The sequence below is a fragment of the Coloeus monedula genome (genome assembly GCF_965178545.1).
Source record: "Coloeus monedula genome assembly, chromosome: 3".
Classification (NCBI taxonomy): domain Eukaryota; kingdom Metazoa; phylum Chordata; class Aves; order Passeriformes; family Corvidae; genus Coloeus; species Coloeus monedula.
In genome coordinates, this window is record NC_138783.1 from 943,594 (window position 1) to 1,065,489 (window position 121,896).

Here is a 121,896-nt window from a genome sequence, read left to right on the forward strand (position 1 = left end):
GACTAGTTAAAACACACTGGACCCTTGACATGTGGCATCCTGAAGACTCTGCTCATATTCAGATCAATTCCTACACGCTCACCTCGCTCAGTTCCTGGCTGGGAATATCTGCTTGGGACTTTGGGAGCCTGGAAAACTGTAGCTCTGAAAATGCAGTCTCATGAAGCATCTCTGAGTTCCCCAGGGTGGAGAAGCCAGGCAGATAGGGTCCTGCTTCCCCCCACTCCTTCCCAAGGGAATGCTTCATTACTTATAGCAGGGTGTGCAGCCCTCACCTCTCCCTTACCATGGACATGGTAGCACTTGATTTCCATCATGGTCCTTCCTGTCTTGGAGCACCCAGTCCCTTCATCCCTGCTGGATCCAAACTTGTAGGACAGAGAGATCCCAGGAACCCCCTTTTCTCCAGCAACCATGTTAAAAAGAAATGAAACAGCAACTTCCAAGCTCCTGGGGAAAACCACTGCCCCATGCTCTGCAGAGATGCTGGTGTTTAAATGCCTCCAGCCAAAACATCATTGTGTTCAACCATTGTCCCTGAATTACTCAGAATGCAGCACATTCGTCCCAGTAACCTGTGCCTCTGATACTTTTTTTCAGCTGGGAGTGCAAATCCCCTAAAATAGACTGTTTCTGTGGGCAAATTCTTCTTTTCTGACTTGCCTTCAAGCCTGAGCATTTCTGCTTCTCACCTATTTTTAGCCACGACACTGTAGGTCCCTTGGCTGATGAGCCTGCTCATAACTAATTTATTCCTGTCTTCACTCTCCCTGAACACTCAGCCCTGAGAAAAGTGTGAGGCTGCAGAGGTGGATGGTGGAGAGAAGTCTACAATTTGATGATGACTCTGTCACCCAAACCACCTTGCCCTCGACCACGGGGCAAGTTCTGGCCAAGCCCTCCACATTGTGGGATATGCCCTGTAGCAAAGCTGAAGTGTTTCAGAGTTGGGGGGTGGCTCTGGACCTCACTGCTCCAATCCTGCTTCAATCCCATATTCAGCGTTCTAAGTCCTGCAAACAGGCCCCAGCACATCATCCCAAATCATACAAACCCTTACTGCCCCCATCCGTCATAGTTTATGCCCAACTTACGGGCTCTGTTACCACCTCCAAAGAGCTCCAAACACCTCCCCTAAAACCTCTTTCACCTTCTGGAGATGTCTCCATCCTCTTCCTAACTCTACCACAGCAGCCCGGGTAGAAGCAGGGAGTCAGACCCACATCCCTTGTTCAAGAAACAGATGCTGCGGGCTGGGTTTGGCGGCTTTGGATGAGCCCAGGGAAGGGAAAGCAGCTGAATTCACCCGGATTTTGCTCCCCGGGGCTTTGCACAGCCCTATCCATCCACCTGCCTTCTCCCCCCAGCACACCCCACAGACAGGATGAGCAATCCAGTGCTCGTATTTTGGGTCCACGCTCCAGGAGGATGATTGTTTGAGTGCCTAATGCACTGCTGGCAGCAGGCAAGTTGTAAATCACCCTGACGCAGCCACCGGCAGACTCCGCTGGGATTCCGGGAGATTAAAGGGAAGAATAAATGTAGGGACACAACAGGTCCTGCTCCAAATTGCTTAGAGCTCCAGTGGTTCTGCGATGTTGCAGGGGTGCTCAGCACCCACTGGTGCTTTGCCCAAGCCAAGCCCACCTCCTGGCTGCAGTTAACACATCCAACACCCTCCAAGCTCCTGAACAGCCCTGGCCAAGTCCTTCAAGCCTTTTTGTGGGAAGTGCCAAACCTCCCTTCCCTATCCCAAACCTTCTCTGCCTCAGTCAGCCCGCTGGGAGCAAAAGTGGGAGAGACTGAAGGATGAACATGGAGATGGACAAGGGATGATATGGAGGAAAGCCCCCAGCTCTGTTTGGAGTGGGGGAGGCATTGCCCGGTCCCCATCCACCCTCGGAGGGGAGATGCACTCGTGCAGGGTGGGATCTGTGCAGAGGAAGGTCTGGAAGACAACCTCCTTCTCTGTGGCATTTCTAGCCCATGGAAGGGGGTCCCAGACCTTCCTCACACCCCTGGCGGCTCGCGGAGCCTCCCAGCCCCCTCACCAGCTGGCAGTGCTGTGCTCGGTGCTGTGCAACCCCACAAAGCAGGCGGGGACAGCAGCAGGCAGAGGGGGACACAGCCATGTGGTGCGGGACAGGAAACCTGGCTGGCTGCACGGCCTGGGACATCCCAGCCACGGAGGTCCAACACCTGCCGTGGTCAAAAGCCTCCCCGTGCCCCCAGCCATGACCGCAAAGCACCCCCGCAAATTCCTGGGGACCCCGGTGACGGGGAAACTGAGGCACGGAGGGAAGCAGCGCAGCCGGGACAGGAGCGGGGAAGACTTACGAGCCCGGGCTCGGCTCTCGGAGGCGAAGAGGAGCAGGAGGCACCGGAGGAGGAAGGCGAGGGGACCCGCCCCGGGAAGCATCGCAGCCCGGTGCTCGGTGCCCTGGGGCTTCGGTCCCGGTGCCCGGGGGTGCGCTGCCCGATGTGCCGGTGATGTCTCGGAGTCTGCGCTGGGGGCTTCGCTCCCGCTGCTGGTGCCCGGCGGTGCCGCGGTGTCGATTGCGGCGTCGGGCGCCTCGGAGGACGGCGCGATGCCCGGAGGTGCCGGTGCCGAGGCTGCCGGTGCCCGGGGATGTCGGTGCCGGTGTCAGCGGCGTCGGTGCCCGGCAGCGCCTGTGGCCGAGGCTGCGGGTGCCCGGAGGTGTCGCGGTGCCGATGCCGGTGGTGCCGGTGCCCGGGGGTGCCGGTGCCGGTGCCCGGCGGGGCTCGTCTCGCTCCGATCAAAGGCGCCTCCTTTAGGGAGAGCCGAGGAGTTGTTTGTTGGTATTAAAGGCGGAGATGGAAGCGGGAGGGGGGATCCGCAGGGTGGGTATTTTTTTTTTTTTTTTTAATATATTATTGTTATAGTCCCACTTTTTTGGGGGGGTGTTTTAGGAAATTCCTCGGCGGCGGGAGGGAGGAGGGAGGGCGGGCGGGGAGGTGGTGCGGGAGCCGCAGGGTTAACCCCTGCAGCCCTGCAGCCCGGCCGGGGCTCTGCCGGGCTGGACCTCGCCCTGGGGGCTACGAGCCAAGAGGTGACACTGACGGGGTACATCACCGCCACAAACAAGGCCCGGCTGCACCCCTTCTCCCTGTCAAACGCCACCTGGACGCCCAGCTCTGCCCACCAGATGCTTGACATTCCCTCAGCTTCATAAAGCCATTTAAATGTAGCCTCTGCCTTCAGGAACCCCCCGGCCCCAGTCCACAGTCCCAAACCCTCCTCCCACCACCCCAGCAGCGAGGAGAGCAGCGCTCCCACCCCGCTGCCATCCGTCTCCGCATGATGGGCATGAAACGCCATTGCTTGGAAAACCACTGGTCATGCAGTCATCCCTGGAGAAGCCACCTGGCCTCCACACAACGTTGCTCCTGTTCCTGCTGCTCCCCAGATCCTGCACGAAGTGGTCCGGCTCTGGCTGCCAACCCTTCTCTGCCTGTCTGTGGGGCTCAGCTTTCTACTCTCCAAGATCCTCATGGAGAATTTGGGCAGCACTGGATCCTCCCTGAGCAGCTGTGTCCCCTCAGGAGGGCCACTTCCCAAGGCCAGACAAAGCCAGGGCCACCAGTTCATTATGGAGGTGAATTTCTGCAGCTCCCTTAGACCAGATTTTGTGTGCTCTTTTACCCATTCCTCCTGTTCACCTTCACAGCTCACAGGGGTGCTCAGAGCAAGACACTTCATTAGCACATGAAACACAGGCTTTAATGCAGCAAAGAACACCATCATGCTCCACCATTGGGAAGGCTTGGATGGAGGTCCTGGACCTTGCAGGAGTCCTGGGCTTCTTCTTTGCAAATGCCTTCATGTCTACAATGCAAGGTCTCTCTCTTCTCCCCGTCTCCTTCAGCTTTCTCACACCACTGGCCAGTGAGAAACTGTCATAACCTGTGATCCCTTTGGTGACCAGAGATCTCCTCCATCAGCCAAGTTATTCACTTTTTTCTTTTAATTCAAGCTCAGGATTGGGCTTTCCAGGGTGAGATCTTTGCGCCTGATGCCATCCCACACGGAGAGTGGCACCGAGCCACCGATCTGCCATGGTGTCCCCAAACCCCTTGTTCTGGTTGCTCCAACCACGAGCCCCATTTCTTGCAGAGGTGAAAGCAATCAAGGGCAATTGCTGCAGAAAAAACCTCTTATTTTCATCCATCTCTTAATTTTGTCTGTCTCTAACTCTACCCCAGGTGCCAACACATCCCCCTGTACCATACCATGTTTGCAGGTGCCTGTTCATGGAGCCGGATATGAGGGAAATCTTTGTAATAAGAATTTAAATCACCATCTTTTATTTTCTCTTTAAGCTGTGAGCCAAAGAAATCAAGACGCATTTCTGTGCCCACATGGGCTGGGAAGAAAGTGGGAAACACTGAATCCCAGTGATGAAAGGCAGGTAAATCTTCACCCCACCTTGACTCTTCCCCACAGGAATACCTGTGATCCTCCAAGAGCATAGGCTGGTGTGCAGAGCAGAAGGCAGAGCTGAGACATCTGCAGGGATGGTCACAATCTGTTGTTTACCAGCTCTAACAGCAATTTTACTGCTCCATGCCCTCCCCTGGAAATTGTGAGTACGATTCTGCTGGAAGACCCAGGAACTCCAGGGGATATAGGAGCCCAGAATCCAGGGATGCTCTGCACATATCTGGCACTGACCCTCTACAGAAAGCACGAGCGGTGCTGTCCCATTCCAGGGCCAACCACAAATGGGAATTCTTCTCACAGGGAAGAATTTCTTCCCTATGTCCAACCTAACCCTGCTCTGTGGCAGCGGAAGCCATTCCCTGTGTCCTGTCCCTCCATCCCTTGCCCCCAGTCCCTCTCCAGCTCTCCTGGAGCCCCTTTAGGCCCTGCAAGGGGCTCTGAGCTCTCCCTGGAGCCTTCTCCTCTCCAGGTGAGCACCCCCAGCTCTCCCAGCCTGGCTCCAGAGCAGAGGGGCTCCAGCCCTGGAGCAGCTCTGTGGCCTCCTCTGGAATCACTCCAGCAGCTCCATGTCCTTCTGCTGTTGGACTCAGAGCTGAAAGTTCTCACCTAATGCCACTTCCCTTTTTTCACTGCTCCACTCATTTCCAGCTCCTGCAAGCTTTTCTAGAAATGCCCCTCTATTTTCCCCTCATGCCTCGATAAAGATGTTTAAAGCGGTTTGGGTAAACAGCAGGCTCCTTCCAGCTCCCACCAGGAAAAGCTGGTACCTCCTCTAGGAGCTCTTCCCTTGCAAAGGGCAGACTTGAAAAGCCCATTTGTAGCAAAAGTCTGTGGGCAAGTTATGAAAGTGCTTAGATAAATGGGGACACAAAGTCCAAGTCAATGAAGTTATTTTGTGCCTCTGCTGCAACAGCAGCAGCTGAATTCAGGACTGTGGATCCTGGCCCCACATCAGGGCAAAAACTTATGGGAAAGTTCAGGCATGTCCTAAGTGCAGACCCAGGAAATAAAGGCCAGCCTTGTCAGGAGCAAGGTGCTGTGTTACATCTCTGTTGGGTCTCATAAAGAATACATTCACCCTTTGGCAAAACCGAGGCTCTTTATCTTCATCTGTGAAGGAATCCGTCTGACAGTTCAATACTGCCAACACCAATCCATCTGTGATCATGAATCAGGCTCCAAAAACCATGGCATTGGCCTGCAAATAATAAAACATGGGTCTGTTCTGTTTGCCTTCTGGTTCCTGAGTCTTTAGGTCAAACTCACTTTATGTTTTCTGGGCAGTCGAGAAGACAAGACAATTTCCTTTTTTTTTTTTTTTTAATGAGAATGCAAACAGAATCTCCTACAAACTACTGAGTAAACAGTGTGGGCTCCAATAACGCCCCCCACCTTGCAAGCCTTGTGGCAGGAGCGTAAGCTGGCCAGGCTGCAGGCTGGAGGAGCTGGCTGCACACTGCACCTTTCCTTGGAAGTTTGTAGCCCTGCGTTCCTGACATTTGATCCAGTGTGGGCGAGGAGAAATGCACAGCAGAGGGCTGTCAGCTTTAGGCAATGGAGCTGGAAACCTGCAGGACTCTGAATTGTTGGAAGCTGGTCTAAAGAATTCCGGCTGCCGGAGTAAGCCCTGTCGTGGGAATGGAGGAGCTGCTGTCCTACTTGGAGTGAGGGGCCCAGAACTGTCCCCAGGATTCGAGGTGCCCCAGCAGTGCCAGCACAGGGGACAGGCACTGCCCTGGTGCTGCTGCCACCCCAGTGCTGGGACAGGCCAGGACATTGATCAGGAAGCTACTAATCACGTTGTTATCCAGGATGCATTGTCCATCCTCCTGCAGTGAACACCACAGTCCCTACTCATACCCCAGGGCCAACCCGCCCCGCTGACCCTCAGCCAGCCACACAATCCAAGCTGGCACCAACCTCCTTCCATCATGAGGGGAAAACACCTCCCATGATTTCACTCTGCTTTTATTTTTGACCATGGGCTGTGGCATGAGAGACACCCTGAGCAAAACCATGACAGCCATGTGAGAACTGTGGTCAGCAGGAGGGCAGATGGGGTTGCCTAAGGCAGAGGTGAGATTCTTGCTGTAATTCCATAGTCTTCCTCCGCTATTCTTTATGACTAGTGACCATGTCCTTTATCTTTGGCCTGCATTTGAGGAGGAGTCACTGCATTCCACATCAGGTTGCCAAGAGTCCAAGCTACATCAGTGGAATTGGAGATGGGCATTAAATAGAATGATGCCTCTCTGCCATATTCCACAGGGGAGAGCTAAATCGAGCAAAATCCATATTTTCTTCATGCCACACCTTCACACAATTCCCATCCTAAGCCTGAAGCCTCATGGGTTTCCTCTCTTCACCTGGACATTCAAAAGCTAAAGGACAGGGATGGATGGGATATTGGGAAAGAATTGTTCCCTGTGAGGGTGGGCAGGCCCTGGCACAGGGTGCCCAGAGAAGCTGTGGCTGCCCCTGGATCCCTGGCAGTGTCCAAGGCCAGGTTGGATGGGGCTTGGAGCAGCCTGGCATAGTGGAAGGTGTCCCTGCCCACATCAAGGGGGTTAGAATGAGATGAGCTTTCATGTCCCTTCCAACCCAAAACAGTCCATGATTCCCTGGTCCTGTCCTGGTGGGTGATTAATGCTGGCAACAGCTCCTCATGGAGGTCTCCTGAAGGTGACTGCATTTGGGGGATGTTCATCAGAGTGTTTCCCATGGAGCTCTTCTCAATGTGTGAAACTCCACCTCTCTTGAGAGCTGGTGGGCTTTGAAGAGATCTAAAGCCGCACCTTTTTGAGGGTTTAAGGCAGTCAGTGGCTGGTGAGGTTTAAAAAGATAATTTACTGATGGAAGCACATAGTCCAACCTGGAATGGGAAATCTGGTCATTTATTTTAGAGTCTGAGCGTGTTGCCAAGCACAAACCCAAATAAATAATCTATAATCAGTGCAAACCAGTGATACAGAGAGGACAGTGGGTAAGAGATTCTTCTCCAGGGATGGAGATCAGCAGCCAAGCAAGAGGGAGTGGTGAAGAAAGGCTGGATAAAGCAAGGGGAAGGATAGAGAGGAAAAATGGGAGAGCATAGCACCATGGGCCTGTCGGTGTCTCCTGTATCCACCATGACACACCCCACCTGCACCCCATGGAAAGTGTCTGCCTGGCTGGGGCCAGCATCATCGCTGGGAGGAACGTGAAGAGAAACGGTGGGGGCAAAACCCTGCCAGCTCCTCGGGAGAGGTGAGAAGCAGGAAAACGTTCCCTGACAGGCTGGGCAAGGCTGAGGTTTCGGCTGGGGACGGCAGGATTTGAGGCTGGAGCCTTGCACGGGCTTAGGATTCCCTCTGCAGGCCAGCGCTGAGCTCCGCACGTCCCGAACTGTAGAACCACAGACGGCTTTGGAGTGGAAAGGACCTTAAAGCTCACCCTGTTCCACCCCCTGCCACGGGCAGGGACACCTTCCACTAGAAAAGGTTGCTCCAAGTCCCATTCAACCTGATCTTGAATGCTTTGAGGGATGGGGCAGCCACAGCATCTCTGGGCACCCTGGGCAAATTTTTTATGACCTTTACTGTAAAATATTTCTTCCCAATATTCCGTTTAACCCTGCCCTCTGGCAGAGTAGAACCATTGCCCTTTGCGGGGCTTTGGGTTGAAAGACAAGCTGGAGACACAAAACCCAAGTTCTGTCCAGGGCAGGCTGGATGTGCAGAAGTAATTTGGGGGAACAGCAGGCAGGGATCCTTTCCCAAATCCGACGTGCCTAGGACTCTGCAGAAAGCTAAAGCTCTGCACAGCTCTTTGTCCTACAAGTAGCTTTGGTGGGGAAGTGTCTCCTATTCCCACGTTCTCTGTGCCTCCCCAAGGGCTCCCCAGGGCCCAGCTCCCAGGTCAGGCTGATCCCGGGGAGCAGCAGCTTTGTGGGGAGCTAGGGAATGACACACTCTGTCTGACTCTGGCCAGCAGCAGCATCTATGGGATAGACACACAAATTGCTGGACTAAGTCCAGTCCCAGCACCAAACCATAATTCATCTTAAAAAAGTCAGTACAAGTTTTTTTTGTTTCACGAGACGGAACTTTTTTGTCAGCTGGCATTTTGTGGAGCCTACAACAGCAGGGATCCACATGCTGGTATCCTTTTAGTCATTCAACAGCCAGAGACAACTAAAGATAGAAGAGTGGGTGAGACGGAAAGTTAATGATACCCCCAGCAAGTTCCTGGCACACGTGCAGAGGCTGTTTCTTGGGCACGGATCATCCCCTCTTCTCTCCAACCATGGAGAGAGGAGCCTCCTCAAGGAGGCTCAAAGGTGTGGGGCTTCACCTCTGTCTCTGCAGCCACATTTTCTCTTCTGCCAACCCAATGCAGCTGAGAGGCTTCATCAGAGGGGATGCTAAGATATGATGGAAAGACTGACTGGTTTAGTGCCCCAGTGAGGAGATGAAAAGCAGAAGAGAAGTACAAGAGATTTCCATAGCAACTGGTGCAGAGGCTCTGCCTCCTCTGGTTTGCTCTGAGTCACCATCCATGGTGGTTTAACTCTGGCTGGACGCCGAGTGCTCACCAAAGCTGCTCCATCACTCCCCTCCTCAGCCGGACAGCAGAGGGAAGACTGAACAAAAGGCTCGTGGGTCAGGAAAAGAACGGAGAGAGAGCGGCCACCCACTACAGTCACGGGCTGGGAGAGCTGGGGGTGCTCACCTGGAGAGGAGAAGGCTCCAGGGAGAGCTCAGAGCCCCTTGCAGGGCCTAAAGGGGCCCTAGGAGAGCTGGAGAGGGACTGGGGACAAGGCATGGAGGGACAGGACACAGGGAATGGCTTCCACTGCCAGAGGGCAGGATTAGGGGGGATATTGGGAAGGTATTGTTCCTTGGGAGGGTGGGCAGGCCCTGGCACAGGGTGCCCAGAGCAGCTGTGGCTGCCCCTGGATCCCTGGAAGTGCCCAAGGCCATGCTGGACATTGGGGCTTGGAGCAGCCTGGGACAGTGGAAGGTGTCCCTGCCCATGGCAGGGGTGGCACTGGGTGAGCTTTGAGGTCCTTCCAACCCAAACCATCTGTGATTCCATGATTCCATCCCACCCTAGTAGCCGGGTGGCCAGCGCCGTCCCATCCCCACAAAGAGCGGGAAGCGCTCGGCCGGCCCCGCCTTCTACGGGGGAATGAATATTCATGAGAGGGCGTGGCTAGCGCGCGGCGGGAGCGGCGCGCGCGGCGCTCATTAATATGGATAGCGGGGGCGCGTCCCCACATGAATTATGCGGGGTGGGCGTGGCCGCCGCGGCCCTTCAAAGTGTGGGAAGATGGCGGCGGCGGCGGCGGGCGCCGGCGGCCGGGCCGCGGTGCGGGGGCGGCGGCGGCGGGGCCGGTCCGCGGCCGAGGAGGAGCAGGACGCGGTGGTGCTGTCGGTGGCTGAGTGCCCGGTGTGCCGGCAGGCGCTGGTGGAGGCGGTGACGCCGCCCTGCCGCCACTCGCTCTGCCTCGCCTGCTTCCAGCGCTGCCTGCAGGGCCCGGGCCTCTGCTGCCCGCTGTGCCGCAGCCGCCTCTCCACACGGGCCCGGCGGCAGCAGGCCGAGCCCGCAGCCACCACGGCCGCCGGAGCAGCAGGCGGGGAGCAGCGGCCGCCGGACCAAGGTGCGGCTGCGGCGGCGGCGGCGGCGGCGGCGGCACCTGCGCCCCCCCCATCCTGGACCGGGCGGGGCGGGGGGGGCGCGGGGGCGGGGGCGTGGCCTCTGGAGAGGGCGTGGCCGCCGCGGGAGGCGCGATGAGTTCGCGGGGGCTCAGCCCGAGGGGGCGTGGCCATGGCGGGGCGCGCGGTGAAGCTGCGGGGGGGCTCTGCCCCGCGGGGGCGCGGTCAGGCGCTGAGGTGCGATGAGTTCGCGGGGGCTCAGCCCGGCCCCGGGCGCGGCGGGGGTGTCCAGGCGCAGGAGGTGTGACAAGTTTGCGGGGGCTCAGCTCCCCCGAGTCCTGCGGGGCCGAACGCGGGAGGTGCGATGAGCTTGCAGGGACTCAGGCCAAGTCCTGCGGGGCCGAGCAGGGAAGGGGGCAGTGGGCTTGAGCCCACCCTGCTCTGTGGCATCGGGAGATGGAGGGGATGGATAGCATCATCCCCTGGAGCAGATGCCCGAGTGGGAGGGATGTTTCCCCACTTCCTCAGGTGTTTTTGTGATAACCTTGCCCCAAAAGTGAACGAATCCAACAGTGCTGCCAGGAGTCGGGCAGGTTTGTACTGCATCAAGACAGGAAGGCTTTTGCACCATGGGAAGTCTTAGTCCCTTGTTGACATTAAGAAAGTCCATCATCCCTGAGTTCATGGCTTTTTGTCACACGTTTCCTCCCTGCCTCCAACGCTAGATGCCTTCCTCAACTCCTAGAAAACTGCTCCCTGTGTTTCCTTCAAAATAAATCCTGGTCTGAGGCGGTGGCATTGCTCTTTCGGAGATGCCCACCTTGCTGCTGTCAGAACTCGGGATGCACCCGGATTTGTTGGTTGGAGAGGTGTTGCAGCAGTGCCCACTTCGGCGACATAGCAGTGCTGAGGGGAACCCTGCAGAGCAAACAATGATTTAAGCTACAGATAAACATCCTTTTTGCCCAACCCGTTCCTTTCTGAGCGTGTTTCTGGTCTCCCAGTTCATGCTTGTGTCAGCATCCTCTAATTGGCTGTGGGAAGAATTGGCAGGATGATCTTAAACAGCTTAAATTGGTGGTTTGAACTAACCCCACTAACCTGGAAGAGATTTAGGAAGCCTTCACGCGGAAGGATTTGCTGAATCAATGAACAGATGGGCTCTCCAGAGGGAGCTGAGCCCAAGGGCTGGGAGTGGTTCCTCCGGAGAAAGGACAGTGGGAACTGCCGAGTCAATCTCTGCTCCAAGGCAGTGGTGTCAGTCGTGCCTAAATGGACTCGGCATGGTCCAGGCAAGCTGGGGTGAGAGTATCCAGCCATGCTGCAGGAATGCTGGTGCGGTGTCTTAGCTGGGCTTTTTTAAGAAGAATTCATTTTAATTCTCTGCTTGTCCTGAATTGTGTGGGACGAAGGGGAATGGCTTCCCACTGCCAGAGGGCAGGTTTAGATGGGATATTGGGACGAAATTCTTCCCTGTAAGGGTGCTGAGGCCCTGGTATAGGCTGCCCAGAGAAGCTGTGGTTGCCCCATCCCTGGAAGTGTCCAAGGCCAGGCTGGACAGGACTTGCAGCAACCTGGTCTAGTGGAAGGCCCATGGCAAGGGGTGGGATGAGATGATCTACACGGTCCCTTCCAACCCAAACCATTCTATGATTCCATGATTCTGTCTGGCAGTAAGGCACATAGTCATTTGTGTGGGCTGTCATTTTCTGCCTGCCCAAATTCCCGCTTGTGATGCAAGCTGGGCTCATAGTGTGAGGAATCAAAGGCAGATGATCCATTACAAACAGGGACCTACTACATGCACAGAGAGAGCAGTGGATGTGGTTTCTCCTGACATTAGTGAGGCCTACTGGAGGGTCCCAACATAGCTGAAGCTGGCAGGGAGACCCAAGCCCTGCTCAAAGCAGGGTCACCAGCAGCAGGTTTCCCAGGACTGTGACCTGGTGGGTTATGACCATTTACAACGTTAGAGATTCTGCGGCCCTGACAGTAAAAAAATATTTTCTATGTTCAGCAGAACTTCTATTTCAATTTGTGCCCATTTCCTCCTGTCCTGTTACCAGGCAGAGGAGCCCGGTTCTGTCTTCTCCTCTGCTTTCTGTTTGGTATTTAAACACATTGGTGAAATACCTCTGAGCCTTCTCTTCTCCAGGGTGAACAGCCCCAGATCTCTCAGTCTCCTCTGGAATGTCAGATACTCCAGTCACTTTGCCCTCATGGATCAGGATAAACAACATCTGCTGCTCTGTGCTCCTCCACTGAGCCCGCCATCTCATCATGGAAGGCATTGGTTAAGCCTACTTTCCTCTCCTTCAATCCAGTGGCCTACCTCCCAAACACCTTGTCCTTGTGTAGAAGTGGTTTCCAGGCACAGCTGCTTCCTGGGAATCAAGGTGGGGCTGACCCTCCTCCTTGCCCTGTTTGAAGGGCTGGGTGACGTTTGCTTTCTCCCAAGCTTCACGAACCTCTCCACATCACCGTGACCTTATCGGTGGATACGTGATGTATCTATACACGTACCAATCAATGTCTGTAGGCCCCTGAGCAGGGGCAGTGAAGGCAGCAGAGCCCAGCTCATCCCAGTGGTGCGCAGTGACAGGACAGAAGGCAAAGGACACAAAGCGAAACACATCAAGTTTCACAGGCTGTAAGAAAAATACCTTCCACTGTGAGGGTGACCAAGCACTGGCACAGGTTGCCCTGGGTGGTTGTGGAGTTTCCATCCTTAGAGACAGTTAAAATCCAACTGGACATGGACCTGGGCAGCCTGTTCCTGATGACCCTGCTTGAGCAGAAGGGTTGGGTCTCCAGAGGTCTTTGCCAACCTCAGTTATTATGTGATTCTGTTACCAAACACTGATTAAGCTCTGGTATTTCATTAAATCACTTAAAATGTGCAGAATCTTTAAAACTACTCAGTATGACCACTTGACATACCTTGATACCATTCCAGCTTAAACCAGCTAATTAATCATGGTTTCATGTCCCAGTTTTTGTGATTCCCTTTGGGATTCTTCCATGATAGTGGGCTTAAGGAGCTCTCATACCTTGGCTGAGGCTGGGGATTCTGCACTAGGTGCTGTCCAAATAGGTATAAAGTCAAAATCCTTGTCTCGACACTTGTCAAACAAAACTGGATAGAAATCAGCGGAGACACACACTTGGTGCCTGTTGTGTCTTGGCATGGGCTGGTTTTCCTGACAGCTCCTGGGCATCTGATTCCCTTGGAGCTGCCCTGCTGCCTTCAGCCTGGTGCCAGCTGCTGCTCCAGAAGGATGCAGGTGGCCCATGGGTCCCACGTCCTCTCTGGACATCTCCAAGTTCACAGAGCGCCTGGGAGGGCACCCTAGATGCTGGTGTAAGGCCACCCTTTGAGCTAGAGATGCAGTGCTGGCTGTAATGCTTTGCTAAGTGAGGTTTCTTATATTAAAACAGTTGCTTGGTGAAATTCTTGGAAGGCAGAGAGGAGCAGCAGATGGGAGGCTTGGAGACTGCGGGTGTGTGTTTGAGGATTCAGATGGCCAAGGAGAAGGAACAGAACATGTTTGCAGCAAGGTGCCCAGCCTGATTGTGAGAAAATAAGTACACTCGCATTTCAGAGAGTCAGATTTCTTTTGTTTCTCCTCTGCCCAGTAGCAATGCACAGCAATCAATAACTGATGCTCATGTAAGAGGGGGTGGAGTGTTTTTGCCAGACTTGTAACATGACTTCCCCCTCCTTCCTGCCAGTCTTTTTCTGGCAGTGGCTTTCCCCTTTCCCCACTGGACTAAACCAGTCTAGTTCTTGAGCATTTCCTGGTGATCCCTGAATTTCCTGTCATTTCTGTTGTTCTGTAGCCTGTCAGGAGCTGGGTTTTTTTTGTCTCAAGACCACAGTGCTGCAACTTTGGAAGCGGCAATCCTGAAGAAGCCTTTCCCTGCCTCGGGAAGATCAGTGATTTGCTCCCCACATCAAACTGCTTTAAACTGACACCATCTCTTTTTTTCCTCCTTGTCACAGTGTTGTATTGCTAATGGGATGGGTTAAATTTAAGATTTCCTGGGAAGATAGGATAGGGTGCCTCTTTGGGGGCCGTGAGGCTGTCACAGGGCTTGCACCTCCATCTCTTTCCTCGTTGTCCCATCTCCAGCCCTCTGCAATACTTAAATTATTTTTAGTCTGCCATTAATGAAGAGAATGATTAGGACCAGACCCAGAGTTAGCCCCAATGGTCAGTGTGAGAGGAATGGCCGTGGATCGTCAACTCTTGCAAAATAATTTTCCAGTTGAATAGTGGTTACACCTCTGCTAGGGTCAGAAAAATCCTAACTTCTTGGTTTGTGTTTTGAAAAAAATGTTTAAGATTTTGTCTTCAGCTGCAAGTGTTAACTGCCAGGAGTTAAAAGGAAAAGCAGTGAAAGGCTCAAGGGAGACGGAAGCTGCAAAGCCTGCTGAAAGTTTCCGTGGAAGCTGGGGGTGACTGGGTTTCGCTGCTGCCGGTGGCAGAGCTGGGACTTGCCGGATGGCATCAGTTTGGCAAAACCCAGGAGCCTCTGAACAGCAGACAGGGAACCAAAGGGTTCTGAATCGAGTTCAACTTCACTTTTATTCAGCCCATGTTGCTGAATCCACCAGATGGAGGTTTCTGAATCTTTTGCCAGTAAATATAAAATGTGCTGGTCAGGAGTGTGGCTCCACGGAGATGGTGTGTAAGACACACTTCCGAGCTGGCATGGAAAGGATGGAGGCATTCAGGGGGATTGAGGCTGCAAATCAGATGCCTCTTATAAAGAAAACCAGTGTTAAATAATTAGAAAATCTTTTGTCCTCTCAAATAGTGCAGAAATCACTGCTGGTTTTTTCCAAGACTGAGCACAATAGGATGCAACTCTTGTATGTCAGCATAAAAAAGCAGGATGCCGGGTTTGATCCTGCCACTGCGACTGTTTCGGTGCTCTCGGTGGGCTTGGAAGGAGCATCCCAGTGGCAGCGCTCCCAGCAGACCTTCAGAGTCAGCTTCATTTAGAAACCAGTTCTGTTGACCCACAGATCAGTCGAGAGGAAGGGCAAGCAGGAAATCTGTTGCAAAATCAAGTAAAAAGCCTTTTCTTCCATGATTTTGCCTGCTCTGTTTTTGTCCTGGGCTGTGGCAAACATCGAACCAGCTGAGCAGCCTTGTCCTGGACATGAACATCCAGAATTGGCATGGGGAGCTGTGCCAGAGAAAGACATGTGATGCTCTGGTCACCTTGTCTTCTTCCCAGTGCGAGGACCGGTCTGGTTTCACTTGGAATGGTTTTGTGCCGACAGAAGCATCCTTGGGTGCAGCACCCTTCTGCCCTGTCAGCAGAGGGGATGCTGCCCCTCTGGGCAGCCCTGGAGGCACCTCTGGAGTGCTGTGTCCAGCTCTGGCTCCTCAGCCCAGCAGGGCCAGGGAGCTCCTGGAGCCGGGCCGGCGGAGGCTGCGCAGCTGAGGAAGGGCCTGGAGCAGCTCCGTGCCCAGCACAGGCTGAGGGAGCCGGGGCTGCTCAGCCTCGAGAGGAGCCCCAGCTGAGAGGGGCCCTCAGCCCTGGGTGTCCCTGGCTGCAGGGAGGGCTCAGGGCAGGGCCCGGGCTCTGCTCCGGGGCCCAGCAGCGGCACCAGAGCCACGGGCAGGGCCTGAGCCCAGTGAGTTCCACCTGAACATGAGGGAGAACTTCTGTCCTGTGCGGTGACCAGGCACTGAACAGGCTGTCCAGAGAGGCTGTGGAGTCTCCCTCACTGGAGATATTCCAGAACCCTCTGGACACAATCCTGTGCCCTGGGATGGTGCTGCTGGAGCAGGGAGCTGGGACCAGGTGAGCCACAGTAGTCCCTTGCAGCCTGACCCATCCTGGAGTGCTGTGAAATGCACATATACAGCTTTGCATACATTTTTGTTTTCATCTCTTTTATACCGAGTTGGAAATTTGGAGTCTTATCTCTTTTTGACCCATCTGTAAAATATCCAAGTTGGTACATAAAGATACTATTGATAAAGTTGTCTCTACCTGGTGTTGGACCCCTTTAGCTAAACCACCACAACTTACACATAAATGTTATTCCATCATTTAAAATTTCTTCCAGCTTGCTGAACCCTAGTGAGAAATGAGAGCGATGACAGTGGCTCATCTTTCCTGGTGCGTGTTTCCTTCAGGTTAGCTCGTGCCCTGGAGGGAAAAACTCCACCTTTATAGCTCTGGAGACAAGCCTTAAACATTGAGAAGTAATTGAAGTTTGCTGCAGGCGAGTTACAGATTGCTGCTGCTCTTGGGACTGTCTCTGTGGAAATTCAGCTTGATAAAGTTCACAAAGAACTGGAACCGCTCAAGGACACAATTGAAAAAACATTTTGGGAAGCCGTGGAAGGTTTCCAGTGCGGCCGATTGCGGGCGCAGAAGCAGGAGCAAGGAATGCAGCCTGGCCCCCCCAGCATCAACATCGCTTGGGATTTTTATCACATGTGTAGGGACATTTGGGATGTTTTCCTTTAAAACCAAGCCTGGCTCGTGCAGGCCTGTGAGTATGAGGGAATAGCAGCTTTTTAATGAGAAAAAAAGGCCTTATAGTCTATACGCTTAATGTTTGCTTACATGAGATTATTTTTCTCCCTCTGAAACGAATATTAGATAAATGCTTTGTGATTTGTGCAGCTCTGGCATTGGCAGCATTGCCTCTTCAGAGGCTGCAGAGTTTGCACTCACCCTCACCAGCAGGAGGGACTGAAGTTACAGGGCTCCCTAGGAACTTTGAAAGGGGAAACCAGGGGAAAGCAGGACAGGTGGTAACAGGATTTCATCAGTCTGTAAATGGCATGTTTGGGCAGTGGGGCTGTGGCCCGTCCCCAGGGAGGAGGGAAATGTGGCCGTGAACCAGAGGATGCCTGGCAGAATAGTCAGCAGCTGGTCATTGGGTGTTTGATTCACCCACCCTGCCATGAACCTTTTGTTTTGAGCCAAATAAAAACACTTCCTAAATAAGGGAGGTTCTGTGAGGGGGGCTCAGCCTGGAGAAAAGGAGGCTCAGGAGGGACCTTCTGTCTCTCCTCAACTCCCTGACAGGAGGGGGCAGCCAGGGGGAGTTTTGGGCTCTACTCCCAGGGAACAGGGACAGGAGGAGAGGAAACAGTCTCAGGCTGTGCCAGGGGAGGCTCAGGCTGGGCATCAGGAGGAATTTCTTCACTGAAAAGGTGGTCATGCGTTGGCAGGGGCTGCTTGGGTTGGTGTTGGAGTCCCGATCCCTGGAGGTGTCCAAGGAAGGCCTGAACGTGGCACTCAGTGCTCTGGGCTGGGGACAAGGTGGGATCGGTCACAGATTGGACTTAATGGTCTCAGACATCTTTCCTAACCTAAATGATTTTGGGATTCTGTGAAAACATGTGGTGGAGCTGCTGGTTTATATCCTTTAATTTTAGCAGGGTGGGAAAAGGAAGTACCCCTGATGTTTCTTCCTTGCTCAAACCTGTTCCATCCTGACCACAGCACACTGGTATGATGAACTGTGCTGTGCCCTGCCTGGAATACTGATAGGGATTGAGCCAGGATGGTTGTCCAGGGGTTGTTGTTTTGTTCTGGTTGTTCCCTTTTCCGTCCGAGCTCCTCCAAGTGAAGTGCAACTTGCCCAGACTTGCACTGCACAGAAGTGGGAGGGAGCTTTGAGGCTGATGCGAGCAAGGGAGTCCTTTGGGAGTAACAGACTCCAGGGATGGAGGTTGAGCTATAACCCCATGCCAGTATGCTTTTGGTTTCTGAATTCCCAAGGGGAAAGGGAGGAAGTGGGAGCAGGACAGGGAATTTCTGCCAGACACAGCATCCTGCCCGCTCAGCTTCCAAACGCTGATCTGGGGAGTGCACGGCAAGCGGGAAAGAGGCCGTGCTGCTGCGGCTGGGTGGGGATGTGGAGGAGACCTCATCGAGAAAACGGGGGCGGTCTCCGTGCATCGGCGGCAGCGGCAGGAGGGCAGCGGCGTGAATTCGAGGTGCGGGGCTGCTGCTGGCAGCCTGTGTGCCTGGGGTGTCTGGCTGCAGCAGGCACCTCAGTCCTGGCTTTATTCCTGGGACTCAGATTCCCTGTGCTTAAAGCCTGGGTTTATTCCTGGGACTCAGATTCCCTGTGAAATCTCCGGGCTGTTACTTCACCCCTGTGTTTACATCGTCCCAGTGCTCCCCGATTGCTTAATTGCTTGTCAAGGACTCTTGAGAATCTCAAAGGAAACTCAGGAAGTGCAAAGTGGGATTACTTGGCCATCCTCCTCCCCATGTTTCTGTATGTTAAACAGAGCTGTGATAGCAGTGGCAGAATATAAACATCTGGGGTTGAGAAAAGTGCTGCAGAACCTCTTGTGCAGCCTGTGGAGATCTCACCCTTTTTGGGAAATAATGGCCAACACCAGCTACCCTGCACTAAAAAGTGTTTCCTTTTTTTCCCTTTTCTTTCCAGACTTTATATTCAGAGCACCCATTAAATTAAGTAAAACAGGGGAACTCCGAGAAGAATATGAAAGCCACCTAAGGAAGGTCAGTATTCTGGGTAATTGTGTTTTTTCTACCAGAATAACTTGGATTTCCTGCAGGAATGCCATCCTACCTGTAGGGAAACCTGAAGGGCTCTTTTTTCCTCTTCTGTAACAAAGGTCATTTATTCTCTCTATACTGTTCATCCAGTTCAGGAAATGGCTGTAATTGAGCATGTAGAAGCCAAATTTTGCTGTCTTAGTCTGCCTTCCAGATCATGGAAATGTACCTTCTTTGGAGTGACTGTTTGGTTGTGAATGTAATTCCATAAAGGCTTTTGCAGCATAAGGCATCTCCTGCAGTAACATCCTTCTCCTCAAAAACAAACTATTCCAAACTGGAGCTTTCTATTTATTTTTAGCCAAGAAAATAATGTCATTTAAAGGCCCCCCCCCAAAAAAAAAAAAAAAGAGAATAAAGTCTTTTCAGCTGGTTTGGAATTAAAGTCCATGAAAATATTTTCTGGAGTTTTGATCTTTGTGATCTTGTTTTCCCTTGAGATGGGTCCGTCTCCTTGCTGATTACTTTACCTGCTGGGAAAAACGAACCTGAGGGGTTTTTCATTGTTGAAGAATTTTCTTTGGGTTTTCACTTGCAGATCTCAACAAGTGTAAAAAGGGCTGGGAGGCTGATTGAGTTAGAAAAACAGCCTTGTCTGAGTAGGAAAATACCGCCTAGGTGATTTCTCAGGTCAATAATTAATCTGAGAAATGCATGTGTGTGAGGAGACAGTTAAAAAGCATGGAAGGGCCTTCCCTCCTGCTTCTCCTTGTGTGGAATTATCCACTGATGGACAGTGTCACTGCAGGTTGCTGAGATAACTTTGGCTGACTATTTCATTAACTGATCATAGGAATTGCAAGCTCTTCTCCAATTCAGGTGCCTTGCCTGGAAGGCAGGGACACTTTGTGTGCAAAGCCGTGGGACTTGAGGCATTTTCAGCAACAATTCTCTATCAATTTAAGAAAGCACATTTGCAGCACGGTCATATATATATATGTCAATATATCTGTATTTTTTGACTTCAGCAAAAAGATACCGCATGCAGTCCAGTGCCAACACGTCTCCCTGCCCTTCCAGTCAGAAGGAAATACTTTACCTAGTTTCTGGCTTTTTGGCATGTTTTTGTCTTGTTCTTGTTCAGCCTGCTGCCTTCCCCTTCTTGCTCCCTGCCAGATGGGAGATGGGTTTCTTCCCCCTGCCAGCTTAAACTGCTTTTTGTGAAGCTCAGCTGAAAGAGCTGTGTGGGAGATTCTGTGAATCGTCATCTAAGAGGAAATGGCAGTGAAATTTTGCTGGTAAAATGACAACTGATGATGCAGTCACACTGTGTCCTTATTAATGGAATCAGAATAGAATCACAGAACCATTTAGATGGGAAAAGCCCTCTGAGATGGAGTCCAACCGTTCCCCCAGCACTGCCAAGGCCGTCACTATCCCATGTCCTCCAGTGCCACATCCACATGGCTTTTAAACCGCTCCAGCAATGGGGACTCCACCACTGCCCTGGGCAGCTGTGCCAATGACTGGCTACCCTTTCAGGGAAGAAATTTTCCCTGATTTCCAACCTAAACTTCCTCTGGTGCCACTCGATGCCATTTCTTCTTGTCGTGTCACTTGTTGCGTGGGATGAGAGACTGACTCCCATCTGGCTCTACCCTCCTGTCAGGAAGTTGTAGGGAAGCAAAATTCTGCCTGTTGCTACTTATCAAGAGTCTCTTGGTGTCCGAATTAGGCAGGAAGAGACAGAATCTGAGGTTTGGGAGTCTAAGCTTGTGTATTGATTGGATTTCCTTCCACGTCTCAAGACATGGGGTTTCATCCCAGCTTCCCTGCCCATGGAATGGGGATAACCCGGGCTTTCCTCCTGAGGAAGGGCAAGGAGCATTTCCAAACCTTTTTACATCTCCCAGATGGGAGTTGTTTCATAAATCTGAACTGTTGACCTGCTTCCCAGCCTTTTGCAGTTGAAAACAAAATGGTAGCATAATTTGACGGGGATAATCTCATAGTTGAATTTTCTCAACTGGCTTTCAGAATGAGATAGATTTTTGCTGTCTGTGCAGGATAGCGAGATTGGTTTTCTCTCTTCTGTGCCCTTGGTGCTCTTGCATTTTATGTTCTTCCAGAGGAGGCTGTCATTTCTGTGTACTAAAACCCTAGCTCATCCTGTCCAGCTGTCTTTTTATCACAAGCAAGTCTGTTGCTTGTAAGCACACGCAGTGGGAGGGAAACTCCTACCTGAGGCATGTGCTGACATGCAGCTTCCCAGAGCCAGGGCAGACGGAGCAGGCTCCGGGAGGGAGCAAACCTGGACGGTTTGTGGAGGCAAGAGAAGATACCAAATGTGAGTTTGCCAAACTTTTGGAAATAAATGTTAGTGTCAGGAATGATGGTCCTGAAATGGGCGTTTCTTGAGTGAAAAATTATCGATTGCTTGTACAGCACTTTTTCTCCCCTGCAGTTGTGGTATCCAAAAGGGCTAAAATGCATTGTCTGATAACTGTGCTGTTAACAGCAGCTGTTGGTCCTGCATCCCGTATTTCAGAGATGCTACTCAGGTAACATGAGGTCCTTCTCCCAGGGTACATGTTTCACACTACATTGTTTCAGTTTCTTGTCCTCCTGTCCCAGCACAGTATTGCCACGTCTGGAAGCAAATTCTCTGGGAGATAATTTACATTAAGGTTACTTCAGATTATTATTTTTGTAATTAGTACAGATTTTATCATTAGAGTATGATTTTGTTTGCAGCCTTAATTCTGGACCTAAATTCTTTTTTGTATTCTATTAATTAGGATTAGGATCCTGTTGTTGCCTTTTTGACTTCACTGTCAGCAAAGCTTGGGTTGTCACCTCACACTAATTATGCCATGGATTTGCCCAAAATCCTTAAATGTTCTTGTGTGTTGTTACATATTCTTGTGTCTTTCAATTTGGGAATTGAGTATAATTTTATAATTTAGCTAGAAAAGGGAATATTTCCATATAACTTTCTTTCACCTGAGAAATACAGGAGGAACACGAGTGTTGGGTAGTATTTCAGCCAGCCAGCCAAAAAAAAAATCTTTATGATAAATCTTGATGTGAATTTGTTTTTCAGATGCTTCAAAAAAGGCAGAAATATTGTTGACTTAGAGCAGACTATTCATCACATCCACATCAGGTGGTGACAGTCTATGTTAGTCAGACACTGTTGTAGTTACTGCCTGAGATTATTAATAGATGAGGAATTTAAAGATAGATCTTAGAACAACTCTAAGCAAGGAGTCAAACTGGTCTTTGAAAATATTTGCTGAACACCCACAATCAGCCAAACAGTGGAGTTTTTCCTGTTTTCTGCCTTGTTTCCTCCTTGTTTCTCTCTTCCTCATCTCTGGGGGTTTGGATTCAGTAGGATTCGGGTCCTTCCCAATTTGAAAATCACAATGTGCTTTTCATGTAATGGCGTGTGAACTCTGTTTTGTTTGTCATCCATATGTCCAGACTTTCGGGGTTTTCCCCTCCTCCAGCAGGGAAGAAAAACACTAAATATTTTTGGAAGAATGAGGAGTTTTTGCAACATCCCCCGCTGCCTTTATGAGTTAGGGAGCTTGTTAAGCACCTGAGATGCCTAGGCCCAAATATGAGGAAGAACACGGGGATTTGAATTCCTGGTGCTGTGGTTCATGAGCGGGATGAAGATGTGTCAATCAAAGGTCTGGATGACTTCTGCACGGAGGGTGGATGGAGGAAGGAGGGAGGATCTGTTCTATATACAGACACATGTAGGCTTTTCCTGGGCTGTGTCTAAGTTGAGCAAGAGGCAGGACACAAGCTGGGAAAATGGCTGGGTGATGGAGGGAGAAGGGAGCTGGATGGTGTTACCCTGGGCAGGGACGATCAGGTGGCGTTATCTGAAGTGTGTTCTGCTGAGCCTGTTCGTCAGGAAAAGGTGGTGGAAAGGAGGAGAAAAGGGGTATTGTTGGTTTTGATAGCAAGTCTGCAAAAAAAAAAAGAGGTCCTGGCAGAAGAGGGGAGTTTGAGTCCTTAGGTAAGGTGCAAAAGAGAGCAGCAGGACAGGCAGCCTGTCAGGGTCCGTGTACCTTGTGTCCCAGATCCTGGCATTCCCTTGCACTTCTCCGCTGCGTTTGAAACTGAATTCAAGCGTTGTGCCTGGAGTCAGCTGTCAGGGGTAAGGTGGCCTCTCTGGATCTTCTCCATCCCAGCACATAGTGAAACAATGGGAGTTCATCTCTCGTGTAGCTTTCAACGTGGGAATTGCTGCATCTCACCTTTTATTTTAGGTGATGCTGCTTACGTGTCTGCCAAATTGTGTGTGCTGCATGTCAGGCCGTCGGATGGCTAAAACTGAAATATCACAGCTTGCACAAAACTAGTTGTGCACATTTTTATATGCAGTATGATCATCTACAAGTAGAGAAAAGCTTTTTGTATTTCAGAAAATACAGTGGCAGAGAAGGCATTGTCCAGCCCTGGGCCTCACGGTGCCTTTGTTGTTTTGCAAAGAAGATAAAATCCGCGATACTTGTGTATAAAACACAAATGTGGTGTAGAAGCAAACCAATCTTCACATTATTGTGAGACAGAGGCAGTGGCTCTACCCTAGAGTAGAGAAATGAAGGCACAAAATTAAATGATGTGACCTAACTCTTGGTCTTGCCAGTCTGTAAGTGTAGGACTTCAAATTATAACTACTCTACCTCTTTTGTCATTATTTCCAGCTGAGAGAAGAGAAACTACAAGAAGAAAAGACATCTGAGGATCTGATTAACAAGTTCATTCTAGATGACATGGATGTAGGGAAAAGAAAAATGGAGGAACAGCAGAAAAAAGATGAATCTGTAGTGCTAAAAGGGAACCAAGAGTGTGTAAGTAAGCTCATGCTTCTCCTTCCTGCCCATATATCAGAATTTTCATTCTTTGGCTTTCCAGGATTCCTTGATTGAGTTTTTACAGTTTTTGAAGGCTTTGAGCTGGCAGATTTTAAAGATCCTTGTTAATGAGAACTGTCTTCTAAGGTTTGTTATGGCTACAGATGTTCTTCTAGAGGTTTCTGATCCCCCTTTTACCCTCTACTACGTGACTCTTCCAAACACACCAGCTCCCCTCAGCTTTGGGGATATCCTTGGTCTTCAGGCTTGCATGCATTTCCATGAACGTTTCTCCATGAATCTTCTGCAGTGAAGTTGTACAACTGAAGTTCAACACATTCTTCATGCTGACTTTTGGCTATTTCCCATTTCATTTGGGAGGCTCTGCAGGAAATGCTCTTAAAATTTCCATTTGATGGGCTGACCCATGGGGGCTGAGTAACCAACACCCTGTAGTAACCTTTATTGTAGAATTTTCCCACATTTTCTTGATCAGTAAATTAATGTTATTTGATGACTAACAGCTATATACAGGAGCTATGTGCTTATTTTTGTTTCATTTATGCCTTATGTCCTCTCAGTATGATCAGAAATGGGGAAACTGGGGATCTTTAACACTTCTGCAAGAAAGATCTTTATTTTCCAAGTTATTCTTTTTGTTGTACATGTCAGCTAACTCTTCCTTGATTGACTTCAGTTTCCTGAACGTCTCTCGGATTCCGAGAATGAAGAACCATTCCAGGGCAAGCAAACACATCGGTCAGCTTTTGTTTCCAAGACCAGTGCCTACTCCTTTGCTTTCCTTTCAGGGTAAGATGCTGAGACTTTATTCAGAATAATGTCCTTTAAAGATGTTCTTTCGACTTGTTTTAAACACACCTGAGATGCTCTAATTCAAATGGTGGTTCCAATCTACGTGATTTTTTTTCTGGAATTTTAGAACAGACTCACTGGTAGAATGTGGTGTCTGTCTGATTACTTCCTACCTGGAAGTTAACGTTTATCCCATGAAGGAGAAAAATCATTGCCTGTAGATTCAAACCATTAGTCAGAAATCAAAATTCTGTAGGATGAACTCAAGAGTGCCGGTTCCTTCTCCAGCACAGGTATGAAGGGATAGCATCAGCCCCAAACAGCTTTTTCCCTGGAAAGCTGTTGCTCGGCGCAGCAGGAGCAGCTGAGTAACCAGGTGTGTTTCCACGTGAGAAGCAAAGGGGTTTCCCCAGCTTCCTCGTTAGCACTGACCTCGGTTAATTGTGAGCCGTGGGCGGAGGTGTCCGTGTGTTCAGCGCGGAGCCCGGGAACGCAGACCGGGACTCTGCCGGAAACCCGAGATTCCTGGATCCCTTTTTGCTGAGGGCATAGGAAATATCTCTGCCAACCAGGCGCTGCCAAGGCTGATGCCTCTCCCAGAGGTAGCTACTGCCAGGGCTGTTGAGCTGGTTGTTCCTAAGGTCATGAACAGTCTCCTGTTCTCACCCATCTGCTTTTCAGGAATTTAACCACCAAGGTGGAAAGGAGTCGGAGCTGCAATGACACCATTCAGGAGAGATCCAAGAGCAGGCAGAGATCAGCCCCAGCCACCAAAACAAAGGTACAGGCAGCATCTGGAAACAGGTTCCTGTGTGTAAGTGTTCTTATCTGAGGTTACACAGCAGCGGTAATCTGGAGATATAAAATATGGGCTTTGTGGCACTGTGTTATCGCCATGGGGCCAATCGCTTCCTTGTGCCTCCCAATAAAACCTGCTGGGTTAGGAATTGCTATGCAGAAAAGCAGACAGGTGTCAGGGTTCATGTGTAGCATTGGAGGCTAATTGGAAGTTGAAAGGGTTCTTATCAGGCTGATTTATTCAGGTAAAGAGAAAACACATTTCAAGGCCAGGTTGGACTGGGCTTGTAGGAATCTGGTCTAGTGGAAGGTGTCCCTGCCCATGGCAGAGGGTGGAATGAGATACTCTTTCAAGTTCCTCCTCACCCAAAGCATCCTGCGGTTGTGTGATTTTGCCATCGGAGTGGTTGTTACTTGTGGCAAGAGCAGCTCTTAGACTGTAATAAATTTGACACCCAGATCATGCTGGACTCCGGAGTCTCCTGCTCATGTCCCACATCATGTCCCACGGGGGGTGCTGTGACCGGCAGAGGCGGGCAGGGGCAGCCGTGTGCGGCAGCCATCCTTTGTGCCGGCCTCCTCTCGCACGCTCGCTTGCCCGTGTGCACCTCCGTGAGCGGCTTTCCCAGCTGTGCTGCCTTGCCTTGCAGGTGCTGCCCATCACCGGCGCGTCCACGCCGCTGCTCGGGGTGCTGTCGTCCACGCAGAACAACCGCTGCCTGTCCGCCCCGGACCTGACGGCCGAGAAGCGCCTGGTCCTCAACGCCGTGTCCTCCCTGTCGGCCCTGCACAGGCCCGAGCGATCCATCAGCCCCGAGAGCAATGACAGCATCTCGGAGGAGCTCAACCACTTCAAGCCCATCGTCTGCTCCCCGTGCACTCCCCCAAAGAGGCTTCCCGATGGCAGAGTCCTGAGCCCCCTCATCATCAAATCCACCCCCAGAAACCTGAACCGCAGCCTGCAGAAGCCAACCACCTATGAGGCCAGTCCTAGAATACTGAAAAAATGGGAGCAGATATTTCAGGAGCGTCAGATCAAAAAGACTCTCTCTAAAGCGACCCTTACGTCCTTGGCTTCGGAGCCCGGGGAAGACACCGTGGTTCCTGACATCACCAACTCCAGCAGTTGCACTAAAGAGCAGCCACAAGTGCAGGATGATCACCTTCCACCTGACACTACAGGAGAGCCTCGCGCTGAGCTGGATTTCTTCCCTTCTGTCAGTGAAATGAAGCTGGGAAGAGGGAGTGAGAAGAGCAGAGGTTCACAGGCCTTAACCACAGATGACGGTGCTGATGAACCAGATGTGAGATCAAACGTAACCGCCCTAAACACACGAGTGTCTGAAGTCCCTGACCTAAAAGTGAATACATTCATGGACAAATCCTGTCTTAGTCTAGGCCCAAAAATGCTGAGCAGAAGACTCATGGGTGTCAGCGCCTCACTGCCTGACACCAGCGCGCTCGGAGTCCCCGTCAAGCCGTCGGGGAAAAAGCAGCTGAAATACCTGAACAACAGTGAGTTGATCAACGTACAGAACAGCACTTGCAATTCTGTGGAGAACATCATCGGGGAGCAGCCCCCGCTGCTGCGGCGGGGCCGGAAGAGACGCTGCAAAACAAAGCACTTGGAGCACAACGGCTCCGTCAAAAGACTGAGGCACGTGGCAGGGGAGGTGGGCCTGCCTCCAGAGGTTAGGGACATGGAGCAGAAGCTCCAGCAAGAGGAGGAGGACAGGAGGTTGGCCCTGCACCTGCAGCGGATTTTCGACAGCGAGAACAGGACAGTGGATAGGCGGAAAGTCCGCGTGGATCGGTATCTGCTGCGGTCCAAGAGCACTCTGGGTGCCAAGTAGCACTGCTGGACGATGTTGCCTTTCTAGAGGACGATGAGGTTTATCGGATTATCTTATAGGAAAACTATTTTTTGCCCTACTTCCACCCATGCAATTGTTTTTTCATTTCGGTGGTAAGACATTTCTAGGTCCAGTTCAGAGAGAAGCCAGAGTCCTTTCAGGTTTTTTTTTTAAAAAAAAAAAAAAAAAGAGTGAGAATGAGAAAAAAAAATCCTCCGGTCCTCTCTGGTCCGTTGGTCTGAAGGAATTGTCTGTCATCCCTGTGAATACTCTGCAAGACCTCCACACGCAGTCGGGCACACGTGCGATCAGGCCACGTCTGGTTGTGGGGTCCGGCTCTTATCCATGCTCCGTATTTCTTCTGGGAAGTCCTAAACAGAGCCCCCCCCCCCCCCAGTACTTCCAAATGAATGTATCTCACTGTCTGCACCAGCACTACAGATCATTTGTCACTTTTCTGAAGCAGAAAGCCAGATACAGTGAAAAGAAAGACCTGAAATAAGGATTTTACTGAAAAACCTGATAGGGACTTGTAATTTCATGTTTGTGACAGGGGAGAGAGCTCAGGTGGAGCAGCTGGGGCCGCACGCTGAGCACTGGGACCCAGGGAGCTTTTCTCCCAGACCATGTCTTTTCCAAACCAAGAGGGTTTCCTGTTCTTCCCTATGATATTGAAGAAAGGGAAAGGCCAGCCAGGGAGTTTCAGGATGGATGTCCAGGAAGGATGTCCTCCCAGCTGACACATCCCCTGCTCGGTTCAGAGCTCTCTCAGCACACCTAAGGGCTGTCCTTGCATGTCCCGGAGGAGCATCCCAAGTGATCCGGCGCATTGCTGTGCTCTCCAGGCACCCGATGGGACGGGAGCCCCGCTGCCCCAGTGCACTGCCCTGCCCTGCTCCAGCTCCCTGCCTTCAGGTTCAAACCACTAAGAAAGCTCAGGTGAGCAATGCACTAAAAACTTCCACTTCCAGGCATGAAGTGGGGCCTGGAGCAGAGCTGGCTCAGAGCCTGGGCTTGGTGGAGCATGTGTTCTCTGCACAGATGTGGCAGGCCACCCTCTGAGTGTTTGTAACACTCTCCCATGGATTCATTTCATGGATTATTTCCAGTAACGTAGCTCGAAAAGTAGCGTTCCAGCTCAATCCTTGACAGCTGCCTTGCAGAGTATTCACTGGGACCCTCGGAGCCCGCGGGGACCTTTGCCCAGGGCGGGGGCTGCAGCATTACCCATCCTGCCCCCACCATGTGCCAGGTGGCAGGGATGTTTTTGGGATGAGCACAGTGCTGGGGCAAAATTCCCTAGGGATGGTGTGAAGGGAGGGCAGCCAGTGCACATAAATAGGCGGATCTGATCTAAGACAACAGCATTGCCCAATTTCCTCTATCTAAAAATGGTTTCATTTTCTCCCTCCATCTTAAACGGTCAAAAACAAAAGAGGAACTGGTTTTCTTTTTCACTGCAAGGACCCTGGCAGGTTTTTTTTTCCTAATTGAACTGGATTTAAAAAAAAAGAAAAAAAAGAAATCTTATATTTTATTGGGTAAAATTTATATATTTTAAATACTATATTTCAACAGATCGACACTTTTGTTTTGAGAAATCTTATAGCAATGATTCCATAATATATATCTCTATCTCTGTATCTCCTTGCCACACAAACTACTGGATGGTTAAAGTTGTACCTGGGGCTGGTGACACCTGGCCTGCTCTGCCTTCCCAGCGTTCCGGGCCCTCTCCTGCGCCGCAGCCTTGGCAGGTGCCGCTTGAAGCAGGCGCTTTTGACCCAAACTGAATCCTGCTCCTCTTTCCAGCTGTGAATTAGAAGGAAATTAAGGAATTAGAGCCTTGACTGGACCTAGAAGAACAGCACAGAGAGAAGTAGTGACTGCCTGAATCTGCCCTTGGCGCTCAGGAGGGAAAGCCACAGCTTTAACTTGGAATCCGTGCTGTTTTTCCCAACACTTGGAGCTAAAATATGCACTTCCCAGGTGCATTTAGATTGAGAATTATTTTTACAGGCCCCCTTCTCTGCAGCTCATCCCTGGAGCCCCAAACAGACTTCCCTAAGCAGTTTCCTTTTTTCTCATTGTGTTTGTGGGGGTTCAGCCAGGCCTGGGCTGCTTACACTACAAAAAAATAGATTTACACGCTGAATGTATCTTTTCTTTCCCCTCTTAAAACAGATTTCACAGCCCAATGCACTAGGCCAGTGTCTTAAATACCTTCTTTTGAAAAGATTTTATAAATATTTTGGGGTTTGTGTGTTAATTTCCTGGTTCCAGGTCCAAGCTGGGCAGAAGTGCAGGAAGCAGTGCCTGGGCTGGAGCTTGTCCCCAGCCAAAAAAAGCTTCATGGGACCCCTCGTGCTCCCAGCTGCCCCCAAAGCAGAGATCCCAACTCTCCACACATCGTGCATGGGCCATGGCATCTGCATTCAAGGAGACCTTTGGATGTGGAATCACAATCATGTGGAAGGGTTGTGGCGATGCAAAGCCAGGATGAATGTTTTATTAATTTAACACTCTCGAAGTTTAGGTAAGCTTGCACAAAACAACAAAAACTGTAAATAATTACACTCAAAAGAGCAGGAATTCCCAGCCTCTCCCCTGTAAAGGTCAGGAGTGACGCCACCTTTGCCAGAAATCATGCCAGCTGAGAAGGAAAACACCTCGTGCTGAATGGTGGATGCAGCACAAGATTAAACCAAGTATTTATTCACACTCCTCTGAAAGTCCTTTGTAACCCTCAGCTGCCTTCCCTCCGGGATGAAGGCATTCCTTGCTGGCTGTGAGACAGCATGGGCATGGGAGTGTCCTCCCAAAATGTGAAGCTGTCTAATCCGGAGGGGCTGGGGTTGGTTCCGTGACAGAAGGACTGTGTCTGCCAAAGATGCCACCGACTCCCAGAAAGTTGCTTTCTGACCCTCTGGGGCTCTCTGCCTGGGAAAAACCGTATGGAAAGATCCGTGTTTGGAGTCAGCGAGATCAGATAAATGAAGGAAAAGTGCCAAAAGGGATCATGCCAGGTGATTGTATGACGTTGTTCTATATTGTCAGTATTTCTCTTCCAATGCTATTGTACATGCAGTGCACAGTAGTCATGAAGTGTAGCTTGAACAAGCGCTTCTTTGTATTTTCTCAGTGAAAGCAAAGGGGGAGATCGAAGCCTTAAAGACTCTCACTGATTTTAGAAAACAAGCCTTTAGCAATGCTCCGAGGGCAGGGCTCCGCCTGGGCCCTCCGACAGCCCTGTCCTGCCTCCCGGTTGTCCAGCAGAAGGTTGGCAAAGAGTTCGTCCCACACACGAGGGGAAGCGTTTCGGGAGAACCTGGACCCTCTTGCCCGGTGGGGGATGCAAGACAGAAACGACCCCCTGTCCGTGGTGGAGCCCCGCGGGGTGTCCCGGGGATGGGAGCTGGGATGATCCCCGCGTGCCGCACGCGCCTGGCACCACCCTGTCCCCTCCCCGTGTCCCTGCAACACCGCGACGCATCCGCTCCACAGTTAGCTCTTCACTATGCAAATGGGAAAACCTTCAGCTGGTCACGGATGGGGGTGTGCGCCTGGTTTCCTTGGGATTTGCTGTCAAACTGTTCAAAACCGACCTAGATGTCGCTACACTTTTTCTCCAGTGACGCTTTCAATCGTCGTGCTTTCGTGTTCTCCGCGCGCCAGCAGAGCACCGGCTGGTTACAGACTCTCACGGTCGTTCTGGTCTCAGCTGCACCCTCGTGGCTTCACCTGAATGTGTTACCCAGCGATGGAAGGCACCAAAGGACCGCTGACTTGCATGTGTGAAATGTGTGAGTGGAATGACATGCAGGCGTCTGTCATGTTGTGGCTTCTGTTGTTTGAAACAGAGTAAATCCTGCTTGTGAAACAATTGTCACAAACCAGAAATATGCCAACAAATGTGTACAAATAACAGTGTTCGTTTTAACAGCAACCAGGACTTGAACTGCAGGGCAAAGGCCGAGGTTCAAACGGAATAAAACCAGGTTCTGACAGTGAAACTCCCCGTTTCTTGCTGTGCTTGGAAAAAAGCAGGATCCTACTGCTGCTTGTCCCAGACAGGTGACACTTGCCTCCAGCTGAAGGAGGTTGTGGAGTAATTGTGGAATCACAGAATCATTTGGTTGGAAAAGCCCTCTAAGATCATGGAGTCCAACCACTCCCCCAGCACTGCCAAGGCCACCACTGACCCCTCTCCCCAAGTCCACACGGCTTTTAAATCCCTACAAGGACAGGGACTCAGCACTGCCCTGGGCAGCTGTGCCAGGGCTGGACAGAACCTTTTGGGGTTTTGCCAGGCCCTGCTTGCACTGGCAGCTCAGGAGGGAGCCCTGTCAGGGCTGGCATGGAGATAAAACATGGCCAGTGCTCAGAGACCCTAGTGCTGCTTCCTCTCAGGGCAAACCCATTTTACTCCAAGGCTGATCTCCCAACAGCTGGGTTTGGGCTGAAGTTAATCCAGCTGTAGATCCCAGCGGTGTCTCTGTGGCACCCTGGCAGAGCTGAACACGCGTGGTTTCTCCCGCTGGAACACGCCCGTGGTTTCCACGCGGGCCGGGAGAGGCAGGTGCCGCTCGCCCATCCTGTCTGGATCCCTGGCACCTGCAGCAGGATGTACTCAAGCTGTCCTTTCTCCACTTCCAGCTCCACTGGCACCTCCGTGTGACCGGGAATGCTTCCAGAGGCTGCTCAAGGACCTGTGCCTGCACCACTCCCACCCCCTCTGCTCTCACAAATACTGAGGACAGTGAGCGGTTTCCTCCGGGAATGTCTTGGCAGACCCAGGGCGACAAGCCAGACCCAATTCCCACCAAAGGGAACAGAGGTACAAAGAGGCTCATTAATAATAGGCTTGAGCAAAGACCGGTAAAAACCCATTATTTGCTCTCACTGTAGGAAGATGCATCTGCCAGGAGACCAGACTGGGGCTGTTGTTTATTCTTTTAACATAAAACTGATATCCTACATCAAAGCAGCTAAATTGGATCAGTCCAAATGGCCATCCAGCTTAGCATCACATCTCCTGCAATGGACAACACTGGGTTCCTTGGAATGGTGGCTGGGGCCAAGCTCTACTTGCAGGGTCTAATTACGGAGGAATAAGCAGCATCCTCCTGACATGGCTCGACCACACAACAGGGCTGCTGTATCCTGTTGGACATCATAGAACCATAGAATAGTCAGGGCTGGAAAAGGCCTCCAAGGTCATCGCGTCCCCCAGCACTGCAAGGCCACCGCTAACCCGTGTCCCCAAGTGCCACCCTCTACCCGGCTTGAAATCCCTCCAGGTATGAGGACTCCACCACTGCCCTGGGCAGCTGTGCCAGGGCTGGATAACCCTTTCGGGATCGGACGGGGCTTGGGGCACCCTGGTCTCGTGGAAGCTATCCCTGCCCATGGCAGGGGGTGGGACTGGATGGGTTTTAAGGTCGCTCCCAGCCCAAATCCTGTGATTGCACGATACGAGCACGCGCTCCACGTCATAGGGATGGCGGGCAGGACTGCATTTCCCGGCGTGCCGCGCGGCGCGAGGGGGGTGGGACTTCCTCCCGCACGACCAATCAGGGGCGCCCAGGTGTCGCGGGCGGGGCGGGGGCGGAGGCGGCGAGAAGATGGCGGCCAAAAGCGGCCGGAACGGGCTCCTGGACAAGGTACCGCGCGCGGGGCTCCTCCGCCGCCCCGGGCAGCGCCCCCGGGCACCGCCCCGCCGGCCCCGGCATCCACCCTTCGCTCCTGGGCATCCCTCCCTCAGCCCTGGGCATCCATCCTTCACCCCTGGGCATCTCCCCGCCAGCCCTGGGCATCCTCAGCCCTAAGCCTCCCCCCTTAGCCCTGAGCGTCCCCATTCCTGCGTATCCTCATCCCTGAGAATCCCTCTTCTTCCCTGAGCATCCTCCCTTCAGTCCCAGTCGTCCCCCTCCAACTGCTGTAGATGCTTGTATAAGGAAAAATAAATAGTGGAAAGAATTCTACCCTATTCCCTTACGGCAAAGGGTTTGGCTTCCAATTACTACGTGTGCTGATTAACCCTGGAAGAAAACGCTTGAAAAAGCAGCCACCTAAAATATTTGGTACCGTGCGCTGATGTGGGAGCTGTGTCCTAGTTCTCCATGATTTTAGATCCTTGTGGCCGCTGCTTTTGTGCCTCATAAACCTCGTGGACACGCAGTGACATTCACTGTGTGCCTTATAATTCCCTCGTGCCGGGCCTGGGGGATAACTGCGGCTTTAGGGGAAGCAGATCGAGTTTTACATCATATTTTAAAGTGGTTTTTTTCTCCTTCCTGTGGAGGGCAAGGAGCTCTTTGGGCTGGTAGTTAATCAATCCAGCTTGGGAGCTTCCAGAGCAGGAAAATAACGCCAGTGAAATTGAGGATTGCTTTACTGGCAGCTACAATTCCAGCTCCAGTCACTCAACTGTTTGAAATAAGGGATGACTTAGGATACTCAGGACTCGAACTGATGTGTCACCAAAAAATAATGTAGTTCAGGAGAAGGTGGATGCCTTGGAAAAGCTGAGCTGTTGTATATGGGAATTGTTACTGGGGAGAGACCCATTCCCGCAGAAGATTTGAATATGGAAGAGTGACAGAGTGCTTTGCTGTTGTTCCAGAGGATGGTTTTAACTGAAATTCTTTGTTTGTGCCTTTTATTTCTCCCCTTGTACAACGCTAGTTGGGGGTTCTTGGAATTTTCCTCCATCCCCCAAGCGTCTGTGCGTAGCGGTGTGGCTGGAATGTAGGAGTACATCCAAAGGCAGGAATTCAGCCCAACTGTCACTGCCTGGGGGTGGCAGCAGGAGCAGCAGATGTAGAAGCAAAATTAGTAAACCTGGTGGTGTCAGAGCCACCTCAAGCCTGCGACAAGAGGTGTGAGCTGAAACCTGCCCAGGGGCCGGGTACGGCGCTGCTCCGGCGGCTTCTGGGTGCGGATTTGTGTCCTGCCAGGTCTTCCCAACCAGGCAGCCGCCTTCTGGTTTGCCTCCTGTCTTGTGCTCACGACAGGAACAAGCACGGGGGGACCACATTCCCCTCACCGCCTTTGGTTTCCATTGCAGTGGAAGATTGATGACAAGCCAGTAAAAATTGACAAATGGGATGGTTCAGCTGTGAAAAATTCCTTGGACGACTCTGCCAAAAAGGTGCGTTCTCTCTCTGCTGAGTCGTTCCTCTTGGGAAACTCTGTGATTTTCTGCTCTGCTTTTTGGGGCTTGGTTGTCCCCATATCCGTGCTGGGTCTGTGGCATCTCTTGTGATTCCCTCGTGTTTGTGCTTAATCAGGATCAATTATCAGGTGCCTGACACAGACATTATTTCCCCATAAACTTTCTGCTCAGTTTACCTGTGCCACTGGGATTGTTTCCTTCAAACCCTTCCCTGAAACAGTGTGTCAAAGTCCTGAAAAACGCCCAACAGACTCAGCTGCCTGTTTCTCCCACAGGTCCTCCTGGAGAAGTACAAATATGTGGAAAATTTCCGTTTGATCGACGGCCGCCTCATGATCTGCACAATCTCTTGTCTCTTCGCCATCGTTGCTTTGATTTGGGATTACCTGCACCCTTTTCCTGAATCCAAACCTGTTCTTGCCTTTTGTGTTGTCTCATATCCTTTACAGATCTTATCTTGGTTACCCCAAAAGGGTTTTATTTTCCACAAGAACAAAAGCCTTTGGGATATTCCCATTTTCAGGCCTGTGGGAATTATGCTTCCTGTCGTGTGGAGATCAGCTGACAATCAGACAGTTTTCATGTGATAGGGAAATTCCTGCCTGTCTGGGTGTAATGCCCCTAAATTTGGGTGATCTGAGGGCAGATACGTTTTTTCATTCTATCCATAGTCTGGTTACAGACATGTTTGCTTTTCCCTAATACCATAGGTCAGATACTGAGAGGGGAAAGAGGGAATTCCTGCCAGCAGCTCTCTGCAGAGGGATCTAGACAGGCTGAATCCATGGGCTGAGGTCACTCTGTGAGGTTCAGCAAAGCAAAGGATTAGTGGTGGCCTTGGCAGGAGGAATGGTGGACTCGGGGAGTGCTTGGACTCCGTGGTCTCAGAGGCCTTTTCCAACCTAATCAATTCTGTGATCCTAAGGGGTTTAATTGTTCCAGGCTGTTCTGGGTGTCTTTCAGAACAAATGGGTGATTTGTCTTGCAGCACTTGAAATTACTTAATTCCGAAAATGGGGAAGAGGAATTGCTTGGTCTGTGCTTAGGAGGAATGCCCAGCAACTCCTTCTGTGGCTTGTTCAGTCTCAGTTTTTCCCACTATCTCCCAACAAATGTTAGGGAATCCCAGACTGGTTTGTATGGAAGGGGGCCTTAAAGCTCGTCCAGTTCCACCTCCTGCCATGGGTAGGGACCCCTTCCACTATCCCAGGTTGCTCCAAGCCCCGTCCAGCCCTGGACACTTCCAGGGAGTGAATAATAAATTATTCAAGTTAAAATTAATTACTTCATTTCTCATGCTAATGAAGCATCAGCCAAACGTCCTGTTCGGAATTAACGTGTCACGAGAGGTGGTTAAACAATGTGTCTGAGGGGATCCAAGCGACTTCTCTGCCTAATTTCTGCTTCTCCTTGCACCTTCTTAATTTCCTTGACTTTCTCCGCACGTATTTTGTGATGATGGGAATCCTGACCATTTATACCTCGTACAAAGAGAAGAGCATTTTCCTGGTGGCTCACAGGAAGGACCCAGCGGGGATGGATCCCGACGACGTCTGGCAGCTCTCCTCCAGCCTCAAACGGTACCAGCTGCTCCAGCAGCCCTGGCTTAGCCAGCGGGCACCACTGCCCTCCCTCCCTCGCCAGAGATCACCCTAAACGCTGCCTTTTCCTTTGAAACCTGCAAATCCATTCTGCTCCATCAAAGTCCATGTCCCAGTCTAGGAACGGGAGTGGCTCCAAGTGGTTTTCTGCCACAAACGTTCACATTTCGCTTCTCTTTAAGGCAGGGGATAAAAGCCTTTAGTTGTGTTAATTGTGAGTGCCCAGGTGGGACCTCCAGTCCGGGAGGGTTTTCCCCTTAAACAAGAGGGGGATTTCTGTCCCGACTGGGATCCTGCTCTGAGGTCTGTCTTCCCCTGGTGCAGGTTCGATGACAAATACACCCTGAAGCTGACGTTCATCAGCGGGAAAACCAAACAGCAGAGGGAAGCCGAGTTCACCAAATCCATCGCCAAGTTCTTTGATAACAACGGGACGTTAGTCATGGAGGCCTACGAGCCAGAGGTGTCCAAGCTGCACGACAGTCTGGCCCTGGAGAGGAAAACAAAATGATTCGGACCCCGCCCGCCTCCCGGGAGCCTGCTAAATTAACACCAATAAAGTCAAATGGCAAAGAAAGTGAATCATGGCCTCTCTTTTTGTCCTGAAGTCCTATTGAATTTTGCCTAAGCAGGAATTTTAATCTTGGACCCAAGATTTGTTGAAGCTCATGGCTAAGCTTGGTCTGTGTGCCTGCCTTCCTGGCTCTGAGGCGGACCCCAAAGTTGGATTTTGGGGAGCCCCGGGAGGAGAAACACATCACCAATGCTGCCCCAGCATCCTCTGCTTTTCCTGGCACTGCTTTATCACATGGCTCTGTGTCCAGGGGGTTTTACCAATCCCACCTTTCCGTTTTGTGTTAGGAGTTCAGGACAAAACCCTTCTGTGAAACAACCGTCCCCTCGCAAACAAGTTTGCTTTATTTTTGTATTTATCTAATTGGGGGTAGAGGATTGTTTTATATAAAAACCTTTTATGTGTTGGGGGGAGAATCAAATATGCTACTTCTGTGTGCTCAGCCACGAAGCTTCCCAGAAAGTGTAAAAGATTTTCCAAGCTGTGTCTGTCTGTCCTGCGGTTCCCTTGTGGCATCTCCTGTTCCACACGTCCCTTCTATAAACTGGCATTTTTTAAAAGAGATTTTTTTGGGTTGTTTTTTCAATAAAAGGGAAGAACAGACATCAAATGTGTCCTGGAGCATCTCTGGGGTGTTTCATGGCTGGGGAGGGAATCCCAGTTCACAGAATTTTCAGGGTTAGAAGAGTCCTGGCATTCCCCCAGCACCACCACAATCTTCTCACCTAAACCTCGTGCCCAGGTGCCACATCCAGGCTCCAGTGTTTCACTCAGCCAACAGTGCACCCACCTGGGCCCAGGGACTTGGGGATGACCATTCCTTCAGGATTTGTGAGGCTTCATTCATCTCCCCATGACTGACTTCCAGCCATGGGAGCTGGGTGTCCTGAGGTTTTGGTATTGTTATAAACATATACTATAATATTGGCTTCTCGCAAGTATAAAGGTAGATATTATATAATGTTAGAAATGCTTTTTGCTGTGTGGATGTAGTTTTCTCTCGTTTTAGCAAGAATGTTAGCAAGTGTGAGCAAGTAAGAGAACCTCCAAGCGAGCAGAGGATGAGGCCCAAGGAGCTGCTGATCAACACTTTGTCCAGAGAACAAAAGGGCCCAAAGGCTGCTCCGCCCGGAGAACGGGCGGCCGGGAGGGTCCGAGAGCCGCTATCACCGCTCTGCCCGGGGGACAAAGAGGCCAAAGCTGCAATCAGCCCTGACTGTCTGGAGAATTAAGAGATCCACCCCACCATCGACTCTTACCTAGCGGGCCCAACCCCAAGAATCAAAAGAAGTAAAACCGCAAGGCCGAAGACTACGCATGCTCCAAAAAGGCGGACCCAAGGAGTGGCCATGCAGAACAGCTCCAGGAAAAGTTTGAATATGAATAGAGAACAGACAGTAAAAATGATACAAAAAGGACTCACCTCTAGCATCAGGTGTGCTCTTGGCAGAGCGCCAAGGCACCCGGCTGTTACCTCTTTGCTTTATTTTGTGTCTCTTATTGTCTTTATATTAAACCCTTTAAATTCTCACAGGAGAGTGAACCTCGTTTTTCACAGTATTAAAGACTGAGGAAAGGAGACATTAAATACCTCTGCCTTTGCTCCCCTCCCAGACACAGTGCTGCCTTCCACATCCGGTAAAGGATGGAGACACTTAGCCCTCCTTTCGCTCCCAATGGATTTAGAGACACCTTTTTTGTTGTCTTTAACTTCAGTGGCCAAATTAAGCTCCAGTTTGGCTTTGGCCCTTCTCATTTTCTCCCTACATAACCTCACACCATCCTCGTGGTCCCTCCAGGTTTCCTGCCCTTCCTTCTAGAACTGATACACTCTCTTTTTTCCCCTGAGCTCCACCCCAAGTTCCCTGTTTAACCAGGACAGGCTTTCTCCTATGTCCCATGGGCACAGGCTGCTCCTCGTGCTTTAGGATTTCCTTCTTCAAACACGTCTGGCCTTCCTGGACTCCCTTGCCCTTCAGGACTGACTCCTGTGTAAACCACACCATAGTCAAAAATCCCAAAATTCCACCGATGGCACCAGCCTCTAGGCCATGTATTAATCAGGGTGGTTTTCCTCTTTTCCTGTTCCTTTCAGTATTCCCCCCCGTACTGAAGGAATTGAGGACACGACCTGTGCACCTGCTCCTTTGTCCAATTGTCCCCGTGCCCTGAAGTCCCTTTGCATTCTCCCAGGTCTTTTTCCTTCATCTCATCTCTGCCCACAGCAACAGTGGCTAACAGTCAGAGGCGGCACAGATCACAGAGTTTCCTATTATTGTCTCTTCTCTGGGCCCCAGGGACGGAGCAGACTTCCCTGTGGGACGGCTCTGGTTGGCTTATCACGGCCTCCGTTCCCTCGGAAGGCAGTGGATAAAGATGACTCATTTTGATCTTGTAGAGCTGGTTGGGCTTGGCTGGCTCACCCCAGGGAACCCCCAGATGGACCTTCATGATTTTCCTCCCTCTCCACATCCATTCCATAGGAGCACCTGGGAAGGCAAGGGCAGCCGGGAGGGGACTCTCCTGGCACCTCAAGCAGGGTCCCGCCTCCATCCCTTCTCTTGGCTCCCCTCCTGCCTGTTGGGGAGAGGGGTCGGCAGTGGCTCCACCAGTCAATCTCCTCCTGATATTCCACCATTCCAGTTGCCCCGAAGGAGCGCCGGAGCCTCAGCACATCGCCTGCTCACACCTGCACAGGTATTGTCCCTGCTGCTCTCGGGCACCGGCGCCAGGCTCCGGTATCCCGACAGCTGGATCCCCGCCCGCTTCCTTGGCCCCGCCGAGCGCCTGATCCGGCCCCCCCGCTCCGCGAGCTGCAGGAAGAGGCGGAGCGGGGCGGCCGCGGCGCGGCGGCGGCGGCGGGAGGAGCGGGGTCTGCGGGGATGGGGGGGATGGGGGGATGCAGGAATGCGGAGAGGGGGGAGTGCGGGGATGGAGAGAATGCGGGAGAGGGGAATGCGGCGGGGGTCGCGGCACGGAGGGGATGGGGGGTCGGTGCTTGCAAGATGTAGGAGGGTCAGGGGACTGGGACTGGGACTGGGGGGTCACGGGGGGCTTGGTGCATGCGGGGTGTAGAGGAGTAGGGCTGTGGGGGTGTCGGGGGGTACACGGGGAGAAGCTGGGTATTGCAGGTGGATCGGGGGGATCAGTGCCTGCGGGGGTGAAGGGGGGTCAGGACACGTGACAGGGGATGCACGGAGGGAATGTCTGTCCCTGGGGAGGTCAGTGCATGCTGGGGTGTAGGGGGTTTGTGGGTGAGCGTAGGTGCGTAGGGAGATTGGGGGTGCATGGAGAGTGGAGGGGTGCATGGGCACAGGGACTCTGGGCTAGGGACACCGGGGGAGCTGAAGGGAGTGGGAGCTTGGGGGTCCTGGTGTAGTGCAGGAGGTGCACAGCCCTTGGGAACAGCCTGGACGTGGGCACCGTGGGTGAAGCAGGGGAGCCTGTGCAGTGCAGGGGAACAGCACGGACGGGCAGGAAAGCGGGTGTGACCCCACCGAGGGGCTCTGCTCTCATCCCCCTCTCCCACCCTGCTCAGGCCCCAGCGGGAGCCTCAGGGAGGCCACCATGTCCCAGGCCACCACCTGCCTCAAGGTGAGCCTCCATCCCTATCCCCCCGTAGCGGCCACCCCTTACTTTTGCCAAGATTTAACCCTTTACATCTGACTTTCCCACTCTTCCAGCAGCAGGGGGACGGTGGGGAGAGCCCCCCACCACTGCCACCACCACCGGGATCCCCGCATGTTTTCCTTCGGGAGACGCTCTTCCGACAGGCAGGTGGGGTCACCTACCGTATCCCGGCTCTGCTCTACGTCCCCCCGGATGATTCCTTCCTGGCCTTTGCCGAGAAGCGCTCCTCGGCCCGGGACGAGGATGCCAAGTACCTGGTGCTGCGGCGGGGCCGCTGGAACGGCTCCTCGGTCAAGGTAAAAATCTCCCCGGGCTGTGGGAACAAGAGATGGGGGCGATGCCGGGTGACTCCAGGGTGCAGCGACAGCGGTGCATCCCGTGGCTGAGCCCCGTTTTCCTCCTTGCCGGCAGTGGGGTCTCATGGAGGAGCTGTCGGCATTGGCTCTGCCCGGCCGCCGCACCATGAACCCCTGTCCTCTCTACGACGCCAGGAGCGGCACCGTCTTCCTCTTCTGCATCTGCGTGGAGCAGGGAGAGACGGAGCGATGCCAGATCCTGAGCAGCTGCAGCGCCGCGCGTCTCTGCTTCGCCACCAGCGCCGACGGCGGCCGCGGCTGGACCGCGCTGCGGGACGTGACGGGCGAAGCCATCGGTGCCGACCTGTCCCGGTGGGCCACCTTCGCCGTGGGGCCGGGCCACGGGATACAGCTGGACTCGGGGCGGCTGGTGGTGCCGGCCTACACCTACTACGTGCACGGGTGCCTGTGCGGGGCCGTGCGGCTGCCGTGCTTCACCCGGCAGCATTCCCTCGTCTTCTACAGCGACGACGGCGGGCGCCACTGGCACAAGGGCGCCCTGCTGGGCGGAGAGCGGACGGGCGAGTGCCAGGTGGCCGAAATCCGCGGCGCCCAGCAGCCCCTGCTGTACTGCAGCGCCCGTGCGCTGCGGGGCTGCCGGGCCGTGGCGCTCAGCACCGACCGCGGGCTGCGCTTCGAGCGGCCGGCGCGGTGCGAGGCGCTGGGCGAGCCGCCGCGGGGCTGCCAGGGCAGCGTGGTCAGCTTCGCCGCGCCCGCCCGCGCCGCCCAGGCGCCCACCTGGTTACTGTACTCCCACCCCACCGACCGGCACCGCCGGCGCGATTTGGGCCTCTACGTCAACCCCTCGCCGCTGGACGGGGCGGGCTGGCGGCGCCCGTGGCTGCTGCACACGGGGCCGGCCGGCTATTCCGACCTGGCCGTCTGCCCCGGCGGCGTTTTTGGGTGCTTGTTCGAGTGCGGCGCCAGCAGCGCCTGCGAGGAAATCACCTTCTGCCTCTTCATCCTGGACCCCTCTGGCGATCAGAACCTCACGGCTTCCTAAAATAGACCCATTTTAGGCAGTGCAGTCACTCCTGAGCATCGGCAGCCGGATCCGGTGAGCACGGCAGTGCCGAGACCTCACCAGGATGTTTCAGCTACATCAGGAGACTCAGCACCGTGTACCTTTTATTTATTTACGGCTTTTTAATCACCCGTCAGATGTTGTCGGTGACTTGCGGCAGTGGAGGATCTGCTCTGGTACGAAATGCCGCTGTTTCTCAAAAATCAGCGTTTTTTGCCTGGTAGCAGCAGAAAAGCAGAAGATGCCAGCAAGAGCAGCTGGTTCCCTGAGGAAAAAGTACCCAAAAATCTTGCTTTAGTTAAAAACATTCCAGTTCCTTTGTTCCTGCAGGTGGCAGATGATTCCCAGTTTTTACCTTTTTTTATCCTGTTTTCTTCACTTGCCACCTTCAGACTGAGTTACTCCCTGCCTCCTAGGGAAAAGTGCTCAAATCTTGGGATGGGGGGTGTTTCATTCTGCTCCATAGGGAACAGGCTGTAGCGTCCCGACAGTGACAGTGACCTCACATCCCTGTGCTGCTGTCAAATAAAATCCTCCCAAAATATAAGAAATCCAGTCAATACTGGGAAAATCCCAATGGAGCTGACCCTACCCCGCAAGGATGTAGGATGGCCCCGAGCGCGGCACCTCCCACTCCATCCTGGTGCTATGTTTGGGGTATGAGAGGCAGGATGGGGACAGAATGGGAGCAGACAGGATGACTGCAAGGCAGGGCAGGAACAGGCAGGATGGGCAGAAGATCAAATCGGGACGGGCGCAGGCAGGATGTGGACAGGGACGGGCAGGATGGGAGCAAGATGGAATGGGTACAGGCAGGATGGGGCCAGACAAGAGAGGGACAGAAGACAAAATGGGGACAGACAGGAGGGAGACAGGCAGGATGCAGCTGAGGACAGAGCAGGATGGGGCCAGGGCAGAATGGGGAAAGGGGAAGGGACAGGCAAGATGAGGCTGGGGCAGGACAGGGACAGATAAGAGGGGGACAAGCAGGATAGGGACAGAGGGGCAGGGATGGGGACAGGGAGAAGCAGGACGGGGACCAGCACCACACCGCCCTCCCCAGCCAGCGTGGCGGATCCGGGGCACCCCCCCCACCCCTTTTCCCCCCAAAGGCGGGGCCTCTCCGCCCCTTTTCCCCCGGCTTCTCCCGGCGGCGGCGGCGGCGGCCGGATGCGGGCGCTGAGGCTGGGGAGTGCTGGGGGTAACTGGGGATATTTGGAGCACTGAGGCCACTGAGGATACTGGGCACCGGGGATACTGCGGGTACTAGGGGCACTGCTGGGGACTAGGGGCTCTGAGGGCACTGGGGACACTGGGAGCGCTGAGGGTGCTGGTGGCGTTGCTGGGACAGGAGACACTCTGGGTACTTGGAGCACGGCGAGCGCTTGGGATACAGGGTGTTCTGGGGGCGCTGCTGGGACTGGGGGCGCTGGGGGCAGTGGAGGTACTGGGGATTCTTGGAGCACTGGGGGCGCTGGGAACACTGGGGGCGCTGGGGGTGCTGGGGGCGCTGCTGGCGCTGCTGCCGCCCCCCGCCCCGGCCGAGACGTTCTCTGCGATGCTGAGCGTGCGGGGAGCGCTGGGCGCCGAGCGCCGCCTGCTCCGCCGGCTCCGCTCCTACCTGCGGGACGAGAGCTCCCGCCTGCGCCGCCTCCGCAGGTACCGGCACCCCCCAACCGCGCCGCGGCCACGGGTGGGGCACCCGCAGCATCCGCTCCCCTCCAGCCACCCATCCCGCCCCCCAGCCCCAGGGGTGGGCGATTCCCTGGCTACGAGGAGGGGTTAACCCATCCCCACCTTCCCCGCAGCACCCAGTTTTTGGGGGTGGCCCTAAATAAGAGGATGGTGGGAGGATGGGAAGCTCAGACCGGACACAGCTCACGCCCCACTTCCCCCAGCCGTCCCCCGGGAGGGGGACATGGTTCCCCCACCCACGGGGATCTGGGTCCCCCAGGGCAGCATCCCCAGGGCACGGGCCATCCCCACACACCCACCAGGGATGGGGTCAGACAATCCCTCTGCTCTGGCTTGGCCAAAGAGTGGACGCTGAGGCAAAGCTGCCCAACAATGGGGAGGACTCAGCCCCCACCCAGGTGGTGACAACACTGAGGAGCATCAAAGTGTCCCCCAGTGGGTGCCTTGTAGGTTCTACGAGAAGGTCCAGGCGCTGCACCAGGACCCCAAGGCCTCGGTGGAGAATCCCTTGCTGGCCTTCAGCCTCATCAAGCGCCTCCACTCTGACTGGCCCAACGTCATCTACAGCGACGAGGTCACCAGGAACACCCAGGGTACGGGGAAGATGCTCGGCCGTGTGTCCCTTCTGTCACATGAGCAGAGCCAGGAGGTGGTGGGAGAGGATGGAGGACCAGGAGAATCGATAGAAGAGTGGAATATGTGGAAGAACAGGAGAATGGATGGAGAGCAAGGGTCAATGGGTAGAGGAACAGGAGAAGGGATGGAGGAGACAGGGAATAGATGGAGGGCCTGGGGAATGGGTGGAGAAGCAAGAAAATTGTTGGAGGAGCAGAATGGATGGAGGAGCAAGGGAACAGATGGGGATGGAGAACAGGTGTAGGAGCAGGGGAACGGATGGAGGAGCAGGACATGGGGTGCCCAGGGAGAAGAGACGATAAGGGCGGTTGCACCTCAGAATTTTGTTTATCCCTGCCCATACCTCCATCCCACCCTGCAGCGCTCCATGCTGGCCTCGAGGAGGTAGAGCAGGAGCTGCCTGGAACTGAGGACCTGGATGGGGCAGCCAGGGCGCTGATGCGGCTGCAGGACGTCTACGCACTCAGCGTCAGGGGCTTGGCCAAAGGCATCTTCCAGAGAGCCGGGCACCCGCCCCTCTACAGCCCCGGCCGGCGCGTCTCCCTCTCTGCCGACGACTGCTTCCATGTGGGAAAGGTGAGGGGAAACCCCATAAAGCTCCACAAAGCTTCTCCAGCCCGGGATGTTTCTTCCACAGGAATAGACACTGAGGGTTCTTTACATGGGATGAGATGGAAGTGCAGGTGCAAATGGGGATGGAGATTGAGATGCGGATGGAACAGGAAAGGAAGGGATGGGACAGGATGGGGATGATGTGGGAGGGAATGGGGATGGAGATGGCAATAGGAAAGTGATGCATGTCATGGTACAGGATGGGGGGTAATTGCAATGGGATGGCATGACATGGCATGAGGGGATAGGATGGGATGGGATGGGATGGGATGGGATGGGATGGGATGGGATGGGACGGGATGCAGGCCAGGCTGGCCCAGCTGGCAGGTGCAGGGGATGTGTTGCCTCGCAGGTGGCCTATGACACAGGTGACTATTACCACTCCATTGCGTGGCTGGAGGAGGCTGTCAGCCTCTTCCGCCTCTCCTATGGCAGCTGGAACCTGGAGGACCGGAGCAGCCTGGAGGATGCTCTGGACCATCTGGCCTTCTCCTACTTCATGGTACAGCCATGAGTCCCCTCCCCATTGCCAGTGTCCAGCAGAGCCAGACCATGGGTGGGAGAATGGATGTTCATGGAGTCTCCACTCCCTTATCCAGGCTGGAAACATCTCTCACGCCTTGAGCCTCTCCAGGGAGTTTCTCCGCTACGGTATGTGGGACAATCCTGGATGCAGCAGGAAGAGGGGAAAGATTTTGGGATGTCCCCATCACCTCTTCATGGCAACAGCCTCCCTCACCCCATTTCTTGCCCCGTGTGGGGTAATTCTCCCGGGACTGATGCCAGGGAAGGGGGTTGATGGGGATGCGGCATTCAGGGTGACACCACCTCCCCGGCAGATCCCAGTAACCAAAGGGTGTCGAGGAACGTGGCCAAGTACAAGAAGCTGCTGGAGATGGGGACGGGGGCAAGTGCCAGCCCCCTACAACGCCCCAACAGCACCCACCTGCAGAGCCGTGATGCCTATGAGGAGCTGTGCCAGCGCCCCAGGGGGCAGGTGGGACTGGCAGGGGTGCCATGGTCCCCCCTGCCGCTGTCCCCCCCTCACAGCCTCCTTGGTCCCCTTTCTCCCCAGGCAGCCCCAGAGCGGCTCCTGCACCTCGGCTGCTCCTATGAGACCAACAGCAGCCCCTACCTCCTCCTCCAGCCTGCCAAGAAGGAGATGGTCCGGATCCAGCCCTATGTGGCTCTGTACCATGATTTCATCACCGATGCTGAGGCTGAGACCATCAAGGGGTTGGCAGGGCCCTGGGTGAGCTGTCCCCATCTCCAGGGATGTCCCTTTCCTGCAGCAGGGTGCCCCAGGAGATCCTGATCGAGGGTGAATGCAGAGATAGGAGAGGTTTTAAGGCCAAAGCCTCCTCCAGGGAGTTCAGATGGGACAGGGCTTGGAGCAACCTGGTCTAGTGGAAGGTGTCCCTGCCTATGGCAGGGGGGTGGTACTGGATGATCTTGGAAGGTCCCTTACAACCCAAACCAGTCTAGGATTCTGTGAGACCCCGGGGATGATGACCCCAGCTCCATCTGAGCCCCCCAAAAGATTTTTTGGAAGAAACCAGGTCCACGGATACACCTAAACCGCTTCCCAACCAGGCTTGACTTGGTGACACGTACTGCATTGCCTCCACCTGCTGCCACTGCTTCCCTCACCCCAGTGGGACCCCTTGGGGTGGGATGTTTGGCAACCAGCTGGTACAAACCCACCAACTTCAACCCTGACCACGGCCCCTGCTTGGTGTGAGAGTCCCCATGTGTAGCAACATGCATCCCCCATGTGTCCTTCAGCTGCAGAGATCCGTGGTTGCCTCTGGGGAGAAGCAGCAGAAAGCCGAGTACCGGATAAGCAAAAGGTAGTAGCCACCCCTCCCTTGTCCTCCAGCCAGCGGGACCACCGTGGCTGCATGGCCACCTCTGAGGTGGCGGTGAAGCCATGCTGGGAGGCCTGAGGCCTGAGGGTAAAGCCCAGCCACACATGAATTCGGGGGGCTGAACATGGGGTGGTCCCACAGTGCCTGGCTGAAGGACACGGCTGACCCAGTGGTGCGGGCGTTGGATCAGCGCATCGCCGCTGTCACTGGCCTGGACCTGCGGCCACCCTACGCCGAGTATCTGCAGGTGGTCAACTACGGCTTGGGAGGCCACTATGAGCCACACTTCGACCACGCCACGGTCAGGGAGCTGCTAGGGTGGGCCGTGGGGGAACCATGGGGTGACGCCCAGGGTGGTGCTCCTGGGGAGGACTCTAGGATGCTCCTGGAGGTGGTTCATGGGGTGGACTCAGGGGTGGTCCCTGGGATGTTCCTGGGGATGGACCCTGGGCTGGCCTTTGAGGTGATTCCTCAGATGTTCCTGAAGAAGAACTCTTGGGTAGTCCCTCAGATATTCCTGGAGATGGGCCCTGGGATGTTTCTCATGATGCCCCTGGGATGGTACCCAAGGGAAGACCCTGAATGGTTCCTGGGGGTGTCCCCATGGTGATCCCTGGGTTATTCCCCAAGATGTTCCTAGTGATGGACCCTGGGATGGCCCCTGGCAGGGGTAGGATAGGTGGTCCCAGGATGGTGATCCCTGGGTGGCTGCCTGGGGCATTCCTGGGAGGGGAAGGAAGGAGGGAGGGAGGGGGGAAGGAGGTAAGGGAAGGCAGGCAGGCAGGCAGGAAGGAAGGAAGGAAAGGAAGGAAGGGAAAAGAAGGGAAAGGGAGGGATTTTCCAGGGGGGAGCAGGGTGGGGCAGCTTAGAGCTGCTGGGGTGTGAGGTGCGCCTGGGGTGGGCTGTGTCAGTGTAGGACTGACCGTCCCCATGGGACTGACCATCCCACCTCCCCTTTTGGAGCAGTCGAAGAAGAGCCCCCTGTACAGAATGAAGTCAGGCAACAGGATCGCCACAATCATGATCTATGTGAGTCCTCCCTCATTTCCAGGCCTGGAGAGACAGCACTGGCTTGGTCCTCAGGGTATGGGATGGGTAAGGGCAGCCCTAAAACACTGCAGTGGGTGGGAAATGCCAGTGCCTGTGGAGTATTCAGGAGTTTGTGCTGTGGCAAAGTGAGGGGAACAGAGCTGGGGCCCAAGGGAGGTTTTGTGCCTCAGTTTCCCTGTGCAAAGGAGCATCACAGGGAAAGGGGGATCCATGGCTCCTATTTGTGGTCCTTTTCCAGCTGAGTGCAGTGGAGGCTGGAGGCTCCACTGCTTTCATCTATGCCAACTTCAGCGTGCCCGTGGTCAAGGTGAGGGGGACATGTGGAATCGCTGGAAGCAGGGAAGTGAGGATGCTGCTCTCTGTATCTCAGCTCTTGCAGGGAGTTGTGGTCAAGCCTCTCCTGACACCAATCCCCAGCCCTGGGGCTCCCTAATCTCTTTTGGGGTGCCAAAATCCAGTCTTGGGGACCCCAGCTCTGTTTTAGGGTGCCAAACCCATCTCTGCTCCACAGAATGCAGCTCTTTTCTGGTGGAACCTGCGGAGGAACGGGAATGGAGATGGGGACACCCTCCACGCCGGCTGCCCCGTCCTGGCCGGGGACAAGTGGGGTGAGAGACGCTACCAGGTGTCACCCCAGGGTCACTCGGGGTTGGAGGGACAGCTCCACCGGCAGGGAGGCAAGGGGGGCTGGGAATGCCCAGATATCCTGGATAACAAGGAAAAAGTTCACCGATACCAATGCAGGGTTAGAGAAGGGTGCAGAGGGATGGGAACAGACAGAGGTCCATGTCCTTGTCTGTTCCAGTGGCGAATAAGTGGATCCATGAACACGGGCAGGAGTTTCGGCGGCCCTGCAGTGCTGACCCACAGGACTGAGCCGCCGTAGGATCACAGATGTGACATCTGCAGGTGGCAAAGCCACCCCGGCACAGCGTGGCCCCAAGGGCGGAGCAAGGGAGGGAGGAAGGGAGGGAAGGGGGTAGCAGCGGAGCAGGGAGTGATCGGGAGAGGCATTTGCTCGACCACGGCCAAACTGGGTGGAAATAAAGTCAAAAGAGACTAAACTGGAGTCTGTTCTGGGATGCCAAACGCTATCCCTGGGGCTCCCATCTGTTTTGGAATGCCAAAATCCAGTCTCGGGGAGAAGGCAGCTCCTTCCAGCCGTCCTAGCCCGCCCCCCCCCCCCCCCCCCCCCCGCCTGCCTGCAGACAAGTTCCCTTTCTCCACCTTGACCGCAGCTCCTACGTGACTGGAAGGCAAAGAGCCGGCGGCCGGGATGCCCGGCAGCGCACGGAGATCGGGCCGGAGCCCACGCTGAGCCCCGGCACTTCCCGTGGGCGACAGCGCGGGTGAATGAGGGTCACGCTGGAGGACACCTCTGGCACAGCAGCTCCCCAGCCCTACCCCGCCTCATTGTCCTGGGTGGTTTCCCATTCCCTGGTCCTTGCTCTGTGCCCAGCGATGGTGCTGTAGAGGTTTCCCATTCCCTGGTCAATGCTCTGTGCCCAGCGATGGTGCTGTAGAGGTTTCCCATTCCCTGGTCAATGCTCTGTGCCCAGCGATGGTGCTGTAGAGGTTTCCCATTCCCTGGTCAATGCTCTGTGCCCAGCGATGGTGCTGTAGAGGTTTCCCATTCCCTGGTCCTTGCTCTGTGCCCAGCGATGGTGCTGTAGAGGTTTCCTATTCCCTGGTCAATGCTCTGTGCCCAGCGATGGTGCTGTAGAGGTTTCCCATTCCCTGGTCAATGCTCTGTGCCCAGCGATGGTGCTGTAGAGGTTTCCCATTCCCTGGTCAATGCTCTGCGCGGGTTTATTCAAAGCCTCAGGCCTCAGGTGTCCGGTGCCGTGCGGGCGGGGCTCTCTTCCCTTGCTTGGCTAGCCTGGGTTTTGTTAGCTTAGGCAAGAAGGGTGTTTTTTTTCCCCTTTTTTCTGGCTTTGGAGACTGTAGGAGCAATCCTTCGGCAGCTTTTTTTTTTCCCCCTGAACTGTTCGGTTTGGTTTTTGGTCCGAGATCGGAGACGACGGGACGAGCCTCGGCCGGGGGCCGGCGGGACGGAGAGGGGCCGCTCCGCCCCGGCCCCAGAGCTCGGGACAGCCGAACCGACAAGAGAAAGGACACCAAATCCACCGGCTTCATCTGCTGTGAGGAGGGGACCCACGCCAGGGATTCACCAGGTTCCCATCTGTTTTGCCTGTTTTTGCTGCGTGAACCCTTTGGTTTTTTTCCTTCCCTGAGACAGGAGCCGGCGCCATTTTTTTTCTTCTCCAGCACGTCGCGCCGTCGTGGTTTTTTTTTCCTTTCCCTGGCATTTTGTTGTTGTTTTGGGGGGGGGGGGGGTTTGGCTGTTTTTTTTTTTGTTGTTGTTTGTTTGTTTTGGGAGGAGGGGTTGGTTTGTTTTTGGTTTTGGTGGTTTTTATCCGGTGTGTGTGGGTATGGAGGGGGGTGGGGGGGCGGCGGTGGTAAGGTCGGACAATTCAGTATCTGGCATTTATTCATTTTCTTTTTCCGCGCCGTGTGGGCATTCTGTCAATAAACGATTGGGGGGTTTTCACTAGTGTTAATCTCCTATTGGCAGAAAGGGATTGTTGGAACCCTTTTTATTTTTAGATGAAACACTCATTCCAGAGCGTTTTTCTCCTAAACTTGTCTCTAAATCGAGACACTCATCTAGGTGACATTTGGATGAGATTCAAATCCTCCAGGATGGAAACCCAGCTTCCCAGGGAGGTCGAAGTCACCATGTCACCTCTTGGCCTCTATCCCAGCTTGCAGGAAAAGGACAAAAATCAGGGAGGGGGATAGAAACGGCAGGCAGACCTCTCCCAGGGCTCTCCTGCTCGCTTTGGGTTCAAAAATGTGCGTTTATCACTCCTTGGCTGTGTTCATCCAGCCGTGGATTAACCTTTCCGTAGGCACACAGGGATAGGGGGTGAGCTGCAAGGAGCATTTGGGCAGGACAGCAGGAGCTGGAGCACTGGGAAGAGGCTCCAGCAGCCCTTTGGGGTTGTTAAACCTGCCTGAATGTAAAACAGCCTGGAAGATTTCCAGTTTCTCCCAGTTCCTGCTTTTCAGCCAGGAACAACCACCACAGGACTCAGAGAAGGCTGAACAGAGCACAGGTTACTTACCAGCCCCAGTGCTGGGGTTTATTACTTCCAGATGTTTCTGTACACGTGGGAGTCATTGGTCACGGAAAGGAGGGGGGAAAGTGAAAGCTGTGGCTAAACTCCCCCCTCCTCCCCACACTGGGGTGCAGGGAAGGGATGGGGGAACATTTGAGATGACAAGAGGCTTCCGTGAGTCACCAGAAAAACCCAAGGGTTGGGTCTGGCACAGGAACAGCTGGATCAACCCCCTTCCTCCACAGGCTGCTCCGAGGAGCCCAAGAATCACAGCTAAAGGGAAAGCAGGAATTCCTACTCCAGGCTTTTCACAAATGCTTTATTTGTAGGCGAGGGAAACAGACACAGAACAAGACAAGACCAGGATGAGGCTGACATGGGACACAGCGTGTGGTTTCCAGAGAACTGACACACACACACACACACACACACACATTTTCCTTCTGGCAACAGCAGCACGTGGCAAGAGGTCACCCTGCCACACTGGGAAAGCTCAGCCACAACTGGCCAAGCATCCGGCAGCAAAACTTGGAGCAAACAGCCAATCCCATTCCCGCCGTGTTGGATGCCACCAAAGGGTGCAGCATCGTGGGACGGATGACACAACCAAGGGATGCAGGTCTGGGCAACGCAAAGGGCACTTCCAGGCTGTGAGCAGAGCGCCAGGCTCAGAGACGGGTGGGAGAATGCACTAGGGCCAAGATTTCTTGGAAGTGACAAGCCATAAGCTCAATTTTTTGACCTTGCCTAAAGATCCAGGTCTAGATTTCCAGGAGTGTTGATGACCAGTTCAAACCAGTGAATAGCTGGTTGCCAGGCACCTCCACACAGCCCTTTTCGCAGGCCTTCCTGCTCCCAAAAGAAAAGGCAGTAGTGGAGAAGACGAAAAATGTCAGTGCTAAGGTCACAGAATCAGAATAATTTGGGTACAGAACAACCTTAAAGCCCATCCAGTGCCACCCCCTGCCATGGCAGGGACAACTTCCACTACCCCAGGTTGCTCCAAGCCCCGTCCAACTTGGCCTTGGACACTTCCAGGGATCCAGGGGTAGCCACAGCTTCTCTGGGCAACCTGTGCCAGGGCCTAAATTGTAAAAAACCTTTTTCCTAATACCCAGTCGACCCTCCTGGGGGGATTTTCCGAGGTCTGTGTTGCCCAGCTCCGCCCTTTGCAAGTCATCCCAACACTGCTTGCAAATCACACACATGTGGAAAACAGGGCTGGAATGGGCTTCCTCAGGTTGTCCAGGCCCTTCCCTTGCCAAAAGGGGAAAATTCTGGCTGGACAGTCCCAGGCCTGAGTTTAATTCCTTACTCAGGGGTTGATTTATTCAAAGCAGAAGTTCAAACCTGCTTTGGAAATACAGGAAATAATCTTTTTCCAACAGCCCCAATGCTCCAGTCATCTGCAAGTCCCTGATGGCTTTGTCCAGTGCACATAATCTGGCAAAACTCATCCTAGGTCTTAGACATTTCTTTCTTTAATTTATTCAATTAAAATGAAGCCTGCAATAAATCAGCATCCTAAAGTACATCTCCTGCTCCTGCCAAGCCTTGGGATCTTCCATTGGGAAAGTTGCCACTGATCCTCAATCTGACAAGTGAAACAAAACCAAGAGAGGTTTCTAAGTAATCCAAAGGCTTTCTTGCAGGAAAAATGCAAAGCTGGAAGTTTTTGGGGGGAATTTCTCTATGTCCCTGTTTCTCGTGAGCCAAAGAGAAGATTCCTTCTCTCTGCAGTTACTTTTACCACAGCCTGTGTATCCTTCACCAAATGCCATTTATCCCAGCCTGCAGCCCCCTGGAAACTGCAGCAGGAGCATTAATATTCCTCAGACAAAAGTACAGTCTCAAAAATGTACATGGCTTGACAGAGCCGAAAGGAATTTCCCTTTCCCCCACCCCCACAGTGCTGCTGCTGTCCCTGGAATCCATTTTTTTAATCCAGTACCACATGAGTCCCTGAACAGCCACCTATCCTGGGCAAGGCAGGGCTGGGGGCTGGGAGCTGGCACGGAGCGACGCACCATTCAATTAAACAGGCTCTTGAAAGATTTATTTTCTTTTCACTCACTCAATGTTAACAACAAAAGAGAATCCCAGGGAGCCCACAGGATTTCAGAAATCATTCCTTTTCCAGTGGTGCTTCTACAGAACACAAAACTGATTTGCTTTCCAAGGAGGGTTCTGTTTGGTTGGGCTTTTTTACAACCTCACAAACCAAAGGGATAACACAAGGAATCACTCCAAGTCAGACTCTCCAAGTTATTTCACCACAGAGGAATGTGACTTCACCACGATCATTCATGAGTATGATCCCGGGAAGTGAGACTCTGGATATACACAATGGATTATTTAATCCCTAACAATCTGAACAAAGGAGTTGCCTGGAAAAGAGAATTTTGCCCATTTTGGGGACATGGCTGGGGAAAGAGCTATTTTGCATCTCAGCTACTGAAGATCCATTGAATCCATCGGGAACTAAACCACCATGGATGCTACATCAAATTAATGCAATAATTAACATGGTGACTCACAGAGGGAAGTGCAGAGAGCCAGCAGTTGCTCTTGTAACACCTGAGTGCCGATGGCCAAAGTGCCAGGAGGGCATTCCTCTCTGGAATGAGGCTTTCCTGTTTCTAATCCAGGTGCTTCCCATCCTGATGTGTCAGGGAAGGGACACAGAGCAAGGCCACGGGGCTGCTGTGCCCGGTGAATCAGAGCTAAGTGGATCTCCACCAGGCCCAAGGCCAGGGCTAAACCCTTTGCCCCATCTGCACCACTCAAATGCCAAGAATTCCTGATGGCTCTTGTCATGGGATGCACAGGGCAGCTCCCAAATGACCCCAGAACTTTGCCTCGGCAAAGCAGGGTTAAAATCATCGGACAGCAGCAAGGGATTATGGACACCAGGCAAAAAAGGGGATTTCAGACATCCACCAGCAAAATATTGAGGAAAACTGCTCCAAACTGTGTCTGCTGTTACACTCTAGAGTGACTCTTAGGTGAAAGCAAGCCCACAAACTGCCTGTGGATAACTGAACCCTGAAGAAAAGCTCTATGCACATGGAATTCTGGAAGGCAGGCAGCAAAATGATCTAGGAAGCAACAGTGGAAACAAGGTCCTTCCTCTGATACTGGGGGGAACAGCTGCCTACACCTCTGCATCAACATCAGCAGGACTGACTCCAAGCTCTCCCAGGGTTTTTCCTACAGCCCGTTCCACGTCTCTCCATCCCAAAGGCGCTGATCTGTGCTCAGCTGTGTGTGGCAGCTACAAGAAGGGACGAACAAACACATTCCAGGGGCAGAAAGCAGCCAAACTGCCTGTTGACCACATTGTCCCTGCTGCTCTTGGGTCTTCCCCATAAATGCAGGTTCAGAGTCCTCTGGCCTGGGATGTGTCTGCAGTAGATGGAGTTATCCAGGCTCTTCTTCCCAGAGAGGACTTGAAACGAGAACTAGAAAAGCTGCAAGACTCTGAAATGGAGCTCACGGTCCCCCCCTCGCCTTTTTGATTTACAATCCCATCCAACTTTGCCCAGGAAAGTGGCCTCCAGGCTCTTCCCACAGCTTAACCCCAAAGGCTGGTGCCGGTGAGGTGAAACCTGAGCTCCCAATGAAGCCAATTCCTCGTCTGCTTTAGGGGAAAAAAAAGTGTATATATAAAACCCAAACCTAAGGGGCACTTGCAAGATGATTCTATGATTCCACAGAGAAATCCTGAAGCCTTTGGCTGTGCTGCAATGCCCTCAGTGAATCTGGACTGCCAACAGCCCTTCTGCAGTTGGGTCCAAGAAAGCCTGAGAATTGATGGAGATTGGTATGATCGACTGCATGGGATTCCAGGAGGTCTTTCCTTGTGGCAGCAGAGAAGAGGATCCCACTTCCAAGGGCCTGAAGAGCTTTTCATGGTCTTCAGTAGAAGCTGCTTCCCAGCAAGGAAGTCCCTAAGAATTTAGATATTCTGGAGAACTAGTTCTAGGGGATGAATCTCACATCAACTTCTCACTGCTGCTGGACTGGGAGATGAGAGGATATGGATACATCACAGTGGCCTCTGGTGCAGTTTATTTACAATGGGAATCAGTGCTGGAGAACACCAGGATATTAACAAGCAGGAAACACACTAGGAGGCAAAAAAGAGAGTGGAAGAAAGACCCCGTGTTAGCATCAAGGTATTCTCTGCAAACTCTGCAACAACCTAAATTTAGCTGTAAAGTCCTTTGGTCTTCTCCCTCTCTCCCTATTTACACATCAACCTACACTATATCCTTTCACTGGATTTAAAATATGCAGTCCACAGTCCTGCATTCCTACAGTTTCATCCCCAAGGGACAAGATAAAGAGGAAAATAAATGTAGACGTTGTGCAGCAATACCTCTTTAGCATTGCCACTCTAGCATCACACTTTCTGGGGTTTCCAGCTTTTGTGGAGGAATTCTTAGCTAAAAGGGGGAAGACTTTTCAGGACTGCTTAAGAAACAGGCTTATTGTACCACTCACCTGAAATATGATCCTAAAAGAAATCAGCACCTTCTGTGAGGTCTACGCTTCATGGTGTTGTAACTAAGACTTTGGGAGTTTTTCCTACCAACCATATCAATCACACCCCTCTCTCACTGCCTGGCTGATCACAGAGGCCTGGCTTCCACAGGCCATTTTGATAAGAAAACACATGAGATAAGTAAGGAAAGTCTGCAAAGTGAAGCACACAGCTTTACCTGCCTCATCTCACCAGTATTTCTTGGCCAAGGGAGTGTGATGCAAGTTGTTTCCACACCACAGGGCCTTGGTTACTTACTAAAATACTATTTAAGCTAAATGCCATAAAATTTGTCATTTTGCCTTCTGGCAGGCTATAAAGAAAGAAATCAGCTTTGCTCCTCCCTTGCAAGGAAGGAGGTTTCATCAGCACATGTAAATACATGAGAAGTTTAAAGGGAACACAAACACCAAATGTATTACTGGCTGTGATTCAGAGCTGTTTGTTTGTCTGTGGTTTTTAGCACCATGCTAGAATTCCAACCTCCCACCTCGAGAGCCAAACAGGCAGTGAGAGCAGGACACAGCTTCATGGAGCCTTACCACTGGAATCCACCGATGGGCTCTGTAAACCTATGACGGATCAGGAATGTCGCAACAGCTTCAGCAACCTGAGGGAAGGGAAAAACATCGCTCAGGATTTAAAGGGACACAAAGAGAACAGCAAAGCCAGTCAGTTTTCAAAGCCTGCGGTATTTCCAACAGCAGTTCATGTCCTCAGGGTTCTCTTGCTGAATCGAGTTTGCTCCTTTAAAACAAGAGCTCTGTGTAAGACCCTTCCAGCTGTACTCAGACACTGAGCCTGCCATCGAGAAGTGACCAAACTTTTTGTCCAGCCATTTCAGTAATTCTTAAAACAATGTCTAAGTTTAGCAGAGAGAAAAGGTAAATTCAGGATGCAAGACAGTGACCTGGAATGGTTTCGGTTGGGAGGGACATTAGAGCTCATCCAGTTCCACCCCCTGCCATGGGCAGGGACACCTTCCACTAGACCAGGCTGCTCCAAGCCTCACCCAATCTGTTCAATACTGCTTAGAATGTATAAAAAAAGAGTAACAACTTAAGAACTCAGTGTGTTTAGATAAAAATACCTATTTCAGACAGGTAAAGTGAAGCACAGAAAGGCTGAATTTTAACGCAGATGTCAGTGCAGAATGAGCTTTAAAACCAGATGTGCTCCCAACCACAGGCTCCACTGGCTGCACCACATTCCAGCTTCCATCTGGAAACAAACTCCAGCAATGCCCAGAAGCAGCACTGCTCTGTCAAAGCTGCTTCAGGAACATTTGGTTTCTATTTGGAAAATGTGAGCCACCCAACTCAACAAAACACAGACCAACCCCTAAAGCTGCAGCTTAGTGCAAGGGATAGTGGGGAACTGCATGAGGAAAGGAAGAGAGGAGAAATCCACACTCCACATGGGTAGAATTAGGTACATCACCACGAGCCTGAGAGTTAAATCCATAACCCAGCCCTGTGGCACATAACGTCTTAGCCAGGGCTTTCCAGACAGCTAAAAAATCCAAGCTGCTTGTGAAAGCCAGTTGTTGTGCCAAAAAATGCCCCTGAAGTATGATCTCTGCTCCATGGTAATGAACAGATCCCTTTTTGCATTTCAGACCATGGCTTATGTAGCTTCAACCCCACGGTGGGGCTCACCTTGTCTGGAGCATCTTCATGGACTGCATGGCCACACTGTGGGAGGACCTGCATCTGGAATTTCCCTGTGGATTGAGAGAGTCAGCACATGGATCTCACGTTCTGTACCAACTAATCTCACTAAATGTAGCTGGAAAAGAGGCCCCAGGATGGCAGGAGGTCTCAGCAGACTCTACACCGTACACAACCGCTGGCTCCAAAGAAAACATGGACCAGCTGCTTTAATTCACCTTCCTGAGGTGTAACTAGAGCAGGTTCCCAGGAGTTAAAATGAAGCTGAACTTCTCAGAGCTTCTCAATGCAGGCAAGTGTCAGAGTTGGAACTGTTATCAGATTTACCTTAAGGTAACATTTATCCTGCTATCCAATGCTACTTTCCAGTACTGGTTGCTCTGGAAAGCCGGGATGGGGGGGGAAAAACCCAACCCAAAACATGAATGAAGATGCTTAATCTTGGTCTGCTGTCTGCCAGAAACACTGGAAGATGGGACAGTTTTGGATGGTCCCAGGTGCTCTAGCTAGGAACATCAGAAATGTAGCTAGAAAGGGAAAAAATGGATTAGAAGGAAGCCCTCAGAGACAATCACTCTCATGCAAGAGAAGTGTGGCAGCTCCACTGCTGGGAGCATCGAACACTAGATTGAACAAAACCCATGGCAACAGCCCTTCAAATTGAACCTTTCCTTCCTCACCTTCCCCACCTCTCCTTGACCACAGTTAGAGAACACTTGGGGATGGACTAATTCTTTAATGCCCATTTGTTAGGATATTGACTGTACCCATAGCAACAAGCTGTCATGCAAAAAGAGCATTACAGTAAGGCTGCAGTAACAATATTAAATATTTACCTTGCATCTGTCCAATGGTCAGATCTTTGTCCAGCCTGTCAACACCTACAATCAAATAAACAAATGTATTGGAGAAAAGCCAGAGAGAACACAACTCTCTGAGCCAGGCTTTACTCCATATTTTAAAGAGACCTTAGCTTGAAAAACAGAAAATAAACACCTCTGACACCCACAACAATGACATTTCACTGCTGCACCTCAAGAAAGTAAAGTGACAGGAAAGAAACACAGCCAAAAAATGCAAGAGCACAGCCCTCCCTACAACTTAAAAGGATATTTACTTGCTGTATTTCCTATTAAGGTACAAAAAGGGCTTACAGCTGTATTTGACTTTCACTTGAAAAGTTCAAATCACACCACACTATTTTAAGAGACACAGAGAAGCCCAGGTATTCCCTGGAAACACTAGCCCAATGCTGACCCTGTCCTCTGAAATACAAGTGGGACATCACTGAAGTGCTCACCAAGACTGGAAGAGACACGTACCAGCTAAAAGCAAAAGCTTTGGAGTTGGACAGCTTAGGAAGAGGTTGGATAAACCCCTGAACCAGCCATCCCAGTACTTTTCTGTTTTGGCCAGTTCGATTCGCCACGTGTATAAATGCTCCTTCTTTGTCTGCAGGGAGGAGAGAGAGCTCTGCATTAGTGATCAGTAAAACAGCAGAAAGAAAACCAACTCAGGGAGCCACTTGGAAATGCATAAGTGTATAGATATAAAAAATAAAAAAATACTGGCTCCCTCTGGTGGATTACATACTTCCAGGGATGACCCTCCTTGCTTCTAAATCTCTCTCCAAATCAAAGTACCTGAGTAAGGAACAAGAAAGTCAGCAGGAACTACACCAAGAGGAGAAGAGCCTTCAGGAGAAGACTGAAGGATTCAGGGCAATCAATTTGCTACTTCTTACTGCCACAAATAGCTCACAAATTGTCTGAACATTTTGACTTGGCTCTCATTCAGTTTTCTCTCCCTGGAGTGGCTCCCTTTCATACCAGAATGATTTGGATAACTACAGGTGACTGCTCTTGCAGGGGAAGCTGAAAACACAGTAACGAACTCCCTACCTCTGTGTCATCCTCTTTCTTCCTTTTGTTGACAGAGCCTCCCCCTTCCTCATCCTCATCCTCCTCCTCCTCTTCCTCAATAATTCCCTCTACTATGGCTTTAGGGCATTCAGGACTGGCAGCCCCTTCGCACCTGTGAAAATAAAACCAGAAACTGATTCCCTGACAAAAGAAAAAACTCCAAACCAAAAAACCACCCAGGATTAAACCTAAGGTGTTCAGCAATTTTGCTTGAAGAAATTTTCACTTTCAAGTGCACTTATGTAGCAATAGTATTGTAAAACAGAAAAAATTATTTTAAAATAAACCAAAAGCCACCTACTGTTTGACTTGACCGACCATAGAAACTCTGGCAGATTCGAGATTTCTTATCTGTCCACTTTTTACACTAGGAAAAAAAATAATCAGAAGACAGACAGAAATATTTACTGAAGAGCTTCAAGAACCAGCAGGCCCAGAAACAGGAGTTAAACTCCTCTACAGCTCAGGATTTCCCCAAACCATTCCCACAGCTCCTGCTCTCACAGTGGCTCAAGCTCAACTTATGTGGACCTCCCGTTGTCACTGTAACTGTGAGAAAGAGGGAGAAGTGCTGGTGGGGAAACAGTGAAAGAGGGTTAAACCCATGCCAGGGGACTGGGAGAGGGCCTGTAAACAGCCAAGGTATATAAACTTTGTTTCCTTCAGGAGTCAAGCTACAAAGACAACTGATTCCAGTGACTGAGCCCAAGCCTTACCTCCACTCAATGGCATTCTCAAGTGACTTGAATGTTTTGGGACGACTCCTTAGGAAGTTCTGCATGCTGTTCAAGGCATCCATGGCTGTACCTAAAAGCAAATGACATCATCTACATCAACTTCATGGCATCTGATGAAATTATTGCCACATCCCTCTATACACAACTGGCTGCAACACCCTCAGAGAGAGCTGGAGCTCCCTGGGGATAAAATGCTAAGGAAAGTACAGATAGTATTTCTGAGCCAACAGTCACATTGGAAAATTACTATTTGCATAGGTAGGATGTTCAGATATTAAGAGCAGCAAATATTTATCAGCACCAAACACTACAGCAAAAGCCACAGTCTTCCCCACCAAGAAAGTATTTCAAAGGAATTAGTTCCATGGTCTAGTTGACAAGGTGGTGTTAGGTTCATAGGTTGGACTTGATGATCTCAGAGGTCTTTTCCAACCTAGCTGATTCTCTGATTCTGTGGAATTAGCAGGAAAAAAGCAAACAGAGTCCAGCTGGGAAAAGGAAAAGGAAGGGTCACACTGGAAAGATTTTAGTGTGGGTAGGATCTGTTAGTAGAATGGAATTGGTTTAACAATGGGGCAAAACGTTCTGTATTCAGGGATTTGGGGCGAAGAGAAGAGGGGGAAGGCAGAAGCCCACCTGAAGGGCTGAAAGCCTCTGAGGGCACCCACACTCACCTTCCACAACGTCGATCATGCAGAGCCCCAGCAAACTCGGCACCAGGTTGGCGACGGCCGTGTGCACGGCGATGGCCCCCCCCATGCTGTGCCCAATCAACATGATGGGCGGGGGCAGGTCCCCGTACAGCGCTTCCACCACGTTCCCCACGTCTCTGCCGAGGGAGAGCAAACCATGGATGGCACCTCCACCTCCAGGGGAGGACAAGGGACACCCCCGAGACGGGTGTGCAGCTCCAAAGCCTCTTCTAACCCGCAGGCAACAGGTAAGTTTACTCTCCTGTCACTGCTTCATCTTAGTACCAATGCAGGAAACCCTGCAAGCCAATGCTTTCCTGATCATCCATGTAATTTCTCTTTTTATTAGCAGAAAATCCTCATTTAAAAGATACAAATTCAAAAGAAATTCAAGCAACCTGGTCTAGTGGAAGGTGTCCTTGCCCATGTGGCTGAAATTTATAGTCCCTTCCCACCCAAATTCTGTGATTCCTTGTAGAAAACATTTTAGGTTGACACTTGCTGGTGGGAATGTTAAATAAAAGGTGAGGAAAAGCTGTCAAATCATCTTGCATGGAAGCACAAACCAAGAAATTAATTGTTCTGAAAAGAAGAAACTGGAATTACAGAGAGAAAAATAACTGGGCCCTACTGACCATGGCAAAGATGAACAACACTGAGCACGAGCAAAAAGATTGAGACTCTCTGTGAACACATATGCCCCAAGGCAAGGGGAAATTTCCCCATCCTTTCCACAGCACACCTACTTTAAACTGAAGCTGTCACTTGACACTTTTCCCAGGATGGGAAAGCTGGCTAGTATGATTCTCAAAACCCCAAAACAGCAGCAGAACTAGTGACTGAAATCTACTGAAGAGCAGTTTAAAGACACCCCAACTGGCTTTCCTGACTACAACCATTCAGAGGAACCTGAGAACTGAGCAGTATTGGAAATGGAAAACAAGTGAAGAAATGAACGGGCTGACCAGCTTATTTGCTCTGCTAGAGAAAATTGCTTGAGGATTTGATTTAAAAGAACAAACATGAAAACCAGTTATAATTTAAGGCTCCTATTTAAAAGATATTCAGGACTAAGTTTCAAGCTCATTGCTAAGAAGAGGGGAAGGTTTCAAAACAAAAGGAACTTGCTTTCCCCCCAGTGGGAGCAGTGCTGCTCCAGATCTAAAATATTCTAATTATTTAATCCGGCATCTCCTCAGGACAGTTACACATCAGGATCTGACAAGGCATAAGCAGCAGGAATAAGGTATACAATGGAAGTCAGAATACATTTCACACATGGCCTCCCCTCAACAAACCAAGTGGATTTGTCCATGGGAAGGTTACAAAATCCTTCATCATTTAGTTGTAGTCACAGCAAAGAGTCTCTTTGTACTAAATATGGGCAGAACATAATGTGCTTAGCAGTGGGTATTTGTTTTTCTTACAGTTTTGTCAAGAGGGGGATGGATTTGCATGCCAAAGCAGGTCATGACAGCTTGAAAAAGCAACTCTATGCTTGAAAATCCTGTGCCTGTGACCCAGACTTTGGGATTGTCACCAGGCCAACGCGGGCCTGCTCTGAACACTTGTTCCAAGAGCTAAGGAAGAGCCAAACTGGTGATTTCAGGCTAAAATACCCCATGGATGTCAAAGGAAAGCAGCCCACCTCCATTAGGAACTCTTTGGCAAGTGTTACAGCATGTTGCAGGTTTGAAAAACTCAGAGTACCTGGAGAACACCACCAGTTCGGAATCTGACTCAGCCGGGAGAGACGTAATTTCAAACTGCCCCAGAATGGAAGATAAAGAAGAGATAACTACCAGGATCACATGAAATTAAACTATCTTCCAGCTCCTTTGAACGAAGGCTGTGTGCCCTCAAGTAGTTTATTGTTCAGCCAAGGAAAGAAAATGAAGCTTTGTGAAAAGGGAAATGAGCGTAAGTTTCCTTACTTCGACATAGTCTCTGCAGACAGATCTTCGGGATTCCTTACTTTCGTTTCTCCTGAAAAAAACCCAACCCAAGTTAAGTTCACTTAAGTTGAAAATCTTCAGGCCCCCTCAGGACTTAGAGCAGTGACTGTACAAAGCTTTTAGGCACAGATATGTAGAGCAAGCCTACTGCAATGAACATGAATAATTAAGAAACACAGAATTAACAGGAACACTTGGTACTATGGGTAGGAAACACTGCCCGTAACTGTTCTTAATGGATGTTAAAATGAAAGAACAGCCCTTGTTTCTCATGGCAAAGACCACCTCTAGGTTATGGAAATCTGAATGAGGGCTTGGTGGAAAGAACTAGTCCACCATTGTCTTGCACAAAAGTTGAGGGGGTCTCAGCTTCTGACAGAAGCCAGTCTTCCATCCCTGCTTTCGAATCCAAATTGGGATACCTTAAGGATGTTTCCCTAGTCATCCTGTGAGGAATTCATTGCATCTCCTTTAAAAACTGGGAGTGTGTAACACGCTGATTTGACTCGACTTATTTCTTTGACTTACCATGGCCTCGGAGGTCTAAAGCCACAATCCTACACTGGATCCTGTTAATGATTGCAGACTGCAAGGAGAGACAGAGAGAATATTGTTTGCAAAATGGGATTAGCAACAACAAGAACTCCCTAAAAACCCTTCACGGCCACAGAAGTGGCTGAACCTGGATTGGATGGGGTGTTACAAAGCGCAAGCAAGAAGAATCCACAAGACTATCCTTAATGGGCCAAAGCCCCATCCTTGTTAGCACTGTTAACAGGGACAATTATTTCACTGTGCCTAAGACATGACGTGTGTTTCCTGGGATTGTGAATTCAAGCCCTGCAGCACCTCTGAAAACTGGAATGGCAGTGGGATTACAGACACCAAAGGGATTCCCCCACTCTCCGAGCCCCACACAGTATAGAATTGCTCTTGGCTTCATGGCTGACATGGAGGTGAAGCAGCTGCTTTGCAGTACACGTTCAGTTTGCTCTCAAAGAAAGGAATTTTACAGGCTGAAATGTATAAAAATTGATTAGTCCAAAGAGGTCAGGGGAAACAAGTGAGGAATCTTTTTAAGGTAAGGCAGGGCATAATAATTGCAACACAGTTACAGCTCTATTTGTCCCTGACAGATCAATTTAACTAAGTTATTTCAGGCATCACAAAGATTAAGTGGCATGTTTTGTTGACAGGAAGACTTCTGTGTTAAGGAATCATTGATTATTTAAATAACAGCCCTGCAGGAGTGGGGGAATTTGCTGAGGGATTCTTAATAGAACCACCTACACAACTGGCAAAAGCTACCCAGACCTCAAAGCTACCCAGTCCTCTTCTTTTGATTTTTCAGCTATTCGATTCTTAAATGACTGGAGCAGTTGCTCTCCCCAAACCCAATGAATCCACAAATTAGTATTTTCCAGCCCCTAAAAACAGCCCAAACCCTTCATCTGCAAGGTGCCCAGGCACCTAAGCAAGAACCCCAACCACACAAAGATAATACTGTTATCTTTTATAATACTGTTTTGCAGTGTTTCCCAGAGGTGAATGGATAACTGCCTTCCACACTCAGAGAGCTTCATTTCCACACATTTATTTCTACAGAACAGCAGCTTTACTTACAGTAAACACAGCCCAGGACAGAGCAGAGTGGCCTCCACCATGTAACAGCAGCAAGACAGGCCCCTCCAACCCACTTTTGTAAATTCGAAAAGTGTATGAACAGTTAAGGACATTTCACAGAGTTACTTCAAGGCAGTTGAATGAATTTTGGAGCTTGCTATACCTAACAGTATTTTATTTCTAGCCTTCTGTACCCAAGGCCTCGTTTCTCTGGCCAACAGGAATGTTCAAGCATTACCTGGACAAAAATGTAACTCAACTTAAGCTTCAAGAGTTGTTCTCCTGCTGCCCAGGTTTTCTCCCCCCCGTAATTCACTCACCTCCCGTCCTTTTCGCTATGGGCACAACAGTGAACTAAGAGAAAACTAGAAATCCATTTGTAAAAAAGATGGATAGTTATTTTTTACACAGGCAGATAATGAGAGGACACGGGAATGGTTTTAAGCTGGAAGAAGGGAGATTTAGATCAAATGTTTGTAAGAAATTCTTCCCTGGGAGGGTGGGCAGGCCCTGGCACAGGGTTCCCAGAGAAGCTGTGGCTGCCCCTGGATCCCTGGCAGTGTCCAAGGCCAGGTTGGATGGGGCTTGGAGCAGCCTGGGACTGTGGAAGGTGTCCCTGCCCACGGCAGGGGGTGGCACTGGATGGGCTTTAAGGTCCCTTCCAACCCAGATGCTCTGGTGACTCCATGATTCATGATGTGCACCTTGTCCACATTTGATGAAGGGCTGTGCACTCCCCCAGGGGTTTAATGTAAAATAGAAAGCATAATAGACCTATTTGGATAGGTTGTGTATAGAAGCATGCCAAGTTTAACCAAATCATAGTTGTTTAGGATTTATTCTCTTCCCTTCAGCAGAAGCTTGAGCTCCCATATGAAAGTCTGTGGACAGACTGAACTGTGGAAGCAGCTGAATTAATGATTGGGTTGGTGCCTGCTGCTCTGCCCCAGGGACCTGCTAGAGCTCCAGCACATCCCCTTTGTGTACAAAGCCCAGCTGATGAAGTGACTTGTCTTATGTGTTGGTCACAGTTTCAGGCACTGAACAGAGATCTCACACCTCCCACTGTGTTTGGAGAGAAATAACTTGAAAGTTTGGTTTTCTTAATGGCATTCCTGATCTTGGAGAGGAAACAGCTGCAGAAAAATCTCTGGCTGACACTGCCAGAAGACACTGGTGGCATCACAGCGTCTGCCTTGGCCAGAAATTTGGAAGTATTTATTCACATCTACGTGTTTCCGTCGAGGTTTATCTGTTGTACTGCTGCTATTAATCCTGAGCAGACAGTTCACTGATTGCCAGTTAACTAACTGTAGTTAATAAAAATCAGTGAACAGCTTTGGTCCTGACATGGTTTGAATTACGAGAACCTGATGAGTGTTTCCCTGCAAAATATGCTATCAAACTGCTGGAAACAGTTTTTTTAAATTAATGATTACTAAAGAAGCAATTGTCAGGAACTGACCTTGCTAGATACAGTTTAACTATCAGCATAGAAGGGGCAGTTCTAGGTACTGACACTGAACCCTGCAAGAGACATAATGGAAGATGAGAAGGAACACATGAAAAAGCTGAAAAACCCCAATAAACTAAAAATGTGCTATCTCTTAGATTATGACATGTTCAATATGAAGAAAAGGATATATCCTTGCCAGTGTCATTTTCTACCACAACATCCTCCATAGACTCAAAGTACTGGCTCCAAAGCACTGGTGAAAAATCACGCTTTCTTCCAGGGCTGCAAGACAGAAAAAAATTCCATAGGAAAGAGTTATTTTTAAAGTCTTCCACTGAAATTGGCATCCAGGCCTCCTCTCACTGAAGAGAACACGCTGGTGTTACACAACAGCTCAGGACTGGAAGCAAACAATGCATCAGTGAAATTCCCATACAACTACAATATTCAGAATTTTATTGTCAGTGAAGAAATCCTCCCCTTTTTCCCCTCCCTAATTGTTGCTAAATGTAGTGGAAACAGAGAAGAGAGTATTTTCCTCATCAAGTAATTCCAAGGAAGACTGAACAATGGTGATTTAGACTACACAGACCCAAGCCAAGGGAAAATAAACAGAACAATGATACTGTCCCCGTACAACCTCCGAGTTTGCAATGACCCACAGACAAAAGGTGCCCAGCTGACAAACCAATTTATTTTTTGGTTCCTTCAAAAGGTGCAGCTGTGCCCTCTCCTTGTATCCCCATTACTGACAAAAGGCTCCGCAATCAGAATTTTCCTGATGACTCAGTTGATGCAGAATCTGTTTCTCAGGCTGGTATTTACTCAATAAGGCTAAAAGAGTAGTGCTTAATTTTGGAAGTGGCATAATTAGGCTCAATTCGAGCCCAGGATACAGGATGAGTAACAGTGCACCATTTTAACCACCATGTTTTTGCACTTCAACTCTTCTGGGGGAGGCAGGCAGGCAGCACAGAATATTAAAATCAAGCATGGGCGTGAGGGGTGAAAGACCTTCCCAGCAGAAAAATCCCTGCTGAAAAAGCTTCTCCTGAATTCTTGGCTTCCTAAAGAAATAGAAAAGAACAGACAAAGCAGCTTTTCCATTTTGTAGAAACAAAATTTCTGTTTCCCCTGGTGTTTCTAGGATATGAAACATAAACCAGCTAGCCCCTGAATAGACCAAATTCCCTCCTGTGGGTTTCCAGACTTCTTGTCAGATGTCAATTAAATAAACTGAGATGTCACACACCTACATAAATCCAGAAAATATTAATCTCTTTTATCGCCTCAGCTTAATCTCACTCTCTGATCAAGGAAAAAAATATCACATTCCAAGCTTCATTTTTCTCTGGAAGCCATCCCAGCCCTGATCACATGGTCTGTCCATACCAGTTCTGGTTCTTTCTGGAGATGGAGAGAACTGCCCACAGCTTGGATGATTTCCCTTCTCCGGTTTTTGAATAGGTAGGATGTGCAGTTAGCGAAAATAAATTCCACCACCCTTTCAAAATGCAACATTTCAACTGCAGTCAGACTTTTGCACCGCAAGCTACAGCTGGTTTTAGGTTCCACTGCCCTGAGCAATTCCAGGTGATCAGTAAATATTGTCATCTGCCCGGCTACAGCCCTTCCCACATAATCCATAAATCTGGTGAACAGCAGGAACTCCCTGGTAACCCACCCCTGTGTACTACTGTGACACCAGAAATCTGTAAGGGAATTCTCTTACCTACAGGGGAGGCAGAGCATGGGGAAGTGGCTGATTGATTGTGTCATGCATGATGAAGAGTTTTGGCTGTGTGCCAAATGAAGCCATTTTTGTGGAAGCAGGGCTACAGGATGGACAGCCACTGTTACACAGGGGAACACAGCAGCCTCTTGGCTGGTGCAAAGAAATCACCTTTCACCAGACCAGGCTGCTCCAAGCCCCATCCAACCTGGCCTTCGACACTCCAGGGATGAGTATTTTTGTGTCTCCTCCAAATGCCATTTCTGACAGCAGAGATCCAATGCTAAAATTTTCATGCAAGAGGTGGGCAGATGCTAATTCCAGAGCAGATCCATGGAGAGTTTCTCATGAATTGCAAGAGGAATCCATGAAACCACAGCAGAACCCTTCCCTAGGTGCCTGCCACATGGATGTATTTAGCACCATTAGTCAATGCTTCAAATTCAGCTGAACGAGAGTTAATACCTGCAGAGAAAATGTTAGTAGTTGTGTCATACGTGAAGTAGCTGGGAAAAACATACACCAGAACTCCTATGTTTGCAAGGGAATTGGAGCAGAAAGTGAAGAGGAGCTGGGAATTAAAAACTGTTGTCACCCCTGATGCAAATACGCGTAGGTTGCGATTTAAAACAAAATACTCATCTCCAAGCAAGGCTGGGAAAACATGAGTGACCTCAGGTTTAACACTGAACCCCCAAAAGGGCAGAAAAAATGCATCATTTTCCACAAAATCCCAGGTGACCGCAGAGAGCTGTGCGAAGACATTTCTCCAAAGAAAAGAATAAGTATCTTTGAATTTGAGTTTTTCTAGAGCTGCTTTTTTTAGCAAAACATCAACACACATTCAAAATTAGAAGTGTGCCCAATAAACAGCAGCTGTGGTTTTGCACCTTCCTATGCTGAAGCCGTATTTTGCTGACCAAATATTTAAGCTGACAGAACTAATTACAGCTTTTTAAAGTATCCAGCAAGCCAAAACAGAAATGGATCTGACATAATAACTTTTCTAGAATGATCCTTAAACTCCAAGCCAGCCAGGCAGCATATGAAACTGGAATTACAAAACAAATTCTGGGCACTCTCTGCAGCTGTTTTATCCTATTGTGCAGTTTGTCCTCTTTATCATGTCCTCGATCCCTAGGATGCCCACATGGCTCAGCAAATCTCTCCCCAATTTTTGAAGGGGTTTTCTCTCAGGTTATTTTTCTAAAATGAAAAAAAAAAAAAAAAAAATTGCACCAAGCAGAAGGAACCATTTTCAGAAAGTCCTTTTTCTGCTGAGAGCCCCTATTTAAAACTACTAAAGCAAATATAGAACAAGTGCATGAATCAAGAGATTTCATTCTCGCATCATATTTGAACCCAACCAAATCAAACATCATCTACAAGTAAAAACTGCCACGGCTGACAAGTTGTATTTAGAAATTCTAAAAATTGACAAGGACAGTATCTTAAGTTCTGCCTTAGAGATGCTGAATACATAAAATGTTTCTTTATTAAAAGGATTCCAAGGGAAAAAAATGGATTAAAAAAGAAAAAATTAGTTGGAATTGCCATGATCAAATGACACAGATCTGATCCAATCAAGCCCTTCTAGGTAATTAAAAGATCTTCAGAGATTGTACGTGATTTTTACTCACACACTGGAAAGGAACAGCAAACTGATTTAAATTTTTAAATCCCATCCAGGTGCTTAACTCTGAATGAGCTACTAGAAAAAAACTAAAGGCAAAAAACAAGACAGGAAATGCAGAAGCTGCTACAGCTGCTGGGATCTGCTGCCGTGGGTCTGGGGCCTTTTGCTCCACCAGTGACTTTACACACTCTATTATTTGATTTCCCCACAGAACACAAAATCAGGCCATAAAGCCTGATTTTGTTTCCATTTCAGTCAAGCAATTTGAAGGAATCACTTGCAACATGCAGGCAATTCCCAACAGAGCCTTGGCCATGAGCGCTCCTTAAAGAAATGGATACTGAATTCCTCTCCGTGGCTGAGTTTCACATATTGCTCGAGCTGAAGAGAAGCTCCAGCTTCCTTTGGAAAGAGCCTTTTGGAACTGTCATTTCATTGGACAATTCTGTTGGAGAGCACTTAAGTCCAGGGCGGAGAGGACTGTGCTAGCAAAGCAGGAATCAATGCCACGTGCTATGAAATACAATGAAATTCTAAGCACACATCCCATGCTCCCGCAAAACCCAGTCCAAGCTACGTCGCAGGAGCCATGCTGGATATCGGGGAGAATTCCTTCCCCAAAAGGGTCTGTCCAGCCCTGGCACAGCTGCCCAGGGCAGTGTTGGAGTCCCCATCCCTGGAGGGATTTAAAGCTGTGTGGATGCGGCACTTGGGGACGTGGGCCAATGGTGGCCTTGGCAGTGCTGGGGAACGGTTGGACTCCATGGTCTTGGAGGGCTTTTCCAACCTGAACAATTCCATGATTCAATTTGCTTCGGCCCGTTTGACTTCTCAAATGAGATTCCCCCATAGAGAGACATAAGAAAGTGATTGTACTGAAAAATAGCAAAAAAAGAATAAACTTTAAAGAAGCTAGAAACAAGTCTATTTTCACATATCTAAATGCAGCAACAGGTGCCTTTTTTTACGAACTACTGAAACATATTAACCTTTTAATGGCATAGTACCGAAAAATGTAAGACTTTATTTCAGTGAAGTCCTCAGTAAATTGTATTTTTCTGTAGCAATGTCACATGCTTGACCCTCTACTTCTCAAGATCTCCTTTCAGCCACACCACAGTCACATTAAGATGACCTGCATGGTGGAAAAAAAAGGGAATAAAAAGAAAGTGTCCAGCACACCAGTCAGAGGATTTAGCCATGGAAAAATCAGGTTGCTGGCACTCATGGATATTAAGTTTAAATCCATTTTAACACCCTGGCTTCCAATTCAAGAAATTGAAAGCGCAGAAATAAATCACATTTATAAATGCGAGATGCTTAATGCAGCAAATAAACGTTTTCCTAAGTTTAGTTATTTTTGTTCCCTGTAAAAGTTTGAATTTTGAAGGACTATTTCAGCACAGCCCTGTACATCTGCCAGCACTGTAAAATCACACTGGGTTTTCCCTGTACAACTAATCCCATTCTCTTTTGGTGGAATTCCCTTCGGGTGGAATCTTGCACTTGTTTGTACTGAACTGAACCTTGATAAACTCAGCTTAAGCTAAACTTTCTATCCCACTTCCTCTTGTTTCCTTTTCACAGAAGCCCCAAGCCCCTCCAGATGAGGCCATTCCACGGTGGACGTGCAGTGCCTCCCACAACAGGAACATCACCTGTAAAGGGATTTACTGGGTGGCAGAGTGGTAAATCAAAACTACAGCTGTGCCGTGCAACCACAACATGATTATGAACTACTCCCCACTGCTTCCAAGGGAAGAATTCCAGGGGAATTCTTGATCCTTAACTGTGACACTGGATTTTGTATCAGTGCTCTCTGAAAGCATTTGAAAAAGAAAAAACAGGTTTATAAAATGGCAGAAAATAAACTTTTCCTCATAATCATTTCCCTAACAGCGTTTAAAACTCCTCCAATGCATGGAAAGAGAGGAAGAATTATATAAATTAATACATGTTACACCCCTAGACACTAGTCCAACTTCTCCCACAGCTCCCAAAATGTGCTCTCAACCCCTGCTTAAAAGACTTAAGAGTATCCCAGATTTAAGCAGGGATTAAAGTCACTTGGCAGAGCTCACCTACTTCACATGGGTGCCTGCGGCTGAGAAGTCCGGTTTCACAGCATCATGGAATATTCTGAGTTGGAAAGGGACCCACCACAAGGATGATCAAAGTCCAACTCCAGCTTAGGAATTCAACTCCTGAGAATTTCCGTACACCTCTCCCCCAGCCAACCTCTGAGGTACCACCCAGACATCGTGCTTGACCCTTCCTCCAAAAACTGATGGCAAAAGAACTGGGAGAAAAGGGCTGCAGAGTTGATCCCAGCACCTGCCAGCTTCCCCCAGCCCTGAGGATACTCTGGGCAGTGACACCTTTACCCGATGCGGCTGGAGAAGCCTGATCCAGATGTCACTCTCCTGGAGCACTGGGAAGCAGGATCAACCCTCCCTCCAGACGCCCTAAGAATGACCACCCCTCCCTCCAGATCCCCAGTAATGACCATTCCCTCTGTCCAGATCAACCAGTACGAGCCCACCCTCCCTTCGGACTCCCCCCCAATATGAGCCCACCTCCCTCCAGACCCCTTCAGTAATGGCCATTCCCTCCGTTCGGATCCACCAGTACGAGCCCCCTCTCTCCAGACTCCCCAGTGACCATTCCCTCCCTCCGGACCCCGATCATGACCATTCCCTCCGTCCAGACCCCGGAATCACGTGCCTCCCTTCCTTGTAGATCCCCCCAATAAAGACCACCCGTCCCTCCAGACCCCCAATACGAGCCCTTCTCCCTCCAGAGCCTCCTCTCCGTCGTAACCTCTCTCCCCAAACTCCCCCCCCCGATCCCCGCATCCGCCCCTGCCCTTCCCCCGCCTACCCCATGCGCATCTTGGATCCGGACTGGCCGCCGCCGCCGGGCAACGGGGGCCGCGGCGGGAGGCGGCCCAGATGCAGCTGCTTCTCCAGGGCCGACATGACAGCGAGGGACACACCGGGAATACCGGGAACACCGGGACCCCCGAACCACCCCCGCCGCCCCGCCCCGCGCCGCCGGAAGCGGCCTCCCCCAGCAGCGCCGCCACGCGGCACCGAGCACACGCGTTCGCAGGGCACCAAGGGAAACGTAGTCCGCGGCCGGGCCGTGCCCTGCGGGGCGCGGGGCATGCCGGGAGCGCCCGTGCCGCTCCGTGGCGGCGGTTGCCGGGCGGGAGGCGCGGGCGGGATGCGGCGGAGGGGAGGTGCGGGGAGCCATGGAGCGGCGGCGCTCGGGGGGATGCACGGCGGGTAGAAGAGTGCTGGGGTGGGACGGGCAGCGGCACGGGTGCTCGGGGTGGTGTGCGGGCCGCTGACGCCGCCTGTCCCCGCAGGTCCTGGCGACGCCGCCGCCGCTACCAGCCTCCCGCCGCTCGTCCAGGGCCCGCCGCGCTGCTTCCTGCGCTGCACCGTGTCCCGCGTGCTGTGGGCGGCCCCGCAGCCGCCCGCCGTGGTGCGCCTGCGGTGGTGGGGGGAGACCTCCGGCGGCACCGTGTTCCAGCCCGCATCCCGGCCCGGGCAGCCCGCGGGGAGAACCAGCGCCCGCTTCGCCGTGCGCTGCGGGCCCCGGCAGCTCGCCGCCTACCTGGCAGGTAGAGATGCTTCGCCCCGGGAGACCGCAAAGGCCGCGGAGTTTATTAGGAGTAGGTTAGGACGGCAGGACATGGTCTTAAACTGTGCCAGGGGAGGTTCAGGTTGGGCACCAGCAGGAATTTCTTCACGGAAAGGGTGGTCACGCATTGAAATGGGCTGCCCAGGGGGTTACCCTGTAGCAGTGGTAAGCTATTTCCCTTTGTCTTGTCATAAGCGTTCCTTTTCTGGTAATCCTGTACTTACTTATCATAATTTATTAGCAGCAGTAATGTCTGTATTGACCCTTCTTTACCTGCTGCCTTGTTACTGAAATTTCCTTGTACAACACAACATTAACCTCTGACATCTCTCTCATTTTAGCCAAAAAGTGTGAGTTGTGACCATGAGACTGACCTGAAGATGTTCCTGATTTTTGCAGATATGGGTGTCCTCGTTCTGGAGGTTCTGACCAAACTTGACCACCTCCCCCTTGGCAGAGCACAGATCACTAAACTGTCCCAGCTCTCTCCCAGCCATCCCATCAAAGGGTCTTTCGCTGTGGTGTCACCGACATCGGATAAACTCGGAGAGCTGCAGGTAGTCTCGATGTCTTTGCTTGTTATTGTAAATTATGTGCTGTGGCCCTGGTGTAATCAGGTGCAGGCTCAAGCTGTACCTGGCACACTGCAGGCCTGCTCTCTGTCCAAGGCATTACTGAGCTAAGGTAACAAATGAAAAAAACAAATACTGGTGGTGTTGACTTTATTTTGTTTAGAGGGATGTGGGGTAGTTGAGCTTGATGAGGAAAATATGGTCATTTCTACACTGAGAGTGAGTATTAACAGTGGATTTAAAAGTGGATATTTGGTTCTAACACTTCACTGGACTGGAATAATAGAAGATTTTTGATATCTGGAATTAAGGAAATTCTGTCTTGCAGCCTTGGCTCTGGAAAATTGATGATGAAAGATAGTTGTGTGGGATATGAAAACATGGAATGAGAAACAAGTAGTTGTAAATATGTGACATAGCTGCATAATATAAATATTACTTTATGTAGAAAAGCAACAGTTTCCCATAGCACAACAAGTGAAGTTGCATGCAGTATTTACTGCAATTAATTAAGAAAAGAACAAAGTGTTATTTTCACGTCTTCTCTTTCAGGTCTCACTGGTTCTAGAACCTCTGCCAGAACTGTATGACACCAGCAGCTCTGTGCCGACCACAGAGGGAAGTTTAGATGCTGCTGCAGCTCGGGGAAGCAGCAAGTCCCAGCTTCCTGCTCCATCCCAGCAGCCCAGGCACACACAGGTGACTGTTGCTGACCAAGAGTCTGTTGACAACAGCAAAGCCACAACTCCCAGGTACATTTTTTCCCCATGACAAAATTGTGGTTTATTTTGCAGTTCACACAAACTTTTAAAGTAATGGCTGTACGGTGGTGAGTTTTGGAATGCTTGATGTTTTCAAACATACATTTCATATGAAATCCAGAAGGTTGAGGGTTTCTGAGGTGACAGGGACAATTTCTTGTCTGATAGAAATTTGCATCTTACGCTGACTTAGTTCAAGTCATGCAAGTTCACACAAGACGTGCCTCAAATCATGCAATCACAGAGTAATTTGGGTTGGAAGGCATCTTAAGGTTTATCTCATCTCAGCCCTGCTGCCAGAACACCTTCCACTAGCCCAGGCTGCTCCAAGCCCCGTCCAGCCTGGTCTTGGACATGTCCAGGGGCAGCCCCAGCTTCTCTGGGTAACCTATGCCAGAATCTCACCACACTCCAGCAAAGAACTTTCTCCTGATATCTAACCTAAACCTGCCCTCTGGCAGGGGGAATCCATCCTCCCTTGTCCTGCCACAACATGCTGTTGTATAAAAGATCTTTTAAAAAGCTTTTTTAAAAAAATCTCTTACTTGCAGCTTGGGTTGGTCTCTCCAATGGTCTAAGTGGCAGGTGAGGAATCATTAAAATAACATGTCCTGAAGGGAGAATTTGCAGAGTTTTGAATCCCTTTACCCACCCACTTGAGTTGTTACTGAAATAATGTTTCATTATTCACTAGAGGAAAGGACCATTTGCTCTACCAAGAGAACTCAGAAAACAGAAAGGACACCTTTTCTGTTTCTCATCACCGTGTGATTCTACCAGATGAATGTTTGAAAATGAATCCTTCAAATCAGCCCCTGTCATTTCCCACCAGCACTGATCCTGAAGCGCCTCCCAGAAGGAGCACACGGATGCTCTCCGTGCACAACTCGGCTACAAAAGACCTGCTGTCAGGTTTGTGTGCAACTGGCTTCATCTTTTAGATTGCACTACAAACAAGTCTTGATGATATTTTGTGTGTGGAGATGAGATTTTCTGAAGGGAAGGAGACTTCACACCCTCTTGCTGCATTATACCAAAAAGGCCTTTACTTAGAAACCTCTGCTGCCTGGGCTGGATTGAAATAAGCATTGGTGTAGGGCACATTTCCATATGTGCTTTCTTTTGAGTTTCATATTTACAGAAAAGACCAAAAATTAGACATCCTAAAGTGGCAAACTACTCTCCCCTAAATTAGTCCTGCTTCTGTATCCCAATAATGTCCTTCCAATACCTGACTCGGTGTGAGCAGACAAGTTCCTTGTACAGCTGCCTGGGAGACTGATGGAGGATCACTCTCTCTCGCTCCCAGCTGAGCTGTTTTCTGGTGTATAAAACATACTTAATCCCCAGTGCATCAAGATCTCTTTTTAACAGCAGAAAACAGAATTTTCTTGACTGTAGCTGACACATTTATTGTGTCTATACATTGCTCTCAAATTGCATTTGAATGCTGAAATGTAATCCTTCTGCTTATTTCCCAGCTCTCCTGGATCAAGGCAGTAAACTCCGTGATGCCATGGTTGTTTCTGCAATGAAGTCCAGCCCAGACATGGAGATTGAACTGAATAAAATGTCTCATTTTATAGAGAGAGACAATTTTAAAGCAGCAACAAAGTGAGTTTGGATTGGGGGAAGTGAGATTCAAGCTCCAAACCATCAATTTTGAGGCTTTATCTGGAAAACTGTAAATATTGAGATTCATAGGATGTGTTTTAGGATAAATTTAAGGTGAAACTGGTACATCATTCAAATGGGAAGTTACTTTCTACCTGTGAATAAATGCTTAAATTTTGTGAATTTGTTTTCATTTTCATGTACTAAGCCTTGATTTAAATAACTGATTTTAGTTATATTTGTATTTAGTGCAAAGTTATTTGACGAGGAAATACTAGATGTTGGTAGGGAATAAGAGTAGTGCAAGGAAGTGCAAGTGAAATGGCACTACATCGCAAAGAACAGCTATTTCAACTAAGTGTAAGTAATTGATGACCTAAATGCATGGTTTTTTATTCGGAGAAAAGAAACTTAAATTTCTTCTGGAAGATAGGGTTTTCTTCTGGAAAAAATACGAATATTGCCTGTTGTTCTGCGATAACCAGAAAGTAATGTCCCTGTCTTTAACAGTCAGTGATGCTGTTCCAAACTCACTTTCATTTATTTCTGCTCAAACTATTAATATTTGTGTAAAAGTAGATTATTTTGGACTTCCCAGAAAAAATGATAGACCAATTAATGGATTAGTCTTGAGCGTGCCTTAATGTCTTTATTTTCCCTTTTACTGCTGTCTGTGCTTCCATTGCTGTTACCCAGGAGCCCAGAAGGTTTGAAGTCCAGTTTTGTGCCTGCTCCTGAAGATCCCCATCACTTTGGATCTGAAGTTTCAGGTCAGCAGTTTGACCTAAACTCTGAAGAAAGAGCAATCCAGTTACTGTTGGGCAGGTGAGTGTGATGCACTGGAGGCTACTGCAAAAAAATTATCTGACCATTTTGTACTGAAAAATGTCTCTTGACTCTTCAAGTTCTCCACATTTTTGGGAATGTAACCAGTGAATCATGTGTGCAAGTGATGGAGGTGTTTTATTGCTCAGCTTTAGTGCACAACAACCTGGATAGCTCCAAGTCACTTGGCGTAAAAGTGACACCAGAAAGGTTAACCACAATCTTTGATAAAACTAAGTTATTTAGTAGTTGTAACTGTTGTGTCCTAAAATATTACATAAAGTAAGTACTTAAAAGTAGCACCATCTTTTTTTTAAGAGGAAACGCTCTGTAAATTAAATTATTGAGAAACAGTATTTCTTTTTAGTGTTTCTCCAGCTACTAACTGGACCTTTTCCTCTCATTTTGCGTAGCAGGAGCATAAATGTTGGTTCCATTGTGTCCACATCTGCACCCTTAACACACAGCTACTGGGTCAGATATGGTTCAGAATTTCAGTTCGTGTTTCTTGTGCCCTGCACTTATTTTTTCCATGTGGTCTGTCAGTGGATAACACTGAAGTGTTTGCAGATCATAACATGATTTTAAACTCACAGCACAGAGGAAAGCCTTAAACCAATCTAACCCCAACTTGTAGCAAAAGATACTTGTATTTACACCTACTCAGATGTACCTTGGGATTTTTTTTTTTTTTTAATCAAAGTAAACTGTCCTTAAGTGTTACTGATATCTTAAAGCATTCCAAAAGTTATAAAGCAGTGAAGGGTGAAAATTAGAGGTAGATATTCGTAGGTGTATTTTACGATGAAAGTCATCAAGGTCTGGAGTCGGTTGCCCCAAGAGGCTGTGGAATCTGCAGCTTTCAAGATACCCAGAATCCAAGTGGACAACGTTTTCTTTGCATCCCTTCCCTGTGAGCAGGGGTTGGACTGGGTGATCTCCAGAGATCTCGTCAAACCCAAGCTGTCCCACATTTCACACACCCTGTTTTCCTGTTGGGGCAGAGGTGTTATCCCGAGGTTACCCTTCCAGCTGGGTCACAGACATGCTGTGTGAGCACAGTCTGGAGCCAGTATAGACCAAATACAGGGTAAAATAGGCAGTGTTGTCCACGTCCCTTAGAGACTGACTGCAGAACTTGGAGCACTAAGGTGTGTTTCTGTCTCTTGTATCCACAGTGCTGATTTCTCTCCAGGGCATTTTTGGGATCGAACAGGCTCCCTGTGGGATTCTCTCTCCCTCGGCAGTGAGGTGTATGACAGTGAACTTGGTGATCCCCATTATGACCAGAGTCTGCTGGAGAGGCTTTTCTACATGACTCCTGTAAGTGGAGATCCAAAGGAAAATGTGCATTCCCTGATGTGCAGAAAACCAGAAGTTTGCATGATCAAAAAAACTGCCGATTTCAGTGTTTTAAAGCTGAACAAGCATTAAGTATCATACGAAAGCTTGTAAGTACATGAGTACATTGCTTAAAATCAATGGTATTAAAAGAATATTGCTAAGACTACAAAGTCAGGCATCAAGTTTGGAAATTGCTGGGATTGAGGCTGTCCAGGAAGACTGCTTGTTTTTTAAATCTCTGAAAAATTTTGATACCATTTTAATTGTTTCAAATGATGCAATGCACAAGTTGTTTTCCGTTTATGTATTGTGATCGTTGTGGAACTCTCTTGACAATAATAATTAACTTCTTATTTATGTGCATTATTTCTGCTTCAGAAATCTGATTCCAGTTTGAGTGATTTCCTCAGTGATGATGATGTTAAATCCTCAAAAAAAGCATCCAAGGCAGAAACTCTCAAGAAAGTGGGTCCAGTGAATCCACAGAAGGATTTTCATGCCTTTGGTCAGAATGTGACAGAAACTAAACCCAGGTAGTTACATCAGTGACTTCTGTTCTGACCTCATCTAAGTTGTATTCCCTTTTTTCAGGATGGGACCAATAAAAGTGTCCCTAAAGATCCAGTTATCAAACTTAACTTGTACAATACAGTTAGTGTAAAGGTTTTGTGACCTTTTTTTTCTGATTCAGCTCCAAACAATTATTTATGGTTTTTTTTTTTTCCTGACTAATGCTGCTGTTTTCACATCAGGTAAAATTTATACCCCCAGAGGAACCAACACAAAATCATTTGGAAGTCAAGTCTTGCTAATTACACACATGAGATTTCAAATTATGACAAAAATCCTATTGCTGTTCCTCTGCAGCAGAGACTTGTCCTTGTGTATAACTGCATCATGTCCCTGCTTTTGTACATGGCATTACATGATGCTTTTCTTTTTGAAGAGTTAGGATAAGATTTTTTCAGATCAACAATGTGGAACACACACTTTCTCGGTTGTTTTTTTTTTTCCAGTTATGGACCCCAGATACTGTAAGATCTTTGTTACAGAGAATTACAGAGACCACCAAATTTGTTGTAAAAATATGTTTTAAAATGTATATTTTAGTGAGCCTTGGGCAGTTTTTAAGTAACATCTCACCAAACTACAATTTTCCCTTCATGTGGTCATGTCAAGAATATTTCTGCAGTCCTGAGCCTTGGTTTTCTCTCTGCAGCTGCTCTCCCACTGCTCCTGCAGAAGACCACAGAGAAACAGCTCTTGTCACATCCTTGGGTGCAGACAGGTTGGCATTGCTGCAGCAAATACACCTGGCCAGAGTCATCATTGAAAGCTTGAAAATCCCTCCTGAGAGCATCCAGATTTCCCCAAGGAGGAAAGGTTTACTGGGGAAACCTCCACGGCCTATGTCTGTTCATAAATGGTAAGGGGGATTGTTTCTTCCTAGTTTGTTTGCTGTGCCTTCAGGGGAGATTTCCCTGAGATCTTTTGTGTAGTCCAGCTTCCCCAAGCTCTCCAGACTTCTGAGGCCTTCCTGTTTCTCTGCTTCTCTCAGAAGATTGTATCCCATAAACTTGGGAAAGTTAGAGATGCGACTAGTTTATCCTGATGTGGGCTCACTTCAGGCTGTGCCTTTCCCAGGGTTTTGGGGAGGTACCAATGTATTTTGTGCCTGGCAGTACACTGAAAAAAAAAGGGGGGTTGTTGGAGGAGAATCTGGTGTATATATATAATCTATGGAAGGAATTCACAGAACAGGTGTTTGAATTATCCTAAAAAAAATAGTGTTACAGTAAAAAATGTGAATCTGGAACTTGAATCTGGAACTTGACTGCTGTGTTCAGTCGCATGAGTCACATCAGATTCTTGACAGATTGTGATCACCCTTTCACTTCTTTATCCACAGTACCTTCTTTGTGGAGTACCACTTTCCTGTGGGAGTCTCCAAGGATGATAAAGGACAGGTCTCCATAACAACAGAAGTAATTCGAGTAGCCTCAAGTAAAATCACCGATGATGGTAAGAGCGTCATTTTTCCCCCTTAGATTTAGTTTTGTTGACTCCATCTCTTAGAAATGATTAGTGGCCCCTCTGCCCACAGAGTTGCTGTGCTGCAGGTGGAGGAGTGGTCCTCTCAGGGAGAAGGAGGCCAAGTGATTTTTTAATTCTTTTTTTCTTCCAGGAAGTATTAATACCGGGATTTTCAAATTCCTTTTCCTAGGCAAAGACCAAGTTAGTAAGCCCATTCCTTCATTTGAGCATAAAGCCAATACTCTTTCTGCAGTAGTAGGAGGATGAGCAGGTACTTTTAGAAATATCAGAGATACTTACACCTCTAATAAATAATTTCCCAGATGTTGAAGATGCCCTGTGGTATCTCCAATAGCTGAGATAATCTGCTGGATCATGGGGATCTTGAGTCCTGTGCTCAAATCAGCAGACATTAATCTCTGTACTAAGAGTCACCAGTGTTTGTATCCCTGAGAACAGTTTCTGTTCCCACTAAGCAGAGAATGCTGGATGAGCAAGGTCCTCTCTGCCCAGTCTTCCCAGAAACTGGAATGCCAGGGCGATTTTCAAATGCCACTCCCACATGGTCATTCATTGGCTATGCATCTTTCTGAGTGGCACTTGAGAGATTTTTGAGTTCTCTTGTATATTCTCTGTTTGTGGCCAGACAAAACATCTCTTTCTTCAGAACTTTTGTAATACAACCTTTGTAATACAAAACTAATCCATCCTCCTGCCCTTTGCCTTATGTAGAGTCCAGCTCTTTGGGACCTAGAAAAATAGATTGGGCTGAAAATAATTTGAACAAGACATCAAGTCAATCCACTGTAGCATTATCCTTCCTGAGAGCTGTTTATTTCATTTATTAAAGATGCCTAATGTGAAAAATTTCACACCCATCCCAGACAAGGTGGAGAAATGCTGGGCATCCAGTTGGAAATTTCCTTATGTGTAACCTGCATTTTTGTCATCACAAGAATACTTCTTTACCTATTGTGATCACTATTATTGTACTTCTTGTACTCTTTTCCAGACTGAATGCCAATTCATTCCATCTGTGCCTGCAGATATTCCTTTTCTCCTGAAGCTGTGATTTTTCTTGCAGCTCTGTTAGTTAAAATGAGACAGGGTTCTCCCACTGAAAAAGGGCAGGTCTTACTGCGTGCTGGAATGGCAGAGACTTCATGTCACATGAATTCTTTAAATGCTGTAAATGTTTCTTTATTTATTTGTTTATAATGTTCGTATATTAATTTATTTAATACTTTTTTCCTGATTATTATTCATGAATTTATAATCTTAATTTTGTCAAGCCAGCCTCCTGCTATTTACTGGCCTTCAAAAATGAAAACCAGTTTACTTCAGCCTTGGTGTTAATAAATAATGCAGAATTAAATGCTTGTGTGTAACAGAGCACTCTCCAGGGGAAAGTTTGTTTATATCAGGTAATACTGGATATTTGTTGCTCCTCTGTTCCCTCCAGTGGTGAAATTCCAGCAGCGGTCTGTGTTCCCTGTGCGGTTCGGAGGAACAATGATAGAGCACTGGTGGGGCTCTGACCTGGCTTTTAAAATCTACATGAGAAAAAGCACACAGAAAAAGGTACTTATTAGAAGTTGTTCCTTCTTTGTGTATTAAAAAGCAAAGATATTCTTTGCTTTTCCCTTTCCCACAGACAGTCAATGCAGACAGCCAAATATTAGGAAGGGAAATGACAGTACGTGTAGACAGTTGAACTGATTGCTCTTCAGTCTTCACAGAATGACGCAGAGGGACCCATAGGATCATTGAGTCCAGCCCCTGGCCCTGCATAGACACCCCAACAATCCCACCCTGTGCATCCCTGAGAGTGTTGTCCAAATGCTCCTGGAGCTCTGGCAGCTTGGGGCCGTGTCCATTCCTTGTTCCAGGCTTGTCACTCCATTAAAGGATTTTCTGAATTTGAGACTGGCAGGCAAAAAAAGTTGTCCTTCCTTCATCTCTAAGACTGATCTCTTGCTGTTTGAGCACACTGGATCAGTTATAAACATTATCCTTCATTGAGAACACAGCTCCTTTAGCAGTGTAGAATGAGTTCATGTGAATACAGTTTGTATCTTTACCTTGCCCAGTGTAAGGGGAGTAATGTGAGCTGTGAAAAAAGGGTGTAACTTGTGCATTTAAGGGGGAAAAAAAGTACATTTCCATTTGATAAGATTATTTGCATAACCATCTGTATGTGATGAAGATGGTGAGAGGGGTTAACTCAGCTTATGTTGTTTTAATCAACACCAAGGATATCTGCTTTTCTTTCAGTAGGGGAATAAACTGCTTCTTTAAGTATGGAAATTTTGCCCATTGACTAGGATTTAGGTTATTCAATTTTTGCATTAATCTGGAATTGTTTACAGTAGGTTCCGGGAAAATTTGTCTTGCTGTCGTTCTGTTGAGACTTGATACTGGAAGTAAAGGAGATCTCCCAAATCCCTGTTGGTACAACTAATGTAGGAGTGGGGAGGCTGTGTGGCTGCTCATGGCTTCCCAGAAAGCTTTTATTTCACAAAAGTTCTTTAAATCTGATAGAAATCTGGCAAAATTAATTCTTTGCCTGCCCTCAGCCCGTGGTCATTGGCTCAGCAGCACTTCAGCTCCGCAGGGTGATTGAGGCTGAGCTGCTTGGGGTCAGCTGGGAAATACCTGTGGAAAAAGAGGAAGATCACACACAAGTTGGGCCACTGAAGGTATGTGTTTTACCGTCTCGAGCTCGAGTTGTTACTAATTTTGGCTGCACACTCTTATTTTTAACTCCTCTTTTCTCTCTCTGTTTCAATTTGCCAGGTCTCCAGTACGAAGGTTTGCAAGACCAGTATAAAATAATATGAACCTTTTTTATTCCTTAGGGGTTTGGAGAAATACTTTGAAACTCCTGCATGTCTAGGGATGTTGTCAGTAAGCTGGGACTTGAATACAGCAACCACTCTACAGGCAGATTTTGAGTGGCACATATTCAGGGCTTGGAGCTTTGGTTTCTGCTTCACATGTGACACGAGCTGAAGTCTTTCCTGCCGTGGAGGCCTGGTGTTCCTTGTCCATGTCGCTTCAGGAATTATCTTCTCCAGCAAAAGTTTCTACCAGGTTGCTCGGCTTCTGATTGAGAAGCATTAACAGTTTGAGAGATTTGACAGTTCTGAGCATAAACAGCTCTCTATATTAGCAGGTGAAGGCTTAGGAATGAGGTGAGCTTTAAGGCCCCTTCCAACCAGACCGTTCAGTGATTCATCTGTAATTGTGTGGGTTTGCACTCCAGTCTGGACTTCATTTCACAAAGCCACATGTAGTTTATATTACAGCAGCAGCTGTAGCTTGTAAGCAGCATATGCCTTAGGGTGAGTTCTCAAGCAAAAGGTGTGATATATTTTCCTGAGTTTCTGTTGCAGCCCCTTGTTTCTGCATGGGGCACATCTGGCCAGCCTGCTCTGCCTTGCCTTTCAGGTGTCCCTGGAGCTTGCAGCCAACAACAAAGACTTCGCCTGCACTGCTGCCAGGTCAGCTCCAGCTGGGCACCCAGCCCCAGCTCATGCCATGAGAGGTCCCCAGCTGAAATTGCAGGAGCCCAGCAGGACGAGTGTAAATGCAGAGAGCCCCCTCTGCTCCAAAAGGAGCCCTGAGGACTGGCAGGAGGCGGGAGTTGGCAGCAGGGACGTCGCACAGCTGCCGTGCCCTGTGCCAGCCTCTGCAGCCCGGGGTGTGGTGGCAGGCGTAACCCCAGCTGAGGAAGATGGGTTATTGCTGCACGTGCTGTTGATGGTGCCTGATGGAAAGGATTTTATTGCTGAAGGCTGTGGGCTCCCCAGTTGTTGCAATGTGTATTTAAACTGCAAACTGCTCAGCACTGAGGAAGCAACAAGATCCACTGTCATCTGGGGCACAACACAGCCTGCCTTTAATTTTTCTCAGGCAAGTCACACGTTTTCCCTTTCACACTGATGCAAGTGTGGTATTCCCCATTGACAAACACATTTCGTGGTTAAGTTACTTTTATATACCTAGAAACATCCCTGCTTGGCTCCGTTGAATGCACATTTAATTTTTAACTTCTGTCTGTAAAAAGCACAGTTCTGTAGACTGGAATGAAGTAGACTTACCAGAATGCTCTGTACTTAGCCAATATTTTCCAGTGTTTTCTGTGTACTAGTTCTGCTTTAAACCTTTCAGGTGATGCCTTTTTCATTGACTTCCAAACACTTGGAGCGGCTGAAGAACAATGTAATGATTATTGAAGCATGGAACAAGCTGGGAAGCCCTGGCTGTGACAAATTGCTGGGATTAGTGAAACTCCCTCTGCATCAGTTTTACATCTCGTTCAAGTAAACGTTTTTTTTTCCCCATATCTTCCTGGGTTGGGAAATATCCTAACTGAAGCTCAGAGAAAGAAGTCAGAGATGGTGTGTGGGGGTTGTGTGGGAGGTTTCTTCGTTACACTTCATAGCAGAAGGCATTTTGGCCCTGCCAAGCTTCCTGTAGCCCTTTCCTACAGTGAGCAGGGTGCAAGTTACACTGTCCTTGTCCAGAAGTACAGAGAGAGTGTGAGAAATAAAGTCTCTCTGCTCCATCAGGGTTGGTGCCTGCTTAACTTGTCCTATGATGGAATAAAACTAGGAGAAATCAAAGTGACTGCACAGGAAAATGAAGTGTGGCTTTCCATCAGTGATTTTCCAAGATTGTGACTGATTGAGTTTGCCCCTAATTATGCTCTGCAGAGATTCCATAGGGATGCTGTCGGTTTGCACAGCCCAGGTGTCAAAAAGGCTCCAAAACCTTCATGTTTTGTGTTCTTATCTGATGGGATTCTCCAGAGTTCTTTGTTCTTTTTGGGTTTAATCTATTGGCTTCTTGTTCAGTTAAGTAACATACCTGCTTAAAAGAGTTTAAATTACTGGAAATACTGGACAGAAGAAATCCTTCCTAATGCAAAGGATTTATTCCTTTTATTTTGGTCAGACCTAGTGACAAGTAGAAATCAGATGGTGCTGGAGCTGACTGGCCACTACTTTGTTAGTTATTACTGTGCCATTTGTATCATTTTCATAGTAAACCACAGTAGTTTACTTGTATATATCTTAGAATCCCAGAATGGTTTGGCTTGGGAAGGATCTTAAAGCTCACCCAGTACCACCCCCTGCCATGGGCAGGGACACCTTGCACTCAACAAGGTTGCTCCAAGCCCCATCCAACCTGGCCTTGAATAACTTCAGTGTATTAGTGGAGATTTTTACGTCTTTCTGGGAGGTTGTCACTGTTCCTTCTTTTCTTCCATCTCCAAAGGCACATAACTGCCTCATAAAAATATACTATGGCTACAGGGTGTTAATGGGAATCTTGTTCCCATTCATCCCTTTGTTCACAGATCTCTAGGCTGGCTCATAGCTAAGGCACTGTCAGGTTTTGGGAAGTTGTCCTGTGTCATTGCTGAAAGTAACCTCTTGCACTCAGCAGCTCATGGATCTCTGCTCCGTGAAGACTGGGTATAAGTTACCAGCATTGAAAATCCAATGTAAAGTGGGTTCTGTGTGATCCTGTTCCTACTCAGATGGCTCATCCTCATGCTGGGGCTTTTGTGTTTGTTTTGGGTTTGTTTTGTAGAGACCCCAAGATTTCCCACCTGCTCCTGCAGGCTCAGTACCCCGTGGTGGCTGTGGATGGCCACATGCCTGTGGTCGATGTTTTCACCGGCAGCACGAGCGGGCGCCTGAGAGTCATCTTGGCAATGGGGTCGGCTGATCAAATAGTGGCACTGCAAAGGCTCAAAACTGAAGAAGGAATGGTACCTCCAGTCACACAGCGTCCTCCCCACTCTCTGGACCATCCTCCTGTAAAACCCACAATGGTATTTATTGTTCAGTAAATCCCCATTCTCCCTGTTAAGGAATGGGAAAAGGGTTTTACCAGTGGCTTCGTTAACCTCTTCTTGATGCTGTAGCCAGTTCTGTTATATTCTACACAGAATTATATTGTTTACACTGGTTTTATTACCAGCTTGCTCTCACCAGTCTTGATATTATTGCCCTTTTTTATTGCCTTGCATATCCACTGCTTCTGTCTTCACAAGTCCAGTAGAAGAAAAAAAACAGCAAAATTATAGAAAATCTTAATTCTCACAGCCTTGTTGTGGAGGCTTTGCTACTACCTTTGAGTTGGATAGGTAGGAACTTTTATGCTTTCTATATGCTTTGCAGGAGAAAAAGTAATTTTCTTCCATGCTTTCAATGTTTCTGTGAAGTTTAGGAGGAAAACAGCAGATAATTTTTGTGCCCCCCCCCTCAGGCTTCTTAGATCCTTATCATATGTAATTGTTTAGGTTGGAAAATACATTTATGCTCATCAAGTCCAACCACTAACCCAGCCCTGCCAAGGCCACCATTAAACCATGTCCCCAGATTTTACATCCACCTGGCTTTTAAATACCTCCAGGGATGACTCAGCCACTTCCCTGGGCAGCTTGTTGAAATGTTCCCAGTTTCCTGAAGTCATCCTTTCCATGTGGCTTCCCTTTTATTTGTTAGCAGTTGGACCCAAAAGGGGAAGACCTGATGGAGCATGTGTTTGAGATCCATGTGGAAAGTGTGAAGGGGCTCACTCCCTTGCAGTCCACGGTCTGGGGAGAGGCCGACTGCTACATCCAGTACTATTTCCCAGTTCAGGAGGCTGGTTGTGGTGTGCTGCAAGGACCTGGATTGCCTGAGGATGGTAAGTTTGTTTTATCATTTTCCCTTAATTAGAGCACTGCTTTCATTAAATACTGTTTAGTTGTGTTCTCTCTGCCTAAGTAAGAGGGGGCATGTTTTTCTGGGCTTTCATGCAGCCAGTGCTTATTTTCGTGGAAAAACTGGACTTGGGCTGTGCCACTGGATTAAGAGCCTTGTTTGTCTGAGGCTAGTGGCAAGTTCCCAGTGAAAAAAAAAAAAAGAGACCAAATTCCAAATCTCTTCCCATGGTACCTTTTGTTAAAGGTCCTAGAGAGCTGTGCCAGCTGATCCAACAAAGATGCAGGAGTAGGTCTGCAGGGAATAGCGCGATTGTTCACAGTGAAATTCAGCAAAGGCTTTATATGCACAAGCCTTTCAGGATGCTCACTTTGCTCTCTACAGCTCCCTGACAGGGGGGTGCAGCCAGGTGGGGGTCAGCCTCTGCTCCCAGACAGCAAGGGACAGGACAAGAGGAAACGGCCCCAAGTCATGCCAGGGGAGGTTTAAGTTGGATATGAGGGAAAATGTCTTCATCGAAAGGGTTATCAAGCCCTGACACAGCTACTCAGGGCAATGGTGGAGTCTCTATCCCTGGAAATGTTCAAAAAGTGTTTGGATGTGGCACTTGGGTACATGATTTACTGGTGGCCTTCGCAGGGCTGGGTTAACAGTTGGACTTGATGATCTTAGAGGGCTTTTCCAAACATAACAATTCTGTGATTTTCATGGATACACCAACAGAAGAGTTGCTTGGTTTAGATCCCTAGGATTAACATAGAATGGTTTAGGTGGGAAGAGACCTTAAAGCCCATCCAGTGCCACCCCCTGCCATGGGCAGGGACACCTTCCACTGTCCCAGGTTGCTCCAAGCCCTGTCCAGCTTGGCCTTGGACACTTCCAGGGATCCAGGGGCAGCCACAGCTTCTCTGGGCAACCTGTGCCAGGGCTTCACCACCCTTGTGGGCAAAAACTTCTTCCCAATATTCAATCTAAACCCACGATTTTTCAGATCATAAAAGAGTATTTAAATAACTGCAATTGTAGGAAAGAACTAGTGTTGAGTGCTTTGAATCACTAACATGTATTCCCCCTGAACAATGACAGTCAGTAGCATTGTTCCATAGTTGTGTGGGGTTTTTGTACTGTCTCTTTAGCAGTAGTTCCCAGCCTGTGGCTCACAGGGTCATGGGGCTGCATGGATTGCTTGTAAAAGCTTTGTGAAGTGAAGCTCAGGAGAGCAAGCCTTGTCCCAAGGGGATTTCACTCCCTGTCCACGGGTCCTACCTCCTGGAGGATTACAAGCAGAAAAAGGTTGAAAGTTGCAATTGCAACCATTTTTACCCAACTCTGCTTGACTTGTAGGCATCACATTAAAGCCATTTCGAACAGCTACCACTTTGTGTGTCCCTGATCCCATCTTTAATGACGAACATCATCATTCCCTGTTGGTTCCTGCTGATGTCCCAGTCCAAAGACTCCTGGTCAGTGCATTTATGGCACCAGGAGCGACAGGAGGAGGAATCCAGTTTGAAGTCTGGTGCAGGTACAGAAAACCATCCTATTCTTCGTAGATAGCACAGCAATACAGGTAGATATAGATCTGGTCTTGGAAAATCTCCAGCTCTGGGATGGATTTCTGTAATATTATTTAGTAATAGCTAAAAAAAATGGTAAGCTCATCAACATTTGGTGATGATTGTCTGCACTTAAGACCTATGAGCCTTTTTCCCTGCCTAGTGTCCTAATTACTCCTTTCTTTTTATAACTTACTTAGAAAGTGTGTATTCTTAGTTTGCTTTCTTCCATCTTTTAAACAGCCTAACAGTCTAAGAGTAGTGTTTAAATCCTTGACACATCTAAATTTTACGTAATAGCAGCCTGAAAGTATAATTTCATTGTGGTAGGTTTGGATTTTTCCCTAATAAAAGTCACTCACTGGTTACAAGAGAAATAATACCAAGTGGTTTGTAAGTTCAAATTGTTTCTTTGGCTACTGAAGCTAATTATTAGTGATGGAGAGCAGAAGCCATGAAGACAAATAGCTTTAGAAAAAGATAATAATCTGTTCATTCTGTAGTAAACAAGTCAGGCTTTTTAAAATTTGCCAAGTCATGAGAATTACTATGGGCTGTTTGTAAGATACAGTGCCAAAATTTGTTTCAGGATGAAGCTGAAGCCAAGTAATGCACTAAGCAAAGGTTTAGTGTCATTTTTTGCACTCACAAACTGGTAACCACAAATCTGTTCTGCAAGAGAGGTATTTTAATTATTAACAGGAAGAGAGCGGAGAATATTTGGTGCCAGATCCTTCTCGTGTTTTTCTTTGGGATGCCAATTTTTAGTGGAGTTCTTGCTTGTTGATTTATTAGGACTAGCAAAAATACATATATGTGTAGCATTATCTGCTTAAGCACTTACTGGTTCTTTTCTTCAGTGGAAATACATCTACTTGAGTTTCTTCCTTAGCTGTAGAGACTAATTAGGGTTTAAAGACACTCAAAAGTGCAGTTGTGAGAGAAATGTTGATGCTGGTTTTTTGTGTCTTACCAGGTATTATTACCCAAATGTCAGAGACCAGCTGGTTGCCAAAGGGGCCTTGCCTTTGTCACGGCTCTGTGCCATGGTGACTATGCAGCATCGTGAAGAAATAGGGATACAGACTTTTAGTCTTCCCTTGGCTCCCCGGACTGATTCCTCAGAGGAATTTCATCTGAGGTCTTCAGGTGAGGAACGCTTGTGGACTTTGACTTTGTGTGGTAAAACCAGGCTCAGTTGGGGAAACCTCGGAGCAGCACGTCAGTGTTTGATGGTGTGTTAGCAAAGGACAAAGGAAGTGGCTTCAAGTTGTGCCAGGGAGGTTTAGGTTGGACATTAAGGAAAATTTCTTCCCCCAAAGGGCTGTCCAGTCCTGGCACAGGCTGCCCAGGCCATGGTGGAGTCCCCATCCCTGGCAGGATTTAACAGCTGCGTGGATGTGGTACTTGGGGACATGGGATAATGCTGGCCGTGGCAGTGCTGGAGGAATGGTTGGACTCCATGATTTTATGGGTCTTTTCCAGCCAAACCAGTTCTCTGATTCTGTGTAAAATTCTATCACATTCTGTAAAAACAAAGTCTATTTGCCTCCAGGGCAAATAAAAATATGTTTTTGTATTGGCAGCTGAAACCAACCAGGAGTGGTTTTCCTCCCAGCTTTCACTAACACCATGAGTGAAAAAACAGTGATTAAACATGGGGAACCCTCAAAAAGTTTTCAAAAGCCCTCTCTGTGTGTTTAACTGCCTCACTGCCAGTAAATCCCAGCCTGTAGTTAAGCTTCCCACAGAAGGTGGGGGAGAAGGATCTGAAGAAGGGCTGTTTATGGTACATGATGCAAGCAGTGTCTCCCTCTTGTGGCTCTTTGAAATAACACAACCATCAGCTCTGGGAAGGCCACAAGGAACTCTGAGGCTGTCGAACAAGCTGGGACTGGACAGGGCGGTCAGCGTGCTTCAGTTGTTTTGTAATGGGTGAGCCATGTGCAACAGCAGAACGCAGTGTTGTTTGTTTGCCCAACACCTCTTGGGAGATTTTCTCACTGCAGCGCTATAAAAAAGGTGCGTTGGAATGGCTGGGAAGGTGTTTTGGAGCTCTGGCAGTGGGAGCTTGCAGGACAGCAGGGCTGGCTCGATTGGCCCCCTGTGTGTGCAGTGCTGCGGCTTCGCCACAGGAGGGAGACACCGAGGGCGCGCCTTGCAAGGGCAGCGTGCAGTCCACGAATTTTCCCTCTGCTCCTCATGGACCTGGCTGTAACTTGTGGCTGAAGTGCAGCCTTTTGCACAGTCTATCGTAATGGATTAATGGAGTTATTTTTTTAGAAGAACACACATTAACAAAGTAAGTTTTGTATTAATAGGTATAGCTAAATATTGATTATGTTGTATGTACCTGCATTAAGAGCTGACATTTCTTTCCTTCCTTTCTTTCATTTAATCCAGGTTTGCTCGATGTGAGTGTGAGGTACCAACGATCCATGAAAACAGCAGCAGGAATAACTGCTCAAGCTGTTTCACTTTCTGTACAAATACACAGGGCAGCTGGTTTGCAAGCAGCAGCCAGGTAAAGCCTAATTCAAAAAGGAACATTTTTCACTTAAAACAGCCTTATCTGGAGGCAGCAGGCTGAGGCATGAGATCAGAACAAATTTTTACTGGCAAACTTTCCGTCTGCAGAGACCAAGATTCAAAGTGGGTTCTGCTCCAAAGTGAAAATAACTTTATAAAGACCATCAGCAGTTACTCTGGTCCCTGAAGCTGCACTACAGGGTGGTAGCGTTCATTCTGCAAAAGGATGACGATTGGAAAGGCATGTTTTCCTACATTTCCACATTTTTGTACACCAAAGACTGATATAAAAATTGGCTGATATAAAATGGTACCTACTTGGGCATTGGATTCTGGTGTTGCTGATGCTATTTAAAAGCCAGCTGAGGTTGTTTTCTTGCATTTCACTGTGAAAACCTCAATAAATTAACTAGGAAATGAAACATGTCCCTTTCCACCGTAAGGCTTCTGCTCCAAGTGTGTGGTATCAGCTGGACATAGTTCCAGAATATGTGATTTTCAAGAGTTAGGAAAGGGCTAGAATAGAGGCAGTCAATTCCACAAGAGAAGGATGGCTCCTGTCATTCCAGAGACATGGTCTGACCCTTTCTCAGTGTTGCTGTGAGCCCCTGATCCATCTTAATTCAAGTAGATCCTGAAAGATGAGGATCACTGTCGTATGGTGCTTGGAGAAGTCAAGGGAGTTGAATGACCTCAGACTCCTCATCCTTCAGGTGTATGACCTGAGTAATACCTGGGTCTGGTTTACTTGTAAATTACTCCATTTGCTCATTTCACGTCCTTTTGCTGGTCTGTTCTGGTCTGTAAAAATAATTTGGCTTGGCCTTTGGCTTCTTTCTGGAGCAGGTTCTCTGGGAAGTTATTCTACAGTACAGTATATTCTTAGAGGTGCTGAGTACTTTCTCAACCACACATGAGAAACACAGCCACCAGTGGTGGACCTTGTGAGTTCCTCTCACCATTTCATATCTGTTCCTACTATGTTGAGATGGGGAAAAAAAGGTGAAAATGCTATGCAGCCAGAGCCCACGTACATTTTGACTTGGAACATTCATTGTTAGTCCCATCTTTTCACCTTTGTTTTAAGCATGTTGATTCCTAGATCCCTCATACATTATATGCATTCTCTTCCTTCTTTTCTTTTTTTCCCATGTGAAATGAAGAGCTGTGGCACAGAAGAACCCCTCTGTCCAGTACTATGCAGGGGTGGGAGTGAACGCTTACGTGTGTGTGCTCCTGTCCTTCCTGCCCCAGGCACAGACACGCAGCACACGAGCTGTGCCCTGCACTTTCTGCCCAGAGTTTGAGCATCACGTGGAGTTTCTTTGTAATCTCGTAATTCAGAAAAGCAGTGGAGAAGCCTCTTCTCTGGGGGAGCTCTTGCAGTCTGCCAGTATTTTTTTCTCTATCTACCATCAGAGCACCAAGTCGGGTAAGGACAACAGGTGTGATTGCAAGGACTGGATACCGGTGCAGAAGTCCCCTTGATTTTAGTATAGAAAAAAAAAATCAAAATAATGGAATCATTTGGGCTGGGACTTGCAAAAACTCCCCTGCAATGAGCAGGGCCATCTTCCAGCAGGTCAGGTTGCTCAGAGCCCTATGCAGCCTGAATTTGACTGTTCCCAGGGAACTCTGCAGTTGCTAATAGATGTAATTACCTAAACTGTCTTCAGCAGAGACTGTTCCCCTTATGCAAAGAGTTTTTGAGACTCCCAGTGAACAAGATCCCCTCTTACCAGCTGTTCTCCAGTCAATCACCTCTAAGTCTTGTGTTCCAGTTCAGTGTGTTTACAAAATTATTTCTTTTCCAGCCCCTGGCAAATTGGCTGATAGAACATCTAGAGATTATCTTCTTGGGACAGTCACAATTCCAACCAGAGACCTGCTGACAAGAAGATCAGGTAATACAGCAGCACTGTGATGCTGACATTCTGTGCAAATGCTATTGTAATTCCTTAAAACTATTTTCATTCCTGTTTCAGGGGGTTGTTTTGTGGGTTTTTTGGGTTTTTTTAGACCAAAGCTCTTTCAGATGTTCCCCAAGTGTTCAGTAAAGATCCTGTATTAGGAAAGTCGCATAAAGGTTGTTGTTTTCAGGGTTTAGGTTGTCTAGTGGCTGAATGAATATTCTGAGGCTACTATGAAGAAATTTAATTCCATGCCAACTAAAACCAGCACCTAAAATCCTTAGGATTTTATTCAGTGCTGTTTATTTTCTAGATAGAAAGTCCAAAAAGGATGTCAAGTCCATGAGTTGTAGTATTTAGTGCAGGACCAGTGGCTGCTTTTCAGATGTCAAAGCAGGAAACAAAAGTCTTAGATAATTAGAAAATAGTAGGATTAACGCCTTTTTTTTTTTTTAAACTACATGTGAAATATCTCAGTCCTTCTTTTGGGTCCCTTCAGCTTCAGAATGTTCTGTGAAATTTCTGTGAAAAAATTACTAGCATATATGTCCACTACTGATCTCCTCTATCTAGCATTAATTCAGGATTATTATGCCTTGTAATAATGATGTTTTTATTATTGCCTTGGTTATTTCTCCTTTAATTTCAGTAAGGTTCTTGTCTTCTCCAGCCCAAAATTTTGGGGTTGTTTTTAATGGGAAGAGAGTAGGAAAGAAATGAGAATATAATTGGATATACAAGGAATATAGTTTCATTGTAAAATGGGTGTTGCTAATGAAGTGAAAATCTTTTGGGATCAGAACTCCTGAGGTTTTTAGAAGGCCAGTAACTTGTTGCTTTTTCAAATTAGAAATTATTTAATGAATTCCAAACAAGAAATAAACACTTGGAGTTCTGGTCCTTGACTGATAACCAGAGAGGTGACCATTGTTCACTGACATTTTTCCAAAGCTGGGATAAGTCTAATGTGATCTTTGCTCCCAAAGGTATTTCGGGCTGGTACCCAGTGACCCTCTCCGAAGATCCGATGCCTCCGCAGTGCACAAATGCCATGCAGGCCATTGTGGGAGGGCTGGAACTCTCTGTTGCCTTTGCCCATCAGGGTGACAGGGAGCGTGTTTTGGAGGCTGCCAAGCTCTTGGGGTGGAGCAGAGAGGAGATCCATGAAGACAGCGAGGACGAGAGCGGCGACTGGGAGCAGAACGCCGGTCCAGTGACTGTGACCATCTCCACGCCCAGGGTGTGGCTGCCACTCCACTGCGTGCTGCTCGAAGGCCAGACACACCTGCAGAGAAGCACTTCCTGCTACCTCAGGTACAAACTGTACAACCAGGAGGCCACGAGGACGTGGCTGAAGCGGCCAAAACTGAGTGACGACGCAGAGAATGTTACAGTGAACTTCAGGAAACCCAACAAGGTGACTCTCAGAAGGAGCCAGGGACTGCTGTGGTTCTTCAGAGAGGAGAAATTAGAAATCCAGGTGTGGTGGGCATATGGCAAGGAAAATGAGATGGAAAGACCACTTGATACCGATCGTCTTATTGGATCTGCCTATGTTGACCTGGCAGCATTAGCAGAGAGATCAAGAAGAACACTGAGTGTTAGTGGTGAGTTCCTAAAACACAGGGTCACGTTTCATTCCTCTTTCTTGGCAATTGAATGTGGTTCCTTCTCTAGTCACTTGAAACAAAATGTTTACGGCTTTGTTTTGTCCTGCTCAGAATTACAGAATCCCGGGATAGTTGGGGTTGTAATGGATCTCTGGAGATCACTCAGTCCCACCCCCTGCCCAGGCAGGGTCACCTGGAGCAGGTGACACAGGAACACATCCACGGGGCTTTGGGATGTCCCTGGAGAGGGAGACTCCATGCCCTTCCTGGGCAGCAGTTCCAGAGCTCTGCCCCCCTCATGGGAAGAAGTTCTTCCTCACATTGAGGTGGAACTTGTGTTTTAGTGTATGGCTTCTGTCATGTACATGGTACTCATCGGCCACCAGATTTGTGGACTGGTTGGCCCTTCTTTTAGATAAACTCAGAGAAGGAAGAAAGAACAAGAGTTAAAGCAAATTTTTATGTAGGGTGTATGTTGTATTCTCCATATCTGTCTATAAAATCATGCAGAGTCACTGTTTCTAGGGCTCTCAGGAAGTTGATGTGTTTTAATCTGAGCTACCGGGGGAAAATGAAAGTGTATCCACTTTGGGGGGTTGGTTGTGGTTTTTAATGTTTCCAAGCTTGTGCTTCTGAGTGATGACTCATGCAGAAATTACACTGAAAATCAAAATTCGTTCTACTGGTCTCACGTGAGATCTCTACAGTAATGAGCTACCAGCTGTTTTCCAAGCTCCTGCTTTTCCTTTGGCTCATTTAGCTGGTTGGTTGTGAATTCTCCTGCAGGTGTCTATCCATTGTTCAGATGCAACGCTGCAGACCTGGCAGGAGCTGCTGTGCGCGTTCACGTCAGCCTTGCTTCCACTCCTGCTGCTCTGCCCAGACTCCCCTGTGCCGAGGAATGCAGCAACAGTGAAGATGAAGGCACAGATGAAACCCCTGCTCTGAGCCAGCAGGTCTCTGACAAACAGCAGGTGGATATTCTCAGTTCAGAGATCACCAATGGCAAACCACAGGAAGATGATGTGACGTTTCTGGAAAACACAGTTGCTGTCAGTATCCTTGTGGAAAGAGCAATGCATCTAAGTTTAAAAGGTAATATCACCACCCCCCTTTCTTTTATTTCTTTCTTGTCTTTCTTTGTTCTTTCTTTGTTTTCTGTTTCTTTGTTTTCCTCTGGGATCTGTTCCTACTCCAGCAAAGTGAATGGCAGGGTTTGGTTTTGAACTTGGCTTCATGGGGTTGCAACCCCAATCACTGTGTAAGTGTAGGGAAAGCTGGAGGTTGAACTGTTCAGCCTGTCTTCATTAATAAAATCTGAAACATAAATAACATCATGTTACCTGTTGGAGATGACAGCTGAATTCTGAAATTCAGCATTATCTGAAGAACTAAGCCCCAAGTTAAGCACTGACTGAATAACTAAACCCCAAGAGACTCCCATCTCAAAGACTCCTGCAAATTAGCATTTTTTGCACATAATAAATTTGTAAAGCTGGCTCACTGTACTTAGCTTTTGTTCCCCTGGTAACACAGCTAAGAGTCAAATACAAGCTGTGATTTAAGGGTATGTAGTTCTAAAAGATTCTGAGCCCTGCAAATGGATTTTTATAATGATTCTAGAATCTTCTGGAATTCATAGTTTTTGGAAAACTGATGTGACTTTGTTTGCTCTTGCAAAGTTTTTGATGATACAAAGGAGGTTTCTTTTGAGTATTGCAGAAATATTGAAGTATTTCTGTCTTCACCTTCTTATTTTAGGGGATTTTTAGAGGTAACTAATTGAGAGGCAGCTGATCCACTGAAACAAATACAGGCTGGTTTCAAGAAGAAATTTCATTCTTCATGGTTGCCAAACAGGTGGCCCAGCATGGAGGGTAGCTCAAGCACTGGAATAGGGTCCTCAGGACATGGGTTTTATTCCTAGCTTTGCTTTTGACTTCTTAGATGATCTTGGGCAAATGGTTTTTCTGTTTCTCCCTTGAGTATTCCAGTTTCTGCTCTGTAAAAGGTTTGTGTAATATTTGCTTCCATTGTAAATACAACATGCTATCAGCTCCACCAGTGAAAAGGAGTATTTTCTAGATGGAGGATTTCTTTGCTAATTTTGTCATTGTAATTGCTGAACTGCTTTTAGATTGTTGTTGTTATTAATTTAAAAATCTGTATTTAATTCTGTACCATTTCAGGAAGTCCCTTGACAGAACGTGAAGTAACAGCCCCCAGTAGCTGTGTATCATTTGCTGTTGCTGGTGCAGATGCTCCAGTAACCACTCCAGTGATAGAAAATACAGACTCGCCAGTCTGGGACTTCCAGCAACAAGCAAGGTGAGAGATGGGGATTCACACAGACACTCCCTGGATCTGACAGCCAGGCCAGGTGTGAAAAGGACATATAGTTTGGGGGTTTTAGCTCAGAGCTAGATATCTGAGCTTAAATTAAAAGAGATGAATTGACTGCTTCAAGGAACCTCAGCAGATCAAGTCATATGTGGTAGTATTCAGGAATTAACCTGTGTGTTCCAATCTTGTGTCTTCTCCATTGTTTCTAATATCTGAATCACTTCAAACAACTTAAAAACTGTTCTACATTTAACACTTCGATTTTCCATTTGGTTTTTTTTATTTCCAGGAATGAAGTTCAAACATTGCAGCTGTCAACCATAACCCCAGGGCTTTGCTGTCACTGTGCTATTGAGTCATGAAATAAACTGCATTGCTGTTCCTTCATGGTTTCCTTGTCCTATCTTTTAAATGTACAGCAGGAGTGAGGAGAGGGAAATACTTCTTGAATAAGCAAAAGCCCAAACAATGTAAAGATATGTTATACTTTGAGGCTCAGTAATTTTGGGGTTTGTTTTGTTCCTGCCCCCATTGGTCCAGAAAGAAACTGATTTGTCTGGGTAGATAAATTTTACTGCTTTTTCCTGCTTTGCATAAAATATTATGATTTTTGTTCTTAACAGATTATCCAAAGAGCTTCTTCTGGATCCACAGCAAACCTTGGTCTTTAAAGTGTGGCATAAAGCAGGTAAAGTTTGTAGTGCAGTATTAAGAGGAATGTGTTTTCTGCATCCCCTTCCTTAGCTGACTTGTCTTTCATGCAAGGAAAATAAAATCTGTGAAGTAAATTGGAGAGTAGAATTGTAATGACATTTTTTGCCTTGTGCTAGAAGAATACTAGAGATAAGTACCTATTGATTTCCTGGCCCTTTGCATCCTCCTTTTCCCCATTAATCATCTTACAAGGTTTGGTTCATCTGTATTCTCTCTGGTTTTATTTTGACGGTGCTTTAGAGGTTGGATTTTCCTGCTGAAGGAAATTCTTAACTGCTTCCTTCATGTGCTGTTTGTTGTTGCTGGAGCTGCTTGAAGTGTGGCCAGGCAGTTGTAACAAAATACTTCTATTTCTTTCTTTTTACATATGGAAGTTCAGCTGTCTGATTTTTCCTTCAAAAATGAACTTCCTGTGTATCCAGAGTACTATGTGTACATACGCAGTGATTCTCCTGCCAATCCCTCTCCGTGCCCTGGGCTTTCACTGCTTCTACAGGGACATTTTTAGCTGAATGTAACTGAGGTAATCCGAATAATGTCCCCCTATTGGACAGGATTGTTCTGGACCTCGGGTCAGCTTCCAAGACATATTTCAAGGGCTGTGTTTTAGCATTCCTGAAAATTATTCATGTCCATGTATATGTGCTTCGTATCCTTCTTCCCCAGAGTCGGAGCGAGTGATAGGATTTGCATCTGTGGACCTGTCTCCTCTCCTTTCTGGCTTCCAGCTCGTGTGTGGGTGGTACAACATCACAGACTTCAGCGGGCAGTGCCGAGGGCAGATCAAAGTGGCCATTTCCCCTCTCCAAGCCATAAGTCATCTCAAAGAAGAAAGGCAGGCCAGGGTCCGAAGCCAGCCAGAAAGTTCTTCTGTATGTGCTTCCATTTCCTCTCCTCTCACACTTAATTGCATTGCTAATAATCAGCACTCCAGGTTCCTGAGCAAATTCGCCACAAACTCACAGCACTGTCATGGGCCAATCATCAATGTACCAAAACCACTTCATTCCTTAGGAATTCTGCTCCAAGTTTCTGTGATAGCTGCAGGCCAATGCTCGTTACAGCACTCCAACCAAATCATGAGCATCCCCACTGGCTTCACTCTGTTGTTGCTTCATGGGCATTGGGGAATATTTTTTTAGGAGGATACTGTGTGGATTTGGATGTCTGGGAGCATGGCATTGTTCTGTTTGCTGCTTTGGGTGACCGCTGATGCTCAAAAACATACAAAAAACATACAGCAGATTCGGCTTTTTGTTGGTTAGGTAAAAATCTAATTTGTCAGGAATCGGTTTTTCTGGGATATTTGCCATTTCTTCTGGGTTTTTCTTCTTTCTCTAGACTTCCCGGATAAGCTGGAGTGTGTTACACACATGTAATGGAGCCCTTACCCTACTTTCCATCAATTTACTCTCTGATAGTATGGAGGGAATTAACAAAAGTGTCTGAAATGAAAGTGTTGTGAAATGGTACTTTGGCTCAGTGCTGGGAAATAATTTGAAAATTTAAAGCTATTTAGAAAGCCTGAGGTTTTGTTAGATCAGCAGGATAAGACTTAATTTCTCTTATTTTCTTGCTGTGAAAGACTCATGTACAGTGTTCCTTTTCATCCTAGGTGAAGGTCAGCTTCCCAGCATATCCTAGTAATTCTACAAACTTGTCCAAGCAGATGTTGAATTCCTTGTCAAAGGAAGTCAGCGTTCCCGCTCGAGAGCGGTAAGTCCACAGGCTGACAACCTTTTTTATTATTTTCAGGTCTCAGAAATACCTCTCTAAAGCCAATTGACTTTACTGGAAAAATGGCACACCCTGTCAAAGTGTGTCCACTGTGTTTGGGCTTAAAAATTAGTGGACATTCCCTTTCCCAGTGAGAGGGAGGTGCAGGAGGTAGCAATCCTGGGACAGGTTCCTGTTGACACAACCCAGATGTTCTTTTCCTTGTCATTGATATTTCCTGATGTGTTTCATTTGCACCCTTGTAAATTAGGATTTAAATGATGCCGTTGTTCAAACTGGCAGGTACTTGCTCCAGGCCCTCATAAGAATAAGGATTGTGTCTGTATTTGGTTTTTTTAGTAAGTGTAAATTAGAACAGAGCATCCCTGATGCATCCCCTTTATTTTGCATCCCCTTCTGTCCACGACCAGTGAATGACAGCTGGTGAAATGCTGTAGTATTGCCTATTCCAGGAGTAAGGCTGTCAGATATCCTGCAGTAACTCCTGCTTTCTGTTCTTTAAAATGAGTGAGAGAGTGTTTTAGTTCATGATTTGTTTGTTTAGCCTACAGAGATGATCCTTTTCCCATACATGTCTTTGAAGTTTAGAGGGACTGTGGCTCACCACTATGGGATCTAAACAACTAGCTTGGGAGCTGCCAGCAGGCATGGAAGACTCCCTACCAGCCACACCATTAACTTGAGTTTGGTATAAATCTGAAACAGTAAATGACATTCCTGTGGACATTTGAAAGAACTAGCTTCATCCGTCGGTGGCTCTTTAGTGGATTTCAAGACATTGGGTATTCTTGGTTGACAGACTTTCCACAGTTCGAGGTTCCAGCCTAGTTTTTGATATTAAACACAGGCCTGTTGTTAGCAGGATTAGCCCCCCTGGCACGCACACGCCTCGACACGAAGAGCACATGCAGAACGTGCGCAGATTCCATGAATCCCTGCAGCAGGCGGAAGGGAACACGCGCCGGGCAGCCAGGCTGGAGTCGGCATCGCCGTCCTCACGCGCTGCTCTCCTCACTGCTCTCAGGTAAAGCAGGGCTCTGGCCAGCAGGGCAATGCCAGGCCTTAGGTTAGCAGGGAAGAGCTTGGAAGTAACGGCTCCAGTTCTAAGAAAATGAAGGTGAAACAGTGCAATAACTCATGAAGAGATTCCGGTGTCATTTAAAGCAGGATGAGGTGAGGCTGGAAAATCAGGGACTGGGTGGGAAGCGCCACGACAGGCCTGTGGTGCTGTAGCAGTGTGGTGGGCTGTTGAAGGGGAACAGCAACAGCAGCGTTTCCAAATCTGGAGAGAATGCTTGGATTTATCCATCCTGCTACTGCTGTCACACAACAGGTGCTACGAACCCAGTAGTCCCTTCACTTGACTTCCACAGGTACAAGAACAAGCCTGTAAGCATTTTTGGGTTGCATGGGGCAGTATATCCTTTCCCAACAGGATGTTTTTCTTCTTGCTAGAAGCACTGTTCTCTTGACTAGATTCTAGGTTTAAATGAGGTATAAATTTAGAAGAGTAGTATCTGTAGGAATATAGGGATGAAAGAGACTTCTTGAGGTATTCCATCCCTTCCCCTGCTACCACAAGCAATGTATCTTAAAATCCCTAGATCTTAAACACATAGAAATCCTCAGATTTTTATTAAGCTCAGCCATAAGTCAAGTAATATCCTTGGCTTTATGACTTTTGTTGGAAGGTCATCTCAAATCCAACTCCTTTGATTAAGTAAGTTTAAAACTAGCTCTTTTTTAGCTTCCAGATGAAGTTTCATAGCCAAGTCAGGATTTGTTCTGGAGTGTTATCCTCTTGCTTAGAGCAACCTCAACACTTGCCTACTGATCTGTTTTTCAATGAAACCCTTTAATCCTTCATTTGCACATCTACATGTTGTTGACTAGGGTGATCCAACTTAAACCCAACTGCCACAGACTTATTTTCCCCCTCTTACCGAATTTCTTACCACTGCTTGCAGGAAAAACTTGAGCGAGTTGGATGAGGTCCAAAGATACTTCAGTCAGAAGCTGACCAGGTCTTTTCCTGACTTCAGCACATCCAAACTAAGCCATGAGGAGTGGGAGACTGACCATCAGGGCTCGATGAGCAGACAAGTGGATCCCAAAGGCTACCATCTTTTGGAAAAATCTAGTCAGTTGGTGTCTCAGGTCAGCAGCCTAATCAATGGTAAGTTGTTGCTGTGAGTAGCAAAATGACAAGAAAATCAAATCCCTGCTGATGCTTTTAAAATAACTTACCAGAGTAGAGAATAAGCTGGAGCCCAGAGCTACAGTTGCTGCCAGTGGGAAAGTTATTCCATGCTTTTTCTGCCCATGGCTTCCTACAGGGAAGCAGCATTTCCAAGAGATGGAGTTGAAGGGCACATCCCTATTATGCCAGAATTTGCCATTGTTGTATCACCACCTTGATCTTCTCTGGTTTTTTCCCTCTTTATTCTCCAAGGTTTTGCTCTTTTTATTTCCTTTCTCATCCTTCACAATTCTTTTTACTGTTTTTTTACATGCCTTCCTCTACAATCTGTTTCAGACTCTTCCTTCTCCTTTTCCAAATGTCCCTCACCATTCCCATGGAGCAAGACTTGCCTCAAAATAGTTTGCCATCTTACCTAATACTGGTGAACTCAATTCCCAGAAGATGCAAGCAATGAATAGAATCTGCTCACTGGGAAACAAAAATAAGTGGTTGTGGCTTTTTTAAGAATTTGCACAATTTCCCATTGAGTTCATCCTTAATACTTCTGTTTTTTCCTTAGCATTTCTGTTCTTCTGGTCTTGTCAGTGGGAAACAGAGCAGAGCGTGCTCACATCAGCAGAGTGTTGGCAAAGCTGTGCATGTTTAGCTCCTAACCTTCCTTAGGACTTTCTGCCAAAAACCCAAATAAATCAAATATAAGCTGAACTGTTGTTCCATGCATTTACTGATGCTTTTTTTTTTGTTAACCAGACTTGCAGACTGTAACTAAAAATAGCAAAGAAGCTTCTAATGCACATCAGGACAGCAGCAGGGAGCTGGGTGCTATGGATGTACCCACCTGGAAGGAGGAAGGAGCCAGACCAGAAGGTCCTCAAGGCCGGCTGGAGTCGGACTCGCCTGGCGTTTCGAGTGACACACAGCAGCCGTGCAGTTCTGGGAGAGCTGTGTTTGAGAGACACATGTTGCACGAACTTCTAGGCCCCATTGTCCCTGAAGATGAGCATCCAGTGGGTTATATCCAGGAGATCAAAGGTCCTTTTGCCATCCAGCCACACAGTGAAGAAGAATACGAAGAAGATGTTATAGAACCACGAACTCTTAATGAAATAATGACTGTAACGGACAGGACGAGCCCCTGGTCCAGTGTGATCTCCGAAACAGGGCAGGGGGATGAGCAGCATCCTCTCGACCCCAGGCCTGAAGACCAGCACTCCACAGATGCAGGTTGTTTCCAGAGAGGGAACAGCAGCACCTTGTCCAGCATCCTGCATGGGGACAGCCAGAGCGTGCTCAGCACCCTGAGCCTGCCCGTGAGCCCCCATGCAGGTGGGAACAGCCCCTGGGGAGCAGCAGGAGACTTCCACACCTTCAACAGCAGCACGGGAACAGCAGAGAAGGATCCACTTCAGCCCACTGGACAGAGGCTCTGGGACAGAGCACTGAACGCTGAACCTGCAAAGAAAAGTGTAGAGTTCCATGCAGGCTCCAAGGAGCTGCCGCCATTCCCAGGAGACATAGGTTTGACCAATCAAAAAACCACTGAGAGGGAGGAGGAGGAAAGTGCTGAGGTTGTGAATGGAGATCATCAAGGCAAGGAAGGAAGTGGTTCTGATGGTAGCTGTGTTCAGAGTGTATCCGCCCAAGCTGGCTCGGAAAGAAATAGCGAGAGCTTCCCTGATGACAGCGGTGAAGATCCAGTGGAAGGGTCGGAAAACTCCATCAAACCAAAATTCACTTTGTATCCTTTACTCTTTTCTTAAGCACTCCCTGTATTTGATGACTCTCCCTGCTTAGTTAGAATCTCCCTGGCCTCAGGAAAGAGAAATTTGCTATGTGAAGCTCTTCCCTGGGAAATGAATCCAGAAGTGGTGATCTGGGAAGGTCCATTACACTGTTTCACACAATGTAGTGATGACTTTCTTGCCACTTGTAGCCAATAAATTTTGTGATTTGTGAGAGTCGTTGCGTTTTGGGTTGTTCTGACATGCCTTCTTGCATTCTCCATGTTATTTTTCCCCATGTGTTAGAGCTCTTGTGTTTCTCCTGTATTAAAAAGAAACATGCTTTATTTTGCTTTTAAAATACTTCCCAATGTTTCTTCCTCAAATTCCAAATCTCAGATTAAGTGTTGGAATTTTTTGCAGGATGAAGTCCTCTACAAATTTCTGAGGTATTGTTTTAAAGCAAGTCAGTGTCCCATGCTCTGCAAGCCCAGGTGAGAGAACCAAGTGTTCAGAGCAATGGAATATAGATTAAAACAAATGAGATTCACTTTCAGACCTGTTAACAGCTGAAGCTTTTTCCACATCTGGACCTCTGTGCAACTGCACACTGCCAAAAGTTGTTCCTTAACAGTTCTGCTCAGATCTGACCCTGTTGTTCCAAACTTCTTCCTTCCACCCCAGGAGATGGAAGCCTCCATGAGACTGCTCAGCACTTCTCATCCTTCCACATCTCCAAAAGTAAGTATGGGAGGTCCTTTCCTTTATTGTCCAACTTAATCCACTCCTTAAAGCAGGAAAAAAACTTCTCCCTTCCTTTGCTTGCCAGCACTCAACTTAGAGGTGATGGCTTCCAAATTGTGTCAAGGGGAATCTTCCTGGTACCTCTTCTGTCCGTGAGGATGGTTTTTAACATCCATGGCTGTGTTGTCTGTGAGCCTTATGCCTTTGTATCAACCAGTTGTTCAGTATGCTTGGGAAATGTTCTTTGTGCTTTAATGTGAGGTGATATGCTTAATTCTGGGGAGTTCTAACTTGCAATTATGGCTTCAATTTATCTCTTTTAGATCAGGATGAAATGAGGGAGATACCTGGAGAGGTATCTTGTAACAGTTCTGAGACCCAGGGAGTAGCAGAATAACTGGAGTGATTGTTCCTCCTGCACCAAAGCTGGGGATTGCTGAGGTTTTGCTTTTTTATGTGCCTAAAGATTTATTTACTGCGAGAGGTTTGTGGCTCGGTTGCTTCAAGGTCTTTGTATTTATCTTATTTTCAGTTCAGAAAGAGGGGTTATAAAAAAGAGAGTGAGTGACTTTTTGCATAGGCAGATAGTGATGGGTAAGGGGGAACAGTTTTAAACTAGAAGAAGGGGGGGTTAAATTGGATATTGGGAAGAAATCCTTCCCTGTGAGGCTGGGGAGGCCCTGGCACAGGGTGCCCAGAGCAACTGTGGCTGCCCCATCCCTGGAAATGTTCCAGGCCGAGTTGGATGGAGCTTGGAGCACCCTGGCCTAGTGGAAGGTGTCCCTGCCTGTGTCAGGGGTTGGAATGAGATAAGCTTTAAGGTCACTTCCCACCCAAACCATTCTGGGATTCCATGATCCTTTTCCAGCCCCAGCTTTGCTGTGGATGTTGATGTGGATCTGGGTGCTGCAGCAGCTGGGCTGTTTGTTTACCACTCCCAGGTAAGACGATGCCTTGGTTCCTCTCCATATGACCTATGACACAAACACTTTAAGGAACATTTATGTCACTGGAAACAGCTTGTCTGATGAATCAAAACAGACTCAGACTGGTTCTAATAGCTCTGAAGTCATGGAAAGCTGTGGTTTAATACTAATACCAGCTTTACTTGAATCCCCTCTCTGCAGCACTGAGCTGAGTGGCTGGAAATACAGCCCTGAAAATTATTACTAATTAGGTAAAATGTTAGCAAGGCACTATTTGGATATTTTGATCTTAAAGCAGCTTAATTCCAGGATTAGCTGGCACTAATCCTTTGCTGCAGGACTTGTAAGGTGTGCTGAGACAGGATTCAGTTGTGCCTTGTGCATCAAACCCCCTCTGTGAAGAAGCAGTTTTTCACTGCTACCAATACACAGAGTTCAGAAAAATGCTTCCTCATAGTTTTGGTTTTAACTGGCCTTTGGAACAGTTTCTAAAGCTGGGCTTGGTTTGGTTCTGCACAACACCAAGCATGACAGCAAGGCTGAAATCTGAGCTGTCCTCTGGACATCACCAGAGCCCTCACTCACTTGGCAGCTGGCAAACGTCTCTCGTGGCCTTCCCGGTGCTCCTGCCCCCTCTCCCTGGCTTGTCTGACTCCCTGTTTTACCCATCTTCTTCCTGGAATGATGAAGCAGTGGTGAGGTGTGGAACTGGGCAGCATTTGAGACAAAAAGGTTGTCTCTGCTCCTGCTGTGAGGACATGGGTCCCTGAGAAGGTGCTGCAACAGTTCAGGCTCAGCATGGATGCTGTGACCAACTTCCAGGGATCAGAGTTTTGTAGAGCCTCACAAAACCTCTTTGTTTTTACTTCTTTTCTCTATTACATCAAACTAAGGCTTCCCATTCTTGAGGTCCTTCCCAGCTTTTGTCTTCCACACTGCTCACCTGCTCTGGGTGGGGGCTAGCGGATAGGTTTGAAAAATCAGAGCATTGACAAACTTTTCCATAAAATCACAGAATCCCAGAATGGTTCGGGTGGTAAAGAACCTCCTCTTGTTCCACCCCCTGCCATGGGCAGGGACACCTTCCACCATCCCAGGGTGCCCCAAGCCCCATCCAGCCTGGCCTTGGACACTTCCAGGGATCCAGGGGCAGCCACAGCTGCTCTGGGCACCCTGTGCCAGGGCCTGCCCACCCTCCCAGGGAACAATTCCTTCCCAATATCCATCCCTGCCCTCTGGCAGTGGGAAGCCATTCCCCCTTGTCCTGGCACTCCAGGCCATTGGCTAAAGTCCCTCTCCAAATACCATGCTGGTTTTTTCCCCCTCGCCTCTAGGAATATTCCGAAAGGATAAGAAACTTACATGGAAACCAGCTTTACTCGGAATAATTCATATTTGTGTGTACATAGATTTACTGTCAGTGTGAATTAGAAGTAACACAGCCTTGGGCAGATTCACAATTGCTTTATATGTTCCAAAATTGCCAATGGCAGCAACAGCCAAAGCATCCTTTCTTGGTTGTGTTGTTTCTTCTTGATCTGCTGGATGTTCCTGATTTCCTGCCTGGAAAGCAGGAGTAGGTGCAAGGCCACTGCCAGGGTAGGTTGTAGCCTGTTAACACAGATCTGTTTGCCCTTCATCCCTGTGCACAAACAGAACTGCTGGGCAAACTTGCTGAGCCACAGTGCTGAATCATTCTCTGCCCCCCAGACTGGAATTCTTTGACCTTGGAAGGGGTCATGTCCCCACCATGACCTATAACATGCTCATGAATCTGCTTTAGTCCAGCCCCTGGCACACAGGCACTGGATAATCCTTAGCTGGTTTCAGTGTCCCTGCCATTCCTATAAAAAGAAAAGTGAAGTGTGGTCCTCGAGTCCCCTTTCCTCTTAGATCTTTCCCATGGAACATGTGTGCTTCCTGGCTGAGCACCAGACACTTGGAGTCTGAGAGACAGAGACGGAGAAACCTGGGATGGGCACTGACCTGAACCTGTTCTTGGGGTGAGGAATGGTGTAAATGACATTTCGGATGTGTGCTCTGGAAACTATGCAGGAGGATAAAACTGACAGTCAGAAACTGCCTGTGAGATGGTTTAAAGGAAGGTTTGGTGTCCAAAAAAGAGCAATGGAGTTGGGGAAGGGGCTGGAGCATTAGGAGCAGCTGAGGGAGCTGGGAAAGGGGCTCAGCCTGGAGAAGAGGAGGCTCAGAGGGGGCCCTGTGGCTCTGCACAAGTCCCTGACAGGAGGGGGCAGCCAGGGGGGTGTGGCATTTAAGTAAAACCTTATAAAATGAAGGCCTTGTTGCCTTTGTAAAATTACGGCTCAGGCCTGTTACTTCAGCTAGAGGACTGTGAGAAAAGTCTGTGATTAATTAGTTTTTACCCGTGAAAATGTAGTATCAACAGAAACATGCAAGTTAAACAACAGAAGGAGAAAAACAGCAGTATATCCACACTTGTTATTTTTCTGAATGCTTGAATGCTTATGCTCTAGGTAGCCAGTGGTAGCATATTGAAGTTAGTAATGGCCAAGGAGTCTATTGCAGTAGTTTAGCAGCCAGTGAGTGTGTAACACGAATGATGACATACAAAAGGTGTATAAAAGAGGCTGCTTTGTTTGATAAACAGCTTTTTGCCCTTTGTCCAAGGCACTGTCCGTGTGTGTCGTGACTGCCTCAGCAGTGACAGGGGGCGGTCAGGCTCTGCTCCCAGGGAACAAGGGACAAGACAGAACAGCCTCAAGCTGTGTCGGGGAGGTTCGGGTTGGATATTACGGAAAATTTCTTCCCCCAGAGGGCTGGCCAGCACTGGCACAGCTGCCCAGGGCAGTGGTGGAGTCCCCATCCCCAGAGGGACTTAAAGCTGTGTGGATGTGGCACTTGGGGACATGGGATAATGGTGGACTTGGCAGTGCTGAGGGAGCAGTGGGGCTCCATGATCCTACAGGTCTTCTCCAACCTCAGTAATTCCATGATTCTATGGTTCTGGTCACATGTCTGAGCTGGGAGTGTTAACGGTGCTTTTAAGCCTCGCTCATTTTGATTCACACCTGTTCATGTAAAATAGCAGCAGGAACTGCTGTTAAACCTTTCCACAGCTGGAAGTTCATTTTTAGGAAGGTCATTAGGATAGATGCACACATCTTAACAGCATTTCATCCTGCACATTGGGCAATGGTAGGAAAATGGGAGGAGGTGTATTTTAGCTGCTCATCACTGAAACAACATGCCAGTGGTGTGTTTTCCAAGCACACCGATTTCCTGACTTTGGGAGCAAACAGACTGCTCTCCTTCGCCTCAGTGACGTCAGACAGCACCAGGCACCTGCTCTTGTGTTGTGGCTTCAGAGTACAGGGCGCTTTAGGGGTATTAGATGTTAGGAAGGAATTCTTGGCTGCGAGAGTGATGAGACCCTGGCACAGGTTGCCCAGAGAAGTGTCCAAGGCCAGGTTGGATGGGGCTTGGAGCAACCTGGGATAGTGGAAGGTGCCCCTGCCCATGGCAGGGGGTGGCACTGGATGAGGTCTAAGGTCCTTTCCCACCCAAACCATTCTGGGATTCTATACCTTACACTGAAAATAGGAGGTGCTGGCTCTCCATCCCTGGCTGTGCAGGACACGTGGCACATGTGAAAGGGGAGCTGTGGAAGGCAGGAAATGCAGCTTCATGCACCTTTGAAATAGGGTAATTGGCAGATTGGGGGAATTTCCTAGAGAGATGCTTTCAGATGCTGTGCTGAATTCAGGGATCAGCACAGAGCCTGGTCACAGCTCCTCTCCAGCCATTCCTGACCTTTCAGCCGTTCCTTGGACAGATGGGCAGAAAACAGCATGAGAGGAATGAGCTACTGTCCTGGTCTCTGGACGGCCCTGTCCAAGGGAGGTGCTTTGCCCAGCAAGCAGCTCTCTCTGCTGGTTTTTAAGCTTTTGCTGTGGCCAGGTCTGCATTTAATCTCTCTTGGCTCCTTACATTTTGCTGTAGGAAATTCATCCTGGAGAATAGTTAAGAAGAAAGAAGAGCAAAGCAAAGATTCTCCTAATTATCCATGTCTGTTAGTTCAGTGCGATAAAAACAGGAAGTGTTTTAAAGTATTTTACCTGCAGGCTGTCATCTGAGCCTGTAATGCACAGGTTACCAAACACAAAGACTTGTTTATTCCTAAAAAAGCCATTTCCCTCTCCAGAGGGTACATACCAAAGTGCACCAAAACAGGATCCTGGTGCTGTTTCTCTTGTGAGGAAGCTGATCCCCTCAGGAGACCTTTCCCAAGGCTAAGAGAAGCAGCCCAGTCATGTAGGTGAAAGGCCAGATTGGCAGATCAGTTTTCCAGAAGACCTTCCTGGCCCCACAGCTTCCTCCTCTAAAGGCTCCCAGAGCAGGATTGCTTTTCTCAGTGCTTCATGGGCACAGCCCAGCTCTGCACTAGGTGAGGAGAAATGTGTGTTTCTTTGTACGCTGAAATTGCTCATCTTCTAGTGCTGCTGGAACACCTGGGACAAAGCCAGGCTGCGGGGAGGCTGCAGGCAAAGCACAGAGGCAATGACACTGCTTAAACCAGGGCTTTTCCTCTCATGGGCTGCTGCTTTGGGGTCCCTGCAGGCAGCTGAGCCTGGCCCACCCCATTTATCATGGAATCACAGATGATTTCGGCTGGGATGGACCTTAAAGCTCATCCAGTGCCACCCCTGACGTGGGCAGAGACACCTTCCACTATCCCAGATTGCTCTAAACCTCATCCAGCCTGGCCCTAAACACTTCTAGGGATCCAGGGGCAACCACAGCTTCTCTGGGCACCCTGTGTCAGGGCCTCTCCACCCTCACAGGGAACAATTCCTTCCCAATATCTAATCTAAATCTCTCCTCTTTTAGTTTAAACCAAGTAGCTACCTTGTCCTTTCAGCAGGCTTAAGATTTGCTGTGACAGAGCATTTCCTTTCCACTGTGAGGAGATTTGGTCTTCAAGGTTCTGCAAATTATAAAGTAAAATAATAATTGAAAGCCAAAATGCAGTCAGGTCCCAGTGACTACACCACTGTCATTCCTTTGTCTTCATACAGGGAGACTTTGGCTGAGGATGGATGCTCACAAGTTCAGAGGTCACACACAGGAGCCCTGTTCCAGGACTTGGATTGTTCTCTTTCCCATTGGGGTGGTTTTTTCTGTGTCTCCAACTTGTCCCCCTCTGCACAACCCTGTGGTTTGCCACGACCTGAAACCAAGCACAGGGCAGAGCTCTCACAGCTGGTCTCTTCTCTCCCCAGAGCAGGAGTGGAGCAGTGCCCAGAGGAATCCCCTACCGAAGACCAAATCATCCCCGGCCCATCCCCGACCTCTCAGAAGAGGAAGCCAAAAGAATCGCCAGGATCTTCTCTGCTCAGCTCTCCAAGAAGGAATAGTGTTGGCAACAGACCGTCCACGGCAGAGCTTCCTAAGCCATGGCCGGATGCACTGGGAGAGGCTGAGCCCTCCAGTGAAGGGGAGCTGGAGGCCACAGCTTTCAGGCTCTGTTTTTAGTTTGCCTAATTGGTTAGTTAATTGAAGTCCCCTATCTAGAAGGGCTTAAAACCTGTGGTCACCCACGGGGAGCTGCATCTTACAGGGGCAGGTCCCCACGGAGACGCACCCCTGTGGGTAATCCATGACCTGTTACCTGCTCTCCAGGTAATCCAGTTTTAGGATTTATTCCTGTGAAATGGCCCTTTCAAAAACAGTTGGTGGGCAGCACAATTCTCGGTTTCCACAGGTGCCCAAAGGGCTTGTGTGAACACAGGCCACGGGCACTGTAAAATCTGGCGGGTGCACAAAAGAGGGTGACTAGAAAGATGAGACTTTTATATTTATATTTAAATTATTTTTTGTACACTTTTCAGAGAACAGACTTTGATGCCAACAGAACTCAGTTATTTTTGTACTGCTCTCTCCAGTTTGTTTCAATAAAAATCCCCTGGTTTCTTGTCAGCCCCTGCAAAGTGTCCCGATGCCAGGGCAGGAACCTTCCCTCAACAGGGGACAGGCATCTCTGCCACGTGAGCTCGTAAGTCAGAGAAATGCTGCTGGAAGCTGGGGTGGCCAGGAGCACGTGGAAAGATCACTGCTTTGCCAAGGAATTGAGTATCACCGTGCAGCACAGCCCACGTGGGACGGGTCACTTCCAATCTGAGCTGCTTTTCAAACCATGCATGGAATTCAGGATTTAAGCAGCCAAAAGATCAGCATCCCTTTTTTCTCCCACTTGTGCAGTGTTGTTTTTCCCAGGAGCCACCCTGAATGCGTAATTCACTGCTGGCACAATTTGCCCTGTGCTTGTGGCCCCTTTCCCTGCCCTTGCTGCGTCAGGATGGGAGGTGAAGGTGCCCGGTGTCCCCTGGAAGGACAGGAGTGACGTGCAGGCTGCTTTCTCCTGGTGGCATCCCCAAAAAAACTCAGGCGGGATGCCAGCTGGACTGGGATTACTGTCACAGAGGAGGTCACAGCATTGGCCCCTGAGCTGTATCTTGGGCACGAGGTAAACAGGTAAACAGCGTCTTCCTTTCAGGTTTAGGTCAGCAGTGGAGCCGGGCAGGAAAACAAGGCAAGAGCCATCTGGAGAGGGGCATCAGTGCCAGGCAGCTTTTGGCTGGAGCCTGAGGGAGCGACGGTGGCTTCGGGGTGTCAGGACCACACCAAGTTCCCCTTGTGCAAGGCAAGCTCAGGTGCAAGTGCGGAGGCTCACAGCACATCCTGAGGGCCCTTTGTGTGTGTGGTGCTAATGAGCATCAAGGGTTAAACACAGAGTTGTTTTAAAATGGGGGAAAAGGGGCATTTCTTCACTCCACCTTGGCCTCTAGCCTCTTGTCCTGAGCCCAGTAGCCCAGTCCCTTCTGGCAGCCTGAGACCCAGCGCCCTGCCACGCTCCCAAGGGCAGCATGGGTTTGATGGTGGATTTCACTCCGAGGTGCTCACCCGGCCCCTGCTCCATGTGAGCTTGGGGAACACGTTCCACCATGCAGAGGCAATCCTGCCAGGAGCACGGCAGCTCTCTGGGATGGACTGTGGCCCATGGTCTGTGTCAGGCAAAGGGATCCAACCTGCCCTGCACAAAGATCTCAGTGCTGCACTGCCTCCAAGCCACTTGCTGTAAAGCCTTGGGGCAAGGGTTTTCTGCATCTTGTCCTTGCCGGAGTAGTTTTAGGGTAAAAACCTCCCCAGTCCAATGCAGGGGGTCTGGGCAGGACCCTTCTCCCCATGCCTGAGCCCTGTGAGGAGAGCAGAGGGCTGAAACAGCCACCTCATCACGGGTGCCAGGTGACCCAGCCCCATCAACTCAAATGCCACCAGGGGAACACTGTCTTTCTGTCACCCGATCCGTGGCTGCTGGAATGTCCTCCTGGGTGCTATATAAGGGTGGGGCCAGCTCGGCTCTCAGGGCACTGCCTGTGCAAGGCAGGAGCTGGAACACTGTGCCGAGGTTCCTATGGTGAGGCCACGGAGGGACATGGCTCTGGGCAGTTCACTCTGGGGAGATAATCTCTCCCAGCAACCCCCGTTAGGGGTGGGATAGGGAAGGGCGGGCATTGGTGAATCCCATGCTGAGCAAGCCCTGTGCCTCAGTTTCCCCGGGATAGAAGTGAGGAGACAGGGCAGGATACGGTTTTTGAAATGGACCAAAGCCATCGAGAGCCACCATGGCACATCATCACCTCCGTCGCCGAGCAGGACACCCACAAGAAGCCCCATCCTGATGCGCTCTCCCGGCTCCTCCACAAACCCCTCCTCTCCTTCCAGCCCCTCTGCCACCATGGTGGGTCTGAAGCCCCCCGAGGTGCCCCCGCCAGCCTCCGTGAAGTTCGTCAGCGCGGGGATGGCCGGCTGCATCGCTGACCTGTTCACCTTTCCCCTGGATACCGCCAAAGTGCGGCTGCAGGTACGATCCGCCGGGCCCCCAAAACCCTGTGGGCAAAGGGAGCCCTGCCAGCTCTAGCACAGAGCTGGTGGCGCTTGGGGAGGAACAGAAGGTGGGGTGACGTAGTTGGCACCCCACAGATCCAGGGCGAGGTGAGGATCCCCCGGACCATCAGCTCTGTGGAATACCGGGGTGTTTTGGGGACACTGAGCACCATGGTGAGGACAGAGGGAGCCCGCAGCCTCTACAGTGGGCTGGTGGCTGGGCTGCAGCGCCAGATGAGCTTCGCCTCCATCCGCATCGGGCTGTATGACTCTGTGAAGCAGTTCTACACCCCCAAGGGCACTGAGAGTGAGTGTGCAGGCAGTCTGGACATCCCTGCACACCCCCTTCCTGATGCACAGCCCTCTCCCAGAGAGAAGCTTACCCTGGGGGGCACAACTCCCCAAGATGACCCTCTGTGAGGCACCACGGGCCACTCACCCTGGGGTCCCCGCAGGGCCGGTGGTCCCTGCAGGGCCAGGAGCCCCAATACCTGCCCTCTCCAGACACAGGCATGGTCGTGAGACTCCTGGCTGGCTGCACCACGGGAGCTGTGGCCGTGGCCTGTGCCCAGCCCACCGACGTGGTCAAGGTCCGGTTCCAGGCCAGTGGGGCGCTGTCAGACAGTGCCCGCCGGTACAGCGGCACCATGGATGCCTATCGCACCATCGCCCGGGAGGAGGGGTTCCGCGGGCTCTGGAGAGGTAGGAGCAGACAGGGATGGGCATGGGAAAGGGATGGGGTGGGAATAGAAATGGAAACGGGGACGAGGAAGGGAAGAGGTATGGGGACAAGAAGGAGGACAGCAGGGTTTGGGCACCTGCCCTGGGTGCTCCAGGAGGGGCTGTGACCAGCATTCCCAATGCCACCACCCTCCTGCCCAGGAACGCTGCCCAACATCGCCCGCAATGCCATCATCAACTGCGGGGAGCTCGTCACCTACGACCTCCTCAAGGACGCGCTACTGCGGGCACAGCTCATGACAGGTGAGGACGGCATGGGGGGACATGGCCAGGTGCCATCCCTGTGCCCGCAACATCCAAGCCCCGGCTCTTCCCCACCTTTAGACAACGCCCCATGCCACTTTGTGGCCGCCTTTGGCGCTGGGTTCTGCGCCACAGTGGTGGCATCACCGGTGGACGTGGTGAAGACGCGGTACATGAACGCCAGCCCCGGGCAGTACCGCAACGCCCTGAGCTGCCTCCTAGCCCTGCTCATGCAGGATGGCCCCGCCGGCCTCTACAAGGGGTGAGTTGAGCACCTGCAAACTCGCTGCGATGGCTGCACGGATCCGTGGCATTGAACCCCAGCTATTCCAACCCACGTGCTGCGCTTTGGGGATGGGCATGTCCCCGGCCGCTCCCCTTCAGCACTGCTTTTCCCGGCACAGCTTCGTCCCGTCCTTCCTGCGGCTGGGCTCCTGGAACGTGGTGATGTTTGTGTCATACGAGCAGCTGCAGCGCGCCATGCTGCTGGCACGGCCGGCCCTGGCGTGAGCCCTGCGGCGCCTCTCGCCGGCCCAGCGAGGCTCAGCATCAATTACATTAATTGCTGAAGCGCTGGGGGGCAGTGAAGCCACACGCTCGGGGAGGGACACGAGAGACGGAAGGAGAAAGGATGCTGTTTGAGGAGAAACATGGGAGAACTGAGGTTTTCAGAGAAGAATTTTAAGGGACAAAGGAATAAACGTTTCTTGGCTTTCCGGCCAGGAAGAGCAGCGCTTCCCAAGAGCGGTGGTATGGGCAGGTGGGACCAAGCTGAGGGCCAGAGAATCCCTGTTATTCCTTACTGGCGCTTCTAATAAACCGCCCCTATGGGGTCTGATCACAGCGTGGCTCAGGGTTTCTTTACCTTTTTGGGGAATTGAAGGTCATTGTCCCAGCTCCACACGTGACACCAGTCAGGCTCACATTCTCTACCACTTTTGGTGCACTGAACATTTTCCCATTAATCCCTAATAATTCAGGTCTGTCGCAATCACCAACAGCATCTCCAACCTTTTGCCCTGCCAAGGCGGCAGCAGATCCCTGACCCTCGCCAATCACGTTAAAGCCTCAAATGGTCCCCTTTTAGGACAGTGAAAATGTACATCCTAAGCAGGAGAGGACACAGAATTCTCTTTCCCTGTTTATCAAGCACAAGACACCTGGGAATTGCTTTCTTCCCATGGGTAACTGGCAGGAACAGGATTTCCTCTGCCATCACTCCATCTGTAGCATCGTCAGTTCTGTTTCAAGGACTCCCATCAGAAATTTGGTTACTGTTATCAGAAGCAAATCCCCAAGGCGGTTTTCACTCCCTGGAAACAGCAGCAATGACCTAGGGCAGCCGCTGCCACAGGAAAAGCTGGCACCGCGGTACCCGCAGGGGCGGGGCCCCGCGATAGGCGCTGCCCCGGCGGCTGCGGTTCCGCCCCTGCCCGACCCCGCGTCCGCCCGAGCGCGCCCCGGGGCGCGGAACGCGCGGCTCGCTTTCCTTCGGCGGCCCTGTTCCCGCTGTGCCAGCGGCAGCTGCGCCAGGAACGGGCTGTCCTGAGCCAGGGATGGGGAAAAAATCGCCGGGAACGAGCGACCGGTGCCTTCAGGTGAGTGGGCGGAAGGGAGAGAGGGCTGCGCAGGGGTCACCTGGATCCGGTGGGATCCGCAGGGGCACGTGCGTTCTTTTAGCACTGATACCTGGGACCCAGCTGCTGTGTGGGACGAGTTTGTCCCGAGACTTGAGGCTCTCTGGGATCATTTTTCATGGAATAAAGCTCGTGCCGCGTTCCCAGCTGTGATGCCAACGTTTTATGGGATGGGCTGAGCTCCGTTTCCCGGGAAGCAGCGGGATGGGTGTCCCTGTGCCCACTCCCATGGGTCGCAGCGAGAAGCTGCTCCTGTCGTTACGGCCGAAGGTGAGTGGGAAAAACTGAACAGTCCTGAAGGAAACCGATGGAAAAACAAGTTTTGTTTGGTTTTGGACTAGACATTTTCCCCCTGACCCCACCTGATCTCTGTTTTGCCTTAGGAACCAGGAACAGGAGAGGGAAGGGGGAATGGGGACAAAACCAATTCGTTACTCCTAAAGGGACGAGTTTATTTGTATTTATTTCCTGACCCACCTGGAATGATTTGGGTCTCAGGAGGCACCTGGGAGCCTCCTGTTGTGTCCTGGGTGGGGCCGTGGTTATAAAAGGGGTAAAGGATCGGGGGGGGGGGGGGATGGTGGAAGGTAGAGGAGCAATATCTTGGGTCAGTGACACCTTGGGGATTTGCGTCTGGAAATGGCCTGATGGGAGTCCTGGAAACAGAACTGAGAAATGAGAATACTGCAGCTGGAGTGCTGAGAATGGAGAGGCTGTAGTGAGCATTGTCTGGTGAGTCTCCTGATGTCCCATATCTAATGCTGTGCTGTCACCAAGTCTCCTCATTCTGACTTAAACTGTCTTGAAATATGCTTAAGTTACAAATTGGACTACAACATGCACACGGGAAGCTTCATGCTCCTAAGGGAATGCTTTAGGGATGTGCAGCTTCCGAGCTGCACAAATCATTCAGGCTCCCACAGAAACCTGTTGGGCTGTGGTTCTGGGGCAGGAGTGTCAGAAAAGCGGTGTCTTCAGTGCCGCCTTACTAGTGATTTTCCTTGGAGCTCTCAAGATCAGGATGAAATGGTTTTCATGCCCCACTGGGAAAGCATGGAGCAGGATCAGTGTCGTAGCTGTGTGTTTTTCCTGCTGTCTGCACTCTCTCAAGGATGCCCTGGAGTGCTCTGGCTCAAGGCAGGATAATTTGTGTGTAAGAACTTCCCCTGCCTGTCTGTGCAGCTGGGTCAGTCACTGGGTGTCCCATGGAATCCCTGAAGTTGGAAAAGCCCTTTTGGATGCTGAAATGCCCCCAGGACAAACCTTCCCAAGCTGGAAGCAAAGCCAGTGGCAGGGAGGGAAATCCAAGAGGGTGGTGGGAAAGGCTTTCTACCAGGTCTGGACACCCTCAAGGCAGGGGTGATTTTTAAATGTCTGTCTGCAGCAGCAGCTCCCTCCCTACCTGAGAGCTGCCTCAGCTTCATGAGTGTGAGGATATCCAGCTCTTGCTTAGGGCTTGGAGCATGGCGGGGTGCAGAACTCATGTTAAACCTTGTTTAAACACTTCTAATATAAAAATATATTAAAACAGAGACATTTGAGGAAATAACATACAAAAGTCTATTGCATGCATAGGTACAAGCTGTCTTTATTAAAGATTTGTATTGATTGATGTTTTGTCAAACAACTCTGAGGGCAGAATGTGTCCAAAAAGCTTTGTTAACCCCTTGTCTTCTGCTGGTAGGGCAGTGTCTTACCCCAGTTCTTGAGGGCTCTGTGGAGATTCCTGCCTGGAGCAGGGTCACCCCTTGAGGATGAGCCACAGAGATTCGGTCATTGGACTGGGTGAGGATCTATTTCTACTTAGTAATTGTTTTTGCCGCCTTTAATGTCATGGCTGCAGTGTTCATCAGATATCAGGCCCTGCTCCAGCAGTTACAGCTCCTGTGCTGGGCAGGGAACACTTCTGGGGAAGGGCTTTCAGTCTCACCAGTGTCCATTTCAATCAATAATTTGTTTTATTTCCATCAGTCTCTCCGGTTTGCCGCCCTCGGTCCCACGGACAGAGCTGTGTAAAGGTTCGAACTCATCTGTACAAAGTCCTGCCAGTGCTTCCAGCAGCAGGTGCTGGAGGCATCAAGAGCTGCTTTTTGAGCCTCGTTCTCCCCTCAAGCTTTACAGAGGGTGACAAACTCTGCCCTCAAGAATCTAATGTTTATATTGATCCTACAGCTGGATAGTTCAGGTAGCAGGCATTAGAGTCAGTTCTAATGACACAACACAGGTTTTGTCCCACAAAGACCAGCTGAACTTCTTGAGATAGCACACAGATGATGCACTGGGACTTTGGGGTCAATAGTAAGTGTTGCCAGGTAATTCTTGTGAGATTGAGCTGAAGTGATGTTATGGTTGAGAGCTGCATCTCCCCTGCTCGCAGCAGAGGAGGCAGAGCTAGGACAGGATAGCTCCTCCATTCCTTGGTTCCACCACAGTCCCGTGTGTTCCTTCCCGGGGCTGCTGCGGGCATTGGTTCTGTAAGTGATGGATAGAAATTCTGCTTACCTTTGAATCTTACAGGAGAGCTGGACTGAATGTCGCAGGAAAAGGTGGAAAGGGGTTTCGGGCGGAGCGGCGGCTGCAGTTCCGCCTCTGCCCACCCGCGGTGGCCTCGGGGCGCCGGGCGGGGGTCGCGGCTGAGGCCAGGATGAGACACGGCGGCTGAGCTCTCGCTGCCTGGAGCCTCCACACCGGGCCCTCAGGGCAGCAGAGCCTGCAGGGCGAGATGGTGCCTCTTCCCATGGCACCGGCCCTCCCTGCTGCAAGCTGCCCAGCTGTCAAACTCTGCCTGCTGTTATATTGCAGGTCTGCAGCAGTGCTCAGGCTCGAAGAGTGGCTTAAGGGTTTGTGAGAGCACAACAGGAAATAGATAAATCCTCTCCAATAGGTTGAGGGCTGTCTCATTAAATTCGAGGCTCCTGGAATTGATGAGTACCGGATAGGGACCACAAGGGAGGAAAAGGGGCGGTACATGAGAAGGGAATGTGTCTGTTGCACTGAGGATGTTGTTACACGGCGCCTGGTCCTTTATGTGGGGAGTTTCACCGAGGATGTTGTTACAGGGTAAAGGGCCCCTTATGCCGGATGTTCTGCTGTGGATCTTGTAACAAGGGACCTGATACTTTATGTGGAATGTACTACTGTGGATGGTACAACTACCTGATCTTTCACGTGGGAAATTTTATGGAGGATGTAGTTACAAGGTAAATGGTCCTTTATGGGGGAAGTTTTACTTTCGTGTCAAAAAGCCTTGGGACTGCTCGGGAATGCAGTGTGGGATATTTGACCTTTGAAATGGGTCCCGTTTGGGTACAAAATACTCATTTTAAAGTGGTTTGGGGTTTTTCTCACCTCGGAGGAGTGTGAGGCTGACTAGTCAGGTTGGTGTCTGACAAGGGGAGGGTGTTCTGGGTTCCAGCAGTACTCCAAGGGCTGCTGCTTTGGGGCATAAGGAAACCAGCAATATTCCTGCTGTGCAAATGTGGCTGGGAGTGGAACAGCAAGCAGCAAAGCTGGGCTTTGCTCCTTAAATCCCAGAACCCCTGGGTTTAAATTCCATCAGCCAGAGGAGGGAATGAACCCTGGTGCCAGCCATCCTGGGGGCATTGGACAGGAGTTACCAGCTTCTCTGTTATCATTTGTGTGATGTGAGTCTCCCTTGATCAGAGAGAGCAGAAAATGAAGCAGGAAGGGGAGCTCATTTTGTTTCTGTGAACTCCAGGCTTGGGGCAGCTGCAGAGCAGTTCGGTTTCAAATAACCCCGCCCAAATACAGTCAACTTGAACCTCTCTTGGGCACTTTTGGATCCTTCTGTGCCACTCCTTCTCTGATCCTTTACCTGCAAGGTGTGGGCTCAGAAACACCTGCCTACTGGATGGTATTTTACATGTACAATTTTTTTTTTTCCTTAGAAAAGCCATCAGGTGTAATGAGAATCTATTCTTTGTAAAAACCGTGTGGAAAACAGGTGGTCAGTACACTACTTGATAGTAGCTCTTGGGCTTTTCTTCTTCTTGAACCTGTTCTTAAGAGGACCCTTAAACTGGAAAATTGAAGGGGGGGGGGGGGAGGTTGCTTTTAGTTTTTTTTTAAATGTTTCTATGGAGCTTGGTATGTCAAGTGACACTACCAAAATAGAATTGGAATAATTTAACTTCAGGACATGGCACTTAATTCTTTTAATGTGTTTGTGTGGGTACAGGAAATGCCAAATCCCAAAGCAGTATGTCTGTAATATTAAGTGCAACATCTGTAAAACCAAGTCCTCAGTGTGGGCTTTTCACATGGATGCAAATGGTCTAAAGGCCTTTCTTATGTCCCAAAAGCCAAAAGAAACCTGCCAAAAGCAGGCCTTCATTGCATATCAGGGATTTCAATTTGCTGTTGGATTCTTCCCTCCAGTCTGCTCTCTTTGGGTTCTTGTGCCAAAGGGGATCTGGCCCCAGAGCCATACAGGGTTGTTTGTTGCCTTAATAAATGTACATGAAATTTACCAAGTCTGTCAGGAAAGCAAAAATATCCTGGGGTTTGTTTGGCCGAAGATGGAACACGAAGGTGTCCCTAACTAGTAGTGAGTGTGAGTGCTGATAGTTTTGGGTTGTGTGGTGCCTCTGGTCCCTCAGAAGGCAGGGCAAGGCTGAAGGAGGGAGGGAAGCTGCCATGGCTGTAGGTGAGGACAGTATTGGCTGTTTCAAACTGCTTGATCCAGAACTGGGAGAAGAGCTTTTCTCCTTTCTCTCCATCACTCATGTTCTTCTCACTGGGGAAAGAGAAATAATTTTAGAAAACTTAGAAATTTTAGAATAATTAGAAAAATCCAGCTAAAAATCTTACCTGTGTCTCCCCTAAGTTATCCTAGTTATTCCCAGCTAGGAGCTGCAAGAAATTCAGGCAGGGGAGATGACATCAGGGAACAGTTGTAAATTCAAAGGCAAAAAGAGATCTACTGGCAAAGGGCAGGAAAGGGGAAACGTTTCAGAAGACATTTCTGCAGTCTAATTAATAACTATTTCTAATTCCCCAGTGAGAAGAACACGAACTCACAGCCATTAAGGCCTGATGGTCCCCCGCAGTGAGAGCTCAGCATACGTCCACAGAGGCAAGTCCATCATCTGAAAGGAAAAAAAGAAGAAAAAGGTGATTTATTTTGCTTCAAAGTTATTTCAAGTTCTTAAAGCCCAGCCAACATTTGCTCTTGATTTTGGTTGGGGGAGTCATGAGCAATGGGCACAGGTCATGTCATTAATTTAGCTGAAAACCTGGCATAATTTAGAGGGGACACAAGAACTGTTTGTGTAGGAAGATGTGAGGGGATGTCAAGGGAAATGAGGTGGCATTTTTGAGGGAAATGCTGAGGCAACTGAAGGGGGCCCAGCAGAAAATTTCCCTGGGAAATCCAAGGCCGCTTGGGACCAGAGCCAGGGCTCCCTAGGGGTAGCAGTGAGGGGTCAGCACTCGGGACTCACTGCATCCTCCTTCCTTGGCAGCAGCCGGGAAGGAAGGGAGAAGAGGCCCCATGTGGGACAGGGCCAGAGACAGCAAGCAGAGGAGCAGCCTCAGGCTGGAGAGGGGCAGGAGAAAGGCACTGTGGGCAAAGGGACCTCCCTGGAGTTAGCAGGGCACCTTTGGGGAACAGAATGGACACTCTGAGGGCAAATGGAGGTGAGGAGTGGACAGTTTGGGGCAAAATCTGAGTTCAGCTACAGGGAAATAAGTTGGGGATATTTTGGAGGGAAAAGCTGAAGTGATGAATTCACCCACCTTGGCCCAAGTTGTGTTTGCACAAAGCAGGACCAGAGGTGAAGGTCAATCCAAAGCTAACCCTGCTTGACCTCTAAATTCACGGATAAGTTTTACAAGCTGCCAAATGAGGGATTAAAAATAAAACCAAGAGCATTAATGAGATTCCTGGGAATCCCATTACCTCGTTGTCATAGACTTTTTAACAGAGTTTTGAGCTTTTGATGTCAACAATGCATTTCTTTATTTGGATTACTCACTGTGTGGGATTTAGATTTTAAAGCCCTTATGGTGGCCCTGACACTGCTCGGGAGCTGGTAGGAAAAGCGGAGTCAGAGCTCTTGGCAGGTGCAGGGCGTTTTCCCCCAGAGTGGACTGTGGAGGAACTGTTTGGGATTTGGATCGTCCCTCTGGGTGGTGCCAGTTGCTGTGATTTGTATAATTCCATACATTTGACTCCCAAAACTTCCCAGCCCAGGGGCCTTAGCTGACAGGGCAGCACAAAGATTGTTCTCTGTGTGGTACCCACATTTGAAGTTCGCTATCCGCTTTGCTAGTTCAGATGAACTATACCTCTATCGCCAGATTCCCTGCTCAATTACCACTGGAATTCCTTCACAGTGCCTCATGGAGTGTGGATATTCCCATGCAGAGCTGCTGCTTTAATGCCAGCTGTGTCAGGAAGCAGCAGAGCTTCCAAGGAAGCTCAGCAGGATCAGGACAAGGACAGGTTTATGTTCTATAGAATTTGCTATTTATAACCCTCATCCCCCTGGCCCCACTGATGTCCCCAGGGGGCACTTGACAGAGTTCCCTGGAATTTAGCTGATTTCACACCCACCTCCCCTGCGAGCTCAGGCTCCAGGTGATACTTGAAAGCAGAAGGCGCTGGCCGGACGCGCTCCCAGCCCGTGCTGAGGCAGCTCCTGTGCCCACGGGAGGACTTCTCTCCCTTCAGGAGTTGATTTCATTCCAGAGCCTCAGGAGTGGCCTCTGCAAGTTCTTTTCCCGCAGGAAAGGGATGCATATCCCTGCTTTCAGCTGAGCTCCACCTGGGAAAGCTTTCCATTGGTTCTGCACTTCTGGGTATCTCCGTGAAAAAATCCAAACAAAATTTCATCTGACTCTGACCTTTGATTTTAAGGCATCTCCGAGAACATTGCTTGGGATTTAATTTCTGCAAGGGAAGCTTGCCTTGGCTTTAATGCTGCTGATGGATGATGTCCTCAGGCTGGAAGGGAAGGGATTCGGGGTGGCTGGGACATAGCTGATGGGTGTCTGGGAGTTCCAGGAGCTTGGCACTGGGAGTTACTGTCTGAGCCCCTCTGCAAACAGCCCGTGCCGACACTGCCCAGTGCCAGCTGTTCCTTGGGGCATTTTTGGGGTGTCAGCGGGGTCTGTCGGAACTGAAGCATCTCTGGGTGCCTGTTCAGAGCAGCCCCTGGCCGAGGGGCCGCGGGCAGCCCTTTATCCATGTCCATCCCAGCGCTGCCCGGGCAGCCCAGTGCCCGTTCCGGGGATGTGTGTTTGGCACACTGCGTGCCACGGGCAGGACACTGCAGGCACAGCTCCTCTCTGCAAATCCAAAGCACAAGAGCTGCTGCTTCCCTTCCTGGGCCTCCTGGCCTTCTCCTTCCCCCCATTTCCTGCCAGCTGGGACACATGGAAGGAGCACCAAGGAACACTCCTGGCAGTGAGCAGGAGTTGCTGAGAGCTCTGTGCAGCTCTGGGCCACAAAAGCTGGCCCGGCCTCAGCAGCCCCTGGGATTTTGGGCTGTGAACACTCACCTGTGGGAAAGGCCCCTCTGCAGGCAGGAGCAGCCCTGACCCTCTCCA

At 49.4% G+C, this 121,896-nt stretch overlaps 7 protein-coding genes across 15 annotated transcripts in view; 5 read left to right on the plus strand and 2 right to left on the minus strand.

Moving 5' to 3' along the window:
• The window catches only part of CHRDL2 (chordin like 2), a gene marked incomplete at both ends in the record, with an annotated part of 21,623 nt that extends 19,204 nt beyond the window's left edge, over positions 1 to 2,419 (minus strand). Inside the window, one exon of the mRNA XM_082278787.1 lies at positions 2,338 to 2,419. Within this exon, the coding sequence (XP_082134913.1) occupies positions 2,338 to 2,419 (82 nt within the window). The remainder of the gene's footprint in view (positions 1 to 2,337) is intronic.
• A 7,353-nt stretch (positions 2,420 to 9,772) lies between these two features.
• On the plus strand, positions 9,773 to 30,917 carry RNF169 (ring finger protein 169; the record flags this gene model as incomplete). The annotated part of the gene is made up of 6 exons (XM_082277331.1): positions 9,773 to 10,103; positions 18,539 to 18,615; positions 23,337 to 23,483; positions 24,184 to 24,296; positions 24,981 to 25,080; positions 25,748 to 30,917. The coding sequence occupies 6 exons, from the start codon at positions 9,773 to 9,775 to the stop codon at positions 26,948 to 26,950; spliced, it is 1,971 nt and encodes a 656-aa protein (XP_082133457.1). The 3' UTR covers positions 26,951 to 30,917.
• A 1,616-nt stretch (positions 30,918 to 32,533) lies between these two features.
• On the plus strand, positions 32,534 to 36,305 carry SPCS2 (signal peptidase complex subunit 2). Its single transcript, XM_082279162.1, has 5 exons — positions 32,534 to 32,613; positions 34,020 to 34,103; positions 34,403 to 34,562; positions 35,572 to 35,707; positions 36,053 to 36,305. The coding sequence occupies exons 1-5, from the start codon at positions 32,575 to 32,577 to the stop codon at positions 36,237 to 36,239; spliced, it is 606 nt and encodes a 201-aa protein (XP_082135288.1). The 5' UTR covers positions 32,534 to 32,574; the 3' UTR covers positions 36,240 to 36,305.
• Positions 36,306 to 39,869: 3,564 nt separating this feature from the next.
• On the plus strand, positions 39,870 to 41,291 carry NEU3 (neuraminidase 3; the record flags this gene model as incomplete). Its single annotated transcript, XM_082279229.1, has 3 exons — positions 39,870 to 39,896; positions 39,986 to 40,228; positions 40,344 to 41,291. 3 exons carry the CDS (start codon positions 39,870 to 39,872, stop codon positions 41,289 to 41,291), a joined length of 1,218 nt encoding a protein of 405 aa, XP_082135355.1.
• Positions 41,292 to 42,040: 749 nt separating this feature from the next.
• On the plus strand, positions 42,041 to 48,049 carry P4HA3 (prolyl 4-hydroxylase subunit alpha 3; the record flags this gene model as incomplete). The annotated part of the gene is made up of 14 exons (XM_082279012.1): positions 42,041 to 42,118; positions 42,709 to 42,971; positions 43,458 to 43,600; positions 44,005 to 44,219; positions 44,608 to 44,757; positions 44,855 to 44,906; positions 45,095 to 45,252; positions 45,331 to 45,507; positions 46,041 to 46,105; positions 46,265 to 46,424; positions 47,090 to 47,152; positions 47,412 to 47,480; positions 47,685 to 47,781; positions 47,979 to 48,049. The coding sequence occupies 14 exons, from the start codon at positions 42,041 to 42,043 to the stop codon at positions 48,047 to 48,049; spliced, it is 1,761 nt and encodes a 586-aa protein (XP_082135138.1).
• A 4,285-nt stretch (positions 48,050 to 52,334) lies between these two features.
• On the minus strand, positions 52,335 to 71,273 carry PPME1 (protein phosphatase methylesterase 1). The gene is made up of 14 exons (XM_082279202.1): positions 71,145 to 71,273; positions 65,084 to 65,178; positions 63,441 to 63,532; positions 62,346 to 62,403; positions 61,797 to 61,848; positions 59,845 to 59,999; positions 59,150 to 59,240; positions 58,735 to 58,800; positions 58,413 to 58,545; positions 57,834 to 57,963; positions 57,348 to 57,392; positions 56,500 to 56,564; positions 55,384 to 55,451; positions 52,335 to 54,424 (listed from the first exon to the last, which is right to left on the minus strand). Exons 1-14 carry the CDS (start codon positions 71,240 to 71,242, stop codon positions 54,406 to 54,408), a joined length of 1,167 nt encoding a protein of 388 aa, XP_082135328.1. The 5' UTR covers positions 71,243 to 71,273; the 3' UTR covers positions 52,335 to 54,405.
• A 165-nt stretch (positions 71,274 to 71,438) lies between these two features.
• Positions 71,439 to 113,530, plus strand: LOC309571238 (putative mitochondrial transporter UCP3). Of its 9 annotated transcripts, none has more exons than XM_082278551.1 (40): positions 71,475 to 71,505; positions 71,635 to 71,892; positions 72,312 to 72,469; positions 73,037 to 73,236; positions 73,940 to 74,157; positions 74,727 to 74,859; positions 75,556 to 75,684; positions 76,863 to 77,007; positions 77,407 to 77,561; positions 78,248 to 78,454; positions 78,938 to 79,050; positions 80,525 to 80,643; positions 81,639 to 81,761; positions 82,513 to 82,977; positions 83,236 to 83,387; positions 84,664 to 84,907; positions 85,584 to 85,767; positions 87,129 to 87,309; positions 88,317 to 88,489; positions 89,744 to 89,864; positions 91,033 to 91,301; positions 91,684 to 91,773; positions 92,766 to 93,386; positions 94,176 to 94,484; positions 95,579 to 95,717; positions 96,356 to 96,420; positions 97,113 to 97,318; positions 98,062 to 98,162; positions 99,043 to 99,207; positions 100,151 to 100,359; positions 101,137 to 102,124; positions 102,752 to 102,848; positions 109,044 to 109,303; positions 110,313 to 110,459; positions 111,542 to 111,680; positions 111,800 to 112,010; positions 112,208 to 112,405; positions 112,586 to 112,687; positions 112,769 to 112,949; positions 113,092 to 113,530. In XM_082278551.1, the coding sequence occupies exons 1-40, from the start codon at positions 71,490 to 71,492 to the stop codon at positions 113,195 to 113,197; spliced, it is 8,097 nt and encodes a 2,698-aa protein (XP_082134677.1). In that variant the 5' UTR covers positions 71,475 to 71,489; the 3' UTR covers positions 113,198 to 113,530. The 9 variants fall into 9 exon arrangements, 8 of the variants coding, with proteins under 8 accessions (XP_082134681.1, XP_082134682.1, XP_082134677.1 ...); XM_082278552.1 differs by having other exon boundaries at positions 99,046 to 99,207; XM_082278553.1 differs by having other exon boundaries at positions 74,078 to 74,157.
• Positions 113,531 to 121,896: the final 8,366 nt, after the last annotated feature.

What these genes read in the sequence shown, in the direction of transcription:
- SPCS2 (XM_082279162.1), top strand. Translation starts at nt 32,575, where the DNA reads ATGGCGGCCAAAAGCGGCCGGAACGGGCTCCTGGACAAG. An exon ending in TGGACGACTCTGCCAAAAAG is followed by an intron (nt 34,104 to 34,402) that starts GTGCGTTCTCTC and finishes TTTCTCCCACAG; the next exon opens with GTCCTCCTGGAGAAGTACAA. An exon ending in CTCTCCTCCAGCCTCAAACG is followed by an intron (nt 35,708 to 36,052) that starts GTACCAGCTGCT and finishes CCCCTGGTGCAG; the next exon opens with GTTCGATGACAAATACACCC.
- PPME1 (XM_082279202.1), bottom strand. Translation starts at nt 71,242, where the DNA reads ATGTCGGCCCTGGAGAAGCAGCTGCATCTGGGCCGCCTCCCGCCGCGG. An exon ending in TGTCCTGGGCTGTGTTTACT is followed by an intron (nt 62,404 to 63,440) that starts GTAAGTAAAGCT and finishes CTCTCCTTGCAG; the next exon opens with TCTGCAATCATTAACAGGAT. An exon ending in ATGAAGATGCTCCAGACAAG is followed by an intron (nt 55,452 to 56,499) that starts GTGAGCCCCACC and finishes CCCTTCCCTCAG; the next exon opens with GTTGCTGAAGCTGTTGCGAC.
- LOC309571238 (XM_082278551.1), top strand. An exon ending in GCTCGCCGCCTACCTGGCAG is followed by an intron (nt 71,893 to 72,311) that starts GTAGAGATGCTT and finishes TGATTTTTGCAG; the next exon opens with ATATGGGTGTCCTCGTTCTG. An exon ending in GGTTTGCAAGCAGCAGCCAG is followed by an intron (nt 89,865 to 91,032) that starts GTAAAGCCTAAT and finishes TGTGAAATGAAG; the next exon opens with AGCTGTGGCACAGAAGAACC.